This window comes from Oryza brachyantha, chromosome 7, assembly GCF_000231095.2.
Source record: "Oryza brachyantha chromosome 7, ObraRS2, whole genome shotgun sequence".
Lineage (NCBI taxonomy): Eukaryota > Viridiplantae > Streptophyta > Magnoliopsida > Poales > Poaceae > Oryza > Oryza brachyantha.
This window is the reverse complement of record NC_023169.2, coordinates 17,769,504-17,891,399: the sequence shown is the minus strand read 5'-3', so window position 1 is coordinate 17,891,399 and position 121,896 is coordinate 17,769,504. Positions and strand designations below refer to the sequence as shown.

Sequence of the window (121,896 nt, the reverse complement as noted above, 5' to 3'; positions counted from 1 at the left end):
AAAATAGTTTATTTTGGGACGGAGAGAGGAGACCGGAACAACTTCAGATTGATTTCTTCGTGCTCCAACTCCAGTGTTTTCTTCCTTACAAAATGCTAGATGGTATCACAGGTACAGTTTCAGGTTGATCTCTTCATTCTCCAGCTTTTTCTCCCTTAAATGCTACACTAGACAGGATCACATGTACAGCTTCAGATTGATTTCTTCATGCTTACATAGATTGATCCAGCATTTTTGTTATGTGTAGTGTATTAACAGGCAGATGCCAGCTTCAATTCAAATTGATTTCAGAGATTCCATTAAGTTCATGAAGATACTCACTGATATACAATTAGCAGGTCAATTAGGTGTAATTGCTCTCTGTTCTTCAGGTTGGTTTTCAGTTTCAGACTTCAGGCTTCTTTGAACAAATAACACCAGCAGAGTAGGATCATAAGTTGGAGGCTATCAATGGCTGCGGTCTGTCTAATCCTTATCAATTGTCACTATTCATAAAATCGATGCAGTATTCTAAAATTAGATCCATGCCACTCCGAAACCGTTTGATCAACATGTGCGGTCCAGAAGACGAAGCCACTAGCTAACAGAACAATGTCCGCAAAGCCAACAAAAACCGATCAGTTTCACGGTTGAAATACCAAATGATGTTTAACAAATTTGAAAGTCAAACAGTAAATTTAATCAAAATCAGTCAAAATTTATCCAAACAAAAAACATATACCGGTTTGTAGTTAACCGATAATACCCTGGTTACGACCAGCGCAAAGAAGATAGATCCCTAGGAAATAGCATGCCATGTCTCGGCATTGATCATCAAAGGCGTTTAATTAATGTAACAAATCGTAAAAGCATGATCAATTGGAGCTAACAAGACCACATGAGTAACGCCATCACATGATTACTTTAATGGTCGTTACCAAGATAAGCATTTCCATTTTACAAAACCTCAACAATGGCCTGAACAAAAATCCCCCTATGTGATCAAGCATATAAATAAAACGCAGGAAACCAGGCACTTGACACAAGATTCTCAGTTATAAAGCAGCTACATTAACTGGAAGATATAGTTAGTATATCAGGCTGTTCAAGCAATAAGAGGATGCACTAATCGACTCCGTAGCAATACCCCCACACTTATACTTGTTTGTAGAACAGGACGTACGCTTGGTCGTGTAAGACCATGTTCACATCGACAGGTGTGACCTTATCATCATCGAATCGAAGCCACACCCCACTGGCAGATTTTGCATCAGCACTGTAATGGCCCCTGGACGGGTTTTTCCCATGATGCGTGATGGTTGCAACAAGCTCATATCTCCTACTCTGCAAGTGATGAAAGCAAGTTGTTAGATCATCTCATCCAAGTGCAATCAATAAACAATTGGTAATTTGGTACATCCATATTATCTATTTGAAGAAGCATCACTTTATCTGGAATGCACTAAAATAATGAAATGATCACGATTCCATAATGGGGGCATGAACAATACATGCTTAAAGAGATAATAAGCCAACTGCATGTGCAATAACACAATAATTGGGACATGGTTCCCACTGTGAGATGAAAATGACAGGATGAAACCAATGAAAGGTAGCACAAAACTTTAGGAGGAAATGTATGTATAACCATAGCAGTTGCATTATCACCTCTGATGAGGGTGAACTCAGCAGTTCACGACTAAGAACCAGCTCAAGTGGGAAAGAAAGTGGCTTGAAGAGTTTTGTACACCCATAATTTCCATAACTGAATCTCTTCAAGTGTAGTATCATTATCTTTGAAAGTGAGTGTATCTTGTCTGATTTTCTAGCTGTCACCAACCCAGCCTGCAAGATCAAGTGCCCATTGTAATTTTAACTGATTACAATAAATAACAGTTGCATGTTCCATATGAAAGAAGAAAGCATCAAAGATAGTAGTAACAGAAGAAAGCATCAAAGCTAGTTAGCTACCTTTAGATCTTGACATGGTCTTGAGATGTTACCTTGACCAATAAAATCTATAAAATATGTTTTTTTAAATAAAAGGAGTTGCATATTATGATACTTTGTTTAGTGATAAATCTAGTAACATCATTCTTATACATGATAGATCTCTTTGATTTGTTTTTGTTATTAACTGTCAAAGTTTAAAATGTTGACTTAGCGCTATTCTAAAGGTAGCTATATTTTGGAATGGGGGAAGTAACCTAATAACTTATAACATATTTAACAGAATACTGACAGAGGACTACATAAGCAGTTTATTGAGTTTTGTTTACACGAGATTGATGTTCAACTCACTGAAAAATGGACTGTTCATGGCATGTAAAAACCCAATAGAATATAAACAATACACAAATCATTTGAGTGGTGATCTATACTACTATAAATATTGCTAATGGTGGTGGCTTGTGAATCTGCCACCACCACCACCAACTCCCTTTTTTATCTATACACTATTTTTAAAATAAAAAATAATGGCGGATTCTACGTATTAACCGTTTCCACTAACTCTACTTATTATGAGAAGAAAAGAACCGTGAGATTAATAGACTCATATGTTAATAACAAACATATGTAACAATTAAAATATGACATATACAAAAAAAATAATGTTAATGACATGTTATGGTATTTTTCAAAAATTAAATCTCGTTGCAACGCACGAGCAATGTGCTAGTATAATTAGGAGTTTAGAACCAAACAATAAAGCAAATTTCAACAAACTACCTTTCCAGCAGCTGTTCTGTATCCTTCCAAAGACTCAGGAGCAGCAAACAGACGAAGTGCATCATCAAGTGTATGAACAGCATCTGGAAATATATCAAGATGGATCAGCCGAAAAGGCTGAACAGTGACTGAGGCTTTGTTACCTGCAGATACAAGTATAATCCATCAGAATGCAGCCAAGCAAAGCAGGGCAAATGACTGAACAAATTGACCTACCTTATGAGTTATGACTCATGACTGCTAGTCATGATTTCATAATCAGTAAGGGACATATGTTATTAGAAGAATGTCAATAAAACAGCCCATCAAGGTATAAACAAGGACAATAACGTGTGATTATGGTAAGGAAGGGAAATGAATTCTTAAGGAGAAATGGACATTATTACAGAATCTTCTTCAAGTAAATCTCAACCATAAGCACATTCATAGAGTTACAGGGCAACCATGTCAGACAGAACCTATAAAAGTAACGACCACATGGAAAGCAAGGACATCAAAGATTCAAAGATAGTGTACTTTTTCTCAGCAAAAGAATTTTACCTGCAGCTTTCACACTGCTTTGTAGCTGACCTCCAAAAATAGCAGTTAACTCAGAGGGAACAAAACTCTGGGTTCTCAATATTGCTGACTTATTTTTCTTCCCAACAGTCTCCCAAGTGTCGTCATCATTTGAAGAAACAATCATACCCTCCTTTGAATTTGAGCCGTTGCCATTAAGCTTCACAAGTTCATCATGCATTCTATCCATGGCAAAACTTAAGAATTCTTGGGCATCTTCTTGCCTGCATAGGTACATAGAATAATATAAACTGTAACAAGAGTAAACTACAGCAAGGGATGTAAAACACTTAAAACTGGACATTTACAGCAACACAAAGAAGTGATGTCACACCCAAAAAAAGAAAGAGAGAGAGAACAGCATGCCAAACGCCCCAACAAGATGCGATGCAGCAAACTACTTTGTTTGAATGAACTTCATAATTAAGAAATTTCATAATGGTAAACAAGCCAAAATAAGACATTGTTGAGGTTCAAAAGACACTGTGTAATCATGCTTGTAATCATTGAGCAAAAATAGGACATTGAATTTTAAAATGGCCCCTAAGTAAGAATGAATAAAATATATGATAGTACCAGGAGGGTCAGGTAACACTAGACAGTATGCACTGCCATCCATGGTACTGAAGTTACCGATATCCTCAATTCACACTGAGAACAACCAAACATCAGGTCATCAGCATTAATAATTTAAAAACATCAACAAGTATTTACCTTGGCCTTGCAGATGTTCCCGCAGGCACATCTGGAGTAAAATTTCTCAGAACAGGATCAAACATTGAAGGATTAACTGACTTTGCCGCTATTGTAGCAAACTTATCATCTTTCTTCATATTTGAATCATCAAACACATCAAATTGAGAGATTAGCTCAAGAAATGCACTCACTGTTGGGTAACCAGCCTAAAATCAAGAAACAGATAAAATCATAAATCAGAAAATAAAAAAAAACTAGTCTGAAATATGCAGAGACAGAACATCATGTCACACAATATTGTTTAAATTGCACCTTAGGTATATTCCGACTCCTCAGGTCTTGTAAAAGCTGAACAAAAGGCCAGCATGAGAGCAGTGCCTGCAAGGACGCATTCAGGAAGCATATATTGCCTGTATTCTTCAAACCATGTGGAAGCAATGGCTTGTTCCGAAAGTCCTTTTTACCTAAGCTTGTCACAACATCACCCACTTGAGCTGGAATAGTAGGTGTATCAACAGCTGACCCTCCATTATTTACTGTATTCTCCGAACCAGGTAGAGGCAAGGGCTTGTTCTGAAAGTCCTTTTTATTTAAGCTCATAACAACCACATCCACTTGGGCTGTAATAGTAGGTTTATGAACAGCTGGCCCTCCATTTTCAGTTATTCCTGGGACTAAACTGCCGCTTTGATTGCGTGCGATCCCATCATGGCCCACCTCCGGCACTGGAAGTGGTGCTGAGCTGCTGACATTTATGGCAGGCACGCCCGAGGCAACTGCGGCTCCAGCCTTCTGATTATTCTCAATGACACGATTGTCAGGAGAAACATTGGCAGTGGCAGTGGGAAATCCATTGAATAGCACTGGCTTGCCATTCGGTAAGGTAGATGCTACAGTTTCCTTTTTGCTACTGCATGCATTATCCTTTGTAACGATTTTGTTCTGGCCATCAACTAATTTTGCAGTATAAACATCACCTTGAGTGGCCGAATTCGTTGTTGTATGTAAACTTAGAGCTGAGAAATTCAGTGACCCAAACTGAATCTCAGCTAGTTCCGGTGCTTTGTTTGCATTAGGTTGCCCATGCAACAACTTGGTTTCGGCCTCTGTGAAGCTCCCAAATATAAGTATCTGCACGACACAAGCAACTACATATGATGAGGAAATCAGAAACACAAAGGCCATAACTTGTGTGAACGTCCGAAACAACTCATAAATCACAAAATCAGAATCTGAAGCCCTAAATATGAAGCTAAGCAGAAGGACCTGCATTGGTATACTTGATCCAAATTCAAATGAACTACAGTTTCCTCTCACATACTCCATTTATACCTTCAAAGCAACAACATCCCCCACAAAACCCCTAAAAACTGGCGTTAATCTAGTGCCACAACAGGTACAATGATGAATGATTCACACACACACGTTGAAGCATCACAATCAGAGCAGTTCTAGCACACAGTAAATCCCCAGAAACAACATCCAATTCACACGCAACCCCCCCCCCCCCCACACACACACACACAACCAGCAACCGCACGGCCTCATTAACACGCAGTACAGAGCGCCAGAGCAAACCCCAACCACGCTATAACCACCGCCACTCCAATGCGCAGGAAGAAGGAAACAGACCCCCCGGGGGGGGGGGGGGGGGTGCCCTATACCTGATCGCCGCCGCCGCCGCTCATCTCGCCTAAGCGCGCGGGGAAGACAACGGAGCCCTTGCGCGCCGGGGACACTGCTGCTGGCGTCGGCAGGGGGGAGACATCAAACTCCGCGGCCGGGGGGTACGTACGGCCGCGGCGACACCGACCGCGCGGCGCGCTACCGAGAGGTGGTAGGAAAGGTCGGCGGCAGCGGCGGGGCCCGGGGCTCGAGCCCGTCGGCGGCGGATGCGGAGGCGGAGGCGTAGGGTTTGGGGGCGGATTCGGCGTGGGTTTGGGTGGCTTGGCGTCCGCGCGGAGGAGGGAGGGAGGCGGCGGCCTTGGACGGAGCCGGCGGCTGCGGCTTCCTGCCCATTATGTAGTGCCGCGGGTCGGGTCGGGTCGCGTGCGTGCGTTCTCGTGGGCCTGAGCCGCGTACGTGTGGTGGGCGGACTCTGGGATTCTAGAGTCCAAGTTGAGTTTGAGTTTGGCCTTCAGGGGCTGGAAACCGGGCCGAGTAGCGTCTATGATGGATAAGGGCCGCTTTTGCTTTTGTAATAATAATAAGGCCATGTTCCGTAGAAGGGGTGGGTGGATTAGTTACGGCGCAAAAACGTATCAATAGAGTACATGATTAATTAACTAATAATTATTAAAAAATATAAAATAAATTAATATGATTTTTTAGATAACTTTTCTATAGAATTTTTTTAAAAGAAATACACCGTTTAACAGATTAGAAGGCGTGCGCGCAAAAAAAAACAAGGTTAAGTTAACTTAGGTCTCCCAAACGCGACCTAAGTCTATTTTGATCCCTCATGTTGATACCGTGTTTCAGATCGTCCCTAAACAATGGTACTACTCTCTCCTTTTTTATTTCGCACTATTAACGTGTGAGTCTGATCATCTATCTTATTTTTTTAAAATATATTATTAATTATTTGATTTATTACCAAAAACTTTAAGTAATATTTTATTTTTTGCAATTTTCCTAATAATAAACACCATCACATGTAAAACAAACCGTGGAACTGTGAAAGCCTCTAATCATCTCATTAGAGCATCCTCAACAGCTAATCTAAATTTGGTCATCCATATCTTTATTTGTATGATCATTTAAAACAGCTTCATCATTCATATCTTTTTTACTCCAGCACCAGCAGATCATCCATATATAACATTCTCCATATCTCTTTGGAGAATAAAGAGAGAATAGTTTCTCTCCTAATATAGATGACATCTAAAAATAAAAGAATGTGATAGATGTTCTGTTGGAACTCTACTTTTATCTTTTATCCCCTGTAGAGGATGAGACAGAAGAGCGGTTAGGGATGCTCTTAGGTTATCATTCACATATTCTTTTTAAAATAGTTAACTTTATAGTTGAACTTGTGTAGTCTATTTACATCACTAACTCTAAAAACACATATTTATGAGAACAAAAGTAGAATAACTAAGAACAACGCTACTTATTTTTTTCATCATGCTCGGAGTCTCGGACAGAGACACAGAGTAGATAATCTAAATTGATATTCACTCTGTTTTATATCATAAGACTATCATTGTTTAGATTATACATGCTAACGAATTCAGACATATATACAAAATATATACATTAATATATGGATAAATCTAGACAAACCTAGGAAGTCTTATAATATAAAAACGAATGTAATAGTAGCTTTTGTGGTACAAAGCTCATAATTCTTTTTTCGAGACAACAGGGTTAGGCCCTGTTTCTTTCGGTTTGAGATTATTATAATCTAGATTATTGAGTCGGATTACTATAGATTGTTATAATCTGTAGTAGAATAAGCTATGAATTATTTCTTATAAATTATTAGAGCCTAGATTATTGAATTTGTAAGTCTAAAGAGGGAGTGTGTGGCATGTTGGGTAATTTTTCACCCAATAGTCTAGAAAAAACTCACCTAAATGAGCTTATTAGATTATAATAACCTGGATTTTAGATTATAATAAACTACTTCAATAAGTTGTCTATTCCTTTCCGCTTACTCATAATAATCTGGATTATAATAATTTCAAGCTGAAAAAAATAGAAACTTAACAATTCCGAATAATTCTTAGAAATGGGTAGCAATGCCAAAGCAGGTAGCCCAGTACGGCCGGTCGCATTGGAACCGAGGGAAAATTCGCGTCGTTGGATGTCAACTGGACGGCCCAGATCGCATGTGCCGAGCCCGAGCCCTTCGATTCCACGCAAGATTCCTCCAGTGGGCGCCGAACACGTGACCGCAGCCAATGGCAGGCCGCCACGTCACAACACGGCGGCGGCTATAAAGTCTCTCTCCGAACTCCCCGACGGCCCGACCCCATCGCCGGCGACCGAACGCCGCCGCCCACCTCGAGGTCCCGAACCAACCGACTCGCCGGAGCCGCTCCGCCAGAACCACCATGGACGTCCGCCGCAGGCCCGCGGCGGCGGCGGGAGCGGGGGCGGGGGCAGCCGCTGATGCGCCGCCGCGGCCGAGGCCGGCCGCTGCTGCTGCTGCGGCGGAGGCCGCGGATAATGAGCTGGTGCTCCGGCCGCCGAACTTGCGCGTAGCCGCTGCGGCGATGGTGGCCTTCCTCGCGCCCTTCTCGTACCTCGCCTTCGTGCACTACCCGCTGGACGCCGCCCTGCGGCGATCCATCCTCATCTGCGGGGCCATGAGCCTCTGCGGCTTCCTCGTCGTGCTCCGCCTCGTCCCCGTCGCCGCCCGCTACCTCCTCCGCCGCGGGATGTGGGGGAAGGACATCAACAAGCGCGGCTTGCCCATGGGCGAGATCAGAGTGTAAGTCACCAATTACGGTTAGGTTAGCAGTATGCATTTAGCTCAAATGCGATTTCCCTAGATTTTACCTGCTTTGAGCGTTTGGCGTTAGGATTTAGGGGTCATTGTTGAGGATCTACTATTGGAAGCATCAGGGACGAGGATTGACTTTGTGAACTTGCTATGGATAGTTGTTGTCGCTCATAGCGAGCTACTGTTACTAGGAGTGATTTATCTCAATTGGAGTCAATGCGTTGGGGATTAGACTTCATAATCACAGAGCGTACAGTACTACATTACCTTGATTTGGGTTCTAACTTTGATACTTTGCATGACGGCTCAAATTGGAAATTCCCCGACCGATGCGTTTGTATGTTGGTAATTGTTGCTGTGGAAGCTGACCCATCTTGCATACTTCGTACGTGAATAGTTATCTGGTGTCACTCAATCCTATCTTGTAGAACCAGGATCTATAGTAATTTGTCGGTGTGGAATTCGGAAAGTGTTAACATGATTTAGTGTGCTTTTGGAATTTGAAATGTCAGCGGTATTTACTGCACTTTGGGAAGATAATCTCATTTGGGTTGCCGAGTAAATTTATTCTAGTACTACAAATTGATTATGTGATGAGTTGTGACTTGTGGCTACCTCCTTTGGGCCATGTTACTAATGCATGCTAGTGTGCATATATGCTTCAAGGTTTTTAAAAGTTCAGTAGGAGACACTCTTAACCTGCTCATGGAGCATACCAGTAGGATTTTAGGAAATGGTGTGCGTACTTCTAGATTTGTACTGACCATATAAGAGAAAAATTTGAGACGTGAAAATTGCCCACTTATGCTATTCATTCGAAATATCTAAAAGTTTAGCAGGATTCCAATGAGGATATAAACAGATAGTTTGTATTATTGCTTGTCTAAGCATTTCACTCTCTTCACAGTCCTGAGGCACTTGGCATCGTTGTTGGGATTGTGTACTTGGTCATTGCTATCCTATTTCAACATTTCAACTTCACAGCAGACTCCATGGTACGTTAACTGGCAATTACTACAAATGGCATCGTGAACCATGCTTTATGACCTGAAACATGTGTTATAGTTACATTTGTTCACTTGTTGCAGTGGCTTGTTGAATACAATGCAGCATTAGCATCAGTCTGCTTTATGATACTTCTTGGATTTATCGATGATGTTCTCGATGTTCCATGGAGAGTGTATGTTGTTTTTCATAATGCCTTTCAGTTTACTTGAAGACTGGTGTCTATCTTTTAGTTTATGATAAAATTATTTTGGAATGGTCTATGTTGAACAGGAAACTGCTACTGCCCACAATTGCAGCACTTCCTTTGTTGATGGCATATGCTGGTGGTACTGCAATCAGCATTCCAAAGCCTCTGACGTCTTATTTTGGAGTAGCAGTTCTGGAGTTAGGTATGTCGATAAGTCCAAAATAAGATAATTTTGTGAAGGTGAATATCCATTAGTTGCACAATATTTTAAGTCTGATTGCAGCACAAATGACCATTGTTAGAAGGCAGGGGGCATTGATGTGGTCCTTAAAGTAATTGTGGAAATCTCGTCAAATTACACCTAATGTTTTCTTATGCAGTTAGAGACACACTCTTAATTATATCATTTAGAATGTGATACGGGATATGCGCTTTAGTACCACACTACCTCCATTCCACGTTATAAGATTTTATTCCCCTCCCTGGATTCATATGGATGCTAATAAATATGAACATATATATATATATATATATATAACATATTCATTGATCCATGGATGAATCTAGGTAGGGCCAAAATGTCTTATAATATGAAATTGAGGGAAAACTATATTTTCATGAGAATCTATGGAACAGTTAATAAGTATGGTCTGCTAGTGCTGGCGCTATTTTACTCTCTCCCTCAGATCAGTGGCAGTGAACTCAAAACTTTATTGTTGGGCAGTGGTACTCCTGTGAGACATTGGGCTTAATAGGGACTCTGGTCAACATGTGTGTGGACTATGGTTTACTTCACAGGGAACTTAGCTTCGTACATTTATGATCTCATATATCACTTGTAAGAGGCTTACAAATTAGTGGAGGGGATGTTATTGTATTGATCTTATGTTTACTTATAGCACAAGTATTATTATTATATCCTTGTTCGCAACTATATTTTGTGTTTTATAAGATGCTGGCTGCTAATATGCTAGAGAAATCTGCATTTAATACTCCAGTGAACCACTTTAAATGTTCCTTCCACAAGTGACCTAAAACTGTTAAAATGAATGAAAGAAGGGATTTTGACTTAGAGCCAGCACTTCTGTGATATGCTTTTGCATGTTTACTTGTTTGCTTGCTGCATGCAAGGCTCAATCTAAATTTAACGCTAAACGTTAATTCTTATATTGATAGCAATAGCTATACAATGCTCTGGCTTCATGTTTTCTGTAATATGCAGGTTCTCTGTACAAGCTCTTTATGCTCCTATTAGCAGTCTTTTGCACAAATTCAATCAATATACATGCTGGCCTGAATGGTCTTGAAGTTGGGCAGACAGTTATTATATCTGCTGCGGTATGAACAAATGTCTCCCAACAAGAATTGTGTAACTCAAATGCTGTTTGTCTACTGATGTTGTATATCATTTTTTTAGGTTTTGATACATAATGTAATGCGCATAGGATCTTCTATGGACATTGAATCACAACAAGCCCATGCGTTCTCCATTTATCTTGTCCTGCCTTTCTTGACCACTTCATTAGCTTTGTTCGCATTTAACTGGTATGGACCATGAGAAACAAGTACATTTATATTTAAGGAAAAGTTTTTGCCTTGTTCCAGAAATTAACTTTGCATGTGTATATATCAGGTATCCTTCATCTGTTTTCGTTGGTGATACCTATACCTATTTTGCTGGAATGGCTTTGGCTGTGGTTGGAATTTTGGGTCATTTCAGGTAAACATCCTTAGTTATCTCCTACATGTTCCATTATGATATATCAATCAAGGGCACTTAGCCAGCTTAATCTAGATTTGGTTGTTTGTGGTATGGAATGTTATGCAACTAATAGCCTGCATTCTGTGTGAAGTGCATCCTTGTTCCAGCCATGTACACATGGTTTGGGCACAGTACAACCAGCAGAGTGTTGGTTGGATTTCACATCTAGTGTTGAAATGGTTCTTTGGTTGGATTTCACATCTAGCTTTGAAATGTGTAGTGTGCTGCCTGTTGAACCTCCTGCGCAGCATGTTCATATCATTTATATATCCTAGTCTTAACTGTGTGGGACAGAAATATCTTGACATGGAGGCTTCTCGTGTGCCATCAATACTTTTTATGTGCATCTGTTTGATATTTCTAGCATGTGCTCCTCCTGCAAATGGTTTGCAAACCCAATACTGATTAGCAACTGCAGCTAATTGAAAACCCTTCTCTATTTACAGCGAGACATTATTGCTCTTCTTTCTACCTGAGGTTCTAAACTTTTTGTGCTCAGTCCCACAGGTTTGGAACAATCCATTTCATTTGTTTATTTGCATCTCAATTGATATAGTGTCACTTTTAGTTCATTAGGTGTTTGGTCTGCTCACACTTTAATGTATGCTTCTCTTTGATACAGCTGTTTAAGTTTGTTCCCTGCCCAAGGCACAGATTGCCAAGGTATGTATAGTATATTTTCAGAAAAGTATGGTTTGAACTTCTGATAAATATTATAAAATGTGCTTCCCACAGGTTTGATCCTCACACAGGATTGTTGACGGGTACCAAAGATGGTAACTTGGTCAACATATTCCTTAGGATATTTGGAAGGTGCACAGAGAGGACCCTTTGCATAAGGCTCCTCATTTTTCAGGTAAAACCAAAATGCATTGCTGATACCTGTAAACTACTGATTTCATTTTCTTCCATTTTGGAAGATATCAGAACTAGTTGGTATTTGCAAACATAATTTGGATATGGCTAAACCTTGTCATAGTTTTTGCACAGTTGTCAGTACGCAAGGAATATGTGCAAACATTTCCAACTAAAATTTGTGCTATGCATAACACATAATAGGAGGAACAATTGCTTTGGATTACTATCCATTTATCATGCCCTGATTCTTCTGTGGCCACCACTATATTTCCTTCAAACTACTACCAATTTTTATTTTGATAGCACATGTATTAGCTTGTTAAACATATAAATTTCACAAAACTATATGTACTTTGATCAAATTATCATAAAACTATAGATTTAAGTAATGTATCACAAGACTATAGTTTTAATACATAATTTCTCATAAAACTAGAAATTTAAGGTCTTGTATCACATAACTATTGATTTAGTGATGAAACTATCATAGAACTAGAAGTGTTAGAGTTTTACTACTAGTCCTTTTTAAGTTACAAAAGTTGTAGCTTTGTGATACACACCCTTAAATCTGTATGATAGTTTTATCAAATTATATGTAATTTTGTGAAATTTACTCTAGACAGCACACGTTGAAAAATCTTCTATTAATAAATAAACTTATCACCGTGTGGATTGCAATCTGAGGTAATAATTCCCATGTCTTCATGGTTCGCAGGCTTTGTCATGCCTGTTCTGCTTTTGGCTGAGATACATGATTACTGGATGGTACAAATGATCACCTGGACAAGAGGACACTTCATCTTTTCGGTTGCCAAGGCAATCAAAATCTGTTATTACCTGACAGCTGTTTTTTTTTTCTCTCGGAAATATCTGTAGGCTAGCAAATTAACAGTAAACCAAAAGCTTCCAAATAGAAGTAGCTGATGCAAGAACACATTACTACTATCCACAATGTTTTTTTTTGTCATGACTTAGCATTTACATGTAGTCTGTCTCAGGCCTTTGGAGTTTGTTCCTACTTATTTTGGTACCAACTACAATACAGGAGATCTGGGTGTATTGTTGTGAGGCTTAGCTATGGTAGAGTTCTTGAAGCCTGTGATCGAAACAAGATCTACATTTTGCAACCAGGGTTTACCTTACAGTTGGCCACCCAGTAACTGGTAACGGCGGTCGATATACTGAAAAATAAAAGGATAAGATTTATCAAAAGTTCAAATTATTTATCGAATTTGGTGTTGTTATTGCGTGGTTACTACTACCGTAACTCCACGGTAACCAGTGGTATTGTCGACCCTAGTTGTAAGTTGCAACCATATACAGAATAAAGTTTATTCAACGAATCTTGCTTGCTCTACATCTGAAATCCATTTCCATTTTGTGCAAAATTACTAGACCAAATAAATTTCATACGTTTCTCACGAACTCTTTTTGTAAACGTTTCAAAGCCTCCATCCTTTAGATTTCCGGTGTTTGGAAAACTCGCAGGTAAATATTTCCAAATCCTCGGTTCAGAGTTCAGACCACCACAAACTTCGTAAAACAAATCAAAAGTAAAAACTTCCCACGCGCTCTGAGCCGAATTCCTTCTCTTCAGTCCAGCCCACAATCCCATCCCTGAGGCCCAACCAAAACAGGGAAAAACCGGAAACAATGGCAATACCTGTTTAATTTAGCTTGGGATTTATAATCTGCTTATTAGTAGTAAGCGGAAATAAACAGATATATTATTATGATAGATTATTATAATTTAGAAACCAAATTACTATAATCTAATAAGCTCGTCTAAAGGTGTTTTTTTATTATTGGGTGGCTTTAGACCACTGCCATCAGATACTTTAGAATAATTGTCTACATTTATCATTTTTTCTACTTTAACTTATAATAATTCAGCTTACATCAACCTAACTTAATAATCTAGATTACTATAATCATTAGCCGGGACAAACGTGGCCAAATGTGCAGAAACTATGGGGGAAAAAATCTTAAAATCACAATCGAGATCACATAAATAAATACATTATTTGTTCCGACGCAGATCAACAGGGGTGTGCATCCATGATCCATCCATCAATGCGATTTTCTGTCGATCTCACTCTCACCTACAAGAGATCATCACAAGAATGCAGGTTTAACCCACCACGGCAACCAAACTACCCGATCAGCGCACCCTACGTCGTGAGCTCCTTCTCTGCACGCCTGAACAACTCTCTGAGAGTCTTCTTCACCTCGTCGCCGGCGAACACGAACTCCACGGCGTCCTGTGCTAGCTGGAACAGCTCAGCCTTGCTGAGACCTACGCATTTTGGGTTTTTGCATTCAGATCTCAGGGTCAGCGTACTGTACGCACAAGAATTGTCAGAAATTTGCAGATTTTTTTCAGGGGAGCTAGCATACCGAAGGTAGATGCGACGAGGTAATACTCATTTGAGAGGCTCGTCGAAAAGAGGCCAGAATCATCGGTGCACAGGGACAGAGGGTGCTTCACGTTGTACAGATCGGCTGCACACATTCAACAACTCAAGAAATGTTAAGCAACTGAGAGGATAAGTTCTTGTCAAGATTTTTGGAGTTACTGCTATTGGCAGGGACGAACCAAAGTGATGAAGCTCTAGAGAAGGGGCGCCACCGGTCATGACATTGGAAGTCAAGCATATCTCAACCTGCAGAAATTTTCAGTTTTGGATGTAGCAGTGTGTGACATACATGGAATTGGCTAGGGATAATGAGAGAGAAGCTCACCGGAATCATTAGCGACTTCAGCTTCTTCCATTCGTCGTCGTTGAGGCAGCAGACATGACCCAGTCTCTGCGGGCAGAAGTCCAGCACGGCCTGGATTTCCTTCCTGTTTGCCACCTGTTGTAACCGAATTCTCATTTCATCAGCTCATTGGTCAACTAGTTCTGCAGGCAGAAAATGATCAAGATGGAAATAGCAGTTCAAAAGATGTTAAATTATATTTGCAGACCTCGCCACAGTGAACCGTAATGGGGATTCCAAGCTGTTTAGCACGTTCCAGGGCAGGCAAGTATGTTTCCCTTCATAAATATTGAAAACGTCCAGAAATGTCAGCACAATAAAAATATATAGGATGTATCCTCTTAGTTCAACACAGGCATAGGATGTTTTACCACTCCCCCACAACTGGATTGCCAGAAAGATCAATGCCAATGACACCTTGGTCCTTCATTTCCATTGCTAAATTAACCTGACAGACAAAGGTGAATGGTCTATAAATATTGTCATCACTTGTCATATTGCAAAATTTGCTCAGAATGTACATCTTGCAAAATCTTAACATACGGTGTCTAATGCAGCCAAGGTAGTCTCACGGCGGTCAATGCTCAGAAGAAGCTTAACATATATCTTCTTTTTACTTACGTCACCACCCAACTCACTCGAAGGTGCGCATGTTAATGGTTTATCTGTTCTTGAGTTAGAATCAAATAACACAACCTCAACAGCTTCAACAGCTTTAAGACCTTTAATAACAGCATTCATGTAAGACTGCTTGGTCATCCCTTTGGCTTCATTATTCTAGACAGCGTCAAAACGAAAAGAAAAAAGAATAGATATCACATTATTTTCACATAGACTCAAAAAGGTACCAGAGAAATATGAAACAAACAAATAAAAGTAGTACCTTAGGGGTTGTTCTTATTTCTAGATATACGACATTCTCCATGGCAAAATCTTCCACTACCTAACAATTTTGTCTAGATGATGAATTGAGCAAGTACAAGATACAAATTGTAAAATCATAAATACCACGATACCTCCTTGGTGATCCTTGTCACTGTATCATGGTCAGTTGTAAGTATATGATACAGTTCAAAAAGTTGGAAACACTCAGGGAGAGATCTCCCATCTGTTTAAGATGTTCAGAAAACAGAGTTAACGAACAGCCTTCCTACTCATGCCTCATATACATCAGATATTTTTTTCTAATCATGTGATCAATGATTAAATTTCAGAGGTTCTTTGCACCCTTAGTCTATAACGTCTTTTTATACAACGTAAATTTGGTAACTTTGCTTGAGAACAGAAACAAAAATCTTCCACTTACTCTTCATGATAACATCCTTAACATCTTCGAATACAATGACTCCTTTATCACCTAGTTGTTTTGCAAGTTCTCTATTCAAGAAGATACAACAAAGGATGAAACGATAAGCATTTCAAAAGACAGGGGAAAAAAATGTTAATGTAGAAAAAGCACATATGCTTTGTCTGCTATATCTTTAATTTTTCAAAATATAACATATAGTTGTCTAAATAGCTAATTACAATTTACTACTACATAATATTTCGGTTGAACTAAAAAGCAAAATTATCCATATCTTTTACACAAATAATAAAGAACTACCAGGCCTGTCATTCAGTAGCTTTAACTGAGGTCATTTTCGTGGAGTACAAGTCATCTGTGGTTTTGTCAATCAAAAAGTTGCATTATATAAATGTAAAGGTAGGCAAAGATTCTGCCCCACATGAGCACTTCAAATATTATAGATTTGTAGTGCCAGGATCCCCATGTGTGCAGATCACTGTGTTTCTTGTTCCTGCTTCCTGACCATATATTAATATTATTAACATATACTTTATCGAAGCTCAATTTCACAGTAGCACAGTCCCTAATCTCCAAACAAAGCAGCAATTTTGCGTGCATAATTAGGCTTCAAGTGCTTAATTTCCCCCATCTTAAAAAAAAGGTGCTAAATTCCCAGCATTTCCTCAGCCCAACGATCTCGAGGCGGATCGATCTTGCCCAGTGATTCGATCATACCACAAACCAAGCTTTCGAAGAAAAAAAATACTACCGTGGATTCCAATTGCCCCGTTCTGGAATCAGATCAGGAACCAGTAGCTATCAAATGGAGGAAATCAAGAACTGGGCAGGCGGGCGAAGGCGAGGAGGAGGGAGGGGGTGGAGGGACGGGAGAGTGGTACTACTGACAGGAGTGTGGAGTCGCGGACGGAGCCATTGAGGTGGGCGTGGAGCTCCACCTTGGGGAGCGCGAGGCACCACTCCCTCATCTCCTCCTCCTCCTTCTCCATGGCCGCTGCTGCTGCTGCTGCTGCTGCTTGCTTCCGCCTTTGATTTGTCCGTTTGCTCGGATCCCCGGAGGAGTGCGCGTGATGAGCAGCTATATATAGCCTCTTTGCTTTGAGATTGGTGCCAGTGCGAGAAAACTGCTTACATCATGTGTGTTTATTTTTTTTAAAATAGTACCATTTAAATGAAAAATCGTAAAATAAGGGTTAAAAATTAAAAATTGCAAAAATACAATCCTATCAAACTGGATCAATTCAACAGACAACCTATCGACATCTGTCAGACCTATAGACGTGGCCTCTCGAGGTGGAGAAATAACTCGACGAACTATAACATTTGAAAGATCCGGTGCGGAGGATGCCTTTTGAATGGGGAAATTCGATAGTGTTCCGAGACGAAGGGAAGTTGGACGAAGCAGTGTGCGGGTGGATGTCGATGGCCGGCCGGTGTGGGAGGCAGTGGTTGATAGTAGTGCAGGAGGCGACCAGCCAACAGCTAACGACGGGCGGGGGAGACTTGCAATCACTAGATGGGGGATGTGGAAAGAAGATAGAAGTGGAGTAGTGGTACTCATCATTTGACAAGTGATTTTAACTTGCTAGATTTGTTTGGTGAGAAATTTGGCCAACCATTTGGCTTAGCAATTACGTTGGAGTCTTTTTTGGCCAATTTTGTTAAATTTTGGTTTGGAGAATTGTTTGGCAAATGGCAATGCTTGTGTAGATGCGTTAACAACTTCTTCTCTATATTCTCGCCTTTTAAGCTAACTCGGATGATTATATCATGATGCTAGAATTATACTGGGAGCACTACTAGTCTCCACGTAACTAAGATGTGTACAGCCAAATACTACTACGTACGTACACATTCAAAGTTCATTACATCTGAAAAGATAGAAAATGCTAAGTACCACCAATTCTCACACTAGATCGCCAATTGTAACCCTAGGTTAGCCACTCCCCGTCGACATGATCCAAGAGCTGACACACCACTGCAACAAAATTATGTGAACCAGTCTTATAAAGGATGGCCAAAGTATGAAGTCAGCAGGTAACCAAGTAAAGGTTTCAGATTCTAATCCGCTGCTAAAATCTCTAGCTTTCCAAACAATACCTACATATAAAAGAAGAGCTGATCTTGTATGGCCCCCCAAGCTACCTAAACTTGTTTATTCAAACTGACCTACTATGAAGCTAATTAAGTTTATGATAATTACTTTACAGTGCAAATGAATAAATTAAATATTTGAAAGTTGACAAGTCGGTTTGAAAAAGGTTTTCTAGAAAACGTGTATGGACAGTTTTTTTAAAAGAAAATTTTATTTTTAGGAGCTTAAACAGCGTACTCACAATAATCATAAGCCATAAGCTACTGAGAATGCACAATATTTGAAGTGCAAGCGTGCAAGGGCTCAAGCCACAGTGAAGCTAGGAAAGAACTCTACTTCATTAATAGGTAGAGGATCGGCGTGGTTAGATTCAACGATCAGAAAAGATTTGGTATCGTAAGGTATCGGTATCTCGAGCTACTTTTTGTTGGACCAAAACAATCTTATACTTCTCTGTCGTTATTGGAGAAAAATAGGAAAAAGGGTAAAGTAAAACATAAAATTTACTGTTTAGAGATTCCATGCAAAAGGGGAACTTTTAGGCGACAAATTTCTGTCGTCTCGTTCGTGCAATCTTCCGAAGCTACACAGGATCACAACGCAAATAGAGGATGATTAGATAGCCATCAGATTATATCTCTTACTTTTTAGCCATGGAAATCTAGCACTTGATTGATTGTTCTCATGCTGATAACGCATGGTTACTAGTAATATCATCTCTGATCATGGGATCATATGTCCCTGGAAATATCTGATCAAGAATTCGTGGTGAAAACTAATAAACAGAATGCTGACGGTGCCAGCATTATCTGAAATGTGTAAGATGGGTCTGTCATAAACGAAAGCGAAATCTGAACAGAAAGCGTTGTAAATGGATTTCAATCTAAATAATGAACATGCCCAATCACATCTTGAGTGATATAGATTTTACAACATGCCCAATCACATCTAAAATGATGTAGATTTTACAGCATAATGCAATGATAGGAGATCTGAGAGGTACTATCCAGAAAAACTTTATTTCGACTTTTATGTCCTTGACCATCCATCTTGTTAGAAAAAATTATATAAAAATTAAAAAAAGTTAGTTATGCAGAAAATATTATTTATATTTCATCATCTAATAACAATAAAAAATTAATCACAATTTTTTTAAATAAAACGAAGAGTCAAAGATCGTATAAAAACAGAAAAATAAATTTATTTTGGTACATACAGATTAAATACGAAGACGGAGAAACAATGTTGGTGCCAACCTAACAATACATCTGCATCTCGGTTTGAGGGGTTTAATCAATTTAGGAGTTACTCACTCCGCTTTTAAATTAACAACGTGGTTAACTTTTGAATATAATGTTGGACGTCTTTCTTAAGAGAAAGGCTATTTAGGTGCCACTTATTTTTGTTATGATTTATTTTATTATTAAAAAACTTTAATCATGGTTAATGTCTTTTAAAATTTACACAATATTTTTTTAATAAAACGAATAGTCAAATATTATGTCTAAGTCAATAACGATAATTATTTAAAAATGGAGGGTCTATTTCTCAAATCTGATAGTAGATTGACAGCCGAAGTTAGCATATAAGAATCTCTTCCTGACCAGGTGTAATTATGTAAGTAAGGTACCATGCTAATAATCTACTCCTATCATTGACCAGGTTACCCCGAATAAAAAAAAGCATAAAAATACATATGACAGACAGAGCCATTCATCACAAGATCTGATGGTTCTGATCAAGCTTAGGTTGCATGATTACTGATAAATAGAATTTGCCCTAGTAAACAACTCAAGAAATATCTTCGCCGATTTGTCATGGTTGTCATCTGCAATTTTAGGACTAATCTAACAGCTTTGTCTAGTCAGGGGACCATGCTTTTCATTGAAAATCAGACCTTTGACAGAACAAAATGCTTCGTCTTGTTCAGCTTCTTTCTCCAATCTAGCTGCCTCGTTTCGCTTCTGCAACTGATCAACCAAAATTTAAATTATAAAACTCAATTTTAAAGTTGATGTTTATTTTTTTATTGTAGTTTATTTAACAGTATTTTTAAGTCGATATAATCACATAATTTTTTACTCATAGATTATTTTTCATTTGGAAATAAGTTAGTCTGCCTTTTCTACCAAAAAGCGAAACAGTCGGAGCCTGTGATTTAGGCCCTGTTTGGTTTAGATGACTAATTCATTAGTCCCTCTATTTTAGTCTCCTTTAGTCCCTAAAAACCTAAATAGAAGGGACTAAAATTGTATTAGTCTATTAGTCACTTCCATAGGTACTTATTGAGACTAAAAATTACTTTCACACCAACCCCTAACAAAAAATTCTATATATGATGCACTTTTAGTCTATTTTAGTCCCTCTAACCAAATAGCAGAGACTTAAGATTTTAGTCCAGAGACTAATTTTTAGTCTTAGGACTAAAGAACCAAACGCCACCTTACACTTAACACGAAGAAAACAAGTCCGACACATACTAAAATGCATCTGACCTTGTTATACACGAAAGAATCTTGAGCTACCGTATCGGCAGCTCGTGGCCTGAAAGATCTTCGAGGATTTTAAAGTCGTCCAAGAACAGGGGAATCTGCGGTACAGATAAGTATAATCAGCATTAGTTTGATAGCAAGTGATCTGAGCCAGCATGTTTTTTTGATTAATAGCGTATTGCTCCTGCGTTGCAACGATATTTTATTTTAAAAAATACCATTAAAATATTATAAAAGTAGAATTAATAAAGACGGTTTAATATATAGGTCTCGGTTAATTTTTATTTAAAAAAACATGAGGAGTTAACTGTAGGGTACTCTCTTTTATAGTACATACATAGAATTATACGCACACACGTCACTATGAGTGTACTCATATAGGCAATAGCCATGAACGTTTTCCTGATCCATGCTGATGAAGACGGAAACGTGCGACAAACTATTGGCCTAATTAATTTCTATTAAAAACTCATCTGCGATGTGTACAATATTCATAAACTCAAATTAATAACAAGCGAGCTGAGCTAGCATGTAGCCATGTAGCCTTTTGAAAGACGCATACACCCTGCACTCGCGCACATGAATACGTCTCTAAACACACTCAAGAAGACAGCGGCCATCACTAATTAAATTTCTATTAAAATCTCACCTACGTAACATTCACGAAGACAGATTTGATAGCAAGCGAGCTGAGCTAGCACGTAGCTATTGCCTTTCATTGGATGAGGTAAAATATTATTATATCGTTTAACAGTTTAAAAAATATGTACGTAGAAAAAATGAAAAATAATATTGAGATAAACCAGTAAAATAGCGCAGCCCATGACCTCTCACAAAATGCAGGAGATGAGTCCAAGGCAGATACAGTGTTAAAGCTTCTTCTTTTGGGTACATATCCGTCGCACAGGATCCTCGGATCAATCAGGCCACGAATTTATGCTCCTCACACGGGAAAAAAAAAAGAATCATGCAAGAGCTCTCTCATCAATCGTGACAAAAAGAGTCGTCGCCATCTTTTGTGTCCTTTGTGATCTTGACGTTGATCGGGCGATCGATTCTGGCCTTCCATGTGTCATTTTATTTGTGGAGCTGCAGCGTTGGCCCGCCATGCGTGATTGTAAAGGTGTGTGCCAATGATTCAGAGGAAAAGGCTGAAGGAGCTCAAAAGATCACGATGCAGCAGCACTACAGGTATTGGGTGTCATGCTGCACATAGCACTGTACCTTCTTGTTTCCACATGCCCAATGATTGCTCAATGCTTCAATTGCAGAATTAATCAAGCACACAAGATACAACAGATATAAGTTTTTTTTTGAACTGACAACAGATATAAGTTCACAGTGAGTAGCTAGCTCTGCTCCAGCCAGGGTTTACCTTTTCGTTTTGGGAGTAAAATCCGCTCCCCGTCGGTTTGCCAAAAACCAAGCAAAAACCGGCGACTTTTTTATCAACTTTGTACATAACAATGTCAAAACCAACGTTTTTATAAACTGGGCACCAGCAGTTTCACAGAAACCGATTGGTGTTGTTAAACCAGAGTTCCAGCCTCGAGACACTGAAAATTATGGATCCACATATGTAAATTGCTTCCTAATTGCAGGATGGATGAATCATTGAATGAGAAACCGAATAGTAAAAGATAAACATTGTGAAAGGAGAAACGGCTTCAAAATTATACCCTTCCTAATTCCCATGAAAAAAAAATATGCTCATGCTTCACATACTCAGCAATATCAGGGCACTACAACTAATATACCTCAATAGAGCACGGCCCGGATATTATTTTTCCCCTCAACATTGATAACCAAAAATCAAGCCAAATCATGAAAGTCACTCCCTAATACAAGCCGATATTCTGATGCACAATATTTAACATGCATTGCACCGGAAAACATCAAAACTGCGTCGGCAATCAAAAATTGCTCACTTGCCACTTTGTGAACTGTCGGCAATCAAAAACTGCTCTCTTGCCACTTCATGTGGACTTGTGGACACGGTTTGCCCTCATGAAGCTTCATAGTTAGGCGTTCCACCTACAAATCTGCAAAGAAGTCTGACGTGACACCACCTGAATTCTGACTCTTCCCTGTCTTTGCACTCCTTGATCCTGAGCAATCAGAAAAGAAAGAACACACGAAACAACCTGAGAACAGGCTAGATAAACTATCAGATGACAGGAACACTAATGCCATAGCAATGGTGTAGCGTATATGTTACACTAAAGAACTAGATTAAATTGCCTTATGGTACAAGAACTTGATAGGTGGGTGCATTTTAGTGCAAGAAATTGAAAACTGAGTATATCTGTGTATCAGCTAGGCTAGACCGCTTTTGGTCGAAGTGGATGAGACATGGGATTTTTGGCCATATCAACAGATACATCATTCCTGTTATTATTTCTCACAAAACCCACATTTTTTTTTATTTGATTCCACAATGTTTCTGCTCCTTCCTTTGAAGGGCAGACTGAAAGGCCATTTTAACACATACGTTGGTTCAATGGTTAACAAGATTATCACACCAAGGGTTCTAGATTTACTGCTAACTGAAGGCATTACTATCTCTTGATTGATGCATGTATTAACTCAATACTTATATATCTCAATTGAACGAAAAAGTCAGCCGGTGGCTTTTACTCAAATTATTTGTGCTAAACAAGAAAAGCAACACAACGCATGACGGCTAATGCTAGTATTGTAAAACCCATCATCACTGCTGTCCTGCCATCATGGTTGATGCAATCTGCAACAACGTGCCTCACTGATATGGCAAAAAATCCTAGGTAGCATTTAATTTGACCAAAGCACACCATATACCCTAGTGCACTAATATGCACAATTTTCATGTTATTGCACTAGAATGGACCCACCTGACAAGTTCATACCGTGAACACAATTTACTCAACAAATTATATGCTACCTTTTGAAGAGCTCGGGTCCATGTCTACATCCATTCCATCATCATCACTGTCATCACTATCTTCTTCACCATGTTTATCATCTTGAACTGATTGTTGGCCATTCAAGAGGTCTTGCAAGTCCCATAGCTGTATAAATAAGGACACTGCCGTTTAGATTTAAAAAATGGTACAAGATAATTCCTGTTGTTTGCATGAGAAGAGGAAGACCACCTTCAACATTTTGTCATGTGAAATGCTTCCTAGATAATTCCTGTCGTTTGAGAAAGCTGCAGTGCAAAGGTAAGTAACTAGTAAGAACATGAATTTCTCGCACCTACTTTAAGCAGGCAGAAAATGACCAGAGCATACCAAGGGCCTCAATTGGATATTCTGAATGCTCTGCGAGTGGCTGAATGATCCTGTTAGGTAAGATGCCCACTAATCTGAAAGAAAAACATGGTACCATGAAAAAGCAATAAATATAATTGGGAACTGGGGCAGGGTAAAGGGACACAAGGCACCAAACCTGATCACACCATCTGCTGCACCAGATATCAAAGTTTCTTCATCCAGCTAAAAAACAGAAGACATTTGTCTTAAAAGGATCGCATGGAGCAATAAAAAGTAGGCTGCAATGACAATTATTAAAAGGTTTAGGTTCTCACCTTCAGCATGGTATCAACAGACTGTGCATGCCCCAGAAAGCGGTCACTAGCCACAACACATGTGCAATCAGTACACAGGTCAAAATCACAACATTTAGGACTTTGGTCTACCATCTCAGTAATCAAAAGAAGAGACTATGGTTCACTTGTTTTATATGCATTTTATATACCCACAGCTCAAACAAAAGGCAAGATTAAACGGATAGAGATATAAATATTCGAGAAAAAAATTCTAGTTCATAACATTAAGTGATGAAAACATCAGTACCTGCAATCCTTAAAAAATCCCCATGAATACAACAATAGAGCTCCACTTGGAGTTCCACATACAACCTTTTTACCATTCTGAGAATCACAAAGAAACAAGTGTAATTCAGTAACCATGAATTTACACATCGAAAACTCGATTAACAAGAGTGGTTAAAAAATAGTTACCTTCATTACCACCACAGATAGTAACTCGTCTTCTGAAAATTCAGATTGTGATTTTACCTGTTAATGTAACAGGAGTCATATGAGTACACAAAATAACATCTGATAGTATAAACAAAAAATATACAACCGAGCTTCAAACTAGAATTCAATAAACTTGAGCGACATTGATACAACGCATACTAATATACAATAAAGCAACTCACTTTATTCCTACGAAGATTGTTGACAGATAAAGTCCCATCACCACTGCAAACAACCTGAGTAGTTAGTTCTGATTACCAAAATACCAATGCAACGAGGAGTTCTGCTTAAAATTGGATGAACAGAAGTAACAGAGAGGGAAGAGAAATTTAGTGAGACACAGAACATTAGCGCCATCATATAATGCCAATGAAAGAAACAAATGAGTAGTTTCTGAACCAGAATGAAGTAAATTATATAAGGCCCTCATTTAGAACATTGAAATTTACTGAATTCCTGCTGGAATGGAAAAGTTTCATTTGAAATCCATGAGTTCCAAGAAGGGATTAAATGGCTGGAGCTGCTTCATGAATAATAATATAAAGTAGTGTACGCTCAAGCAAGACTCATCTCTTTACAGCATTAAAAAAACAGATTCCGCATGCATTAATCAGGGTTTGCAGGCGAAGAAAATTATTTACCTTGTTGCCAGTATTTGATTTGAATCAGATACATATGTCATATCTGATATGTAATCTTCGTGACAATGAAAAGTGTTACAGCAGGAGCGTTCCCGAGTATCCCATACCTAAAATTGCACAGATATTATACTTTATATTGACTTTACCAAGGAGACAAACTATAGTCAATAACACACAATACAATACAAGTGTTAGTCCAAAAACAGATGAGCATGGAAATTTTGGTCAGGACCGACTTTCTTCTTATTACCCAACCATGTGTACATAGGTGTATACTGGAATAAAATGTCCTTAGATAAAACAAGCTTATCAATGATATATTTGCATATCCTCTAAATGCACAGATTTTAAGAGTCAATTATGAAATTGGCTACACTCAACAACAAAGCACAGTTAAACCAAACTTACTAATTAATACCTTAATGCAACCTTCATCGTCACCTGAAGCAACAGTGGTTTCAGCAAGACAGACAAGACGATTTATGCCGTTCCTATAATATTTTAAGAAAGAAGAAGATATTTAGTTCCACAAGCAAATTCAACAAAGACTGCAAACTACCAAAACTTACTCATGTGCATCCTCCAAGCGAGCAATGGGTTTGCCAGTTTCCACATCAGAGGCAAGAATTGAGCAATCAGCAGATCCTGTCAAAATGACTGAACCATGGCAAAAGTCAACACAACCCACAGGACACAGTTAGATGAGCTAATAGATGAATGTATATGCCTTCCTTCACATCCAAGTTAGTTTTCAAATTGAGTAAACATCACAAAAAACCCAGGTTTCGAGGCATGTCTATCACAAAACCACAGATTTTGGGGTTTGCTTCATGAAGCATCATGTTTTGAGGCAAGTTCTTTCAACAAACCCCAGTTCCCTTAACTGCACTGTGCCAATGGGCAGGAACCCAGGCCGAACCCACCCCACTCCATTTCATCACACAACATGCTTCCCAGTCCAATCCAAACCAATCAATCAGTGATAAAACCCGGACCAACCCAGTCCATTTAGACAGCAAATCCAAACCAATAGCAAAAAAAAAAAAAAGGGTTGAACCCACTTTCAGTCGGAAACGAATCCCAAAATACTACTCCATCCATACCACGACAAGGATCCTTTATCTCCCTCCATGCTCTGGTGCAGCTGGCCTCCTTAGCACTCCAGTGTGGCTGGCTTCAAGAACATGCTAAGCCGCCAATGGGGGATGAGTCTGTGCCACTGCCAACGCTTCAGCAAATCAGCAGTTCAGCTAAGGAGACGTGGAAACAACCCCTGAGACAGAGTAGCATCACAGACTGTGCCAGTGCACCACAAGCAGCAGTAAGGCATTCTTCTTCACATAGCTTAGCTACCACCACTGCCACTGCTCTCGCCGGCACAACCATCATATCTGCTGACTGGAGATGGCAGCCTGCCTCATGCATGCAGTAAGGGTGTAGCTGTGCCGGCTCTGTGTTTCTTCACGGCTCGGTGAGGCCAAGAACAGGAAAGCAACGGGATTGCGATTTGTGAATCACATTGACCAAAAACATCGTATTTTGTGAAACAAATCCCAAAATATGTGGTATCCATGCTTCAAAATATGGCATTTTGTGATATTCTCTTCAAAATTTCATTGTGAACATGAAGCTACTAATGTTACAGCACCATGCTTGAGTACATAAGCACAGCTGCAGCAATAATTAGTAAAGCTGGAAGTTGGTAATTAGTTATTACCATTTCCTGAGTCCGCAAACCGGACAGCTCTGCATGACTCCTTATGAGCTTTTGCCGCAAATAACCTTGAAAATAAAAAAGAATAAACGAGTATGCATCAATCCCCAGGAAATAAAGTGGAGGTGCAATAAATTTAACATAGTAGCGCTCAGAACAAATAAAAGTAACATAATAAAGAAAAAAGGATATACTGGATGAGGATAGCATAGATCATGTAAATACACTTACATTGAACCATGTAAAGTTTACATCAAAATAAAAATAGCACTAAAACCCTTGCATAACAGGGAAATAAACAATGCTTAGATCTTAACTTAAGACTGTATACAGCCGACAAACTCTACACTGCTACACTACAAAACCCTGGAGAATACACGAATTCCAGCAAAATCTCAAAATATGCACTAATACATGAATATCGGAGGCTCAACAGATGGTAATTCTAATGCTGTTGAATCCAATGAGCAGGGCCTAAAACTAACAGATACAAAATAAACCCTAAACCACTTATACATCATTGATGGCAGCAAGCAATACAACCACAAACAAACAGAGCGCGAGGCGCCGTCGTGATTACCTCTCAGGCTGCGACTCCGCGGCGTACCGGAACCTGCGTCAAGACCAGAAGAAGAGAAGATTACTTGGTCGCGGTAAGAACACAGCTAAATCACAAGCAGTATAAGCTGGTAGGATTTATCGGCTGGGGGCATCCGTGGATCGTACAGGTGGAGCTCGCCGGTGATGAGGGAGGTGGCGACGAGGGGGGAGGACGGGTGGAAGGCGAGGTCGAAGGGCATCTCCTCGTGGAGGGCCTCCATGGCGGCGGCGGCGGCGGCAGAGGCAAACAGGGGAAGGCAACGGGGAAGAAGCCTAGGAGAGAGAGGAGCAGCGCGCTTAGTTGTAGCCTTGGGTGGGCTGAATTCGATCAAATGGGCCTCGATTTAGGCCCAGATTGTATTTGGATACTTTTTCTTGTCGCGAAAAAAATATTTACAGCGAAACACAATAACATAGCGTAATATATTTTCAAGTATTTATAATTCTTTTCTGAAAAATATCTATCCTATACTATACTGCACAAACTTGATTTACTAATTAGATAAATCCAATGGCTGAAATCATTTGCATTAAATCTGACGGCTACCCTCCTATTTACTGAATCTCAAAACCACGCATACTTTACCTCTATCCTCTTTATATTAAATTTATCTATCTTATAATGAATAAACTTTATCTATCTTATCTTATCCTGTACTGCACAAACGTGATTTACTCATTAGACAAATCCAATGGGTAAAATCATTTGCATTAAATCGGACGATTCATGTTTCATTTACCATTCTTCTATTTACCTGCTCTCAAAATACACGTACTTTCCATCTATCTCTCTACATTAAATTTATTTATCTATCCTATAGTATATCTACATGCCTTAATAGCATGATTGGATGGTATACATATATTATAAAATTTATTTAGTTGAATATGACTATAGATAGATAAAATTTACCATATCTATAAACATAAACTTTATTTCAATCCTTTGATTTTTATTGGTAAATATTACCATACGCTAGCACACATATGTTTAATATATGACTTAAATCGAGTTAAGATGCAATTAGATTTATTTTTAGAAAGTTAGTTTAACTAACGAAATTAAATAATATATGAATAAAAATATTATGACACCGTAATGTTAGGACGTATATATAAGAAAAATATAAGAGTTGTAATAAAAAATACAATGGACCTGTTTGGGGAGCTTCAACTAATATATCTTAAATAGCTCTAAAATTATAATGACATTCTTATAATTAGTCGAATAGTAATGGCATATTTCAAAATAGTGATATTCTTATAATTAGTCGAATAGTAATGGTATATTTTAAAACAGACAAATTATAACGGTAATACCTAATTAACCCATAAATAAATACTCCTGGGCAATACTTTCAGCAAACAAAAAAGGAAAAAATCAGGGAGACGCCATCCTCTGACTTGACTTCTCCGATCTGTCGCCGCCGCCGGCTAGCAATGGAGTCCGCCGCCGTCGCCGTCGTGACGGTGCCGTTCCCGGCGCAGGGGCACCTGAACCAGCTCCTGCACCTGTCCATGCTGCTCGCGTCGCGGGGGCTCGCGGTGCACTACGCCGCGCCGGAGCCGCACCTCCGGGAGGCCCGTGCGCGGGTGCACGGCCGGGACGCCGGGGCGCTCATCGCCGTCCGCTTCCACGCGCTCAACATCCCCGGCGGGTACGCCTCCCCTCCCCCCGACCCCTCGTGCCCGTTCCCGGCCCACATGATGCCCCTCCTCGAGGCCTTCTGCGGCGGCGCCCGGGCCCCGCTCGCCGCGCTCCTCGAGGAGCTCTCCGCGTCCCACCGCCGCGTCGTCGTCCTGCACGACCGGATGGCGGCGTTCGCGGCGGTGGAGGCCGCGCGGCTCCCCAACTGCGAGGCGTTCGGGGTGCACTGCCTCGCCGCGTCGTACAACGTCGGGTGGGCGTACCCCGGCCACCGCCTGCTGGTTGAGCACGGCCTCGTCTTCCACCCGCCCGACGCCTGCGCGAGCAGGGAGTTCGTGGCGCTCGCCAAGCGGATGGGCCAGGAGCGCAGGCGCGCGGCCATCGCCGGCATGGTCGTCAACACCTGCCGCGAGCTGGAGGGCGAGTTCCTCGACGTGCTCACGCAGATCCCGTCCTCCGATGGCCACAAGCTGTTCGCCGTTGGGCCTCTGAGCCCGGTGCTCCCCGACACGCGCGCACGGGCGCCGCCGGAGGAGCACGCGCCCCCGCGGCACGAGTGCCTGAGCTGGCTCGACAAGCAGCCGCCGTCGTCGGTGCTGTACATGTCGTTCGGCACGACGTCGACGCTCCGCGGCGAGCAGATCAGGGAGCTGGCCGCGGCGGTGCGCGGCAGCAACCAGCGGTTCATCTGGGTGCTGCGAGACGCCGACCGCGCGGACATGGACACGCGCGAGGAGGCCGTGCTCGGCGCGCGCCGCCTCGCGGAGGCGACGGCCGAGCTCGGGGAGGCGATAGCCCGAGGGACGGGCATGGTGGTCACCGGGTGGGCGCCGCAGCTGGAGATCCTGGCGCACGGCGCGACGGCGGCGTTCATGAGCCACTGCGGGTGGAACTCCGTCATGGAGAGCCTGAGCCACGGGAAGCCCGTATTGGCGTGGCCGATGCACAGCGACCAGCCATGGGACGCCGAACTGGTGTGCAAGTACCTCGCCGCCGGCGTCCTCGTGCGGCCGTGGGAGAACCGGTACGACGTCACACCGGCGGCCGCGATACGCGAGGCGATCGAGAGGGCGATGGTGTCGGAGGACGGGGCGGCGTTGCGCGCGAGGGCGACGGCGATCGGGGAGGCCGTCCGCGCCGCCGTGGGCGAGGGCGGGTCGTCGCGCCGGGAGTTGGACGAGCTCGTCGCCTACCTGACGAGGTGATCGCCGGCGCCCGGCGCGGCAGTTGAGCTGCATGCCGCTGTTCGCGGCAAAAGATTGCTGCTTCATTAGATCACTATCTTGCTGCTTCATTGGAATCATCCAGTACTTGCATGTAAGCTAAATTTGGCTCCATTTGACAAATAATTACTGTCCTGTTGGTTCTCATCACACTGTAAGCAATTTTGTTTTTAATTTTGCTGGACATTCTGATAATTTGCTCTTGCAATGGGTCGAACCAATAACATGTACGACCTCCCTTTGAGTTTACTGAAGATCCAAAAAATTGTTTTGAACACGGACAAATCTATCAAGTTAAATATTTGCTATGCAATTCGATTCTCTGTCCCTGTAATAACATAGGAAATTTAGAATGGGTTTGATTCGTGGACTGGGAACCCGGGCCACCGTCTGGCAACCCCGCTGCTTGCCCCCGTTGACTTTCATAAATTCTACTTTCATCGCTAACAAAGTTATTTTTAAAAAAATAAACTATGACAAATGAAAATTTTATATTATTAGTTTACATTTATGATGCACCACGCTTTGATAATACACTCTCCATTTCTCCATTTCATTTCTCCGTTTCATTTATAATAATGTATGTTATTATCGTTCTAAAAGAAAATGATAATGATGTAAAATACTAAAAAAACCTATAAAAATAACCTTAAAATAAGTTTTAAAATTTAAATTTTCGCTTATATTTATAATATGTTTCCAAAAGGACGAGGTTGTATATTTTTAGGTGCTTATAAAATATTTACAGAAAAGGATGGAAGATCAGGTTTGTACATAAACTGTGTCTAGGGCTAAGTATTTGCAAGTGGAGGTACTGCAATTTCAAGTCAAATGGTTTTAATTATGGCATTTTTCTGCTCAAAGCAATGCAATTAAGCAATTTAAAACCACTAAATTGAATAATTGGTATATTTATGTAATGCTTATATTAGATTCAAATATAACCATTGGAGTTATCCCTGCCGCCTTGTCTCCTAATCTACGCTGCATGCCTGTTCATTGTTCATGGCGTGCCTGATATGTACAATTTATTTTCTCCATTGTACAGTGCACAAATATGATTAAATGTTGCTTACAAATATTAGCATCCACTTCGCTCCAACATTGATGACTGGTGTTTTTTTTTTTCAAAATGTCAGCTATTCGAGTATTGAAGTGCATAAATGAATATGTTTACTACTACTAGAGCGTTAATAAGTTGTTCTATAAAATTACTATAAGTAAAATTCGGACAAAACACATTGTTTACTCAAAGCCTATGAAACGTGCAAACGAAAATCCACTATCATATGAGAAGAGGGCATCATCTTATGTTTTTCTTCCCTGCAAATTTTGGAGTAAACATGGATGCCTTTCCTCAATATTTCAATTCTAAAACTTAAATTCAGATGATGCCCTATCTTTTCACTTAGGCCCAAATTTAAATTTCAAAACTAAAATTTAAAATTAATTTAATATTTTTCCTTCCTATCTTACCTTACCACATTTATTTTTTGTCACTTGAAATCATATTATATACTTATATTTATTTATAGTTCGTTCTTTAAGCGAAAAGATATCGTGTTATCTATGCATTCTGAGAGTACTCGCATTCTGAACCCGCCAAAGCGGAGACAGCAAAACCCCCCCACCCAAAAACCGCTGAACCGAAATCGCGGCTCCCTCCGCCGCCGCCGCCGCCGCCCGCCGGGATGCCGAAGGCAACGGCCTCCTTCGCGTCCCTCCTCCCACAGCTATGGCACCGCCCGGCCCCGCCGCCTCCTTTCCTCCACCGCGCCGTCTCCTCCTCATCCTCTCCGCTCCTCACCGCCCGTGCCATCCGACGTCACCCCTCGCCGGCGCCGCCCCTCGCCGCCGCGGCAGCATCCACCTCCGCCGCGGCCGTCGAAGCCCCAGCAGTCGCAGCGTAAGCCACCCTCTCCCCCTCGGACGAGCTGATGAACTGACGGGACTGACTGACTGGTGGTATCTACCGTGCTGTGCTGCAGGAATCCAGTTTATGGCAGGCTCTTGCCTTGCCCTTTGCAAGATGACCCTCCAAGGATCGAGCACCTCGTCGCGCGGGAAGACGAGGTCGCCGTCGATTTCATCTCCAGGTCACTCAGCCTCCCGCCACTGTAAGCAAACCCTTGCACGGTTACTCTGTCGCGCTTGTATTGTATTGCTTCGGTTATGTGAAATTGGTGATAGGTTGTATGAGATTAAGAGAGTAGCATTGTGGGTGTGAAGGTATGTTGCAGATCTCGTCAGGTTTGGGGCTGTTTATTATGCACTTGTCGCTCCGCAGCCGCCGCCTTACGCAGCTCCGGAGCATGTTAGGATTTTTAGAGAAGTGACCGAGCCTTCAATCCTGCGGCGTAGGGCGTCCATTAAAGGGAAGACGGTGAGAGAAGCACAGAAGACATTTAGGGTGACAGACCCCAACCAGCGCCTTGAGGCTGGCACATATCTGCGAGTTCATGTACATCCCAAACGGTTTCCCCGGTACAAATTCGAACTCTGTAATGTATATTCCACTATGAGCCTATTGACTCTTACTGGTCTGTGTTTTGTCCGACATTGTCAGGTGTTATGAAGTTGACTGGAAATCCAGGGTAGTAGCAGAAACTGATAATTATGTCGTGCTTGACAAACCAGCCGCAACTTCAGTATGTCTCACTTTTCTTTCCTTTTCGTAGCTTGTGTCTATCACAACCTCATAAATTTTGGTTTTGAAGGCCAAACATGAGAATATTGGATATGTTTCTGCAAGCAATTACCTGATTTGTATAATTGCTTAGCACATGTTACTTGACTTCTCAGGTTGTCCTTGAGTATGTAACCCATTTTGTTAAAACTGATGATTGGTTTACAAAGTTAAAGTGCAAAAATAACAACAAAGACCAGGAGCATTCATTAAGAGATTATTACTGGTAGTTCTTGGCGTTGAAGGTTTATGAAACCTTCCAATTAATGCGTTTAGGCTATTTGACCAAGCTTTTTTCTTGATTTTTCTTACATGTAGGTGGGAGGAGCAACTGATAACATTGAGGAGTCCTGTGTGGTTTTTACTTCACGCGCATTAGGATTAGAAACACCTTTAATGACAACTCATCAAATTGATAACTGTTCTGAAGGCTGGTTTGTCTCTTACCATCTTACTTTTACAACTAGTTATACCTTACGGTGTAATGAAATTAACTAATGCCATGCCTGTTGTCACATGGTCTAAACTTTGCAGTGTGGTATTATCTAAAACAAAGGAGTTTTGCTCAGTTTTCCATAGAATGATAAGGGTATGTTACTTTATCGATGACTATGATATAACATGGTATTTGAGCCTCTTGTGATGATGCTAAACTTTTAATTCTATCACAGGAAAAACAGGTTAAAAAACTTTACCTTGCACTTACTACAGCACCTGTGCCTACAGGAATAATCACACATTATATGCGTCCTATTAATCGTGCTCCTAGATTAGTTTCAGAAGGTAACCCTTGAACTGCACTTTATTGTTTCAGCAAGTTTCAGCAACAGTCGGTTCATGGGTGGTTGACTGGGTGCTAACATTGTTTGTTTAGCCCTTCCACAGTTCCTAGATTAGTTTCTGCTATGCATTTATGTTATAATTTGCACAGGTGTCATGGTTTGAGTTAGATTTTATTTTCATCTCGTGCTTAAACATATATACAGTCACATTGTAAACTCTAGGTGTTCATCAAAGGTAATACACTTTTCTTTAAGGTGTTATTGAACTAACTATTTACGTATAAGACTCACCTATTGTACACTGCATCATTTGTATTAGGCTTGTGCCTTTGAATCCTGGATATTAAACAATTACAAACATCCCTTGATACGATTAAAACTAGGATGCTGCATACTTGTGTGCTTGTGATTGACCTGACTAGTATCGTATAGAATTCTTAACTACCCTGTGGTTGCTTTTTTGTGTTCTGGTATTGGATGTTTCTCCACACATGCATATATCAGAAATTTTATATCCCTGTTAGTAGATTGATGATCTTGTCATACTTAAACAGATGATATTAAAGGGTGGTATATTTGTCAAATGGAGATATTAGACTGTAAGAAGGTACCATGGCCAAGTTCTTTGATCAGAAAAGTTTATAAAGTGGACAGCTGTGGTTGGCCCCAACAGGAGGCTGCTTATGAATGTAAAATCAATCTCTTGACAGGAAAAACTCATCAGGTATTATCTTACATGATGCCAGTCTTAAATGCCTTACTAAAGATCACTTATGTTTTCTGATGTTGGAGTTTCCTTTGTACGAAGGACTCAAGGGCACCTGTTTTTTTTTCTTTTTTGCTTTCATATAATGTAAAAAATTCATTACTAGCAAGGTCTCACTTCGAATAGGATACTCTGATTTAAATTGTAAAGTACTCTTGCTTTATTCTAATTTTAATATATAGGTAAATTAGATTATAAACATGCACCATGTGGGTCAGTGGGTAGTAGTTCCCTGTATACTCGTGCTTCTTTTGGTAGTCCAAATTAGTACTTGAAGCTTCCGTTTTTCATGTGGTAAAAAAAGGGAGTGTGTGCGTGTGTATGTGTATTACGTAATCTAAATCTGCAGCTGTTTCCTTGTGTTGAATCATAGTCCAGTGCTAGTTACATTATTGAGTACTTGGACTGAACGAGTTGCAGTATGTTACTGTTTCATTCAATTGCACATATATCATGTTAGAATCTAACAGGTAGATGATATGATATGCAGATACGAGCACAGCTTGCTGCCATAGGCACTCCAATTGTAGGGGATTCTGCCTATATGACGGCAGCAATGGCAGCAATAACTAATCCAAGCATAAACCCATTTGGTAGAGGGAGACTGAACTACGATAGTGAAGAGGAAAAGGAAGCTGCTATTGAAGCCTGGATATCTTGTCATGGCAAAGAACCAAAATCTGTAATTGGCCTACAAGCATCTGAGATCTCATGGGATTATGAAGGTGAACACCATTCTTATAGGGCAGGAGTTCCATGGTGGCGGCAAGATGCAGTTGAATCTGACTTGATCTGAAGAAGAATAGCAGTGCGTCAGTATATGCGATTTTCAGCCCTGAAACACTATCCCTGAAGCCTGTGGTGTGGTTCATTTTATACGTTCTGGCAGAGATCGGATCTTAATATTTGGCAGCCGAAGAGAAACATAACCAAATAAGCAAATATGCCAATCGCGAAAACCGATGTTTGGCTGAGAACACGTGGTGCCACCAATGAAGTGTTTACACACCAAAAAAGAAAAATCTTCCGACATTCTTCCAAAAATAACTTGCTACAGAATGTTCTACATCTCATGTGGAATTTACTGACAGAGCTTGAGTTGTAGCTGTTACAGCCGGGGTGGAGTTGCTCATTTACACTGCCACAGTGCCATCCATGGTAACATTTTCCTCGGGTGTAATTTTGTCAGAGTTTGCATGTACAGATTCAAAACGTGTATCTTATCAGTAACTTTGCCCTGGCAATTTGTACTGTCTCAAGACAGTTTTCTGCTTCAGATGGCACTGTTCATACCATCACAAGATTGAATTTGAGGCTCCACCTTTCCAATTCACAGCTTTTGCACTGAGCTGGTACATATCTAATGCAAAGGCCCAAGCTGAATGTTGGCCCAAACTTGAAAACTGCCGTTGTGTTTTGTGGGCCTGAGCTGAGCGGTGAATCTGATTCGTGAATGCTGACGGCCTCTTCTGCTGCACCTCGTGCGTTGCGATCCGTACAGGTGCAATGACGTGATTGCTAGAGCAGCAGGTACAACAGCAGACAGACTAAGTATAAACATATTTTAAAGAGACAAGAGAGGAGAGAAAAGAGAATTAGGCTATTAATTTATAGTCAGCTACACACGGGCTTCAAAACACAATATGTGTATGGCATATAAGACCATGTATTAATATTTTATAGGTATCTATTGTATGAATTGATTATTATATTAACTATAGATAAATCGAAACTAGGAGTTAGCTATATTATTGAACTTGCTCTTAGGCCAACGACACTGCAGGAGTTAATCATGAGCTCATGACGTATCCGACCAGACAAATCTAGCATCCCAGGGAGTACCGAATTGTTCGGCTGGGAGATAAAGTGAAGATGAAATGGACCATAAATCCTCCGAGGTAAGGTCGGGAGTTCATGCCTAAAACGATGGCGATTACTAGTACTTTACTTCCGTTTGTTTTATTTGATCTGAAAATAATACAGGCATGGAGTTGTCCTGGATTTTTGGGTATCCAGGTTTAAACTCAGGATCCAAGGATTAAATCGGTTCATCTGAGAGCATGACCAACATATTTACATAAACTAGTCCCCTGTAATCAGTTTTTTTTATTCTCAATATTGTTTTAAGGAATAGGAAAATACTCCATCCCCAAGAGATTTACTACATCTAAAATTCCTATACCTAATTGTGGGTCATATTATTAACTATCATCAGAAAAACTCAACGACGTATGTCTTGCGCTCGGCCGGCTATTGTTGGTGTGGGCGCAAGAGAAATTTTTTCGTGGACGAGAGTAGAACAGACGTCACTACAAGTGGAGACCGATAAAACAGGGTTTGAGATTTTTAATTATTGGGTTTGAGAATAGGAAGTATGTTGGATTTGATTTTTCATTAAAAAAATCCTTACTTTCAGGATTTAATCATGAACTTGCTCTTAGGAGTTAGCTATATTATTGAACTTGCTCTTAGGCCAACGACACTGCAGGAGTTAATCATGAGCTCATGACGTATCCGACCAGACAAATCTAGCATCCCAGGGAGTACCGAATTGTTCGGCTGGGAGATAAAGTGAAGATGAAATGGACCATAAATCCTCCGAGGTAAGGTCGGGAGTTCATGCCTAAAACGATGGCGATTACTAGTACTTTACTTCCGTTTGTTTTATTTGATCTGAAAATAATACAGGCATGGAGTTGTCCTGGATTTTTGGGTATCCAGGTTTAAACTCAGGATCCAAGGATTAAATCGGTTCATCTGAGAGCATGACCAACATATTTACATAAACTAGTCCCCTGTAATCAGTTTTTTTTTATTCTCAATATTGTTTTAAGGAATAGGAAAATACTCCATCCCCAAGAGATTTACTACATCTAAAATTCCTATACCTAATTGTGGGTCATATTATTAACTATCATCAGAAAAACTCAACGACGTATGTCTTGCGCTCGGCCGGCTATTGTTGGTGTGGGCGCAAGAGAAATTTTTTCGTGGACGAGAGTAGAACAGACGTCACTACAAGTGGAGACCGATAAAACAGGGTTTGAGATTTTTAATTATTGGGTTTGAGAATAGGAAGTATGTTGGATTTGATTTTTCATTAAAAAAATCCTTACTTTCAGGAATATGATTTATTTACCAAGGTTGTTGGTGATGCTTTAAGGCTGATAAAAAATAAAAAAATATAGCAATAATATATATTTAAGGTATTGTATTATAAAATTATAGACTTAATGGTGAAATTATATAAAAAACTGCTTTCTCTAGTTTTTTTTTATTTTATAGTGTTGAACAATTTGTCAATCTCAAACTATGTTTTTATTTGAATAATTTATACATCAAACTTTAGATTTGTATTATTAGAGTTTTATAGCTAATAATCAACTTCAAAATTAGGTTTCAAAATCTAGATATTGACAACCACCAATAAGCTAACAAGCAGACAATGTCAGCCTAAAATTAAGCTGAATTAATCAACAAGATTTATGGGTGGTCTCTTGCTATTACTTCTCACTGTTATGTTGCCGTGCGTCGCCTCTCAGCTCTTATTTTTCATCTCTTGTATAGTATTCAGTATTCCATTTTGGTACCTTCTCATTTTTAACATGCGCTGTACTACCGAATTTCGTTTCCCTAACATGGTGCTTGTGGCGAGTTGAACTCTATTTTCTTAATGATGTATCGTTGTCGACCAATATAGCGAAGTGAAACGATGGTTAGGAAAAAATAGAGAAAACACAGTAAATAAGAAGAGAAGCCCTTTGATAACATTACGGGAAACAAAGTTTCCAGGAGAGAAAGGGTCTACTGATTATCTTCCTATAAAATTGAGCCATAAGAATGCAGTTATATAGTACTCCCTTCGTTTCATACTATAAAATGTTTGACTTTTTTAGTCGTAACGTTTGACGATTCGGCTTATTCAAAAAATTACAGAAATATCATTTATTTTGCTTGTGACTTAGTTTATTATCAAAAGAACTTTAAGCACGACTTATAATTTTTTAAATTTGTACTAAATTTTTGAATAGAACGAATGGTCAAACATTTCAACCAAAAAAGTCAAACATCTTACATTATGAAATGGAGGTAGTACGTTTCTATCTTTTCCTATGAATCAAATTTTGTTTGGAAAATAAACACACAAGTGAGACAGAAATTTAACATTGAAACACTTACATGAAAAGATCATGAACGACGACCGGTAATAATCACTATGAGTAGATAATTACAACGCTAAAAAAATACAATGGGTCATTGCGTCCTTCCAAGAGTCAATGCTTATAATAGATATATAACCGGAAAAATCTAAGAGTCAATAGAAAATAATATTAGCCTTAATATGGAACTCTAATAGCATAATACGAAAAGACTATAAGACATATTACAAAACTAATATTATAATCCAAATATATTGCATATTAGAATTCAAACGATATATCTGACCATCTCCACCTTGAGACGAAAATTTCTTATAGCATAAAAAACATCAATCACAAAAAAGAACTCATATAGATTAAATTACCATGTGACAAGTAGTATTTTGGATTATATTGAACACCAATCCAAGCTTGAGGACAAACAAAATATTGCTTGTTTTGAACAGGAACAGAATATAACATTTCAAACTTGCCATGGAAATTAATTCTTGATTTTGCTAGTATAAATTGGTGAAACCCAGCAGAGATACGAACACAAAACAAAGCACTTCGATCTACTAATAAACCTAATAGTAGATTGGCGATGTGGTTCTAGAAGTTTTTCTAGAGGTGGGTTTTCCATGTTAAATTCATGTCTCCTTTTGCCATATTTTCATAACACATTTCATATGAAAAGTTATTAGGAAGCAAAATCCTCCAAAATTCCCACGACAATTGTACATTTCAAAGGGAGCTTGTCTAAAACAATGGTTGATCCCTTAAGTCTATTATCATAGACTAAAAAAATATAATTGGATAATAATGATAGAAAGGTGAACAAAGGAGCAATAAAATACTCTCGACAAAAACTGGCAAAATTAAAATGGTGCTCTACGGTTTTTTGAAATCACTCACCAAAATCAAATACATAATATTGGGCATCACATATTTTCAAGTATTTTCTATCGTTACACTAGACATTTTCATGACAAACATAAGAATAATGACCACACACACGTCACTACTCCATAATCTATCTTCCCCGGCACCACCAAGATCCCAGACGGGCTATAGGAGGTGCCGCCTATGATGGGTTGGGCTGGGGGATGAGTCGCTTGCGAAAACCAAATATCCGTCAACGGTTGACCCAATCACATTTCCACCCGAAGTTTCTCTCTTCATAAAATAGCAAGACACGGGGGGGGGGGGAGATTTTGAAGTTGAATTATTTGTTTGGTAGATGGAACTCTTTGTTTTGCACAAAACCAACCATTTTATATGAAACACATTGTTTTTGTAATGTTTTTTTTCTTTTTTTCCTTCATAGGTTATTAATGATATGTAATCATTTGGTTGAATAATTATATTATGTATTCACAATTTTCATTGGGAAATCAGTATGAATTATGTGATCAAACAATTTATTAACAATCCAAGTTAGCGGTATGAGACATTTTGGGCATAACTGTTTGTAATATTAACTAAATGCATTATCTCGCATATGGATAGGACATGGATGTAGGATATGCCAAAATTTCATCCGTCGTACACATCGAAGTGAACAACTTTCTTTCAAAGGCTAAGACTCATGCTTTGAAGGAGAGTATGAGAATATGATAGAAATCTATTGTCCATGTCTTGATTGCGGAAATTAGAAGTTCAGACAAAACTCGAATTAATCAAGTCGCATCTAGTTAAGCATGGGTTTGTGAAAGACTACCAGGTCCGGGTCTATCACGAGGAGGTCGTTGTTTTCCCCCGGAGATGATAGCTCTATTTTGTCATGAGAGATGACTAGAGATTAAAGATTTGATGCTGGAGGTGCTTGCATGGACAAAGGTGCCCATATTGCGATGAATGGTATCAATGGTTTGGAGGATATATTGTGCCATGCTAAACCAAAAGTGCTAATAGGTACATAAAAGGGCTAGATGATTTAAGGGGGTGGAGAAGGCAACGAAGGACAAATCAAAGGGACACAAGAGGAATTCAATATTGTGTTCCATACTTAAACCACCTAGTTGAATGCCAACGATGAATTTAGCCATGTACTAACTTTCCATACTAGTAATTAGTTTAGTAACAATGTAACTGGCTTTTTGTGTTATAGATCCCAAAGATCCTAGAAGTGTCAAAACACATGGATAACAACACATTGAACAACCTGCACACCGACATATGCCACCTACATAGGCCCATTTTAGTCACCTGAGTATGGATCATCATTGTAGCGGTGGATGGAGAACAAAAAACTTCCTAATTCAATGGTTAAAATGAACATTAGGAAGACTTGTAAGAGCATGAGCAATGCAAGATGGTCTTATGGTGTGATTTAGGAAGGAAACGGTGCAATGCGTAAGGAGATTCAATCTCCGTAATGCACAGTGGTTTGACCAGGACCCATGTGATTTTTGTAATCCGTCCCTTATATTTTTCACTTTAGTTCATGAATTAAATAAAAACAAATATGTAGTATAATCCTTGTAATCATTGAAATAATATCAATCCCAACCTCTTCCACTTTCTCCATTCTTGATGTGGTCCCTTTGCGATGAACATATCGACGACGCTATCACTTATCAGTGCTTCTCCGCTTCTATCCTAACCCCTCTTTCTCCTCATTAACTAGTGAGCAAAGATTAAGGCAACATGGGTGGTGATCATAGTCAAGTAATAGCCTCAAGGACGGGGCTATGAAGTAGTGGACAGAGCAAGGATGATGAGGCACACATGCACAACTCGCTTGGATCGTCGCTTTTCTCTCCCATGCCACCTCTAAACCAACATGACTTATGCGGGGCTACACATCCCATTTACAAACCAACTCCATTTTCCTCTCTCTTTTGTACGTCAGCTCGAAGTTGACATGGATCGGTGGAACCAACATTGGGCATATGGCTAGTGAGATTGCTAGGAGTAGGGATGACAACCGGACATGATGGCTACGGGTAATGCATACTCATACTTATACCGTATGTATACCCAATATCCGTAGCGGGTACGACATATTTCCCATTCCCATTACCTGTGGGCACCTCGGACCCATAGGTTTATCCATTTAATCATCACTATGTATATATACAAACAATAGAAAAATTATGTACTCCCTCTGTTTCAGATGATAAGACTTTCTGTCCTTCTCTAGATTCATTCATTCATATGTGTGCTAATGAATCTAGACATATATACAAAACATATATATTGAGTCGTGGATGAATCTAGTTAAAACCAGAAAGTCTTATAATCTGAAACAGAGGGAATAACAAATAATTAACCTATGGATTAGGTATCAACTACAATATCTTTTACACAATTTAAGCATGAATGAACTTAGAATTATCATATCGTAGTGCATGATATAAACTAAAATTTGGCTTAACTACACATTAAAACATTTATGGACTAATAAAACTCATATATCAATTAGATTTGGTAGGTAAATGGCTGAATCAAACATGGGTACTGGCTACCCATACGGCCATACCTACATCCATATACTCACGAATCTCTTATTTCTATAAAGTTTATGCCCACTAAGTGTAGTTAATGCTAATTCTCTTCTCTCGTTAATCCATGTCACCTTAATTGTTTTTAGTCTTAGTATGATACATCAAAGGTGTAATTTGTATCTCTTCACGTCACCTCAATCATTTTTAGCCTTTAGATATTCATCAAAAGTGTAATTATATCTTTTTCCTCAAAAGAACACCGTACAACACAATCATTTATAACTTATAGATAATTGATAAATGCATAAAAATATATAAAGACATAAAAAAACCATAAAGTAAGTAAGAAAAAATTTAAAACTCATATCTTATTATACAGCCGGCAGCAACACGCCGGTATCCATCTATTATAGAATTAAAAAAAATATCCGACCCTAATACGATTTTACCCATCGATAAATGTGCAGGAGGGGATTTGACATCCTAGACGGGAGCCCGTCCAACACAGGCGAAGAAACCCAGCCCAAATGGTAACAAACACCGACACAACGACCCCACCACCATCCCGGGCCCACCTGTCATACACCCAATACCCCCACGGTCGCCGTGGCGCCTCCTCACGCGGCCACTTCCCAGTGGGCCCCACCCCGAAGAAAAAAAAAGGGGGCTGTCCACACACCCTCCCTCCCCTCCCAGTAATACCCGCGTACAAAAACGCGATCAAAAAAAGGAGGAGAAGCCAAGCGAAGAGAGAGAGAAACGAAAGAAAAAAAAACTTATCTCTGCACCCCCTCCCTAATCTCCCCTTACCCTTCCTTCTCTCTCGTAGATAACCACCCCCCCCACCCTCTCTCTCTCTCTCCCCCGCGCCGCCGCCGCCGCCGCCGCCGCGGTGAGGCGTCGCCCTCGCCGTCCCGGGTCTCCCCTCCCACCACCCTCTCCGGCGATCGCCGTTGCATACGCCCCCTCCCGATCCGAATTTTTCGAAAAAAAAGGGGCGTGGAAATACCGAGAGAAATCGCGGAAATTCGTTTTTGTAAATCGCACCCTGCCCGCTCCTTGAGCCCCCCCTCCCGTCTCGTGGTCGCCGGCGACGGCGATCGCATCGGCGCGTAATCTCTGCGGGCTAGCCTGCCCCGTCCTCCCCCCTCACACCTTCTCTCTTCGCGGTCCAACCCTCCGCCCTCTGTCCGAGGAGACAGGGGCGAGCGAGCGAGCGACGTCGCCGGCGGCCGCGAGAGGTGCGTCCCCTCGCCACCTCGCGGGTTTTTTTTCCCTCTTGTCGCGGGAATTTGTGGGGGGTAGTTTTTTGGGGTCTAGGAAGTGGGCGCGCCTCCGCCGCGCCGATTTGGACCGCCGCGCGCCCGATCCGCGCCCGGGGCGGCTCGATCTGGCCGCCGCCCGCGCTGATCTGCACGGCGTCGCGCGAATCGGTCGGGATTTAGGGTTTCAGTATCTAATTCGAATTCCTCGCGCTCGAGGCTGCTCACCGCCGCGTTGCCCTACTTCCGCTCGTCGTCGTCGATTTTGAATAGAGTGGGGTAGAGCTATTTCTCCACCTGGAGAGTTCAATCCATATAGTACTGGAATGATAATCCAATCAAAACAAAGCATGAGAAAACAATAGGGTTAGACTTGATCGCCCCATTTGAGGGTGCTAAATGTTGGTCAAGAGCTACTCGAGTGTGCTGCTAAAGTAGCTTCATTTGATGAACTGCAGGGAGTGATAGACTGCTGAGGCTGTGCGAGTTTTTCATGTGTCGTCATGGCATTCTTCAGCAACTCTGGAAGCAGGGCTGATTCAGGAGGGTACAACCTGAATGAGAAGGCTGAGGACGAAGCTGCCTACGAATCTGTTGCGGACAGGGACGTCGACTTGAACTCTAGGCAATGGAACTTGAATGAGAAGGCTGAGGACGCCTACCATAGTGATGAGGAGCAGTACGAAGGTGGCCGCTCAGGTTTGAACTCTTCGGAGAATAAATCTGGGCAGAATGACCGGAGAACAGGTGGGCCTTCTGGCCCATGGGGTACAAACTTTTTGAAGGACCGCCAACCCACACAGAAAGCTAAGGAGGAGCAACTGACTAGTGACAGGGGAATGGAATATGGGTCGGCAGCTAGTTCACATGACGACATGGATGCTAGTGGAGAGGATGATGAGCTGAACCGAGGGCAAGGGGAGGTGCCTGCTGAGGAAATGCTCTCTGATGACTACTATGAGCAGGATGGAGAGGAGCAAAGTGATTCATTGCTTCGTGGTGGGATGCGCCACCAAAGCTGTTCCACTTCTGGGGCTGCAGCAGAATCTGTCTCCTCAAGACAAAAGAAGAAACCGACAAAATTCAATGCTTATGCGGATGAAGATGATGACGAGTACAATGATGAGAATGATGATGAAGATGACGACGATGATGCAGATGGTATACTTGTTTCTGGAAACTTGTGTTAGCCAAGATGATCAATTACTGTTTTGGCATGCTGCTTTGTTGGCAGCTGCTAAGTTTCCTATGCAGCTCAGCATTGATCAACAGCATTTTTCGTCTTTATTTTGCAGAAGACGATCCAGACGATGTGGATTTTGAGCCAGAAAGTGATACTGAAAAGGCTGCTGATAAGGTTATTTGTTGATTCAAGTTCATAGCACCATATGTCGTAATATTTTCTGCATATTAAGTCATATGTCGTAATATTTTCTGCATATTAAGTTACACTATTATCTTATTATTATTTTTTGCCGAGGTCCTTCATTCGAGTAATGACTGTGGCAATTTATCTTATTATTTATGCTGGGTGAATTAGTAATAACTAATTATATGCCCATACTAACGCCACGGTGTCAGAATATGATTGGTACTATATCAATTGTCAAATTTATTTTCAGATAAAAATGCAATCAAGTTTAAAATTGATCCACATTATGTATCAAGTTTAAAATCAAGTTCAAAATCGTCGCCATTATGTTTAATATACGTGATATGCCACCAAATTGTATGTCCGTTTTGTGTTTACACTCTCAGGAATATTCTGGTTGGTATCTTTCTTTCTTGCAACAAGGATAGAAGCACTGTGCTAGTCCTAGAATAAAATCCACTCTAGTTGAACTCTATGTTACTTAATACTGATTGTTTCTTAAAAAAAAGACACATTAAATATGGCTAACTGTCCCGTGGAGCATCTGAAAAACATATAAGAAATCTGTAGGCAGGATGAGACACACATAAACGAGCAAGATGTGATAGGTATGACTCGAAGCTTGAAAGATTGATGAACCTCTGTTCTTGGTATTCTTGAAGAAGGTCATTTAATGCATTAAATAGTTTCCCTAGCTGTTAGTGCAGTAAGAACTCTTAATCCTCGATCTGATGAATCTGGTTTATTTTATTGATCTAACAATTTGGTTGCATTTCATTGGGTGAGATTATGGCTAACTGCACACCATTAACATTTCCATTGCTTGTTTTAAATTACGTCGGACGTCTGATGACAAGTGATATGCATCCTTTCGCTCCTTTTCAAATCTATAATTTTTTATCAGTTTTTTTTATCGAACTTTTGCATAGTATTGTTATATCGAGTTATTTTATTCTGAAATGCTGATGATATTGAGTTATTTTGTCAGTGCACTATAGGTATTTCAGCACTCTTGATTGTCAAATGCTAATAAAGCTTACTTTCTTTTGTAATACTAAAATTTCAGGATAAGGCTGTGGATAGTGAGAACTCTGATGAAGAAGAAGATGATGAACTTGAGCTCTCAGATGATGAAGAAGATGATTTTGTTGAGAATAATAGGCAATGTAAGCGACTTAAGGTTGGTGGAACTAAAACCTCCAAGGGAAGAAAGCTTCCCATGCAGGCTCAACGCAAACGAGGGGTGTCCTTTTCAGATGAAGATTCTTCAGAAAAAGACTCCGATGCTCCCAGTGATACTAATCTCAGTCACCGATCAAAAAAACCTGACAAATTACATCAGAAAACTGTAGGCCGCAAAGATGTTTTCTCAAATGTTGATTCTCATGAGGTTCGAACTTCTGGGAGGAGGAGGACAGCTAGAAATATCTCATATGCTGAAAGTGAAGAAAGTGATGATAGTGAGGAAAAGTTAGCTAAGCAACAAAAGGTGAGAGTTTAATGCGGTTATCTGTGAAAGAAGCATTTGGAACTCTTAGGAATCAAAACAGATGACTGAAAAATGCCATTAGAAGATTCAATGTTATTGTTTGCTATGTTCTGGACAGTCCTTTTTTGTGCTGTTATGGGCACTCCTTCCCCCCTGCTTGGTTGCAGCATGAAAATGAGATTTTTGTTGCTTGAAGTTCCTTTCTGTTTTATTCCTTTTATCATGGTCATCACCCTTTGCTATAAGTCACCTGGTTTCTAACAGTGTGCATAACATTGATTCATATGTGATGTGCATCTGTCGTTCAATTTCCCTTCTTTTCTAAAATTTTATTCACAGTACCTTGACACATGTTCATACTTTTAGGTCTTGAAGGAGGACCCAGAAGAGGAAGGAGGAGAAACAATTGAAAGAATCCTTTGGCATCAACCTAAGGGTGTTGCTGAAGAGGCACTTAGGAATGGCCAATCAACTCAACCTACCGTGATGAGCTTCACATCAGATGTGGATCAACCATGGGATGATGTAGAATTCTATATAAAATGGAAGGGTCAATCGTTCTTACATTGTCAGTGGAAGACATTATCTGACCTCCAAAACGTAAGGACTCACCTGGATATATATTTCTGCTTATAGATATTCACTGTCTTAGTATCTTTGGTGTTCACTTTATATCTTTATCTTGATTCTATTAAGATATGATTTTGAGTTACCTTTTAAATGGCAGGTTAGTGGATTTAAAAAGGTTCTAAATTACATGAAAAGAGTTACTGACGAGCAGAGGTACAAGCGATCGTTATCACGCGAGGAGGTAATAAAAGAATTGATTTTGTATTATCCATGCTGTAACTCCACATATGGTAACTACCACGTAACATATCTGTATCCAGTAAATAAATGTAACTATAACCTGAATGTAAGGGGGTGCAAAATAGCAACGTTATGCCAAAAAAGGAATTACCTTTATTATTTGTCATAACATGTGTTCTTGCTACTGTATGGCACATTATTCATGTTATGACATTTGGGGCATTGGTTTGATATGTTGATGTCCATGCTAGCCAATGCTTGGCTTACCAAAATTTTGCCAATGCCAGAGTCTTTTTTCAGGCATTGAGTTCATTTTTTGGAGGCCAAAAATTGGCCATCAATTTGGTGTCTCCAAACATGGCTTTTGTTATTATTCATGAGTAAATTATAGATTTAAAATTTTCATTGGCGATAAAGGATTTTTGGTTTAAATGGAATTTCCCGAAGTAATGTAGCAACCACCCTAGCATAATGCTGTCTTGAATATTTTTTTCTGCACCAGATGAAACCTTGTGAATCTACTAATTATTCACTCACCAGGTTGAGGTGCATGATGTCGGCAAGGAAATGGAGTTGGATCTTATTAAGCAGTACAGCCAGGTTTTGTACTAACTATAACAAAACACTCTTGATATTCAATTTTTAGTGTATCCTGTCTAAGTATACAATCTTCAGGTTGAACGAATATTTGCTGATAGGGTTAGCAAAGTTGATGGTGAGGACCTGGTGCCAGAATATTTAGTCAAATGGCAAGGACTTCCCTATGCAGAATCAACCTGGTAATATTCCTGACATAGTCCATTACTTTCTGCTTTTGTTGGCTATGACAATGTGTTGCGCATGGATATTATTTCACAATAAATACTACTGGTCTAGATGGACTTTTTTGGTTGGACGCTCTAGCAATTTCTGATGTATGAAGATGTTACTGCTTACTTGGTGTTCAACAGTCTCGTTTACCATTGTTTGCTTTATTGCAGGGAAAAAGATACAGATATTGAATTTGCTCAGGATGCTATTGATGAATACAAGGTAAGAACTTGCTATCTTATCAATATGATATTATGTAGCTTTATAGTGAGCTTAGGTGCATAAGATTGTATATTTGCGGGTACACTTTGATTACAGGCCCGTGAAGTTGCGACAGCTATACTGGGGAAAACAGTTGATTTCCAAAGGAAAAAAAGCAAAGGTAAGTTTCCTGCACCTTATTTTCTTACTTGTTTGCTCTATTACCTTTGGTATATTGTAGGTTTTTTGTGGACAAGTTTCTTTCCTTTCAAATGGTATTTATTTTTTGGCCCACGTAATGTCATATTGGGATGTTTTTTTTGTTTAGGCTGTTTTTCTCCTGCTCTGTAACATATAAACATTGGTTACTCTTATTAAGCCCTTTATTTGTCCTTTGTATACCATGACATTATGTCATTATTTGAATGAAAATAATTGATGATTTTGCTGCTCTCAAGTGGCTTTTGATGATTTGCTACAATGGGTGATTGGGAGCCAGAGCAGGGCATGTTAGAAGAGGGCTCAAATGTGCATGTTCCTCTAGTGTGCAGAGGGAGGGTGTGCAGGATGTTGGTTCTTGACTGTCAGCTTTGAGGGACCGAAGGAAGGTTGGGTGGGGGGCGGGGGTTGGAGGTGGTGATCAGAGGGAGTTTGGCAAGGCATGATATTCTCCTTGGCGTTGCTGTGATAACCGCCCTTTCCACTCTATACCTATCATTTGGTCCTGGTTCTAGATGTTGCAGGACACACATGACTACCAAATCATTGATTGCCGCTATTTGTTTTAAATGATCTGTTCCTTGAATTTAGGGTCACTGTTATAAATGTGAATCTTGTCAGGCAGTGGGAAATCCATGGTCTGGTTTTAAATTCGATGTCTTTGTCTAGCAACAAAGGGCCATTATTCTTCATTTAAATCTTATACTAAGTTTACTATATTCAGCTAGTTTGCGGAGGCTTGATGACCAACCGGAATGGCTAAAAGGAGGTAAACTTCGTGATTATCAGCTTGAAGGCCTAAACTTCCTTGTTAATGGGTATGTAAGTTCTGCAGATATGCAAAATGAGAGCACGTGTGGCTACTTTGTGCTCATTTTTTTTATTTGTAAAACAGGTGGAGAAATGACACTAATGTTATTCTTGCTGATGAGATGGGTCTGGGAAAAACTATTCAATCTGTCTCCATGCTGGGTTTCCTTCATGTAATTTTCTCCCACACAGTTCTGCTTAACTGATTGTAGAATTCCTCTACTGGTTACTAACACGGCACCTGATGTGGCCATTACAGAATGGTCAAGAAATTAATGGTCCGTTTCTTGTGGTTGTGCCACTGTCAACATTGTCAAACTGGGCGAAAGAATTTCGGAAATGGCTACCTGACATGAATGTTGTGGTTTATGTGGGAAATCGTGCTAGCAGAGAGGTAAATGCTGTGAATTTTTTCCTTGCTTGTTGTGCTTCCTGTGCAGTTTTTCATAGATCGTAGGCAGCATTTTCTGGTTGGCAAAGTGAACTAATACTTGATATGAGTAATCTAGGTGGCTCTTGAAAACTTGAAATAAGTATACTATAAGGTTCATGTCTTGTAGGAAATCAAGAACTAATTGTGTGGCATTTATTTGGAGAATGATAATGTATGAGAAATCAAGAATTAATCCATGTGTTCTGACTGTAGCTGGCTTTTGCAGAACAGTAATGTCGCATTTGACCATCATAGGCCTTGTGCATGGCAATTTATCTCTTTTAGTTTAGTTTCTTGTGGCTGAACGAATTATTTTGGTTCTCATGGATCTTCAGTGTATTTAAACTTCAAAGATATATACTTTATGCCTATGCACTTCGTCATGTTTACGGTATATATCTGTATATTGTATCTAGTTTTTGGGATATGGAAGTGTTTGTTTTTCTTGTGTGCGTACTTGTAATTCCAAATGGTAAGGATGTGCTGTTTTAGAGTGCCAAAAGAGTCAACATATATAATTGATAGTTCTACACTATCTACAAAGTTATCTTATCTTATTTATACCCTTTGACACTTTCAATCTTTTTGTGGCAGATCTGCCAGCAACACGAATTTTTTACAAATAAGAAGGGTGGTCGACATGTGAAATTCCATACATTGATAACTACTTATGAGGTGATACTTAAGGACAAAGCTGTCCTTTCCAAGATCAAATGGAACTATCTTATGGTCGATGAAGCTCACCGGTTAAAGAATTGTGAAGCGTCCCTGTATACGACTCTTTTGGTATGAAAAATATTTCCTGAATTAAAAATAAGAGTTTTGTAATGACCTGGAAAGGTGACTAATTTCATTGCCCCCACACAGGAATTCAGCACTAAGAATAAGCTTCTTATCACTGGTACCCCGTTGCAAAACAGTGTTGAAGAGCTCTGGTATGTGTTTTTACATAGAATTATGGTAGAGACTGCAACATGCTCATAGCTGTTGCATTTGGCCTTTACATTTTTTTTCTTTTTTTTTACCTCTATTACTCTGTCTTTTCTTTTTTTGCTGAGTGTATTTTAATCTTCAGGGCATTGTTACATTTCCTTGATCCATCTAAATTCAACAGCAAGGATATATTTGTCGAGAGATACAAAAATTTGAGTTCTTTCAATGAAACTGAGGTAAATATTGATTTTTTTTTCTTTCGAAATGTACTTTTCTCTTGACCTAGACTGTTCAGAAGAAAAGTATCTTATACATTTCTGTCCGCATTGGACAGCCATAACTTTATTTGCTCTATTCTTGTTTTAGCTTGCAAATCTTCACAAGGAATTGAGGCCTCATATTCTAAGGCGAGTGATAAAAGATGTAGAGAAATCTTTACCTCCCAAAATTGAGCGGATTCTTCGTGTTGATATGTCTCCTCTGCAGAAGCAGTAAACACTTTGCACTAGTGTAAGTTTATGTTCCTTCTATTCATCATCGAGATAAACCATTTTTTATAATTAATTATTAGGTATTACAAGTGGATTTTGGAGCGGAATTTCCAGAATCTCAACAAAGGAGTTCGTGGGAATCAGGTGTTGATGAATCTTGAGCATTATTTTATTTTAATGATGATTTCTTCTATTTTTCTGTTCCTCTGTAGTCCATTTACTTTGTTATCCAATTTAGGCCGTGTTCGGTAGTATGGGGGAGGAGGTTAGTTATCCGGCATGGAAAACGTAATAATAGATTAGTACATGATTAATTAATTCTTAATTATTAAAAAATATAAAATATATTAATATGATTTTCTAAAACAACTTTCTTATAGAAAATGTTTGCAAAAAATACACCGTTTAGCAGTTCGGGAAGCGTGCGCGTGGAAAATGAGGGGGTTTACTTATCTTATGGGGTGGCTGAACGCGGCCTTACTTATATTGTATTTGCATGTTTGTTCTTTGTCGCTATGCTGTTAACTGCTTTTATATATGCAGCCTTTATTCCCCTGATTTACTCGATGTATTAATTTTTTTTATACTCGCCACTTTTCTTTTACCTCATGACTCTTTGTAATTAGGCTGTTCCCATGCTAATATAAGGCTGATTATCCTTAATGGAATATCTTGTATGTTGCATTTGAGAAATGAGCAGTGCATCCATTTGTATTTCTTTTACTTCATAACTATTTGTTAGTTTTTCTAGATGATTCTTCATACATTTACACAAAAAATAGCATTATCAGACCATATATTGTTCAGCAGGCACATTTAAATGCCTGGTTATTTAATTGTCTGGCTAACTTGATTATATTGCATATGCAGGTCTCGCTTTTAAACATCGTTGTTGAGTTGAAAAAATGCTGCAATCACCCATTTTTATTTGAAAGTGCTGATCATGGTTATGGTGGAGATAGCATTGGTGATCGGAATAAAGTTGAGCGCATTGTTATGAGTAGCGGGAAATTAGTGTTATTGGACAAGTTGTTGGTAAGACTGCGGGAGACTAATCATCGCGTGCTTATCTTCTCTCAGGTTTGTATGTTTGGTTTACTTGTCACCTGATGTCATTGTATAGTTTATATTAGTGGAACTAATAGCTTTTGATACATTCTCTTAATTAATGATCAACAATCCATTCGCTAGATGTTGTGTACTTGCATAAATTTTCTTCATTTTGAGAAATTAGTATGGTGCATCAAGCTAACGACGTGTCTTATGCACGTCTTACTTTGTTGGTTGCATCATCGGTTATTGTTCTGTGTGCAGAATGAAACTTCTCTTACTTTAGGGATGATAGGAAGAGGCTACTTCAGTGTATTTGTTTTGATAGTTTGCAGTGATATTACTGTGTTGTTTGAACAGGCTTGATGAATTGGTTGCTTTTAAAACTCAGTAAATGCAATTATGTTTTACAAGAGAATTATGGTTTCCCTTCATTTCGAAAGTTATGTTGAATATTTCTGGAGGCACATTTTTATTTGACACCAATGTAAATGTATTGGATAGAATATATTATGTAGCCTGAAGCATATGAACCTATTAAACTTATATAAGTGCTTTCTGAATTTTAACTGTTGCAGATGGTTAGGATGTTGGACATCCTTTCTGAGTATCTTTCTCTCCGAGGATTCCAGTTTCAGAGACTTGATGGCAGTACGAGAGCAGACCTTCGTCACCAGGCCATGGAGCATTTTAATGCACCTGGAAGTGACGACTTCTGCTTTCTTTTGTCTACACGTGCTGGTGGACTTGGTATTAATCTTGCAACAGCAGATACTGTGATAATTTTTGATTCAGACTGGAATCCTCAAAATGATTTACAGGTCCTCTCTCTAGTTTTCATATATGGCTTGTGTTTTTTCGGTTACAATGATTTTTATATATTTTGGGTTTTTTTTTGGATTTGTGATGCGATGCTAGGCAATGAGTAGGGCACACAGGATTGGACAGCAAGAAACTGTTAACATATATCGTTTTGTGACATGCAAAAGTGTCGAAGAGGATATATTGGAACGTGCAAAGAAAAAAATGGTGACAAGCCTGATTTGCTTCATGCATTGTTTTTAATAAATATAAACGAATAGCATCTGACCTGTCTTTTTAATCTCAGGTTCTTGATCACCTAGTGATTCAGAAGCTAAATGCCGAGGGCAGGCTCGAAAAGAAGGAATCGAAAAAAGGTGGTTCTATGTTTGACAAGGTAGGTTTCTGTATTCAGTTTATTGGAGAATTGGATTGATTTGGATGTTATATTGGTTCACTACATGTTCCTTTAGACTGTGGTATTGGTTGGTTTATCAGATAGGCTTTTTGTACTCGAAATCTATCTATTATATAGTTCTATTACAGCATATAGTTAAAACTACTACTTATGAACTAAGCAATTTTTAGTGATACAAGTTGTAATCTAGTGGTATAAATATAATCCTTTATAAACATTATGACATGTTTACGACACCAGCCTTCTTTGAAGATATTCAAGCTATATTCTCTCTAAAAAGGAACATGTACTGATAATGAAAATTCTGAGAGAAGGGCATTTAATAGAATCTGGCTTGCCACCTCATTTCTCTATTTTCTATTTGTCTCTTTTGCTGTTCTGATGTGTGCTATACAATTTGCCAGAATGAACTTTCAGCCATATTGAGATTTGGAGCAGAAGAGTTATTCAAAGAAGATAAGACTGATGAAGAGACCAAGAAGAAGCTTGAAAGCATGGACATTGATGAAATTCTTGAGAGAGCTGAAAAAGTTGAAACAAAGGGTGGTGAAGCAGAGGAAGGAAATGAGCTTCTTAGTGCATTCAAGGCATGTTTTGTGCACAACTATATAACCTTTAATTCAGAGCATCTTGCTTTTATTCTATACTTCTGTTCATATTTAATACATTTTTTGGGATAGGTTGCCAACTTTTCCAGTGGTGAAGATGATGCCACATTCTGGAGTAGATTAATTCAACCAGATGCTTCAGATATGGTTGAGGTATTTATTTGGACAAGTGGCTTTGTGTTAGTCTAACCCTGTTTCACGGTTGAAGGTTAAACCATATAGTTCCCATAGTTTCCTGCCATAAAAAATTAAAATAAAGAGCAAGTATTTTTATGTTCTACAGGAAACTTTAGCACCTCGTGCTGCAAGAAATAACAAAAGCTATGTTGAAGATCACCAACTTGATAAAAATAGTAACAGGAAAAGGCGTGCAATTGATGTACAAGAAAAGCCAAGGAGGCGTTCTAGCAGAACAACGGACACAGCTGTGTCATTACCTCTTATTGATGGTTCAGCACATCAAGTACGAGAATGGTCCTTTGGAATTTTGCCAAAGAAAGATGCTACTCGATTTGTCCGAGCGGTAAATCTGCACCCATTTTACTTTTCTTTACTACTATAAAAGACTCTAGTGGTGGCGGCATTGAATCTGCCACCACCACTGCAGGCTTCACCTACCCCATTGTATTTTTACAATTTATCCTCTTAACTTCGTAATATTAAAAATCAATCAAATCTAGATGGCTATCCACATAAAACAAATTGATATGGATATTTCATGAAAAATATTTTTCTATTTATTCTAGGAATAACATAATATGTTTTTATCCTTTGCAAAGCAAAGGCATTCAGCTAGTATGTGGTGAATTTTGTATTTGGCAATGTCCACATTCATGTTATAATATCTATTGATTCCTCAATTGTTAGGTATCTCTACTTTGAGTTTGTGATATATTGCAAAACATCCGTGTATACTAGTATTGCAAGTTACCTATTGCAAAGATTTTGCAAGTTATTGATTAGTAGTGGAAGTTGCTTCTTGTGATTTCTTGGAAGTTATGTTGACACTAAACCTTTTTGCATATGTTGGTTGCATATTTACTTCCCAGTTCCCATCGATCTTACTCCAATAAGTAAACATTTTAGGTTAAGAAGTTTGGAAACCCGACCCAAATTGGCTTAATTGTGGATGATGTTGGTGGTGTGATAGCGAAGGCTCCAATTGATCAACAGCTTGAGCTGTTTACTTTACTCATTGAGGGTTGTCAAGATGCTGTTAAAAATAATATGGATGCCAAGGTATTATTCGTTGAACTTACCCTCTATGTGGATAGAAGGGCAATAAATCCTTTTCATTGCCTCTAAACTCAGTTCTTTGTACTTCAAATGCAGGGCACAGTGTTGGATTTTTTTGGTGTAGCAGTTAAGGCACACGAGTTGATAGCCCGTGTGGAAGAGCTCCAATTCTTGGCAAGGCGCATTGCACGTTACAAAGATCCAGTTAGACAATACCGAATCCAGGCACCTTACAAAAAACCACAGTGGTCAGCAAGCTGTGGATGGACCGAAAGTAATTGCTGTCAAACCTTGCTTTGTTGAAAATGTTACTTAAAAATATAGGCTCATACAAATCTTTTATCTGTTTAGCTGATGATGCAAGATTGATGGTTGGAATTCATTGGTATGGCTATGGAAATTGGGAGAAGATTCGTTTGGATCCCAAACTTAGCTTGACAGCAAAAATTGCGCCAGCAACACTTGGTGAAAGAGAGACGTTTTTACCACGTGCACCCAACTTGGATAATCGTGCTAGTGCGCTCCTGCAAAAGGTACTTTGCACATCCCACCCTACCTCTTGGTCTTTCTGCCTGCATTAATATGCAACTGTACCTGAGTTTGTGTTGTGCGCTGGAATGGCTAAAATACAATTGCTTGTTGGGAATTGGTCAAAAAAATTTATAGTAATCTGCAGAAAGCCCTATATATATGGCCAACTGTGATACAACACAAAGTTCTATATTTCTTTGGACATTATCCACAGGAGACCAACAATCTTACAGAAACATCAGTTTTTAGTATTTTACACAGAACATCTTACGAAAAGCACGAGTGCTTTGTGCAGTGGTGTAGCTGCGCAAAACAACTCAGAGGAAGTTTGTCTTCACACCTTGATGATTTGATTTGCAGCGAGTAGATGTGGACTCTGTCATGTCTTTCCTCAATGGCATTTGCTCAACATGATACTGTGTTGTGGAAAAAAATTTTGTGTTGAAAATGTAAATATATACAGCCGTATGCAAGCTCCATGCATCACCATGACTTTGCAAATGCAGCCACTATGATCTGCAAAAGGAAGCTAGCTGATACTGCAGAAATTGTGAGGGGTTGGCCATCCAACTTGGCTTCTCATGCCCATGATAGGTGCTGTGCGTTTGCTAAAACCTGGTGTGTTTTTGTTAAATTGTTTCTCCCTGTAGTTTTGTGAAACAAGAAATCGAAACCTGAATTGGTGGTTGTTTTTTGGCCATGTATGTGGGGGGTTTTGTGATATTTATTCAATATTTTACTTATTCATAAATAGTAGATTCCAACTTTTCAGCTTTTGATTTGTATGTAATTTTGTTTTTCTAGGAATTTGCCACTCTTCGTGGTAAGAGCTCCAAAACCAAAGCAGGTCCTCGTCAAGCAATCGATAATGAAAGCAATGGTGGAGCTCGATCATTAAGAAGCCGGCAGAAAGACACAAAAGTAAAAGAAGATAATCATTCAATCAAAGATGACTTTCAGAAACGCAAGGTGGTGGAAGCTGAAGCAAGGGAAGAGGGTGAAATTTCAGAATCTGAAGCAGAGACTAAATATCGTCAGGACAAGGAGGAAAAGTGGCTGGAATGGTGCTCTGAAGTTTTGGATGATGAGCAGGAAATATTGAAGCGGTTGGATAGGCTTCAGAATACAAGTGTAAATCTGCCAAAGGAAAAGGTTTCTGCTTTATCTGTGAAGAGTTTAATCTTCAGGTGTTATTCTTCCCTGACCTTATCTTAACATACTATATTCAGGTTCTTTCAAGAATTCGTAAATACCTCCAGATAATTGGGAACAAAATTGGAGAGATCGTTGATCAACATAGTGAATCGTACAAGCAATCACGTAAGTGCCTTATAGCTTCTACCTTGTAACATCATGTGAAAGGATACCTGTGTAAAATTGAAGCAGGGTCTTGTGCTATTACATTCTCAGGTTTACTCCGATTAACATTGGGTACAAAACTTTGGTTACAAACTTGATTTTTTAAATATTGTGTAAATAATTGTGGTGTTTGCAGGTATGGCCATGAGGTTGTGGAACTATGTGGCAAACTTTTCAAGTATGTCTGGGGAGCAATTGCACGATCTCTATTTAAAACTTAGTCAAGACCAAATGGAAGCTGGAGTAGGCCCATCACATGGTAGTAATTTTGCATCGGTCCCTCCCAACAGGGGGATTAAATCAAATCAGCCCCAGCCTTCCAGAAACCAAAGGTCAACAAGGTCTCTCCAGTACGTTTCCGAGTCTTTTAACAATGGTGAAAACACTGGGAATTCTGAAGCCTGGAAGCGCCGTAGGAGATCTGAGCCCGATAATCACTTTGATACCCAACCATTGTATCAGGCTCCTCCAATCATGACAAATGGAAACAGGTTGCAGGAATCTAGCAGTTCTGCTGGTATTCTCGGTTGGGGTCCGGTTGAAATGAGACGATATGGCAATGAACGACCAAAAAGAGGTGTTCATCCCAGTCGTTTTCCTCCTGGACATGGGCCTTTGCTGTAGATGTAGTTCAAGTGAACAACGTTGTCACTTAAAGCAGCATCGCTACAAGGAAATGTCAGCTTCTAGCGGGTCTCATACAGGCACATGTAAAAATGGTTGAAGACCGTTGGAATTGAAATTCTTTTCAAGAAAAAATAATGAAGTGCTGGAACCTGATGTGGACCACAGTTTTGAATCCAAGCCTCAAAAGAAATACCAGGGGTTGCCGAGGAGATGCTGGCACCTTTAGCAGATGTACACACACAAGATTCTTCTGACATCGAAACAAACGTGGGGCCAAGAGGAAGAGTCTAGAAAATTTTGTCGGTCAGTTTTGTGATCTAATAGAAGAATATTTCAGTTGGGGTGTTTTAAGAAAGTTCATCTCAACACTGATCTATATAGTTCAACATCAATACATGTATGATCTTTTTAAGTTGCAATATAATGAACTATGGTTCAGTTGGCCATTTTTACCCCCTGATCTGTGCTTTATATTCTCTTGATGTGACAAATCAAATGAAATGCAAGGCAACAGCAGGATGCAGTGGCCATAGGACAAAATTGAGATTCTTGTTTAGACATGATTTTGTTTTGTTAGAGGCGAATGGATAACTTCAGTGGTTTGGCCATAGATGAGTGATGGCTGTGCATGTGTGTAGGTATTATTACAATTTTTCCCGTAATGCTTTGGTGAGTGTGCATAACATCATGCTCGTATATTTAAGAAATAATTATGTGGTTTCGTTTTTTCAACAACTCTTGGTATTTTCAAACCCCACGGTGCAGCCTGACCTGAGGACCCGAGGTAAGTTAATTTACTGCAGATTTTCCCCTGCCACCTTGTTGTTTAGTTCCTTCTCTATTCACTCATGTGTTTCCTTCAGTTTTGCAGTTTTCATGTGCAGACATGTGGATTCACAAGTTAGCCAAGTGCATCAGAAATCGAGCAATATGTTGATATTGCATGTGTAGCAAGTCTAAATTACAAGTGCTGAAGCACATTGAGCAATGCTGGTAGTTTGTCTTGAATCGCAGCAGTAATTGAAGCCTTTCATGGAACTTCAAATTTTACTAGCCAGTTCTATGACGATTCCATCATTTTACCATAGATGAGTAGATTTAATCACAAGAACGAGCAAGTGTAATGTATACAAGTATTATTAGCATGAAATTCAGAGGAGATTCGGTATGAATAAGTTTTATACGAGTGATGTGATGATTTTTTTTATTTCCTGCACCTTTTAATATTTATTTTAAAAATAAATTGTTACAAAACTTATTTCTAAGATATATATCATTTGGCCATGCCATTTTTGTGACACCATAGTCTGTTGTTGGCACGAGTGTTTTTTGTCATCTTCTGCCACAATAGTCCACTAGTGTGGCAGACTTTGAAAAAGGTACAGGAAAGAAAAAAATAATTCTCCTATGACCAGGTCAGAACAAAGTGCAGAATTATCTGATCTAATTATCTTGAATTATGTCACTGGACTTCAACATACGAACACTCATCAATCAGCACGGAACTCAGCAGCGAGATATTTTGCCTGCTGGTTGAAAGGTGAAAGCGATGGATGATGTATGATATGTCTAAAACTTTGTATCTTTGCTACAACTATCTTCAACCCCACTGCTCAGGGCCTCAGTTGCCACTTCCAAGTTCCTTTGCGAGCTATGTGAGATCCTGAGTTCCGGCTGCTCCATCCAAATCCCCCCCATGTAAGCCATGTCGAATTCTCTTTCCTTAGTTTCTATCTTCTATTTTCTTAGTTTATCTATTTCATTTCGCTGCAGAAGAGAAACAGAAAACTCTTGTTCATCAGATGCAAATGATCAAATGATCACAGGTTAACAGTTGTATGTTTCTTCGTAGTAAGTAATCTCTTTTTGGCTAGCAGTTAGCTCTTTGATGTGATGGTGGCGTGGAAGATAGAGGTGTTCGTGCTGGAGATGGTGTGGGTGATGCTCAGCGGCTGGCTCTCCTCCTGCCTCGCCGTCGCCGACGACGTCGCGGCGGCGCTCAGGCAGGTGACGTCTCCGTCTAGTCGTCTGAGCCTTTCATATCAGTAGAAATTGTAGGATTGGATGAACTCTGTGTGTGTCTATATATATATATATACCATGTCTGCGCTTGTTATTTGATTTTGAACTCGGTTTCTGTCGGCTTTTAATTCATTTTATATGACATGATTTGAGCTAAATTAAGATACTCTCTCTGTTTCAAAATATAGAAACCCAGTACTGAATGTTAAACTACTTCGAATCTGGACATGAGATTGCAATTGACTGAGTAAATTCCAACTCGAACTGTATCTCAACTGGTCTGTAGCAGATTAGCAGCATATATGTTGTTTATGCTGTTAATTGCAGTCCGGGAATGCTTCCAACAATGCTACGTGAATGAATAAATAAGCATAGTGTGAGTGAGAGCAGTGTTATGTATACAGATTCTAGCCTGCTACATGCACTGGTTCGTCTTCGTGATCTATTGATGGACCATCTTCCATCCATCTCCATGCCCTCATCCTCTTGTGGTAAACACTCTCGTTCATTGTCTAACAGAATTAAAAGATGATTAGTTTAATATTAATCCAGGAGAAAACATACTATCAGTGAACATATGAGAATTGTTGATTAAAACAAGGAAACGATTGGAGATATTTGAACGGTGAGCATCATTCGTACAGATTTATTTTATACCACCAAAAGTGACCAAAAGGCCAACTACTTGGACAATTTAGGCTGAGGTGAAAAATTAGTAAATACCTTCAGTGCAATCCTCTTTGCGTCAGATATGCTGTCATGAAGTATCATTATTTCATCTGCATCAGCCTTGCGATCCGGGATTTGTTTACCCTCAAGGAGATGCTCGGTTAGCTTGAAAAATTCGCCCTCAAATTGATTCACTAAAGATGCACTGATACAGCATATCCTGATTGTCCTGTACGACTGCCCACACGATGAACATAATCCTGCATTTGGTGTACGATAAAAAAGAAAAAAAATTAGTGGGAAATCGTAATTTATAACCGTATCAATTCCTTGCAATCTCTCGTCCCAAAGCTGTTTAAAGCGCACACACAACCACATACCGACACAAACAAACACAAACAAGTTATGACCTTGGAAATAGTATTTAAGGGATTTCTGCCTCCTAAACTAATTAAATGAAGGGACCTGGCTCATTTGGCCACTGATTAGAAGTAGCTTTAAATCGGAGATTCCTTAGCATAAGAGCAAGGAGCCTTGTTGACTCACAGGTCCGTACAAAGGCCATGATCACGCTCCCAGGCATCTCATTCAGAACATGAATAAGATAACAATCCTGAAAATTGCATGCAGCACAACAAATGAAACAACAATGAAAGACAAAACGGGTAAAACAGAAGTTCTCACCACATTATTAATTAAGAGAATTTTACGGTGCTTCAGAAAATATCTAGAGGTAACAAATTTTTAGTGTAAACTAGTTTTTACACTAAAAATTTATGGCATCTCATTTATTAAAGTTACATGAACTGTAAATTCATGTACTCCGGTGCATATTACTTATAGTATAATTTAATCCAGATCGCTGATCTAATTTTGTTGGACAGTTGTAATTAAATTGTACTACCAAGAATTTTAGGTGTAGTAGAATTCTGAGAGGGCAATATCGTCTTTTTACTGTGATAGTAAGTGGGTCTTGTTGGGTTTTTTTATCCATGCATAATGTGATAAAAAAATAAATACAAATCTAATATTAATCAAAGTACAAAAATACCCTTTTAAATCAACGGACGAGATTAGTTCGACAGTATTATACTACAAGTAATAATATGTACCGAAGCGTTGTCCAAATACGTAGTAGCAACATCAACCGTATAGGCGAGATGCAGATCAAATAATGCAACTTACCTCGTACTTTGCAGGAACAAAGTATATCTCCTGTTTAAGTGTTTTCACTAAGGAATATTTGGCGGATAATTCGACCTAATGAAAAAAAAACACAGAGACAGACGAAATTAGCGACCTCGTGGGCGCAAGCACGCAGGTGATCGAGCCTGGATGATCGGCAGCACGAACGCGGCCCGTCTTCCCCGACCCCGTCGGTCTGCCCCCACGCCGATCACGTCCCTCCCTGCGCAGACTAATTCAGCAACCAACCAACTCGCCATCAATCTCCGTTGCCATCACAACGTACGGAGCTAATACCTTGGAGGGCGTAGGGGGATGGCCTCCGCCTGGATCCTGGTGGGCTCCTTCCTCCCCAATCCCCATGGCGTCGCACGACTCCACCAGCTCCGCGAAGGTCGTCGCTCGGCCGGCGGCCGGCGCCTCCTCTTCCACCTCCGCCTCCACCTCCTCTCCCGCGGATTCACGACGCACCTCCACCTCCTCCGCCATGGATTCGCGAGACACCTCCACCTCCATGGGCATGGCTGAATGGCTCCACGCGCGCGCGGACGAAGCTTCGGTTGCGACCGCAAGGGCGGCTGCTTCCAGGGCGAGAGGAAAAAAGAGAAATAATATTTTGAAAAAGCCTCGGAAGATGGAGGCCCATCATGTAATGGGCCTCAAGAGAAACAAGCTCATCATTTTTTTTTCGCTTTTCACGTAACATTTTTTTCTTTTTTTTTAACAGCAACCTCATCTTTAGCTTATGATTGTGCTTATAAACCAAAACTAAATTTATAAATTTAAATTTGAAGTTGATTTTGGGTATCTGTCATAGTTTATTTTTCAGCATTTGCTTTTAGATCGCTAAGAATATATACATATATATATAAGTTTTATCTATAAATTATTTTTTAATCAAAAATAAGTTCTTTTGCTTATGCTTAGCATAAGCTAAAATATGACCATGTAACAAACCATTCTTGAAGAATGAGGTTGTTTTTTCTTTCAAAACACGATACAAAATGTACAGGTACACATGCGCATATACTCACCCTATAAGCTTACACGCACAAACCCTACCCCTAATCCCCTATTACCTCGTTTGAAAAACTAGGCTGACATATCATGATCACATTGACGAAGTCAACATATATGTTTCGCTGTCAAGGGTACCTAGGCCGTGTTAGTTAGCCGGACAGGATATCTTATCCCTCTCGTTTTCTGCGCGCACGCTTTCCAAACTGCTAAACGGTGTATTTTTTGTAAAAGTTTTCTATAGTAAAGTTGTTTTAAAAAGTCATATTAGTCTATTTCATATTTTTTTAAATAATTAATACTTAATTAATCATATACTAATCTATTGCTACGTTTTCCGCGCCTTATCCTTCTCCCTAACAAACGCGGCCCTAGTATACACTAAGGATCTCTTTAATTTGTAGGGAAAATAGAAATTCTTTAGGATTGGAACTCTGTAAGAAAGTTTCATATTTCATAATTTAAAACAAATGATTGACACTTCAATAATCCTATGAAATTCCTATAAAAAAGACCAAGACAAAGAGATTTTCAATAATTTGTTTTACAATTGCACCTAGGTCAAAAAAATTTAAGCATTTTTCCCACCCTTAAGGATGTATCAGGAGTTACCATTGTTTTTTATGTAAAATTTAATACCTTTTAGTACTAGTTACTAAAAGATACCAAATTTTATATAGAAAACAGTCATATTACCTTTTCAAGGATGGTAAAATTGCTCAAAATCTTTTGTTTTTTTTTCTATTCCTGTGATCCGGTCATGCATTTTAAAGGGGCCCTAAAAGATGGACACGTCACAAGTATACTGGACAATAATCTCTGCAAGATCCAGCTTATCCAAGTCCTAATCCTCCTTGTGTCATTGCTGTTGTCTACATGCTTTCATGAATGGTCCTCTGCTGCTGTGGACAAACTGGATAGCTACATTGCTACAAGCTAGCTTTATGGTTATTGTCTACTTGTCTTAGAACATTGGGACACCAATCATATCTCTGCCCGGTTGCTTACTTCTTGGATTATCATGTTGTCCCATTTGAATCTCCATCTCACAACTTTCTTCAAAAAAAAAATTTAAAAAAACAATCGCCATCTCACAATGCAGCAATGAAAACTGAGAGGTAGTTTACAGATCAGAACAAATAGATGTGTATAGGGAAGCACCAGTGGTGTGATTTCATCCAACAGGATTCAAATTCCGGTGCCCACGAATTTTATGCAAACGCAAGGTGAGCCTTCAACAAGAATTTACTGAGATCAGGGGATGTGCTAATCGTAAAAGAAAAATGTGTATGGATCAAGGGTCACTGAAGCAGTAACAAGCAGAAATGTGTCAGGAAAAAATATGACACCGATGACAGATGAGCTGAATGAAGTTTCATGATGCCACCAAACGAATAATGAGATGGGATCAGGCAATGGAGCACCATGATGCTGCCTACAGTTTGATGAGAGCTACGTGAAAAAACATTGATTGATTGATCATTGATGAACCTGGCTAACATTCGACTTCAGCCAATGCATTTCTTGGTAAATTTTCTCTTCAATTTATCATGTTAATCAGTCCTTTGAGCTGTAATTAGATCATGGCCGGGGACCGGACAGTGATAACAGATAGCTCATCTTTCTGCGATGAACCAGCAGGAACAAAGCAGATTGGATCTCCTTATCAGTTTGCCTTTCAGAATTGGTTAGCCGTGCAGGCGTAAATGACTTGCTGGGACATGTTAGAATTGTTTATGAGCAGCATATTTATATGCATGATTGCATGGCATTAGAGACCTCACATCACTTGGTACCTTTATTTGGTTGGAGTGACATTTCTGTCCCTGTAAAATATGATCAAGAAGGATAGTTTCAAGTTTTTTTTCCTCTATTCTGAGAACACTGCAACATGAATTATACAGGATGACAGTATGACACTGCCTGATCACTTTCTGCTATCTGCTCCTACCTTGAGACTGAAGATAAGTTGAAGAAAAACAGCACACTTTCTTGGCTAAATAACTAAATTCCATTACCTACCACTTAATGTCTGGTGTTGAGTGGAACTAAAGTATGGTCCTTAGCCTGCATCTTTCGGTTTCTGTGGCTTTACTTACAAGGCATACTCTGCCCTGTGCCAAACCTGTATAGCTTACTCTCCACAAGTCGCTTGTGTTACTTCATGTAAGATGTATGTTTTTACATTTCATATTAATCACTTTTCGAAGTGGATGGAGATGTGTTGTTCAGAGAAAATATGTGCATTGTTTTAACAAAAAGTTTCCAAGGGTCTTTCCCTTTCTTATTAATAAACATGTTTGCACTACACGTTATCCAAAATGATTAACATTGCCACTGAAAAACTAGTTTCTTGACATAAGCTTCATTGTTACAGATGGATAACTCTTGTTTCTAACTGTGAAATAATGAAAAGGCTCTTGTTTCTAATGTTTTTGGGCCTGATAAAATGGATCCAGCTGAAAACACTCATAATCTATCTCCATAATTTCTAAGCAAAAGTCAAAGGGTATGTAGCCTAGTAGTTACAATGGCCAAGGTCATGAGTTCAAATCTTTATAGGAGCATGAATTTCAGATTGGGTTATTTAAGAGGCTAAGTTCTCTACTGAGCTACGTCAGAACTAAAAAAATTGTTGCATATATCCAACCGAATATAGAGGCTGGGTAAAAATATCCTTCTCTTTAAAAAAATTGTAAGCAATTGACAATAACAAAGATCGGAATGTTAGTATATTTGATGTTTTCAATATGAACAGTTCTAATATCCAGGGGGAAAAAAAACATATAACAAGAACACCTTCAACTCTCAACGCCACAACCTGGAACGGACAGTTAGCGTGAGCTTACGTCAGTGGATATATAATCCGTTCTCTCCTCTGGCTTTGGAAGAAGTCTAACGAACGCCAACCGCGTGAAACTACCAGATGAACTACTGGTTCAGCAGAAACAACAAAACTGCAGGCGAGGCATGGATTTCAGCTTTGATCTTTTTATTTTTGGTGCCCTTTTGACACCTGTAGATCTTCCAGGTTAGAGCTATCCCTGAATCACACCTTGCACGTTGAAAGTTCAGATATCTCAAATATAAATGAAGTTGCAGATATTTATATATTTTTATCTTTCGGATTTTTAATAGATCATGCCATTGATTTTCTTTTCGCACGTTTGATTTTACGTCTTATTTAAAATTTCTACGTAAATATGCGAAAAATGTAAGCTATAGTTAAAATACAATTACTAATAATTGGATTAAAAATTAACAATTATGTAAGCTTTTTTAATAAGATAAATAATCAAATATGTAAAAAAATTAACTACACCGTCAATTAGAATATGGAGGGAGTATTATTTGGAGTTGAGTGCAGAAAATTCAGTTTAAATCCGAACCGCAGCAGATTGCAGCCTAATGTTTAGATCATGGTATTTCTCTGAATTTGAGTTTTCCGGACGAACAAACAGTACCATTCGAAGTATATCTATGCTCCGGCAGCCATGTGCCAATTATTCACCATCAAAATTGGTATAATTAGCATCTCATCCTCGTAAAACAAAAAAATATTAGCATTTAGGAAGCCATCAATTAGATCGATCTATCATGGATAGCATTTATAAAGACCAGCTCAGATGCCAGAAGACAAGGGACCCAAGAAAATGAAGACTTATGGGAGTTGGATGCTAGCCAATTTTGGGTCCATGACACAGGACCATGTCCATAGTTCAGTAGGCCAAACTGCATGATTTGCATGCAGTTCTTCAGCTTTCCATGTTCCCTACTCAAGCTCATACTCCTCCATCCTTTGCCACTGTGGGATCCTATATGTTCCTCAAACTGCAGACATGTAGTACCTCAAAACATTATCCATGTGAGCTGAACAGTGCTCTGCCATGGAGAATTCAGAGTTTCAGACATAGATTTCCATGCCTCTGTTTGTACAATTCTACAGTATCTCAGTGAAGTTATCAGTGCTCTTGATTGGAAATGGAACAGTGGCCATGCTATGCTCCTACCGGTTTACATACCAATAGATGAATCAGGGTTTCCCTTCCTGCCAAGGACGGTAATAGTCTAGACGCGATAGGTTTTCCATCTTGTCGCTTATAAACCAAAATTTATATTTCCAACCTTATATTTAAAATAGATTTTAAGATTTTTTTACTATAGTTTATTTTTTAGTCTCGACTTTTAGATCGTTGAGAACAAGTAAATAAAAATTTTATTTATAAAGTATTTTTTATTTATAAATATATCGCTCGTTTTTTCCTAGATAACCTAAACAATAACCCCTTACAAATTCAAAGAGTTAATTAAAATTTTAAACTTGTGATAAATTCGGCGCGACTTTCTCATTGTTCACCATGTAACCATAATTGCGGGCCTATCAACACGGTACGTTAACCCATCCTCTCTGATAGAGTAAGGCCGGTAAGCCTGTTTGAAATATGGTTCACATAAAAAATATAAAAGAGGGGGAAAATGTGTTAGAGGAGTAAAATGACAGCCTCTCGTTCAGGTTGACCATGACATACATATTCAGGAACCTTCTTTCTGGCTGCACAAAGCCATGCATTAACGGGTTTCGACTCCAACACCCAAACCAGTCTATTCACAGCCAACAAAACTAACCAATTGAACAAACAAATGCTTCAGAATTAAGGGAAGAAACGGCAAAAAATGTTGTTGCAACTCAAAAACAACCCAAACAGAATTAAGTACCCAGCTCTGAACCTGTAAATTATTAACTCATAGTTGTTAACTAATCACCAGATATCATTAGTGCTAATGCTACTATTGGGGAAAAAAACAAACAAACAAACAAAACCACCTCTGAAAAAACGGGAAAAGGGAAACAAGAACAAGAATACCGTCAGAAAAATTCAGCTTCAGAAGAAAATATTTATACGCCACTAAACCCCACGTTCACGGCTAATTCCATTCTCGCTTTCCCCAATTCGCTTCCTTTCTTTTCCCCTTTCCTCGCCTCGCGGCAACCGCCATAGCCAAGAACCGAACGGAACTTCGCCTCAGCTTCTACGGCGGCGGCGGCGGCTGAGCGCCGGCGGAGTGAGATGGAGGATGGCTGCAGCAAGGCGGCTATGAGTGGTGGAGGAGGAGGAGGGAGCGGGAGCTGCGGCAAGAAGCCGTTCCACTTCGCGAGGTCCCTGACGTACCACCACCACCAGGGGCACCGGCTGCTGCCGCCGGCGGCGAAGTGGAGGCGGCACCAGCTCGCGGACGAGCCGCGGGCGAGGCCCAAGGCGGTGGTGCTGTACACGACGTCGCTGCGGGGGGTGCGGCGCACGTTCGCGGACTGCTCCTCGGTGCGCGCCATCCTGCGCGGGTTCCGCGTCGCCGTCGACGAGCGCGACGTGTCCATGGACGCCGCGTTCCGCCGCGAGCTGCAGTCCCTGCTCGACGCGCGCGGGCGCGCCTTCTCTCTCCCGCAGCTCCTGATCGGGGGCCGCTTCGTGGGCGGCGCCGACGAGGTGCGGCAGCTGCACGAGAGCGGGCAGCTGCGGCGGCTCCTCGACGGCGCCGCCGGCCAGGACCCGGCCTACGTCTGCGACGGCTGCGGCGGCGTCCGGTTCGTCCCCTGCACCGCCTGCGGCGGCGGCCGCAAGGTGTTCATCGAGGAGGAAGATCGCGTGCAGCGTTGCGTCGATTGCAACGAGAACGGATTGGTACGCTGCCCTAATTGCTGTTCTTGATCGCCAAAGATGTGATCTTTCCTATTCAATTCGAGCTGCTAATTAACGGATTAGAGGCTTTAGAGTCAAGAAAGGAGGCGCCTTTCGGTTTCTGGGTGTGATTTGTGTGCGTCCGACTCATTTGGGGATTGGATTTGCTGCTCATCGAGGAGAGAATGAATTGTTCTTGGCTCCTTGATGCAATATTGCCATGGGGTGATGGCGATTGAAAAAAAAAATAAGAGCCGATGGTTGCATGTATTGTATATGTATGTAAGATTGTCACTGATATTAACATGTAAATACTTGAGTTTGGGGTGATCAGTTCTTGTGTAGTTCTTAATTATCCTCATCTTTTCCTTGTTTGAACTCATCTTGTGACTTGTGACTTGTTCTTATTGAATTTCTTACTGATGAACAAATGACTCTACAATTCAAAACAACGTGTTCTGGAAATGATCCAACTGTGCTAACTTAAAACTTCTTAACTGTAATCATGCTGTCACTGTTTTCTAAATTGGAGCTACCTTTTCAACTTTTGGTTTCTTTATTGAAGTGCAATGAATTTGAATTCGGCTTTGAACCAGTAGCCCCCACTCACCAATTAAGAAGTTTTGGGGAGTCTTCTGCCAATTCATGCAGAAAAAGAATTCGATTGATGCAACTAAAAGCTCCTTGCAGTCAATTTATTGGTGTTGCATGCCAATTGAAACCTTAAGGCCCCATTTGGTTAGGCACTTAGGAGCATCCCCAATAGCTCATTTATCCCATCCTCTATTTTGAAAATAGAGGATGAAGACTTCAAATTGAGCTCCAACAAATCGGCTATCCTATTATCTATTTTTAGAGGTCATCCATATTAGAAGAGAGATCTTTCAAATTTAGATGATCTCTCTCCATCCTCCAAAGAGATATAGAGAATATCATATATGAATGATCTAGTGGGATACAAAGAGATATGAATGATGAAACTAATTTAGATAATCATTTAAATGAAGATATAATGATCAAATTTAGATGAGCTGTTGGGGATGCTCTTATACTCTAACTACTGCTTGGCCGGCTCCATCTCTGTAGTTCATGTTTTTTAGATTAGTCCAAGCTGCTCCGCTTCCATTTTGCATGGAGCTGAAACCGGGTGAAGTTGGAACTGAAGTTGTGCCAAACAAATCCTAAACCTGTGGACAGATCAGAGAATGCTTGTACTATAGAATTAGATAGCAAGATGCATACATTTTGGTGTGCATCAATTTCTACACTTGCACATGGATGGAAGACAGGTTGAAGCCGAAAATAAATGCTCCAAGAAGTATTTTGCTTGTTTCTCTCATTGCATAAAATTTCCCCTTTTGTTACCATATTATTAGTTCTCCAGCCAAGTTATGTGACTATATGAAGGATGTTTCACTGTTGGAGCTTCTTCAACCAAAAATCAGAAGAGCTGTCACTAACAAGGAAATGCAGAAAAGTAGCTGTGTGTATCACTGTCAGTCTGATGAAATCTCCTCCACCCTCCAACCCAGTGAACTGTTACCAATTTTCTGGACGAATCTGAATTGCAGAAGAGTGAAGTGTTGTACTGTTATTGCAGCTCCAACACTCTGAACTGTTACCAATTTTCTTTTTTATTATCTATCCGGATATATATGGCCTTTTTTTCCCCAGCCTCTATGTTACCAATTTTCTGATGGCCTCACGTGAGCATTAGGTACACCATCGGCATCTGATGCGGAGCACATCGGTAAACTCTTGATAAGTTCAGAATAAACGAGAAATTTGCCTTGAATTCTACGATCTACATCACTGCAGCGAAACAATCATCCGTAGTCCCATACAAATAATCTTTAACAAAATTCAAAATAATAATATTAATTAATTAATCTTTAACAACAAGGAGAGTGATTAAACTCTTCTCCTGAATAGATGGCTCTACATTACGGCAACTCAAAAACAATGTCTACTGAAAATGATCCAACTCAAGTACTCAGCTAACCTAAACCTCGCTAACTGTAATCAAGTGCACTAAACTTGAATATTGCTTCGTTCAGAATTTGTTTAACTGATGCAGGTATTATATGTTTCTTGTGTTGATGTTAGTGGGGAAGTTGCCTTTGTTTTCCAGGACACAGGTGCGAAAGCTCGGTGATTCTGCTGGCATCCGAGCTTGCACAATAAACTTCTTACTCTTGCTGTACATGTTGACAATTTGACATGTCGCACAAGCTGACCAATTTGCTCGCCATTGTCAGGCTCGATGCGGCCTCGAGCTCGAATTCAAATATTCAAATTATTCCTTTTCTAGGGGTTTATAATTTATTGTTTTGTTTTTTCATAAAAACAAAAAACGACATATTTACAAATAAAAAATAATTTATCAATAAAACTTTTATATATATGTTATCTTAGTGATCTGATCTAAAAGCGAAGACTGAAAAGTAAATTATAATAAAAAAATCTAAAATCTACTTTAAATTTAAAGCTAAAAATTTAACTTTTGGCTTATAAGTAGAGGTGAAAAGATCAGCTGTCAGGTTACCGCATACGCAGCTTCTGCAAGTCAACATATACATGCAGCAATGTCAGAGAAAACGGTTCAGTTCCACAGCCAAACATTGCAAGTTTGGCAGGGCCACGTGCCAGCAAAACAATGGAGGCCTGATATAGATTTGCCTCATACCGAGGGTAGAGCTACAACATTTACATTTCACAGAGTCACCATCAAGAATCGCCTGCAACGGCAGATTGGCAAGCTCTTGGAGTAGTTCAGAGCAAAGAAGAGATTTGCCTTCAATTCTACATCAGTGCCACGAGATAATCGTCCATACAAAGTGTTCTTGAACTACTAGAAGAATGGCTGCTGGTAGCTAAGACAGTCTATCATATTACCAAATCCTACCTAGCTAGTTCCCAGAGTAATTCGCTTACGCATTAATCCCATTTTGCACCAGACATCCTAGGTTGCAATGAGAAGTTGAGATGGTGTGTGATTTATTGTTCCTTCCAAATCCTTCCTGTGACACGCAGTTTGAGCTCCTTCTTGTCACCACCGGAGAAGAATAGTGCCATGTTCCGCTGGATGATTAGCCCGTCGTAACTGTCCCGAACTTTCCTGTGGCTGTCTCTGATGCTTCTTGGGACGCCTTGCCAGGTCATCTTTCGACCACTGCCCCCAACCTCCAGGCTGTAGCTATAGTTCTTGGCTTCTGCATCATCTCCCATGAACCGCAGGAAGGCAATGTAGACAGGTGCCATGCCCAACTGGAATGCCTCAAAGTGCAGGCAGAAGTACTGGCCAAAGCAGCTGAAAACCTGGATATAAAATCAACAAATAGTTACAGCGTACGCATCACCATGAAGTATAAACATGAGATGAAACTTCAAAACGGTTGTACGCTACTACTACAATCATTTTCTAACCAAGAAATGATGAAATTATGATAGCAACTGCATAGTGTGTCATTGTAATAACCTATTTAACCATGCTGATAAGTATGCACTTAAGTACTTAACAAACAACCAGAAAATCATAATTTCATGTTTATGACAAACAATCTTAGATACGCTGAACTTTGCATAGTTGGTGGATCTCAAGCAGCAGTGGAAAAGGAATGACATGCTACCTAGAATACAAGTCAATCAGAATTTGTATGTACAACCCAGTAGCACGAACATTGTGAGGTGTTCAGTGTTCTCTTCATAAAATACAGAGCGCTAAGAAAATTACCGTGAGCATCCAGGTAGCATTCTCAACTTCATGAGGATTCGATTTGACATAGCGATGATTGAAGGTGCTTCCATTGTGCATGTCAACCTTATGATCATCTTTCAAGTGACTTACTAGATATTGAATGTCACCAGCAACAGTGCATTCAGATCCAGCATATGGGCAGGTATAGGGCCTGTATTGGCACTGTGACTCATGCTTCAGCTTGCAATAATAAGGATATATGCCCAAGCACCCAAAGTTCTGATATTTGCATGGAAGCTCTAGCGATGCAGCTACCTTTTCCAAAGCAAGGCATCTTATATTGCCCAATTCATGTCTGCAAGTTGGGCAGCGATTGTGAACCCTTGGCTTGCATCCAGAACAGAGAGTATGACCATTGGAGCACTACACACAGAGATGTGGAAACATTGTTAATGAATGTGCTTACAAATTCAACTTTCTCTTCTGGGTCAAAGAATATCAAAGGCTTCATAAAAATATCAAACAGAAATCCTATGTTAGATCAATTTAAATTAAAGCTAAAGCAACATTTTTATCACTCCAAGTCCCTACTGTAGTCAGGCAAATGTAATTAAGAATATGCTAACAAGGTGTACCTGATGAATTGGAGGATACATGGCATTTAGACAAACAGGGCATTCCAGTAGTTCACGCACATTGCCAGAGACCATCACATTTGGTTTTGGTGAATGCTGGGTGTGATCACCAACAAGTTCAGTAACATCCAATATCTCCTCATTCTTTGGAGGATCAATAACGTCAGAATTGGCATCATCAAGATAAGTAGCTGATGCCATGGACAAGCCTATAAATGTAGAATCCTGTTTGAAAGGGAAAAACAGAGAATTATTTTCCAGTAGGTAAAAGAAAGGTAACAGTAAGGTAGAAGTGCATGTTTACTCATCGCAAACATTGTTGCCCAACTAAATTTCTTCGCCTTCCCGTTGGAACTCAGAACAGAACTATATTTGTCAACACTTAAGGCAGTCATAATACAACAAACAAAACTTAAAGGTTCTGAGCTCAGAGAGGCTCCATATGAAGTTTTTATGGATTACAGAAGTACATGTATAATACTCCTAACATCGCAAAAGGCCCATTTTGCGCACTGAACTACAAAACTGGTTATTTAGACCCATAAGCTTACATTCTGAGTGAATTACATCATATAGTGGTTTTGTACTGTAGATTAAATTCACAATAGGTTTGCAGCCATTGCATTGTCAGGTTTAGTTAGTTAGTATGCTGTTTTAGCCTCTAGGTACAACTGCTTCACTGTAAATACCGAGGAAAGTCTTGGTAGTGGAAGGAAAATTATGCATTTGCAGATTAGGAACGGGAAAAGGGGTGGCACTTCCATCAACCTCCACTACACCATGTATCGCAGGCAAAGCTGAACCTACTTACAGCAGCACTACAAAAACAACAAGGGTAGGGCATGGGCAGTTCATCATCACAAGGTGGCATCTTTCCTCATCGTGTAATGATGAATTGCTAGTGTAGACATTACCCATGATTATTGCTAATTCAAAGAAATCATGATATGGGCAGCGGCCACTGATATTGGGAAGGCATAGTCACAGACATAACTCCCTTGCATCATGGACACATCAGAACTAGAAGCAGAAACCAGAAGACTGAGCATATGATTCTTATCAAATGTACGAACACTCATTGTGGTAATCGACCATTGTTGCACAGTATCTCGGGCTAAGTGCCTATAATAGCAGCAAAAAGAAAGAACACGTCCAATATGATTCTTTTGTATGTGAGGCAGTTCAGTTCCACACACACTGTACTTGAAACTTCGAAAAAGAGAGAAAAATATTCACAAATACCTATGCCTGGTCAAGATATACCAAGAATGAGATGGATCAATCATGCAAACTTGCAGCTTTCCTAATATGAAGTCCAGTGCATACATCAATGATGGGAAAAAAACATTTTCTTTAACCGAATCAGCACGCACACCTCTCCCTTCCGTTCCAAAGCAAGAAAGCCCCCAAATTTTCCAAGAACAAACCAAGCAAAAAACCCCTAATCAAACAGCAAACAAGGCGCACGCGAGACACCCACATTCCCGATCTCACGCCCGCATTTCACCACAACCGCACCAAAGAACAGCATGAACACCTCCAAATCCCCTAAAAACCCCAATGTTTCCTCCAAAGAAGGTGAGCAAAATGCGCTACCTCGAAATGGAAGGCCGAACCAGCCGATTTGATCTGGGATGCTTTGCGTCCGGCTTGAATGATGATGCCGTGGTGAAGGGCTCGAGAGAGGAAGAGGAGGATGCAGGACTACTTCAGGAGCATTCGAAATAAAGCTCCTCTCTTTCTCTCTGTCTGCTCTCTCTCTCTCTCCTCGTGGAGAAAGTTAATGGTCTCTTGTGGTTTTCCTCCCCTCCTCCTCGGGGTTTGGAAGGATTATTTCGATGTTACTGTTCATTAAGTTTTAAGTGGGCCTGTCTGCTATGAGTGCAGTACACTGCTTTGGTGCAGGTCATCAGTGATAAAAACGAATTACTCACTCATTCTCTGAATTCTTTAATGACCAGCAACACTCCATTGGTCCCAAAAAAATATAAAATTAATTAGTTATTTTGGTCAAAAGTTTTATCTCAAAATAAGGGACTACTTCAAACTTAAAAGGAAAGAAATAGAAATAAATAAGGAGCAGGCACAATTAAACCTATGAGGGAGTAATGTTAGTTCATCTTTTTATCATCAAAGGGGTTAATAAATAAGTACATGAAGATTATTTTATTTGAGTTCTAATGTTTTTAACTTGATCAAAACAGTCACTTATTTTTACTATGAAGGAGGTATTTTTTTTTCTAACTGATGAGCAATAAATGATTGTCTGTAGGGTGACGGGGGTGATTATTACAGTATATTTGCAAACAAAAAATAGTTGTGAGTAAAATTTTTATATATGCATTTTTAACGATCTAGAAGTCAAGGCTAAAAATAAACTTCGATGAAAAACACCTAAAATCAACTCTAAATTTAAATTTAAAAATTTAAATTTTGGCTTATAAGTATAAGCAGAAGCAAAGAAATATGGGTGAACATTGTTGCTTCCAACAGTGTAGAGTGTAGAGTGGCACTTAAAGCAAAAGGGCACTGAAGATTACTCCATTTTTTATCAGAATTTTTTTCAGGTATCCAATGGATCTTCCTGTCATGGTGAAAACTGAAAACCTGTCTGAAGAATCTTTGAACTTCTTGTAGTTGTACTCATTGGCTTTGGGGCATTTGCATTCTAGTAATAGTCTTTGCACTGTACTTGCTCAAAGCTCTCCAAATTCCATAGTTCCGCAAGTTGATGACTTCGGTAGAGTGACACAACTGTACTCTAAAATTATCGTATCATATTTATACTTATACGAAAGAGATAAGTGAATATAAAGAAAAAACAAGTTATAGATTCATCCATATGTACTACAGATTTCACGACTGTGTATAAAAGAGATGGTTATATATGAATGAGATGTATAGATTTATATGTAACTATTGTATAACTTGATTTTAGGTTAGCTTTCGATAACATAAAAATATTTTAGAGCTAGCAACTAAATCTTCCATTGACCTTGCTAACAGAATAGAAGGGAAACATGAAAGTTCAGAGTTGGACTTCTTTCCTTTTTTTTTCTCCTTTTATTGTTGAATCTGTAAAGTGGGAGCCCCCTTTGTCATTTTCTGAAAAAGAAAAAAACAAAGATGCAGCTTTAGCAGAGTGAACATTCAGAGCCAAAGTAGAAAAGAAACAACAGAGAGAGACGACGAAATTTGAAATCTTCAGGCATGCAGCATGCTGGATCATCCACTAATCAATCATCACCACGGAGGTTAAAAAAAACAGATTAAGCTATTAACCACTTCCGAGCTGTGATTATTTTACTTAGCCGTACACGTGAAAATGTGTTCACTGGTCCAGTGGCATCCAGACTACCGTTGCAACTTGTTTGAATTTGCAACACCATGCAAGTTTCTGGATTAACTAAATGACGCAGCTAACTAGAACGGTTCTAGCTTTCTTCTGCATTAACCTCACTGTCTTTCTTACCCAACCAAACGATTATTTTTAACTGCTGCCTTTGAATAAGCAGTAATAGTGATTTAACTGCAGTGCACATTAACCAGCTTTCAGAATTCATACGCTTCCTTGCCCGTTGTACGCTCATGAGAGTTAATACTGAGCACCCAAAAAAAAGACAAAGATAGTAAGGTAGTAATTGATTACAGCATAACTATGCATTTACATCCAACAGTATAACGAACATGAATTAAAGAGCAACTGCTTCAGACATTGAGAAAAAGGAGAGTGATCTCTCATTTTTCCCTTCCAAGAAAACACAGAGAAGATTATCCCATCGAACACAGGACTAACAGAATGTCAGTCACCCAAATGGAAAAATAGCAGTCCAAGTGCATCCTTGTCTGATTGCACATTTACACAATAACAATCATGTTTACAACAGGTCGAAGTTAATTTAGCAGTTAGTGTCAGATAGGGTCCCCACCTTGTCCTTTGTTCAAATTAACGACAATAGGACGTGAAGATCATTACAAACGGCCAATCAATAAACTGTGCTGCCGATCCAAGAAGTAGGGTAAATTTAATCTGTAACAACTCGACTGATTATGAATTTACCAAATTTTGCGCAGTTAAATTGTAGTAACAAGCAACATGTCCACGCTGATTCAAATATCAAACATTTACCATATGTTAGAACTTACAACAAACAGGAGGCAGGCAATGAAGGAGTTGATACAGATACAGATTTGAGGGCCTTGTTTACAGGAATCCTACTTTTCTCCTACTTCAAACCAGAAGAAAACAGAGCTGCGAGAATAGATGGCTCGCACGCGCTGCAGCGCTAGCGTTCCATTAGTTCTGACGGCCTTCGCACCCCCCTCAATGCGGGTGCGAACAACGGTTACACCATGCCCTTGTTCCTTGAGTGATGGGAACGAATTGTACTCAATCGCAGTGCTAATTATAGGAAAGGACAAATAGTCCAGAGGGTTTTGCTCACACTGGAGCAAGCACTCCTCAATGGTTAATCTACCACTCCGATGAAGCAAACAGCACCCAAGCTCTGCTCTAATAGTGAGATTCACAATCTTGCAGGTGGAAAGGAACTCCAATGCACTGCTCAGATAGGCAAGTGGAGGAAGGCACTGAAATCATTGTCACTTCGATGGAACATTAGAAAAAAACAAGGGCGCATTGCCACAGAAGAAAACATACTTGTCAGAGCCACGGGAACATGTTAATACTGTGTCGTCAGGAAGCTCGCCCCCACCAATCTGATAGAAGCAAATGACAAAAGTAAGCTCTCAATAGCATCAATGAAAAAAAAAAGGTCGTGGTCTAATGCAAGAAACACTTCACCAAATCAAACTTCCGCTCTTGAGATGATAGCAAGAATGGATGGAAAAACTTACAATGCAAAGGGGCTTCTTTATTTGGATATTACATGCAACATGTGTGCCACCAGCAGCAATTAGAATAGTATCCCCAGGCCTTTATAACAAAGCAAATAAAGGTCATCCATACGACCATAACTCCCTCTATAATACAATGAACATGCAGAGAGGATGCAAACCTAGCTGCAGAAACAGCAGCCTCGAGATTGGGATAAACTCCTGGCTCGATTATATTTCTGATTGGCCTCTCAACACGCAACCATAACCGAGGATGGCATGCAAGGAAGCGCCATCTGTGGCAAACGAGGGCGGTGTTATACCTATCTGCAGGTTCAAAAATGAAATGCTAAAAAAGGCTCATTTATAGTACATCAGCAGCTACATATTATCAGACAAGAATTGGTAGCAGGGACACAATCAAGCATGTCAGCAGTGAGATAAAGGTGTGTTCTATCTAGCAAATAGGGACAGGTTAAACATCCAAAACTACCAGATTGAATGTAGCTAACTCTATTGATTCCATTGTGAGGGAAAATATACAACCAAAAATGTTTGTTCTGTAACAACTATGAGTCTTCAGAAGCCTTGGCTTGACACCGACCGCGGTCATGCAGAAAGAAAATGCATGCAAAACCTGTAGTGTCCACCTGTGCGTAGCCGCAGCTAACATAGCGATCGGGCTCTATTTCATTAATAGAGATGTAAGAATAGTACTTAACATGTAATTTTGATGGAATAAAACCTGTAAAACTCAAAAGGGGGTCTTTCTCATCTAACCAAAAAACACACAATTTCTTGTGACTTGAACTGCATGGCATAGGCATAAATTTGTTGTTTGGTTCAACATGATTGGAATTTTCACATAGAGTATAGCACAGACAGCCAGACAGGCAACCGTGAACTTGACCATAATACAATCAGGCACATCAAAATCAAATCCTAATCCAGCTAAACACATGAGATCAACAAAAAATCACACTCCCTGGTCTGAATAATTACACAGCAGAATCATAACAATATTGCTAGCTCAACCACACATGAACTGATGAACATCAATCCTAAATGTAGCAGCAACGCCAAAATAGGTCAACAATCATTTCCCCGTCCCAGAACAATACAATAGCTGGACCATTATGGTGCCCATTTCTATTACTTCAGTGTGGAACTTCAACAGTGATAAAAGCATGGTTTTTCAATTCGACCAATTAGGCAAACTCCTCAAACTTCAAACCCACCCAAAGGTCTAAATTGTAGACAAATCATTCCCTGGAGCAGGCGCTTAGTGGCATCCTCGTCTACGAGACAAAACTGCAGCATCAAAATGGAATAATAATAACAACAATCCAATCCTACTCCGAGCTAAACCAGGTAAGAATCCAAAATTTGCCCCCCTCCCCCTTCTCTTCCCCCAAATCCTCAACCATTCCCAAATCGGACGCCACCAATCTCTCAGTACTTCGCAGCATTCACCGATTCGCCTCAAAACGTATCGTAATAGGATAAGGGGAAGCATAGGAGCAGGAGCGGATCGAACCTGGGATTGGGCTGAGGAAGCTGAAGATGTGCATGAGGCAGCCGTCGTCCAGGCTGTTGACCGGCGAGGCCAGCGCCTCCCCCGCCGCCGAGCGCCCCCGCTTCGTCATCCCTCCGAATCACACTCCTCCCCCCACCCCCTCGCCCTGTCTCCTCTCTCTCCCCCACCACGGCGTGCGGCGCGGCGCGGCGCGGCGCCGGCGGCGGCGTTGGCCGTGGCTAGCGAGGTCGGCGGCAACAGCACGCGCCGCACGGGGATATCTCGACGGATCCACGATTTTTTTTTTCACTCCACCCCTCGTGGGCCCCACATGTCAGTTGGCAGTTGCTCGGGTGGGCCGTGGGCCTGTCCACGTGGCCGCCTCGCGTCGCTTCGGGCTTTCTCTTCTCTCCACGTCGTGGCCATATGGGCCTGAACCAAAAGTTAGTAAGGTCTTATATAGGTGGAGGAGTTTTCTGGGCCCAGTTAACTGTTTGGGTTTGTCCGCCAACTGGAACACGAAATTTTTTTAATAAATTAAACCTTTATAGCAAGTAATTTTATTACTAAACCAACGGGTAAATTTTTTTCAAAACTAAACTTTTTATCTATATCAGTGTTGGTGACGTGGTAAGACAACACTTCCATACAGCCTGGTCAGTGTGGCATGGCGTCACGCCAATGTTGGTGGCATGACCAAAAGGTTCGTACGGTAGAAATATTTTCTCCGGAGGTTTAGTAATAAAATTATTTATTAAAAAGATTAAAAACAAACCTGGAACGCATGTTAATAACCTGTTAGGTTTTTTTATGGTTAAAAACTATGTCATCTCGGCACGTCAGATTGAACATAATATTACTACTCATATGGGTGTACGCACGCATAAAATAAAGCACATATAATGGCAGCGTGTGAATGTGCGTGTTGCGACTGAAAATGTTAACGATTGTGCAGGAATGAGAAAAATGTGATTACGGAAAGCTTCCCCCTTTTGTGTTGCTCCCCATTTGCATTTGTGGTCATCCGATTATATTTTATGATTAATTAATCCTGCTTTAGAAATGCTTTGACAGCTGCGTGTTTCAGAGTGTGTGGAGAAATTTTCTTTAAAATATGGTTTTTATGAAGCTTTTCTAAAGCTTGGCACGAAACAATAGCAAATTAGCAATGCAGATCACATGGTGCTACTAAAAAAACGAGTTCTTGGTTGAGTTTATGTCAGAAAGCTTAGTGTGCAAGGAAAATTCCTTTACTGAAGGTACATGCAGCACATATATTCATCAGTGATTTCTCGTTCGTTTCGTCGCCATTGCCGCCCAGATTGCAGAGATCGGCCCATCGATCGATCGATCATGTCCACCGTTGCCGTGCCGAGCCCCGTCCCTTCCGCCGCCGCCGACGCCGAGAGCCTCAGGAAGGCGCTGCAAGGCAATGCAAATGCAAAGCTCTCCTCTCTGCATTGCTTGTTTCTTGGTTCTCTTGCCGTGCTCTGACATGGTGATCTCGACGCCGCGACGCGTGCAGGATGGAGAGCGGACAAGGGCGCCCTGGTCGGGATCCTCTGCCGGAGGACGGCGGCGCAGCGGGCGGCGATACGCCGCGCCTACGCCGTCCTCTACCGGGAGCCCCTCCTCAACCGCTTCCGCTACAGGCTCTCCCGCCATTGCCTCCTCTCTGTCGACTTCTGGGTACGCACTCTATTTTTTTCAAAACTTTCTCCGATTCTGCTAGGGTTCCAGAGTGCTCTTTGTTTCTCGATCTTGTTTTCTGAAATTTCCTGGTTCAGAAAGCCGTGATCTTGTGGACGATGGACCCGGCTGAACGGGACGCGAACCTAGTGCACGAAGCACTGAAGAAGAAGAAGCAGGGAGACGAAAGCTACGTCTCCGTGCTGATCGAAGTGTCATGCGCCGGCACCCCGGATCACCTCGTCGCCGTCAGGCGCGCCTACGCCGCCCTCTTCGGCTGCTCCGTCGAGGAAGACGTCGCGGCCTCGCCGGCGATCCAAGAACCTCTCAAGAAGGCAAAGCTCCAAGACGTTGTCCGCAACTCGTTTCATGTTCATCAGAAAAAAGTTCAGAGATTCAGACAAGAAGAGATTTTTTTTATTCGTTGCTGCAGATGCTGGTGAGACTCGTGAGTTCGTACCGCTACGAGGGAGAGTGCGTCGTCGACATGGACGAGGCGAGGCTGGAGGCGTCGCAGTTGGCAGAGGCCATCAGGAAGAAACAGCAGCCGCACGGAGATGAGGTCGTCCGGATCGTCACTACTCGGAGCAAGTCGCAGCTCAGGGAGACGTTTCAGAAGTACAGAGATGATCATGGTGCAGACATAACTGAGGTATGATACAGTATAAAATTACCAAGCAAATTAAGAGTCCAGATCCTTCTGCGCTACTGCTCACTGATATGCAGACCCAATAGCTCAGTCAGTGAGCAGTACTACAGATAATCCGATTTGGCAAATTAGCGGTATCTTCATGCCAATACCACGCAACATCAAGCAGAAGAACGTGTTTAACTGATAAATATCGTGTGGTTCAGCAGACAAACAAAATGTCAAGACAGAAGTTTGTTGTGTGATCTGATCTCCATTGCTCTTGCTCTTTCAGGATATTGACAGCCATTGCAGCGGCCAGTTTGCCAGGATGCTGAAGAGCGCAATCTGGTGCTTAACATCACCTGAAAGGCACTTTGCAGAGGTGAACACAGGCTTAATCTAACTCACATTAACATCAGGCCATCTTAATTTGTGGTCGAGATGATGAGTAATCTGCTACTGTTCTGAACATTTGGTTCAGGTAATCAGGCACTCGATCCTGGGGCTGGGGACGTACGAGGACATGCTCACCAGAGTGATCGTGTCGCGAGCTGAGATCGACATGAGACAGATCAGAGAGGAGTACAAGGCCAGGTACAAGACGACGGTGACTCGCGACGTCGTCGGCGATACATCCTTCGGTTACAAGGGCCTCTTGCTGGCCCTGGTTGGGAGGGAGGGCTGAAGAACGGTGCAAAATCGTCAAGAGAGTGGTCTCAATGTAAAAGTTTATAAGCCGGCCATGGAACCCTTTATCACTTTTGAAATAATGAGACGAACAAAAGTTGTGATTTGATTTGTTGTTAATCACTACCCTGCAAAAACCTTATTCACATTGATCAATACGGTTTGGCAATGAGTTCTTTAAAAAAAACATCTATGGTGTTGGCAAGAAAGCTTTTGAAAACAGACATGTGATAAAGCAAAAATCCATAGAACTTTATTTACTTACCCCTAAATCATTTTAATGTAGTGTAATTTTACTATCCCCGAGAATAATACTAGCGGTAACACAATTTTTAGCATAAAACATAGGTACATCTAAGTAATCGGTAGCTTAAGGTATCAAAATTTGGTATTTCTATATAATTTGTCTGAGTTATTTTTCTCAGATTATTCCTTATTTTTTGCGCACGGGCTTCTCGATTTACTAAACGGTACATTTTTATTGTAAAATGTTTCTGTATAGAAGTCGATAATCAAATATTTCTAAAGTATATTCTAAATTTTTAGTAGTTGATTCTATTTTTTATACCATGGAACATGTACCATAAAGATAAGATAATATTTCACCTTCACCGTTAACGATATATCATGACCTTGTTCTTTTCTAATCTTGGATTATGGATTTTCGTTCGCACACTTTTCAAACTTCTAATTGATGCATTTCATGAAACATTTCTAAAAAAAATTCTCAGAATACTATTCTAAAAATAACTTTGCAGCTTGTTTTAATTAATCGTCCATTTATATCCTCCAATGTCTATTACAAAAATCAGTTTTCCATTGACCCAAAATTTTCAGCCATCTTACATTCGGCCCATGTGTGTGGTACATATGATTTAATTATATATTACACATTATATTATATATGTATATGTGTGTGTATATGTGTGTGTATGTATAAGGTAAATTCAGAGTTATGGTCTCGACCACTGTATTATTATTAGAGAAAAGGTCATTTTTCCTCCCTTAACTATTGGTTAAATTTAATTTACGTCCCTCAACCATAAAACCAGGTACAAAAGCTCCCTCATTTATCAATACCAGTTTAATAAATTTCCTTGGGCTGTTTTAAGAGAGGTTTTGACTGACACGTAAGCGCCACGTCAGCGACACATAAACTCCACGTCAGCCAAAACAACCAAGAGATATTTATTAAACAGGTATTGATAATTGAGAGAGCTTATCTAACTGGTTTTATAGTTGAGGGACATAAATTAAATTCATCCAATAGTTGAGGGAGAGGAAATAACCTTTTCTCTTATTATTGTGCATGAATGTACACATCAATGGGCCGGGAGCAAGGCCCATCCGCTGAGGCCTTTGGGATCAGGAGGCCGTTCTGTTCCAGGGGGTCCCATCCGCCAGTGGCTACGGCTGGCACTGCTGGCAGTGCCTCGTGTGGGCCCACCCGGAGAGCAGCGCACGAAATTTCACGCCTCCCGCTCTCCGTTTCGAAACGCACCACCACTCCACCCCCAAATCCGAAGCCGAACCTTCTCCCCCCGCCCCCGCCAGCTCGCCGGCGGCGGAGATGGCGCCGCCCTTCGTGTTCCCCTCGACCCTCCGGGATCTGGAGCGGGATGACGCCGACGTAGGCGACGGCGAGCCGGCCCTCCGCCCGCAAAACCCCGTCGCCGTCGGGGCGCTCCGCGCCGCCGACCTCGAGGAGTTCGTCAAAGGTACGAGCCGAGCCGCTGCACCTCCGCTACCCCCCGAATTCACTGTGGCGAGATGGGCGCTCGTACGGAGCTTGCGCGTGCGGGTGGTGCTAAGCTGTCCTCTAGCTGCCGTAAATTTGTTTCGCCTCCATCACTCTGCTCCTCGAGTCCTCGTTGGTGCTTTGCAAATATTTCAGCCCCAATTAAAAGTCAAATTCCTGTGATTATGTGAAACAGGTGCCCTGGACTGTCACATTTTCGGTGTAAGATTTTCCTGTATTTAACTGTAAAGCCATTTCTTGCTCCTCGACAATTTTCATGGAAGTGGATTGTTTTATGTGTTGCTTTTAGAATCTGCACCTTGGACTTCGAGAAAGGGTTCTCATGGCTCTATTCGTGAACCAGGAAGCTCTGTGGATTGTAGGGGGGTTATTAGTGCAGGTGTTTGTAAGAAAATTATGCACTGTTGTGATACTATGGGTTCATGGGATCTGGATTCAGTGACATTGTCTTATGATATTCTGTTACTGACATGTGAGCCCCGCATATGCATGGACTCACGTGGGGTTCCGTATGTCAGTGACAGAATGCCACCGAGAATGTCACGGTGCAATATCACTGAATCCGCGTCCGGGTTCATGGCCATCCTTACTTAACTCTCGTTCTCATAGCCTTTGTAATTTTCACCCCCATTTCTTTTCCTGTAAAAGTTGCTTTTTTTTCCTTCTTTTGGCCATTCACGTTGCCAAAGCCCTGTTAAGGCTATCATTATTTATCGAGTGTAATACAACGCCTTTTCAATTTCTTCATCATTTTTTGATCATTTTTTTGGTCCCATTCACTCATCTATTCATCCAAACACTCAAGCTTTTATTGGGCTAAAATTGATCAATGCGCACTTTATCACAAACATGTGTTAAATTTAGTGTAAGGCTGTAAGCTCCATGTAGTTTGTTGTTCTGCAAAAAATAGTGTGTATTTTGCACAATCAGAGTACTAACTCTTATTGAGATAATTTTGGAATATTCTACCTTGTTTGAATGCGTATGCAGCTATTTATTTATACTCTGTGTACATTAGCAATGCACTTTTATCCTTTGAATCAAACGATCTTTTTCTGACCAAGCTAATTCCTTTTCCCCCCTTAAATTAAAGGCACATCGTTTGACCTCTCTGACAAGGAACTCTTCTGCATCGAGGAGCAAGATGTGTTTGACCGCGTCTATTCCCTTGTTCGTGACTTCACTTGCTTGCCCCCTGCCCTCAAGTTCAACCTTGTGGAGACCTTGCGCTCCAATCTCAGCGTACTCCTTCCGAATATAGACTCCCTTTCAAGAGCTTCCATGTCATCCCCTTCTGATGGGGTGCCAATCACTGACCGCATTGCTTCACACCGGAATGCCTTCAAGATTTACTCCTTCTTCCTCCTCTCTGTTGTTGTTGCCGAGGAATCAGCAGCTGATAATTGCAACGGCCCCAAGGTAATACCTGTGCAAAAGTTAAAAAAATATTTGGACAATTTGTTCCCTGTTGACTTTGTATGAAGTTATTCTTCTGTGTGGACTTAGGTGGCGGTGCATGGCCGGAAGAAGAATCCTGTATATGCTTGGAACTGGGAAGCACAAAGAGGCCGTATCATGAATCTTATTGCTAATTCACTTGAAGTTGACCTTTCATTACTCTTTGGTCCAGGCGGTGCTGATGAACAATATCTCTCTTTTGTTTCAAAGTAAATTCAACAAACTAGTTATTGTATGCTTTTATGCATCCATTGCTTATAGTAATGTTGTTCTTGATGAATATGTGTAGGTGTACTTTTGTTCTCTGTGAGAATCAAAATGTGCTAAAAGATGAGGAAACACGAAACAGCCTGTGTCGAATAATTGGTGCAATTGCTACGAAACATCAAAGGATATCTCAAACAAGTGCATCTGTTTCGTATTTGATTCATAAATTTGATTTCACTGTCGTGCTTCTTGTGGAAGCAGTTGTTAGTGCAGAGAAAAGGTTTGGTGATGGAAGCCTTGCAATTTCGCTGATAAGGGAAATAGGTCGGACTGACCCCAAAGATTATGTAAGAGATAGTGGTGGTGCTGACAATGTTGGGAGATTCTTAGTAGAACTTGCAGACCGCTTGCCAAAGCTCATGTCAACCAATCTTGGTGTTCTGATACCTCATTTTGGTGGGGAATCATACAAGATTAGAAATTCGCTTGTTGGAGTCTTGGGAAAGCTGGCTGCAAAGGCTTTCAAAGATGTTGAAGGCGATAGCAACTCCCATTCGTTAAGGCTCCGAAGTAAGCATGCTATGCTGGAAATTTTGATTGAACGTTGCCGAGATGTGTCAGCATATACGAGGAGTCGTGTACTTCAGGTATGGGCAGAGCTGTGTGAAGAAAATGCTATTTCAATTGGCCTGTGGAATGAAGTGGCATCAGTTGCTTCGGGTAGACTGGAGGATAAGAGTGCAATTGTGAGAAAATCAGCACTGCAACTACTCATCACAATGCTGCAGCACAATCCTTTTGGGCCTCAACTAAGGACTACAACCTTTGAGGCAACTCTAGAAAAGTACAAGGAGAAATTGCAAGGAATGGAGCCTCCTTCTCCAGATAAAGATGAACTTGTGAATGATTCTTCACTGGGTGAAGTGATTGCAGGCCAGGATGAGAGTGTCAGTGATAGCTGTTTACCTTCTAGTCAAGAACAGAAGGATCAAGATCCCACGATTGTGGATATAACAAACTTGGAACAGATCAGAGCTTTAGTCGCATCACTTGAGGCTGGCCTACGGTTCTCGACATGTATAACTTCACTAATGCCAACTCTTGTCCAGCTGTTGGCATCACCTTCAGCCACTGATGTTGAGAACACAATTCTTCTACTAATGAGATGCAGACAATTTCAGATTGAAGGTTCAGAAGCAGCCCTCCGGAAAATGTTACCTCTGGTAATGCCTCCCCAGAAGTGTAGATTGTTTGTGAACTTGACTTAGAGTATACACTTCCTAACCTTTTTAATTTTGCAGGTATTTTCTCAGGATAAGTCGATATACGAAGCTGTGGAGAGTGCATTTATCACTATATACGCAAGGAAAAGTCCCACGGAAACAGCCAAAAGTTTATTAAATCTTGCCATTGATTGCAGCATTGGTGACCTTGCTGCCCTTGAAAGCTTAGTTAGTTCATTGGTATCAAAAGGAGAAATTTCATCCAGCACGGTGCATTCTTGTTTCCCTTCAAATTTTGCTCATAGAAACCTTTCAAATGCTATTTCCCTTATAAACTCAATTGTTATGCATAGTTATGGTAATGCTTAGTAATCATTTATTCTTCCATGTTAATTTCCAAGCGCAACAAAAGTAATTATGCACACATATCCTACTGTTGCCTGCTACTGAATTAAAATTTGGAATGCAAGGTACTAACTTGCACTGTTTCACATAGGGCGTGTGCACTAATTCTTGAGCATGTATAGATAAGAATTAATATGCACACGAAGAATATTACTCTCAGCTTCTCCATTTCCCTGATTTGGGACTTTCCTTTCTAGATTCTAAAGGTTGATGAGAATTTTTTTTGTGTTGCTCTTGAAGTATCTTTTGTTATCTACTGATCAAAATAATTTATATCATCTATAACATAACTTATACCCATTTTGACAAATGTTAGCACTATCTAACTTCCGTAGCTCTGTGATCCTTGTTATCTTTTGTTTGGGACGTTCACACTTGTAAAATCTCACCATCTCTCGCAGGTGTCAGCTCTGTGGGATTATTTTTGCTTTCACATCAATGGTGTGAGGCCAGTGCAAAGCCGTGGAGCTTTATCAATTCTATGCATGGCGGCAAAGTCGTCTCCCAGCATTTTGGGTACCCATTTGCAAGATATTATTGATATTGGGTTTGGACGCTGGGCTAAGGAGGAGCCTCTGCTTGCTAGAACCGCATGCCTCGCCCTGCAAAGATTATCCAAAGAAGACAAAGTCAAATTAACTAGTACTAGCAGTAGAGTTTTTGCTGCATTGCAAGGCCTGATAACTAGCCTCTCACTTCCTGAGAAAATATGGTATGGAGCCGCAGATAAAGCTATAAGTGCCATCTATGCCTTACACCCAGCACCTGAAACCTTTGCTGCTGAGATTGCAAAGAAATCGCTCAATTCTGTATTCAGTGTCTTAGGAACGGACTGCATGTCAAATGAAAATGAAACTCAGAATGGTTCCATGCTGTCATCAATACCAGCCACAAAGCTGGGCAGGTTTCTTTTCATTATTAGTCATATAGCACTGAATCATTTGGTTTACATTGAAACTTCTGTTAAGACAATTCAGAAACAGAAAAGGAAGAATGACAAATCAGAGCCTACCACTGAGGATCTTCAGGCAAATGCCTCCAAAAATTCGGAGGTAACTTTTACTTGGTTGTCTTTGGCCTTATTGATTTAGATTTACCATTGTTTGTTTTGTGTGACTTTCACTGGTTACTCCTTTTTGTATGATGCTGGCAGGCACGAGACATAAATGCTGAGTTGGGACTTGGTGCAACGGCAGATATTGCAATAGAGTCCCTGGCTGAAAAGGCAGAAAGGGAGATTGTGTCCAGTTCTTCTCAAAAGAATCTTATTGGATACTCTGGACCATTTCTTGCAAAACTCTGCAGGAACCTGACTTTGCTGCAAAAGGTTTCAATATGTATTGAGCTTCCTTTGTTTACCTAATGTTTTGATTTCATTACTCTTTGTAATTTTTTGAACCTTTTAAAAAAATGCAGTTTCCAGATTTACAGGCCTCTGCAATGCTTGCTCTTTGCAGACTAATGATTATTGATGCAGAATTCTGGTAATTATATATTCATATTACAGCCATTTGCACCTTTTCAATATGATGTACTCCTTATCAGATGCTCAACTTCCAGTGAAGCAAATCTTCAGATTCTGTTTACTGTTGCTGAGAGCGCACCTTCTGAAATTGTCCGATCCAACTGCACTATAGCTCTTGGTGATTTAGCAGTTCGCTTTCCAAACCTCTTAGAACCTTGGACAGAGTACATATATGCCCGACTGCGTGATCCTTCAGCATCTGTGAGGAAGAACGCTGTGCTTGTCATTTCTCATCTTATATTGAATGATATGATGAAGGTATTTCTCTTTCTCCCTGTTATTTGTTCCAAAACCTTTATACCTCTCAGCTTTCTATTTAAACACCTTTGCAAAACATTTGTAGGTTAAAGGCTTTATTAATGAAATGGCTGTAAGGATAGAAGATGAAGATGATAGGATCTCAAGCCTTGCAAAACTCTTCTTTCATGAGTTGTCAAAGAAAGGTATGTGCAGCAAATGTGCCGGTCAAATTAATTGCCAAATCAATATCATGTTTGATTTCTGCTTGATGTTTTGTTCTTTTCTCTTTTGCATCTCTGAAGGCAGCAATCCAATTTACAATCTACTTCCTGATATCCTGGGTAGATTGTGCAATCAACACCTCAAGGATGAAACATTCTGTAATATCATGCAATTCTTGATTAGCTCTATTAAAAAGGTATACCGCATCATTTGTTTTCTGTTTTCAACAATTAGTACGCTCTACCTGTTCTTTGAGTAACTATATACATCACTGCAATCCCAGGACAAACAAATGGAAGCTCTCGTGGATAAGCTCTGCAATAGATTTGCCGGTGTAAATGGTATTATGCGTATACCTTACATTTACATTCATGTATTTTTTCCCGTCAAAGCTAATCAACTAACCTACCTCTCTGTCCAAGATATCATGACATAATTAATATTATATGAATTACCATGACGTTGACAAGGAAAATGAGATCGTGCATCAGAAACTGAATTTTGTAATGCAGCATTTCTTGTTCTTTGCTGTAACCTTGTAATGGAATTACTTTTGCATAAGCTAGCAACATGGGATCACTTTTACTCTCTTCGTTTTAATACTGTCTTTCTTGAGATTTCTACTTTTCCTCATGCAATGTTTCAAAATTCATGAATTGTTGAATTTTTTTGGTCTGTTTTTCAGATCCTTGATATTTTCCTTTTCTTATGTTTCAGATGTTAGGCAGTGGGAGTATATATCGTATTGCCTTTCTCAGCTAACTTTCACTGAGAAGGGTTTGAAAAAACTAGTTGATAATTTCAAGATTTTTGAGCATGCATTATCTGAAGATTCTGTGATGAACCACTTCAGAAGCGTGATAGCAAAGGTTTGTGCTTGGTAGCTTAGGCTGGATGGATGCATATGTTATTCTGCTAACTCTTGAATGTTTTTGTAATCTATGGTTATTCCTCCAATCAGTGCAAGAAGTTTGCCAAACCAGATCTCAAAGTTTGCATTGAGGAATTTGATGAAAAACTCAGCAAGGTTCATCAGGAAAAGAAAGAGCAAGAGGCCACAACCAGGAATGCGGAGGCACACAAACAGAGAGTTGGTTCACTTGAAGGATTCATGGTAACCAAGGAAACTGCACTAGACGATGGAAAATCTGCTGAAGGTAAGCAGGAATACTTCCTGAATCTCCTTAATCTACGTATGCTTATACTGTGAAACTCAAATATTACTATAAGGTTTCAGTGTAAATGCGTGTTTTGATCTATACACCAGAAAGTACTCTACTTTTTTTTTATTTCATGCCATTGATTTTTTGATTTATGTTTAACCATTCGTCTTATTAAAAAAAGTAATTATTAATTATTTTGTTATGTTTGATTTATACTAACAACACTTTAAGCATGACTTATTGTTTTGCATATTTACACGAAAGTTCTAAATAAGACGAACGGTCAAATATATATACAAAAGTCAATGACATCAAATTAAAAAAAAGTTGAAGGAGTAGATGCTTACCGTAAACATATGTTCATATCTTTCTCTGTCTATGGCAGCAGAAACCAGTGAGATAATTGATCCATCATTGGATAACTACTCTGAAGATAAGGAGAACACACCAGAATGCAGTGACAATATTTGTTCAGAAAACAATCATACATCATCCACGTTTACTGAATCCGAAGATGACAGCACAGAAGTTCAATCAGCGCGAACTTCTCACAGAGGTAACAGATTGTTCCAGTGCTGATATTCGCATGACACATCCAGTTTCTCAAGGAATCTGATCCATCCATTATACAGGCGCGTCATGTTCAAGGGTAAATAAAATGAGAGAACCGGAAGACTCAGAAGACAGTGCTCCAATTAGACGTGTGGCTCGTAGGAGGTGTTTATACTCACCACTCATATCAATCTTACTTTGTATCTGTATCACGTCCACTGATTTAGACCTCTGCTGGTCATTGCTTTGTTCATACAACACAATACTATCTGACTTGTCTAATTCTTACCCATGAATTGCTAACAAATGCTCTTTCTGGCAAACTTTGCAGACCAGCAAGGTGATGCTGCAACCTCAGGTATAGAGCAGCTCCTGCAGAAATGTAATATGAACCAAGTGGCAACAGCTCTCTGGGAAGATCTCACCTTGAGATCCTGGATTTCTGAAGCAACCGGCCCTCGTGCTTTTGTCCCAACCAGAAACTTTATCTAAAGCTGATATATTTTGTTGAAACATAGTGTTTATAAGCCTTCTTTGACCTGCTAAACCTTGGCCAGCTCCAGGGAGCGGTTTGCTGGCTGCTGATATTCATTGCAAGGATCACTTGTATTTCATCTAGTAGTTTGCCTCTGATTGATAATCTGGTCTTTGGAACTTGGTATAGAGTCTCCTTACCCCTTTGCCGTTCTTTTCCGTTATAATTCTGCTGCTTGTACAAACCTATTACCCATTTACCCGCTTGGTCTAATTGAATCTAGAAGCTAGATTATTTGTGCAACCTAACACACCTCAACTACAAATAGTAGTGTACCAAATTTCGAACGATTTTTTTTTAAAAATTCAAATGCTGATAATGGTTGTTTTCTTACCAAATGTATGAATGAAAAATATAAATGATCATTTTAGGAAAATACTGCTACTGAACTCTATTGGCAGAACGAAATCCGAAATTGCAAACCCTGCTTGTATCAAGACTAGTATGTACTTCCTAAAAGCACTACTAACATTTGTCGTGTGAAAAACATTATTACTAGATTCCTCCTGAAAAGGTACTTTTTTAAACTCACTACTTTTAAGAGCGTATAGCAAAAAGGCGTTAAAATTCATTGATAGTCAAAATGTTTTCTTAAGAGTTTGATCAAATTTTATTAAAAAACGTCGCATATTTTTAGCCAGATGGAGTAATAAGAGTGAAATGTGCTCATTGGAGATCTGGTCCCTGGAAAGCCAACGGCCGAATCATCCATGGCCTCACCAAACAAAGCAGGAGGCAGCAAGCAGCTCATTTGCGTTGTCCAGTGACAAAGGCAAGCAGGCAAGTTGCGCCACTTGGGCAAGGCAACCGAGGTTTTTTCGCTGTCCATTCCCAATCTGGTACACTCGCATCCACATAACATAGCTCTTATTGTTTGGCTTTTTTTTAAAAAAACTAAACAACATATTTTAAATAAAAAATAAATTATAAATAAACAAATTTAAATACGTGTTTTTATCTAAAAGTAAAGGCTAAAAAAATAAATTTCGATAAGCAAACCTCAAAATCAACTATAATTTTAATATTAAAATTTTAAAATTTTAGCTTATAAATATAAAAAAAACGAAAAGACGAGGTGTATCCGTTTTTCGTCCAAGAATTTGATCGCGAAATTCAGCCTTGACGCTGATGGATTCCGCCAGCCGTGCGCTCCTCCTCATGTTCCCAGGCTGATTCCGGCCACTGGTTTTGAGTGGCAGATGAATTTATCTGAATTTATTTCAGTTGCGAAAGAAGAACAAGTTTGTGTTTAGTCGGTCATATGCTTTGTCGCTTTCTCTGTTTTCTAATTGCAGTAACTGTAGCCGGCACATATTTCTCCACAGCCAAAAAGACACTGTCACACTATACACGTTTCATGCGGAAACCTGACCAGGCGTTTTACTTGGTTGTTAGTATGTTTTTAAACTGTTAAACAAGTGTTTCGTACCAAAAGTTTTTTATATACAAGTTTTTAAAAATAAACTTTTTTAAATTAATACTCAATTAATCATATACTAATCATGTTTCTCGTTTTACTCATGTCTAATTAGCTAATGCAAACCTCCGTTTGAGAAGTAGCCTACTCCTCCGTCCTAAAATAAACCAATTTTTTATTTTTTACCTATAATTTTTAACTCTTCGTCTAATTCAATTTTTTTAGGATTGATATTTTTGTTTTCATTAGATGATAAATCATGAATAGTATGTGTGCTGTAAATTTTGGGACGCTTATTTTTAGTCACGCAACGATAATTGTTTAGAGCACAGGGTGGTTAGAGATATATTAAGAGATATGTATAAACTTATTTTTTTTATCTCTATATCCTTCTTTATCTTTTCTATTCATATTCTTTATATAGACATTCCCTATGAGATTCAATATAATATTTCAGTTTGCAATTTAGGTCTGTTTAGTTCCTAAAAAAGCTTTCCCAAAAATATCACATTGAATTTTTGGACACCTAAATGAAGCATTAAATATATATGAACATTAAAACTAATTACACAGTTGTGGGGGAAATTGTGCTACATTAACATATATGTGCTAATGACGGATTAATTAGACTCAAAAGATTCATCTCACAGTTTCTTGGCGGAATCTGTAATTTATTTTGTAATTAGACTACGTTTAATACTTCAAATATATATCCGTATATCCGATGTGATGTTTTTCTGGTGGAATCTGTAATTTATTTTGTAATTAGACTACGTCTAATACTTTAAATATATATCCATATATCCGATGTGATGTTTTTACGAAAAGTGAATAAAGCCTTAGTTGTGCAGTACATGTCTCCGTACAGCTCAACAGCAATGGCAAGCGATTGAGCTTGATGCATGTCATATATCACGATGAAAAATGTAAGTTCTAAAAGAATAATTGAGGACAAGCACTGATTGTGATGCTGAGCCAAGGCCGGTTTGCCGTATCGTACAAGAACTGTGGTTGATTGAGCTAGCTACTAATTAAGCTGTTTCCGTTCACAGCGCCATCTGTTTCCATGTCCACACGATTCCCCTCTCTCGTTCAGCCGTCAATTCGATCCAGAGGATGAGCTCCCGTGCGTCGCAGCCACACGATTCCATTTCTTTCGGCTCCAACGCCTAGATTTTATGTTCCCAAGGATCTCCAAGCTCTTAGGTTCACATCGTTTTGTGGCTAGATCAGCATCACCAATCCGATGCTAATATTCGACCTCTAAGAACTTTATATTAGGTCCATCAGAAAATATTATGTCTAAAAATTAGACAGAAGCCCAAAATTAAATTACTTTTTATTATAACGCATATGTCTGACTTCATCCTAGGATACGAGAGAACTAATATTAGACATACGTATATATTAGAAATATATTTAGAAACAGGTTTGATAAATGTTTTGTAATTTAATTTTTAAAATTTAGTTTTAGGAAACAATTTTAGTTAGCTATTGGAGATGCTCTTAGATGGATTATAAACCAAAATTTAAAATTTTAAACTCAATTTTAGAGTTGATTTTCTATTTTTATTATAATTTATTTATAATATTTGCTTTCAAATTGCTATAAACATGTATAAAAATTTTACACATAAATTACTTTTTGTTAGTAAACAGACCGTTTTGTTTTTTCAACGAAAAAGTGGAACGAGCGAGCTGTCTCTCTTGAGGCATAGTTCGATCAAGTCCATGCACTATTCAGACAAGACGAGACTGCGAGAACTTCACGTTTTCCACCGGTGAGAATCTCACGATGTTGTCTCTGATTTGGGGAGATGATCAGATGAAAGAGGCAGGCGTCTTCTCTTAGAATCTCTAGGTATGTTACTCAAGACGGCCTAAATGATTATGAAAATATACAGCTTTATAATCTAGAAAAATCAGTTAGAAGTTAAGCTAGATTTCTTTATTCTCATCATAGCTTCTCAGATTCTTAATCCGCTTTAAACTGAGACGTAATCTATACGGTACATGTTGGTATTTTACCTTGAACAAAAATGCTATTTAAAGAGCTTAGGATTTTGAGAGAAGTAGTAGGGAAACTTTGAAAAAGAAAAACGATTATTCGCACTTCAGTAAAAGTTCTGGCTATCTCTATAATTTAAAGTTATCAGGACATGTTTAAAGTTATAGTTCAGTATAGACTCCAAATCCACGTAGGGACTACTCTCTTATACCATGAAGCAAGTTTGATAATAGAGATAAATACCCGCTATAATTCTGTATTAAAGCTAGCAAGTATATATAATAGATTAACTATAATGTTAGCTTTAATATTTTTCTTCTATAATTTTCACTCACTTATATATTCGATATATTTATCTTAGAGAATATGCAGAACAGAGACACCACATCTTATTTTTCATTCACTCTCCTTCAGATGTGCTTATAGTTACCTTATATTTACTTATATATCGCTCTTTTAATACAATAGAAGCCCTAGTCATTAACGCACCGAAACCATTTTTTATTATCTTTCTTTACTTTTCTCCCCCTCAGTACACCAAAATTTCTTTGATACTACCTCTGTTTCAAATTGTAAAACTTTATAACTTTATCTAAATTTATCAATTGATGAATGTATATAATTTATATATATGTTTAGATTCGTCAGTATCCATATAAATCCAGTCAAAACCAAAACAATTTACATCGTGAAACGGAAAGAACAGATCATACGAATCGACGTCGAAGCCACTCTTAATCTTAACATGATGTTTCTCTGCTCTTTCCTCTCTACCTCCCATGCCAGCAAATTTAACTTATCAACAACTATAGGAGGCTGCTACTGCTAGCTAGCTGCTGTGTACATGCTCTTCTATGATTCTATTTGGATAAAGGTTACAAGAACCTGCAGCAGTATCGGAAGTCGGGCCAAAAATATGGGAATGGTCGTAGGAACGTTGATCAACCACTGGCTGCGGCCGTCTCCCGTCCAGGTGTTGGCGCGCGGCTCCCCTCCGCTTGCTTAAGTGCGCGCGCGTCGCTTGATCTGCACCATCGTCTTCTCGAAAACTTTTTTTTAAATCATCCCATCGAATCTTTAAAATAAAATATTAAATATACATAGACATTAAAACTAATTACACAGTTATGTAGAAAATCATAAGACGAATCTTTTGAACATAATTAAAACATGATTAACCATAAATGCTACGGTAACCAACATATACAAATGATGGATTAATTAGACTCAAAAGATTCACCTCGCGGTTTCTAGACGGAATCTAAAATTTATTTTTTCATCATGTCTGAAAACCCATTCCGACGTCTGGTCAAACGTTCGATGTAACCCTTTTGCCAAAATTTTTTGGCAACTAAACAAGACCTTATAATAAAAGTAAATGAAAGTATGAAACGTTAGCTCTTGTCTTTTCGTTTCTGTCTATCCTTGTAAACTAAATTTTATTTTTTTAATTTAGAGTTTTTATTGTAGTTTATTTTTCATCTCTATTATCTTCTAGATCACTAAATGCATATGATTAAAACTTATATATATATATATATATATATACTCGTATGATTCTCGGAGTAAAATCTATAAAATAAGATACATGAAAAATACGGAAGATAATTTTAAAGATAAACTCTAAATTTAAAAAGGTGTGTACATGAAGTTGCCAAAACGAGGGTCCACCGATAGCAGCCGTCTTGCGGCAGCGGCGGAATTCGGGGGATGGCGCCAACGTAGCAACGTGTCGTGTGCGTGCGTGAACCTATGCACGCTCCTTCCTGTAACTGCTGCAGAATGGACGATCACATTATTGTTCCGCTTTAGTTTTTTTTCGCAAAGAGAATATGTGGTTCATCTTTTTGTCTTTTTAAGAAAAGAAGTCAAATGACATATTTATAAATAAAAAATAATTTATCAATAATTTTTATATACGTGTTCATATCGATCTAAACTAATACTGGAGAAATAAATTACGATAAAAACCTCAAAATTAACTCTAAATTTAAGATTGAAAATTTAAATTTTGACTTATAAGCATAAGCAAAACTAGAAGATGGGGTGTATGACACATATCAAAATATATTTTTAGGTTATTTATGGAATAGTAAGATTTAGTCATAAGATCTATATTAGAGTTGCTTCAATGTGTAATGACTAAATCTTGAATTACTTATATTCTGTTTTCAAACACCTAATAGTTGCAGAATCATGATACTCGTAAGAATCAATGTAACCAGCGCAAAATATCTATATTTGAAATAAGTTTGAATTCTTAAAATGATTACTTTTTTAAACAGAAGGAGCAGATTAAAACCCGATTACTATATCCAAACCACAAGTCCACAACACAATGTCAATTTCCCAGTAAAAAGAATACTTCCAAAGTTCTAGTGGTGCTGTGCTGCAAGCTGATTTTGTTGGCCCCATGCATTAGAAGCTTTGGAACGCAACAACTGGTCATGCTAAATGCACCCAAAAAAAAATTAACAAGACGAATCGCTGAGTAAGCAGCTGATGTTTCTACTAACTTTTTCTTCTCCCCCGGTGCATCATGCGTGTAAACTCCAACAGCATGAACCAAGAGGTGAGTAGAATCCATGGGCGCAGGCCAATAAACACACAAAAAGATAGCAGTAAAACCGCCGTGGCAACGTCCATAAACTACTCCCTCTGATTTTTATTTTGATGTCGTTGACTTTTAATCTACGTTTAACTATTCATCTTATTAAAAAATTATATAATTATTGACTTTTTTATTATAATTTGATTTATTATTAAAGTAACTTTAAGTATGATTTATAGTTTTGTATATTTGACAATTTTTTTAATAAGACGAATGATAAAACGTAAATAAATAAAATAAACGACGTTAAAACCGGAGGGAGTAACTGTGATAGCTTTGCTTAGTGATCACCACGCTATGAGACAGCCACGTCCGTACAAAACAACCAAACTGACGCCTCGGAAAACCATTGGCTCTGTGGCGACTGATTGAAGCTTTACCTAAATAAAAACGGTCAGGTTATTAATTTAAATGCTAGATTTTATACGGGCGCTCGTATTTATAATTAATTAATCTTCTAGCGGTAGAAAATACAATAGCCGATAGTGAGACATAACTACGGTGGGTTCGTCAATCTTATATACGACCAATCCATTCGAAGGTATTTATAGGGGTTATATATAGATGCACATTTATATGGGTGACTGGACATGTGTTATGAGCACATGCTTTTGTCATATGTTTCGGAAAAATTCGGTCAGGCCATTAATGTATTGTTGGAACATACCTAAGGAAAGGTGATTAGGTGAAATGATCTTCTTAAGCTAACATAGACAGAAGCAAGTTGCAGATGAGTAGACATGCAAATCAAGTTTAATCATGGTTCTTTTTTTTAATCTCTCCTCTGTTAACCTCCCCTGAGCCGAGGTGATGATTGTTGATATTCAGACTGCTCATCTAGCACTCATTTAAAATTTTAAATTTGAGATATACTAATTTTGTTATACAATATTGCATCGACATGATTAAATCGACTGGTGATTATTTCCCGTTGATTGGTGTATGCTTTGAAAGCATGCCAAGTTATAATGCACCTCTGCAATAAGATGTATTTGATGTTTAGAATAAATTTTACTCAAACTTCTGAAACTTTAGCATCAATAATTTCTCAAGTAGTTAGTCCAAAAAGGATGTGCATATTTCTCGTGAGAAGTACCACCATAATATCGTGAAGTTGTTACGTCTCCGCCACCTTACTTTACATTACATAAGTTCTTGATGTCGTGTATAGTCTTGTTCAACACAGAGCTTAAAATTTTGACGAGAAACTAGGTTTTTAGAATCATGAAAAACTATGTATTTTCATCTAGTTTTTAGTTTAGTTTCTATTATATATAAATACGTATTCATAAAATCTAGATGAGAATATGGATAATTCAGGGAGCCATAGATTCGAGGAAAAGACGTAGACTCCCACGAGCTTTTCTAAACATGCCCCACAGCTCGTTGTATACTCTTCCCGTGTCGAGATGTAATTGTTTTTCACATAATGTCAAGTCAAATATTTTCAACTCCAACTATTATATAAAAAAACGATCACATAAACATGCTGCTACTACATTTATCGTTAAATAACCTTTTGCTTAAACTAAACTCATTTATATAAACTTGTACCGATAAAAATGATACCTCGAAAACCGTATTAAGGCCGTTTTTGGGAGTGGACGTGGGGAGGGCCAGTTATCCGACGCGAAAAATATAGTAATAGATTAGTATATAATTAATTAATTATTAAAAAATATAAAATAGATTAATATGATTTTTTAAAATAACTTTTCTGTAAAAATTTTTTTACATAAAATACTTCGAAAAACGTATGTGTTGGAAAAGAAGTGGATTAGATAACTTAAACCCGGCGACGAACGCAGCCGTAGTATATTTTACAAGGAGGGAGTATTTTGGAAATAGAAACGGGCAAACAAGAAACAGAAAAGGAGCTAACCAACCAAGAGTCTGTTTGAGGGAGATTTAAGATTCTAAAAAGCAACTGTGTAGTAGTAAGTTTTTGAGAATCTGAAAAATCTTTTAAACATAGCTTTTCCAAATTTTAGATTCTTTATTTTCTAAAATCTGTAGCTACAGATTCTCAGAACCGTGAACCGTTTGAAATAGAAAAAGATACAGTTGGAAAAAGCTTTCAAAATAGGCCCCAGGAAGCCATCGTCGCCGTCGCCGTCGCCTCGCCAAAATTCGCCACTGGTGGCTCGCCTCGTCTCCTCCTATAAACGAAAGAGATCTCCTGCTCCTCCACCACACACCCACACACACGGACCGCGACGCCACGGCCACGCGGTCAAGGCGAGCGCGCGCAGCCGGGCAACGGGAGCGGACCGGCGGGCGGAGGGGCTTGTGACTGCTGGTGGCAATGGCCGTGGCGGCGCGGCTGCGTTCGGCGGGCGCGAGGCTCGCCCGGCCGCCGGCGCTGCGGCGGTGGCTCGGGACGGCCGCGGCGGCGGAGGCGGTGGCGGAGCCCGGGATCGCGAGGTGGGAGCCGATGGGGGCGCGGGAGTACTACGACTACCGGAGGGCCATCTACGGCGACATCACGCACAAGGCCATCCTCGTCGACGCCGCCGGCACACTCCTCGCCCCCACCGAGCCCATGGCACAGGTTGGGCTCCCCCTCCCCTCCCCTCGCCTCCCCCATCTGCATGTCGCGTCTCTCTCTGTGCCGCTCCGTGCGATGCCAATGGAGTACGCGACGCATCAATGTTTCTGCGGGGATTTGGTCATGCAACACGGATACACCACTCGTTTAGTGTGGCAAATTGATAATCTTATGTGATGTATATGGTCATGTGCCGCCGATGTACGCAATTGCACGGCGCGTCTACCTGATCTGTTGCTGTTGTATGCCATCCAAGTCCATGGATCGATTTGGATTGTGTCGAGGAGATCTATTTTTGTTCTTCAATTTTACATTTGGATGGATTTGTGTAGTACATATTGCGCTGCGAAGAAAAATTTTCCCATCTTGTGGCGCTGACTGCTGAGATATATGTATATATGGCTTACTGTTCAGGTGTACAGAACAATTGGCGAAAAGTATGGAGTCAACTACTCAGAAGACGAGATCTTGATGAGATACAGGAGGGCATATGCGCAACCATGGGGTAGATCGCGGCTTAGGTATGCCACATAATTTTTTTTACTGTTCTGTACCTCTAACTGTGAGATTTGGATTCAGTTTTGCAGTATCCTGGTTGGTCTTGTGGTTTACTTTTTCTTGTGCAGTGATGTGCTGCCTTTGATGATTTGATTTTAGAATAGCGTCTGGGAGTGGGGCATTATGCTATCACTGTCAACTGCATTATAGTGTGTCAAATCCTTACTCAAATGCTTGTTGACGTGTCATGAATTAATGTTTTCTGTACAATTTAAACAAGGCTGTGGCATGCAGAAGCCGCTACCAACTTAATAGTATTTGCCTTTCACTCGTAACAAGTTGGTCTTTTCAAACTATCAGCATGATGAAAGTTGTGCCCTGATTCCCTCTACTTGTAATGGGAAACTTGCTATTGTGGGCACATGCACAAACGCTATACTCAATACGAGCATTCAAACATGCAGCTATTTCAAATAAAGTGAACTTTTCAGCAATATGGATTAAATTGTGAATAGGAAACTTCCATCTTGTTTCCAACCTCCAAGGAAAAAATCCATCAAAAGTAGCTTCAACTCTAATAAAACTGGTATCAGAATGCCAGACAGAACCTTTCAAGAACCATTTGATGTATAATCAAGAACTGAACCAGTTTCGGGGATGTGTTTGTTTTACTGTCTCTTGGTGATGGAAGAAGGGAAGGAATTTCGATCTAATATTGTGGGCAGTATTCAGAAAGACAGATATTTTTATCTGTGTGTGTGGTTTAGAGTTTAGACAGTGTAGTACGTTTGACTAGTGAAACTCTTGACCTGGTTTTATGTGCTTTGCAAGCACACATAAATATGGACAATCATCTGCAACTAATTCTTCTTGACATATTTGGGTGATAGTGATAGGCAGTACAGGTGCACTTATTCTTTCTCCTGGATCTAATCCGTGCATTCATGCACCTCCTTGAACTGTGCTTGTTGTTGTGTTACAAAAATAGAGTAGAGATATAAGCCTGGTAGAGTAACAGCCTTCCACGTGTATTGAGTTGCTCACATTTTGGATTCATATTTCAATCATAGATGCCACATTTACATTTAGATCCCTTCAAAAATATGAGCTTCATGGACTAATGCATCTAACTAATTTCCAGGTATGTTGATGATGGTAGGCCCTTTTGGCAACATATAGTTAGTTCTTCTACAGGGTGCTCAGATTTACAGTACTTCGAGGAACTTTATCACTACTATACAACTGCAAAGGTGAGATACTCTGCGGTCATGGTTGTTTCAAACTTTGTTCTTTTATGCTAGACCTTATGAAGCTCTTCATGTTGGCTAGGCTTGGCAGCTCTGCGACCCAGACGCTAAATATGTTTTTGAAGCATTGAGAAAGGCTGGTGTAAAAACAGCTGTTGTATCCAACTTTGATACACGTCTTCGGCCACTTTTACAGGCCCTGAATTGTGATCACTGGTTTGATGCAGTTGCTGTATCTGCTGAGGTGGGCTTCCGGATTAACTTGGCCCAACATCCAAGCCCTTGCTGGCCCTTTACTTACTGTACTTGTCTCCATGTTTGATGTTCCCCTATTAACCTTCTGTTCTCTGGATACTGTATTAACAGGTTGCAGCAGAAAAGCCAAACCCAACAATATTCTTGAAGGCTTGCGAGTTTTTAGGTGTGAAGCCTGAAGAAGCTGTGCATATTGGTGATGACCGCAGGAATGATCTATGGGGAGCTAGGGACGCCGGCTGTGATGCCTGGCTTTGGGGCAGTGACGTTTACTCTTTTAAGGAGGTACAGACTACATATCTTCTTCTTTTTTTTTTAGAGATTTGCTTCGGTCCAATAAAAAATAACTCGAGGTACTGGTACCTGACGGTACTAAATCGTTTCTCATCATTGAATCTAGCTGAGCAGGATAGGCACTGTTAGATTCAACGACCAGAAACGATTTGGTACCGTGAGGTACCGGCACCTTAAGGTACTTTTCGTTGGACTGAAACAAATCCTTTTTTTTTTAAGTTGCTTCAACTCTGTGAGCTACAAACTTAGGAAATAATGTCTCATACATCTCGACAACAATCTCTTCTCTTTTTTCCTAAATGAGAGATACACCATTCTCTTGTTTTAAATACATTTAGGAACAAAGTTGCTGTTCTATTACTGGGCTCTTTTCCAGAACCAAACTCTCATCACAACAAATTTGGTTTGGAATGCAGGTCGCAGAAAGAATCGGAGTTAAGGTGTAAGGAGCCGTTCCCGGAGTCACCTGAGCTTTTTTTTTTCAATAAAAAGGCCGGGAGGTGTTGCTTTTTTGTACATAGCGCAACCCTTGTGGCTCCTCTGATGTACATATTTTTCCAGAGAATAACCGAGGGCAGTGTCTCGTGTGACAGACCATAATTATGCCTGTATGACTGCATTTCATCGCTCAATTCACGTTACCCCTTTGGAAGTTGGTGTCTGAATGTCTCCTTGTGTTGAACACGATTTACATTACCAATTGATCACCCGATTTTGAGCCTTGTCGGTACCACGGTTTTCTGATAAATCTTATCCGATTCTTGACAAATTTTGAGCCTTGTCGGTATCACGGTTTTCTGATAAATCTTAACCGATTCTTGACAAATTCTAACTGAATTTTGACCAAAGTTACTAGATTGTCCAAAAAAAGAAAAAAGAAATTCCAAGTGGCACGCCGTTCTGCTGCGCTCAGTTGGGCCGCCGGTCCAGGCGGCCAGGGCTGCCTTTATGCTTGCCAGCTCTGGCCCAAGTGGGTTGAAGCTTGAGACGAACTCCAAGGTGGTCGACCGTGAGTAGTCCAAGCTTGCTTTGGCAACTTGACATGAAATCCATCTCCAATAAAACTTCACATGATGAAATCCAACAAAAGAAGCTACTAGGTTGGAAAGTTCAAATAGTTCGAGGTGCATGCAAACAAATAACATCGATTCAAATCCCTTATTAACTTTCAGTTCATGTCAGTTAGCACAAGCCAGAAAATGTTCACAGGGAGTGCTAGTTCATGCATGCAAACAAATAAGATCAATTCAAATTTCTTATTAACTTTCAGTTCATGTAAGTTATCACAAGTCAGAAAATCTACACAAGGAGTGCTAGTCCATGCAATTTGACTGCCGTTTCAAAGTACTTACAAACAGAGATCGATTGATCCGATGGAATGTACAAAATTCTTTTGGAAAACAAGAGATACGCATCCAATATGTGCATCCAATCCAAATTTCCAATCAAAATTCGCTTCAGTCTTCATCGCAACACATCCAATTATAATTAAGGATTTGGTGAAAAATCGCAGCTTGGCTTGTTTGCATGTGGACGGCCGGCGGCGAGCCTATCTGATTCCCTTGTCCACCAACCCCAGCAGCCTCACCGGAGACAGCCTGCCGGGGCTGACGACGACGTCGACCACCCGCCGCCCCTTCCGCTCCTTGATCGTCTCCAGCCGTGGCGACCACGGCCGCCCCCTCGTGGCGCCCACCAGCTGCTCGTAGTGCTTCCTCAGCTCCGGCGTGCTGCAGAGCGCCGGCCCGTGCGCGTCGTCGCCGTCGGCCGCCTTGTCGCCACGACCGCTTCCGCCGGCGGCGTTTCTTCCAGGGGGCTTCCTCCCTGTGACGGCCTTCACGATGAACTCCTCCGTGACCTTGATCACCGTCCGGCCGCCGTCGTCCTTGACGTACTCGAACGGGCTCTTCGCGCCCCCGGCCAGCAACGGGACTCCACCGCCGCCGCCGCCACAGGCCCTGTCGTAGGTGAGCGCCGCGAGCGACGCCGCGGTGACGACGTCCCGGCCCTGGGGGAGGCGGTCGACGGGGAGGACGAGGTACGTGGCGCCGGCCTCGAGGCGGTCCTCGATGGCGAGCACCGGCGCCGGGCGGCCGAGCCGGAACCCGTCGGCGCGGCACACGACGAGGCGCCCGGCATGCTCCACCATCACCTCCCCGGCCATCCTCCCGGCCTCCGCCGCCCGCCTCTCCCCTCCCCACAGCACCAGCCGCGCCCCTCTCCGCCTCCGCCGCAGCCGCCGCTGCTCCGGCCCGACGCACAGCCACCCCAGCAAGCCACTCGCCATGGCAACCAAAGGTAGCTAACCACACGATCGAACACGAGCAGCCGCTGTATATATCGCTCGCTGGCTCGCGAGCGCCACCAAGGAGGGGTTGACATGCACGGGGTCGAGTTGACATTGCGTCGGTGGTCAAAAGTCCGCGGCGTTCTTCTCGATCGCCGATTCGATTCGGCGGTGGAACGGTTCACGCGGGGACACGACGTGATACAGTAAAATCTCGCGCAACTTGCCGTTCTTTTCAGGGCGGGGGCGGGTGCAGCGTGCTCGTGTCAGCTGCCGTGGAAGAGCAAACTCAACAAATCACCCGTCATGTTATTCGTCCTGAAAATAAATGATTCGGAAAAAAGTATGAGCAGATTATCTATCGTATCAGATTATCTATCGTATCGTCTAAAAACTTTAAATATGAATGTTTCCACCTCCCTTCGTATCTCTACATCCAATCACAAGAGAAAAAAAAACAATAAGAAGAGATGATGCAAAATATTAACAAACTATGTATGAATGATATAATATGAATGATGTATTGGAGTAATAACTGACATGAACAAATAATCTATTTTAATAATCTATTTTAGATGGTCATTCAAATGAGATGATAAAATTTGGATGAGCTATTAGTAATGCTCTAGGAATGTGCACGAGTTAATTCGTACGTAATTTAGGGGTCAGCTAAAAATTAATTTAAGATATTTTCTCTGGTCCAACAGAAAGTACCTCGAGGTACCAAATCGTTTTTCACCATTGGATTTAGTCGAGTAGGATGCACACGTACGATTAGATTCAACAATAAAAAACGATTTGTTATCACGAGATACCAGTATCTCGAGGTACTTTGTTACTTTTTGTTGAATTAAAACAAACCTCCTAATTTAATAACAATAAATTTTATCTTAAAAAATATTTTAGTTTATTTCGTTGAACCGAAATCTAAGGCCTTACTTAGTTCCCAAATTTTTTTTTCTAAAAACATCACATCGAATTTTTAGATACCTAAATAAAGCATTAAATATAGATGAACTAAAAAACTAATTGCACTGTTATGGAAGAAATCTTGAGACGAATTTTTTGAGCCTAATTAGTCCATGATTAGCCATAAATGCTACAGTAACCAACATGTGCTAATGACAGATTAATTAGGCTCAAAAGATTCGTCTCGCGGTTTCTTGGCTAGCCGTGAAATTCGTTTTTTCATTCGTGTCCGAAAACCTCTTCCGATATCCGATTAAACATTTAACGTGACACTTCTTCCAAAAATTTTCCCAATCTAAACACCATCTAAAAAAACCATGGGCCGATCCATGGCCATCTTTGCTGCCGTGGTGGTGAGGGCGTAGCATGCATGATGAGACGACGACTCGACGAGGTTGTGGATGTGGATCAGGAGACGGCAGCGGGCAACCTAGTCGGCAAGGCATGCATGGATTCTGCCTGGTGATCGATCGATCGATCGTCCTCACATGTTACGATACGACCCCTTTGATATTCTTGTGGACTGGACGATTCATGGATATTTTGCCGAAAAGCTAGCAAGAGCTCCAACATCTTTGATTTTTTTTAAAAGTTTATCTCTCTCGTCATACGTTTTTTTTTCTCGCGGTCTATTCAAACGATCGTTCATGTATTTGTTTTCGTGTGTTTTACAATTCTCTCTCTTTTCTTTTACGTGGTAATCCTACCAAAATCCTACATTCTCCCTGTCACTCTGTGAGCTCAATATCGCATTTCTGATAAGCCCGTTCATGTACTGGCGTACACCAAAACGTCATGGAGGCCAGTGCCTGGTAGCTTGGAGTTCTTTACCGGATAATTCAAATGGATTAGTGTATTATTGAGATCATTTGTTTAAATTAATTTACTCCTACAATCAAACCAATAATCCGTGGCAATAACTTACATTGCTTAGCTCATGTAGGAACAGTGACATTGTGAGAATGTTCCAGCCTTGAGACTGGGTCGGTTTGGTTTCTACTTTTCAGAGATGATGATCGGTTTGTGTCAATGGTCGATTGTTTCAGCGTGCTGTGCAGCTGCAAGAGTGAAAACTTGGAAGGAAGATTTCAATTCAGGCCCTGTTTAGTTCCCACAAATTTTTCTTTAAAATCATCACATCGAATCTTTGGACACCTAAATAAAACATTAAATATGAATAAAACGAAAAAGTAATTGCACATTTATATGAGAAATCTTGAGACGAATCTTACGCAGGATCAAGCTTAGGTCAGCAGCATACTCTGCAGTCTCCAACACCATCAATACGGTTCCATGCTGAATTATTACTGATCGGTCGTCCTCGTAGCAGTCGGCAGATGTATCAACTCTTGAGACCAAATTGCATTATTATCCTGTAGCATATATATCATGCAATAAATTGTACTGCTGCTAGTCTACTATATATAGTACAGCCACAAACCTAGCATTATGAAATGCCTTCGCTATAACTATAAATTCAGTGAAAGGTACGTCAGTGGCGACGACGTTTGGGCAAGCTCTGGTACTCTTGCTGCTCTTGTGTTTGACATCTTCCTCTTCTCGCCCCATGACCGGATACTAATCTAACCAATGGAGCCATTTCTCTACTATTAAATGGAATTCGCACGACAAACTTGATGTTCATTTCGCACTGCTTACAACATCCACTGAGCTAATCATCTTTCCGTTTCTGTTTCTGTTTATATTTATAGGTCAAATTTTAACTTTTTAACCTTAAATTTAGATTTGATTTTGAGGTTTTATTTATCGTGTTTTATTTTTCAATCTTGACTTTTAGATTGTTACGAGCATTCAATCTACTATTAAATGTACCGTTTGGTTGAAAAAGGCAAACAATCACCCCGATGAAAAACATATATAGTGCCTGTTTGGAGGAGGTTTAGATTATGAGAAATAGCTACTTAGTAGCTAGCTTCTGGGAATCTAGAAAAGCTATTAAACTCAGTTTCTGGATTCTTAGTTCATTTTCCAGAATATGTAACTACAGATTCTCAGAAGCTGTGGACCGTTTGAGACAGCTTCTAGTAGAAACAGTTTTTTTAAAAAAGCTGTAGCTAGAAGAAACTCTCTAAACAGACCCATAGTCTGCTGTCTGCAAGATGCAAAGTCTCATATAATGCTCATGCAGGCATTACATTGTGCAGAAAAAAAAAAAGCAAGCGTAGGTAGGCTGCGTAGCGACGACGTGTGACTTTGTCTATGACATTATCGATCTCTCCATCGGCAGAAGAATAATTTGATTTGAGAAAATGCGGCGCCTGTGGTGCGCAGCTAACCTTGTAATTAACAAAGCAGATTCTGAACTAGTCCTCTCTCAAACATGCATGCATGTTGTGGAGTGAGTAGCAACCATCTTGTTTTGGCATGACAGCTGAGACTTGTAAACAGTCATACACTTGCACTAACTTAATTTGAAAATTATACATGTTCTTGCTTGAGTAAGCTGCCCATGTTTATAATATTAAGGTTGAAAAGAAATATGCAGGATTTAATGCAGGGTTAGCTCAGGAGTTGACAGATGAGTTTGAGATAATCCAACATATGCCTATTGAAAGGTGTTTTTAATGCACTTCTTTTCGGAAAATTCAACGCTTAAATTTATGTTTGTAGATGATGGAAATGCTACAACTTTGAGCCTATGCACCAACTGGGGAAAAGTTATATGTTTTGGAAGTTTGATATCAAGAAGAAGAAAATACCATGGGCTGAGAAGTATTGACATAAACTCTAGCTATGCTTGTAGTATAGTTATATAAGGCTTTAATTCAAAATTTCCTTTTAAAGTTGTTGTATACTACTCCATCCAAAAAAAGAGCATTTCTTTGTTTCCGTGTCGAGCGTTTAACCCTCCGTCTCATTTAAAAAAATATTAAAAAATTAGTCACGTGTAAAGTTCTATTCATATTTTATCATCTATCAATAAAAATACTAATTATGATTTTTTAAATAAGACGAATAGTCATTCTAAAAACTGAAAATTAATTTATTTTGGGACAGAGGCGGTAGATTTTAGTTGAGCCGTCCTACCCATCGACGCTTCAGTATGATTATCAGAAAATTGCGCTTATCTTTGGTCTAAAAAAAAGAAAAGAAAAACTTCTTAATCTTCATTCATCCAAACAGGCCGAACCAAAAAGAAAACGTTCGCAAGAAAGCCCAATCTCTTCCAATTCCAGCCCACCAAAGCCCATATAGAAAGGAAAGCTGGGCCGGCCCACCGGCCCAAATACCGCAAGCAACTGACATGTGGGGACAGCACGGCTACCTCAGCGCCCGCGCCACCATCTCCTCCTCCTCACGTCCAAGCGGCGGCGGCGGCGATGGGCGTGGAATCGGAGCAGCCAGCGGCCGCGCCCTCCACCGCCGAGCAGGCGCAGGATCTCATCGACGTAAGCCCTAAACCCCCCTCACCGGCCCGGCTCGCTCCTGTTTCCCTTTGAGCTGTGAGCTGCTGTGGTGTGCTGAGACGGATGCTCTCGCTCGGTTCATCGCGCCGTTTCCGTGCCTTTCCAGGCTGCGAGGTACGATGATCTGGAGGACGTCGTGGCGCTGTTCACCACCGGTGTGCCCCTGGACTCCACGGATTCGCAAGGACGGACCGGTTGGTTTGGTTCCCCCGAACTCTTGTGCTGCCTGAATTGATCTTAGCTTGCTGTTTAGAATGATGTTGGAATCTGTTATTGAGATATTGCATGGTATTTGGATGTAACTGAATATTTACGATGATTTTAGTTGAGGCAGAGTAGCTCCATGATTGGAAGGCAGATGAATAATGAGTTGATGTGCCTTCTGATTTGTCTTGTAGATTACCAACTATGGAGAGTGATATAGCTATTATTTTCCTTTTGATGTTTCAACTGTGGTACTACATGTCAAGCTTCATATTACAAATTCAATTGTCTGCACTAAATAAATTTGAAAACTGGTAAAAATTTTAGTTTATTGGAAGGACTGAAGTGACTGATTTTCTGTTTGATTAATGCAAACTTCCTTGTAGAATGAAGACTACTTATTCTATAGGCAGCTAGCTAACCATTTTTATATTGCTGTCAGCACTTCATATGGCCTCTGCCAATGGACATCTTGCTGTTGTGGAATACTTGATTCAAAATGGAGCGGTAAAAAACTACTCTCTCATGGTGTTTATAGTATTGAATCAGATAAACTATCCTTTTTCTCATTATTCGAATAGCTTAGTTCCTATGAATTAGGAATTTATTGATGGATTTTGAAGCGAACTTGCATAATTCTTCATATAGTTTCTTTTTCGGTCCTTCAGTTTATGAATTTTTGATTGAAATACAGAATGTTAATGCTACAAACTCAGAGAAGAACACACCCCTGCACTGGGCATGCCTCAATGGACATATAGAGGTAACTATTCGCCCTCTGATATAACTATGTTTCGACTTTTCTTGCACTGAAATTGATTGTTGGTGGCACCTTTGCTTGTGAAAATAACTTTCTCAGGTAATTAAAGCATTGATATGTGCTGGGGCTAGTGTCAGTGCACTCAACAGGTATGTAAATATAAATGAATGCATCTGAACAAGCAATGATTTTTGCGCAAACCAGAATTGTCTGGACTCCCTATTAAACTGTCATCAATAATGACTTCATTTAAGGAATGATTTGGTATCTCTGCAGCCATGAGAAAACCCCTATGGATGAAGCTGTGACCAAGGGCAAGATGGAGGTGATCGATGCAATCAGTGCAGCAGTAGCTCAAGCAGAACTCGATGGTGTTACTGTCTCCTAAAAGGACTTGGCACTCCTTCTGAATGGTCTTCTCTTCGACAATGGATGACATGTAACGTTGTTCTTATCTTTGCTGGTACTGCGTACTACTGTCTGTGTCACTTATGATGCTGATATGCCAGTTTCTTGGGCAATGGGAGAACTTGAACAATTACTTTAATATATTATCGACTTTGTCGGCAAGCACCTATTACAATCAATGACCTAAAACGATGGACATGGAGATGTACTGTTATAGCCTATATGTGCACCAGTTGAAGGCCTGGACTAATCTTCTGGTTCCAGACCTGTAGTGGATTGGAACTAGCATACTCTGTGCTAGTACATAATCATGTCCTATATGGAATAAGTATAGTTTGCTTGTTATAACGGATGTTACCATGCCTGCTAAGCCGTCTGATAAATTTGCGTTATACAGCTGAATTTTCATGTGGGCTATGTTTCTGAATTCTGAACCGTATGTATTTTGGGCCTGTGTGGCTGTGTGGATATCAGAGAGCCACAAGTTCATAGCGTCCACGTTAATTGTGGCCCATGAACTGACCTTAATTTCTTTTAGAATATACCGGAACGAACTGTTGCTGATGATTTGATTGATTGATTTTAAGCCTATCATGTTGCCCAATCCAGATGCTCCAGGTGCTCTGTGACTATGCAAGTTCAGCAAATCACAGTTTGTCTTGTTCAGATAACGCCTACGGGTGCACAATCTTTCTTCTCCCGACAGACAATCGGGCCATTTTCAGCAGGTTTTTATGATAGCCACTACTCACCACTCACCTGCATGTCACAGCTGATCCTCTCTGTCAGGTCGCTCTCCCCTCATTTGTTCAGCGAACTGAACCAATTTCTCCATTGGAGTAGCTTTTAATCTCATGTCAGCTTCACTGTTAGAGCTGGATGCAGACAAGGAGCTTGTAAGAAACGAAACCCTGCAATGGACATGGTGGCCATCTGCAGGCCCCCCCAGCTGTGATCTTTTTTCGCCGTTCTTGTGCAGAAGATATTCATTCTGCATGCTCTTGATTCAACTCATGTCACTTCACGACGTGACGAGGATGAAACTAGCCCAACAATATGATCGAGATTAATTCAACGGAAGGCCCGTGAACTGGAGTATATTATATAGTGTTTTGTGTGAACGATTCAGGAGTGGTATGCACGTAGCAGAACAAGTATGAATGAAACTTTACCCTGTTTTGGGGGTCAAGATTTTGACAAATAGCCAGCTTAAAACGAGCTATCGAGAATCGGAAAAAAATGGCATTCTCGGTTTATAGAAAAGGTCAAACGATATATTTGCAAACGAAAAATAATTTAGGAATACAATTTTTATATGCGTATTGTATCTATCTAAAAGCTGAGGCTGGAAAATAAACTTTCGTAAAAAAAAACTCAAAACCAACTCTAAATTTAAGGTAAAAAATTAAATTTTAGCTTATAAGTATAAATAGAAGTGAAAAAAAAGTTACTAGTTTATTATGATTTAGGAAAACTAAATATCCTCAGAAGCGGCCGGTGCTAGAAGTCTTTGGAGCATCTACTATGCCTAAGCTAACCGGCGGCTGCACGCAGAGGATGAGCCTTCGAAGGCGCCTCTTGTCATCAATGCTTTATCTGGGGCGTCACCTGAGACCCGTAATTAGTGCTGTGATGCATAGGCCGTCTAACTGTATTCAGTACTGGACCAGTCTACCGCTGCCACACAGCAAGTGTAGTGGATGCTCCTCCTCCTGAATCCTTGATCGATCTGGTGCTTTGACATTTCGATCCATCTCTCTCTCCCCCAATATCAGGTCGCCCACATGTTGGCGTACGGGTTGCATTGAAGCGTTTCACATAAATCGGCACAGGAAATTTACCCCGGCTTATGGCCACACGGAGGTATAGTGAGTGAAAATGATGCATCTTTAAAGCTATCGTATTCGTACATGGAGTATATACAGGATTGAGACTCTATGACTCTACGCCGTTAGGCCCACATGTCAGTCACCTAAGTTGTGTCTATACGTACATATATACATATAGCATCAATTGTGGCTAGGATCTGTACAAGCATGGACATTTATTCAGCATATTTACTGCTAGTACTAACCTTGCCTGTTACCTCTCACTTTGGTCATACTAACGATATCTTATGGTCAGCATGTCATGTGTCACGTACTATTCCTATATCAGAGCATTACATGTTTCCGACCGTAAAAATCAAGAAACGCTGGTCACGCTGCGTGCGACGGACGACGCACGCACGAGCCGTGCAAATAGTAGCGACCGGTTCGTGCGAGCGACGCATCGCGCGCGCGCATATATACGTGTCAGCCGCGACGCGTGCACGTTCACGTTCGGCCACGTTCGTTTTAGGTGCCCATTTTGGCTAATTAGCTATACATAACGAGAAACATAATTAATATATAACTAATTAAGTAATAATTTTTCAAACTTAAAAAATAAATTTATTCAATTTTTTAAAACAAGTTACACGTAGAAAGTTTTGGACGAAGTGTACTGGTACTATTTAGCAGTTTTGAAAAAAATGCTAACGGAATCGATAAGTAGCTAAGCCTCTTAAGGATCCATTCTAATAAGAGTTTTGGACCTAGCTATACCTTATTTTCGTTAGGACATTTTTTAAACTATTAAATAATTATTTTATTTTAAATTTTTTTATTATAGAAGTTGTTTTAAAAATTAAATAAATCAAAATTTATAATTTATAATAATTAATACTAATTAGCTCATACACTAATAAACTACTGTTTAATGGCGATTGCTGACTCTGGTTGTGGGTAGAGGTTACTGTGTCGTCGTATGGATAGCCAGCTGCACCCGTCCCGGCTCTTTCAATAGCCAGCTAGCCTGGCTGCCTGCATGCATGCTTTACAGTAGGTTTATTGGTTTGCCAGTGTTGTCAGTGGAGTTTGTGCGCGTGCCAGTCGACAGAGCCTTGGGGAAGACAGCTTCTTCGACCGATCTCAATCTCAGGGCAGCGTTTAGATTGCAAATTTTTTGCAAAAGATATCATCTCACACGTTTAACAGATGTTGGGAGCGGTTTTTGGACACAAATGCAAAAACAAATTACAGATTCCGTCAAGAAACTGCGAGACGAATCTTTTGAGCCTAATTAATCCGTCATTAGCACATATTGGTTACTGTAGCACTTATGGCTAATCATGGACTAATTAGGCTTAAAAGATTCGTCTTAAGATTTCTTCCGTAACTGTGCAATTAGTTTTTTTGTTCATCTAGATTTAATGTTTTAATTAGGTGTCCAAAAATTCGATGTGATATTTTTGGAAAAAAAAATTTGGAAACTAAACAATGCCTCAATTCACGTAAGGGCAAGTGCAGTAAGAAAATATTAGCTTACTATTAGCCGGTGAGATTTTCTGCACAGTTTGAAGAGAGAGATTGTGGGAAGAGAGAAGCATGGGTGACTAATTAGACGACGGCTTGTACGGGCGCCTAGCCATGGTATGGCCGTAACAACCTCCGCGATTGGCGAACAGTTAAAAGTAATAATAAAGGTTAGGCTCCACGTAAAATTATAATTAATAACTTAACATTATATAATATCCAGGTAAGCATCTAATAGCCGGTTGCTTACTCTGTTATTGAACCTGTCCTAAGAGCAAGTTCAATAGTATAGCCAACTACTAGCTCCAACTCATTTATAGTCAATCTAATAGCTAATTCATACAATAGTTACATACAAAACATTAGTACATACTCCCACATGTCATACACACATAGTATCTTGAGTACATGAGCAGAGCTGGCTATAAATTAGTAGCCCACCTCTCTTCTCTCCTTATATCTCTTTAAAATATGCTTATAGTTAGCTTATAGCCTGCTATTGTACCTGCTCTAATGCCCGAGATGATTAGTGTGGTCATCCACCGCATGATCGATAGTAAACCAAAAATAATATTTAAATAAAATTTATACATTATTCTTAACGATCTATGAAGCAAAGCTTAAAAAGAAACTATGATTAATAAACTTAAAATAAGCTTCAAATTTAATGTTAAAATTTTAAATATACGGAAGCGAAAATATGATGCTACATGTTCTTGATGGAATCGTATATAGAGCATGAATACTCCTCGTTAGCAGCACACTAACACGCACATGTACTATGTGGGGTCATCTTTTGTTTTTCTCGTAGAAAAGTAAAATGATATATTTGTAAATAAAAAGTAATTTATAGTCAAAATTTTGATATACATGTTTTGGTGATTAAAAACCCTAAAAATTAACACCAAAATTTAAGCAGAAGCGAGATGACCAAGCTATTGATCAATAGACAAGGCACGGAACGACAAAACCGGCCAATTTAGTTACCGGCCACGAAGTCGACTTAGGGTGCATTTGGTAAGAGGAGAAAGAAAAATAACTTCTCTCGTTAGTAAACTTCTCAGACTAGTATAGGGGTGATCGTTCAGTCGATTAATAGAAAAACCAAATAGCATATTTACAAATGAAAAAATAACTTACAAATAAAATTATTTATATATATATATGCTCATAGTGATTTAAAAGACAAGCTATGAAAATAAGGGTTAGTTTGATCTGTGCTATTATAACTATGTGTATTTAGATAAACATCATTCCAATTCATTTATTTATATAGCCGTGTCACTTAAATTTTATAAAACTGAAACCATATCATCGGGGGCATATCATCACTTGGGGCCCACCCATCATCGTTTTGAAGCTTGCCGGCATTGCCAAATATAATATGACGTCGAATCTAGCTAGTAGCGAGTCCAAGCGAGTTGAGTTGCCTGGCCTGGAACAAACAACCAGTCGGCAGGCAGCGTGGATACAAGTCAGGTTGACGCGCCACGGCTGGCTCGCGACCGCGAGAGTGAGGCATCTCATACATCGCGATCGCCCATAGAGTCGCAGCCCCACAGGCACGGCGCTTGCGTTGCGTGCGTACGCTGCTGCTGCTGCTAGTGTTGGTGGTGGACCACGCGCGCGCGGGTCGACACGGGCTGATCGAGCAGCGGCGTAACTCCGATCCGGTCCCTACCCCTCTCTCTCTCTCGGCTCGCTGCAGCTGCAATGCATGCGGCGCCGCACCGCCCACTGCACGCGACGCTGCACGGCGGGCGGGCGGGCGGGGGGCGGGGACACGCGGGACCCGCCGCTGCCGATATGATCGATCGCCGCTGCACTGCACCGCACGGACTCTGCCCCTCTCTCTCTCGTTGCACGCGTGTGCACCCTTGGATCTTGTCGACGCTAAGGTCGATCTCCTAGCTAAGATAGCTCATTGTTTGTCAACTAAATTTAACGCGCTTGACCTTATGTAAATCGTACTACTACTAGATATTTTTACACTGTTTAGTTGGATCCTGGCATCCTGCCACAGCTATTTTCTCTAGGGGTGAATGACTTGGTTTTCCTTCCAACGGCATATTTACAAACATAAATTAATTTATAAATAAAGAAAACGTTTATATATATATATATATATATATTTAGCATTCCAAAAAAACTTCCTTCATAACCATTCTCTATTTATCAATCCAAATATTTAACATTCCCATCATTTCGCAATTTAAAGACTTTATATCCTTAATAAATTCATATGAATGATAATATATAAAACATATACACTAATCAATAAATCTAAAAGATCTTACCATGTAAAATGAAACGGATGGAGTACAATTTTTTGTGTCATCCAATAGTTATGCAAGCTCAGTCTCATGACCTACCCATTATCCATCAACACTTTTAAGTGGGCCTATAATGAGGGCCTCTCGTTGAAAATTTTGACTTTTTAATAGGTCTTTTAAAAAAAATTAAGCACGTTTAAGTGAAATTTCTATAGAATTTACACATTTTTAAAGGAGCACTGAGATCTCCAATTTACTACTAGTTCTCCTTTGGAATGGAAACATTTTTGGACAAAAAAACTAAACTAATACCTACAAAAATTCTATGAAATCCTTGTGTTCCAAAAGGAGCCACAATATAACTGCACTGATCTAGAGCCAAACAAGACAATTAAATCTGTGTCCTGTTGGAGTGATCTCTTTTGGCAAGCTTCTGATGCTCTGAACAGTGCATAAACAGGGTTAATTATCTGATCTTAGGCCTGAGGCCGGCCGTATCTAGGAGCACTGTTTGTACATGTGGTTTATGCGAGTGAAGATCTGTCTCTGGTGTGAGCCGTGATGGAAGGACAGGGCCCTCCAGCACTTACAGTGATCCAAGCCTGCCTATGCTACAATTACAATTACTAGCAAACAGTGTAGCTTAAGTGCAATAGCTTAGCTTAGCTTTGCCCTTTCATCATTTACACATGTCCGTGCATCTCTTGCATGCCTCTCCTAATTATCACATCCATATGATGCACCCTTTCTCCATAGCATTATTGCTACTTTTGCCTGTAGTGTTGCCCTTTACAGCATCATCCATTTAAACACCTCATCCCCCACAACAGTATCCAAGGAGACAGTGCTTCTAAAATAGGTTTGTGTAGGCTCATGTTATAAACTCACATGTACTATATCTAAGGAACTTATCAAACACACCATCAGTTTTTTTAAAGGAAAAAAAAAACAACTTCTAGGGACAACTTGTCACTGAAAATTGGTTTTCTTCTATGACAGGGAATGTTATACTCTATCAGTTCTTCTTCTACTAGGTTTTTTTTTGACATTTACTTAGTCTTGAATACACATATTTCATCATTATTTTTCTGAATATGTATTTGTCAAAAATTCTATATAATTTTTTTCATGATAGACCTATTAATATATCAGTTTCACATATTAAATCATGGTATTATATATCTATACTACTTTAAATGTTTCTAGTGGTGGGTGGCACCCCAATGCTTTCTACCGTTCTTTTGCAAATTAGCCTATGATATTTCCTGATATTATGGAATAATTCATATTTGGTTTAAACAAGTGATACAGTGTAGTTGAGAAAAAATTATTGTGATATTTTGTGATATATTTTCATAGCAAAGTATGAGTATTTTGCTAGTATTAATGATTTAAGATGTTGAGGTTTGACTTTAGGATGCCATCTGTTCGAGAACGGCACCATGACTAATTAACCTGCTGCATATATAATCCTTGAGAGTGAAATATTGCAAGACATCACAACAAAAACCATTTCAGAACTTCTAGAGACAAATCAGATGAAGGCATGGAACTCATCAACTAGCTAGCTTCAACAAGGTTGGTGAGACAGCGTTCATGTCGGGTGGTCATTTTGTTTACGGCCGTAATCACAGTGTGTCTTAGTCTTGCCGGCCAGCCGCTATTGACTGCTTATGTGGGATCCATAACCAAGGGTGTCAATCAATATCCTGTGTAATTTAATTGTTTAGTGGGTAAAAAAGCTCGATGCCTTTGTGCATGTCTTTCTTGTTTATCCCTGCATTCTTTACTCATAATATTGGTCTATCTGATATTTATGCTTCTAGCACTCAAATAATAATAAATAAATAACAGAGTCTTTCTATACATAATTTACACAATAATGCCACCCACAATGTTGTAATTAATATATATTCTATCCATCCCATAAATAGTTTTTTTAGAACAATGAGTTTTTTTCCCACAAAAGAAATCTATTTGAGCGTGTCTCCTTTGGCTTTTGCTTACATATTAATGCTCGAGCTAACAAATCGCAACAGAACATCCGGACTTTATAAAATTAGCTAGAAAACACCACAAAAGTCAAGTTTTAGAGTAAAACAGTACTGAAAACTGAAATTAGCTGCAGGACGAGTATATACCTAGGGGTGGATAGTAAGCTCGTGGCTTGTTAGTTCGCTCGACTCGTGACAAACTCTGTTTGACTCGTTTCATTTTTCTAACGAGCCAAACCAGCATTTTAGCTCGTTAGAGATAATGAGCCAGCTCAAGCGTGAGCTGCTCGTGAGCCTAACGAGCTAGACCAAAGAGACGTGATTCGTCGACATTCATTGATTCCATCACGGAAAGCATGTGTTCAATACTTTATAGATTCACCATGTGATTTGTTGGTTCAAACTTTAATATTTAGATACAATTTCATATGATTTAAATGTTTGAACTGAAAATTTGCTTTTATAATCTATTGAAAAATTGCTTAAGTTAACTTTTTCATGCATGGCTCGCGAGCCTAACGAGCTAGCTCGAGCTTTGTAACGAGCCGAGCCGAGCCGGATTTTTAGCTCGTTACGATAACGAACCGAGACAACTCGTTATCTTAACGAGTCAGACCGAACCGAACCGAGCTGGCTCGTTATCCACCCCTATATATACCCCCACGACCCAAGAGCTAACGGACAACTAACAAAGCGTAGCATCATCTTAAATTAGCGTCCCATCTTTTCTATCACTAATTAATTACGACTGGTGGGGGCAATGACATCCACAACTAGACGGATGACCCAATGAAGTGATTAGCTCCAAACCAGAGAGCATTAAGAGTAATTAAACTAGTGACCTCAATCCTTTTCAATCGGCTAAGTTGGTTACCATGATGGCCCTAGTGTGGTTTTGTTGGCCATTAAGCCAGCCATTGGGCCCCCACCAACCACCATAATCCCAAAATTGTTACACCTCTACAAATAGCCTTTTATATATTTTTTTCACCCTATGATTCACTGCACAAGTTAAATCTCTTACTAGGCATAGGAATGGACGCAAATCGATCCATGGATAATCGATGACATGGTTCTAATTAATTAGACAAACTAAGGGTGTGATTACCAAACAGTATATTCTCACACGAAAAATAATTTATAAATAAAATTTTTATATACTCTGTTCTTATAGATCTAAAATACAAGATTGAAAATAAGTTATGATGAAAAACCCAAAATTAACTTAAAATTAAATTTTAGCTTATAAGCATAAGTATAATAGAAAAAGATGAAGGTGTAATTTTCATTTTTAGCATCCTAAAAATAAATTTTAGTCTTTTAGTTAAATAACAGTCGATCATTGATTATCCACGGGCCATCCTACACAATCCCTCAAAGGGGGAGAAAAAAAATCGAAAACCTTAACAATAATTTAAAAGTGGAGAAAAAATATGTGATCACTTATCCATATAGAGAAAAAAAAAAGGTGTGAACAATACGATTTGATGGCATTATTAAGGACCACAAGATCTCACAAAGAATTGCTAGCTTTCCACTCCATTATAGAGAGAGTTGGCCAAGGGGCCATGGAGTTGGAGTTAGGCTAAGGCAATATGGCAATACCATCACATGCGGCTAATTCCCTATGGATTGAACCCTACCAAAAGTATTATCAATTCTCTGCTGGTTGCTCCTCGGTGCACACCAACTCAACCGATGCGATCACCAAGTGGACTCTCGAGTGGAAAAGGCAGCCGAATTTATATACTTTTTTCATGGATGTTATAACATAGTAGTAATCGTCACCTGACTGACGTAACAGTTGTGCATAGGACCGTACGTAGCCGACAAGGCCAAGGCACTGCCATTTGGCAAGTTGCCTTGCCTGCCTGCAGGTTTGATACGTACTCCTACGCAGCACCGGCTCATCATTGATCGATGATCCATCCTACGAAAAATAAATCTGATATTGGATGTGTCATGTTGGTAATTTTATTTTCTTAAGGAGTTGTATATATTATATTTTTAGTTTCATATATAGACAATAATTGTGTTTATAGAAATATAACATAAATAAGAGTAGTATATTAAATCTTTTTTCATCTAGCTTATTATAAAATTGTACGGGAATTCTCTAATTGATATCTCTGAAAGCAATCGTCTGTACTACTTTGTTCTCTAGCATGCTCACACCCCAAGAAAACCAAAAAAGAACCAACTCTACACTCTCACTATTAAAAGATCGAAAAAGTCTATTCAAAAAAAAGATCGAAAAAGATCAAATCACTTCACATTAACAAAGAAAATCAGACCAAATAAACGACTTGTAATTTCTATTTGATACGAGTTTTTTTTTACTATCCTTAAAAGTATCTCGACGTACTGTATTGTATTTTTTATATAAAAATTTAGCACGTTAAGGTACAATATCTGAAGATACTATAATTTTGCGCTAAAATTTCTGATACCTCAAGTTATTTTACAAGGATGGTAAAAAAAATTATTCAATAATCAATAACCCGCATATTATAACTCAATGGAAGCCGTTGCAAGAACTGCCAAGAGGGCAATAAAAATCCAGCGCCGTGTGTGTGTGTGTATATATATATATATATATACACACACACATACATATATATATATATATACATATATATATATATATGAAAATTAGATCCTACTGTCAGGTATAGCTACTCTCTGCACGTGTACGATAAAAAAATATTTTTATAATTGTTTCTGCTCCCACCCAACAGAAAGAATAGACACTATTATATCCCATGTGAATGATACAACTACATGTATAAAGTTTGTACTTTCTGTTAGAGAAGAAAAGAAATATATATAGATCTGTTTCTGCACTTTAGACATAAAGGGGTAGGCTTTCTCTCTCTATATATATATATATATATATATATATATATATATATATATATATATATATATATATATATATATATATATATATATATATATATATATATGACTTATAAAATAATCAATAACCCGTATATTATAACTCAACGGAAGCCGTTGCAAGAACTACCAAGAGGGCAATAAAAATCCATCGCCGTATGCCGGGTCCCGGCCGGCCGGCCGCGCGCTCGCCGCGGAGCACACACTACTGTGGTACGGTCGCGTGCGATCCGTTGTCGCGCGTACGTGGGTGGCGGTGCCGGTGCTGGTGCCGGTGAGTGGCGGGGCCGGCTCGGCTGGTCGACGGCGTGCAGCAGCAGCAGGAGGGGGACAGCGGATTGCGGCGTGGAGCCCGGCGTGTAGGGCGTGGCGGCGGCAGCGGGAGCCCCAGCTGATGCCGCCTCCCGCCTCCGCGACTCATGACAGCGATCACCCACCACCCACCTACATTGCTCCCTCGTCCTAAAATGCTTAGGTGTGATCGAAGAAAAACCAAACGGTATATCTGCAAAAGTAAAAAATTATTTATAAATAAACTATTATATACACATTTTTAGCGATATAAAAGATAAAATTGAAAAATAAGCTTCGGTTAAAAAAACTATAAAATCAATTTAAAAGTTTAAATTTTGACTTATGAACATAATTAAAAACGAAGGGATTAAAAATAAAGTTTTTGAGGACGGAGGGAGTCATCCACGCTATACGTACTGTGCTGGCTGCTCTCGTACCATGTACCATCCCGTCCACCTCCAACTGCTGCTGATGATTCCGGTACCAGCGAGCCCAGCTTCGCCGGCTCCCCTTCTTCAATGCGTTGTTGGTCGCCATTGCTGCCGCGCTGCATGGGTACGTGATGGGCTGTGGGTATCGGAGGGGGACATCGACGACCGCCGGCCGC

At 39.9% G+C, this 121,896-nt stretch overlaps 16 protein-coding genes and 1 long non-coding RNA gene across 21 annotated transcripts; 10 read left to right on the top strand and 7 right to left on the bottom strand.

Annotated features, from left to right (window-relative positions):
• Nucleotides 1-888: 888 nt before the first annotated feature.
• Nucleotides 889-8,023, bottom strand: LOC102719135 (ubiquitin carboxyl-terminal hydrolase 24). The gene is made up of 8 exons (XM_040526340.1): nt 7,990-8,023; nt 5,628-5,974; nt 4,276-5,094; nt 3,982-4,169; nt 3,250-3,491; nt 2,710-2,852; nt 1,648-1,824; nt 889-1,323 (listed from the first exon to the last, which is right to left on the bottom strand). The coding sequence occupies exons 1-8, from the start codon at nt 8,021-8,023 to the stop codon at nt 1,135-1,137; spliced, it is 2,139 nt and encodes a 712-aa protein (XP_040382274.1). The 3' UTR covers nt 889-1,134.
• LOC102718856 (UDP-N-acetylglucosamine--dolichyl-phosphate N-acetylglucosaminephosphotransferase) lies at nt 7,867-13,595 on the top strand. Its single transcript, XM_006658860.3, has 11 exons — nt 7,867-8,401; nt 9,321-9,408; nt 9,502-9,593; nt 9,692-9,810; nt 10,831-10,946; nt 11,026-11,153; nt 11,242-11,328; nt 11,817-11,877; nt 11,993-12,033; nt 12,106-12,226; nt 12,944-13,595. Exons 1-11 carry the CDS (start codon nt 8,022-8,024, stop codon nt 13,001-13,003), a joined length of 1,293 nt encoding a protein of 430 aa, XP_006658923.2. The 5' UTR covers nt 7,867-8,021; the 3' UTR covers nt 13,004-13,595.
• Nucleotides 13,596-14,004: 409 nt separating this feature from the next.
• Nucleotides 14,005-17,360, bottom strand: LOC102720813 (N6-mAMP deaminase). Its single transcript, XM_006658006.3, has 11 exons — nt 17,183-17,360; nt 16,295-16,365; nt 16,005-16,096; nt 15,872-15,931; nt 15,532-15,765; nt 15,360-15,436; nt 15,197-15,266; nt 14,971-15,084; nt 14,825-14,891; nt 14,626-14,730; nt 14,005-14,524 (listed from the first exon to the last, which is right to left on the bottom strand). Exons 1-11 carry the CDS (start codon nt 17,281-17,283, stop codon nt 14,400-14,402), a joined length of 1,116 nt encoding a protein of 371 aa, XP_006658069.1. The 5' UTR covers nt 17,284-17,360; the 3' UTR covers nt 14,005-14,399.
• Nucleotides 17,361-22,603: 5,243 nt separating this feature from the next.
• LOC102718573 (WD repeat-containing protein 55) lies at nt 22,604-28,106 on the bottom strand. The gene is made up of 15 exons (XM_006658859.2): nt 27,984-28,106; nt 27,838-27,870; nt 27,261-27,325; nt 26,113-26,200; nt 25,962-26,034; nt 25,544-25,650; nt 25,085-25,127; nt 24,882-24,938; nt 24,715-24,791; nt 24,447-24,492; nt 24,308-24,354; nt 24,151-24,224; nt 24,013-24,068; nt 23,802-23,928; nt 22,604-22,989 (listed from the first exon to the last, which is right to left on the bottom strand). Exons 1-15 carry the CDS (start codon nt 28,076-28,078, stop codon nt 22,916-22,918), a joined length of 1,062 nt encoding a protein of 353 aa, XP_006658922.2. The 5' UTR covers nt 28,079-28,106; the 3' UTR covers nt 22,604-22,915.
• Nucleotides 28,107-29,247: 1,141 nt separating this feature from the next.
• On the top strand, nt 29,248-31,005 carry LOC121054970 (cis-zeatin O-glucosyltransferase 1-like). Its single transcript, XM_040526239.1, has one exon. The coding sequence runs from the start codon at nt 29,298-29,300 to the stop codon at nt 30,708-30,710; it is 1,413 nt and encodes a 470-aa protein (XP_040382173.1). The 5' UTR covers nt 29,248-29,297; the 3' UTR covers nt 30,711-31,005.
• Nucleotides 31,006-32,317: 1,312 nt separating this feature from the next.
• LOC102718291 (RNA pseudouridine synthase 6, chloroplastic) lies at nt 32,318-36,585 on the top strand. Its single transcript, XM_015839393.2, has 9 exons — nt 32,318-32,634; nt 32,717-32,845; nt 32,958-33,212; nt 33,295-33,376; nt 33,733-33,848; nt 33,949-34,003; nt 34,086-34,197; nt 34,751-34,920; nt 35,453-36,585. The coding sequence occupies exons 1-9, from the start codon at nt 32,420-32,422 to the stop codon at nt 35,756-35,758; spliced, it is 1,440 nt and encodes a 479-aa protein (XP_015694879.1). The 5' UTR covers nt 32,318-32,419; the 3' UTR covers nt 35,759-36,585.
• Nucleotides 36,586-43,276: 6,691 nt separating this feature from the next.
• Nucleotides 43,277-58,464, top strand: LOC102720343 (protein CHROMATIN REMODELING 5). 3 transcript variants are annotated; one of them, XM_040526143.1, is made up of 31 exons: nt 43,277-43,791; nt 44,271-44,973; nt 45,111-45,169; nt 46,251-46,673; nt 47,040-47,273; nt 47,401-47,484; nt 48,024-48,083; nt 48,159-48,262; nt 48,464-48,515; nt 48,612-48,675; nt 49,438-49,531; nt 49,609-49,696; nt 49,783-49,917; nt 50,551-50,742; nt 50,824-50,891; nt 51,032-51,125; nt 51,256-51,380; nt 51,461-51,524; nt 52,251-52,460; nt 53,009-53,251; nt 53,349-53,459; nt 53,539-53,628; nt 54,054-54,236; nt 54,330-54,410; nt 54,541-54,780; nt 55,344-55,496; nt 55,590-55,767; nt 55,845-56,026; nt 56,829-57,176; nt 57,254-57,344; nt 57,520-58,464. In XM_040526143.1, the coding sequence occupies exons 2-31, from the start codon at nt 44,316-44,318 to the stop codon at nt 58,005-58,007; spliced, it is 5,196 nt and encodes a 1,731-aa protein (XP_040382077.1). In that variant the 5' UTR covers nt 43,277-43,791; nt 44,271-44,315; the 3' UTR covers nt 58,008-58,464. The 3 variants fall into 3 exon arrangements, with proteins under 3 accessions (XP_040382077.1, XP_040382075.1, XP_040382076.1); XM_040526141.1 differs by having other exon boundaries at nt 45,108-45,169; XM_040526142.1 differs by lacking the exon at nt 43,277-43,791 and adding an exon at nt 44,088-44,178 and having other exon boundaries at nt 45,108-45,169.
• A 1,031-nt stretch (nt 58,465-59,495) lies between these two features.
• On the top strand, nt 59,496-60,258 carry LOC121054885. 2 transcript variants are annotated; one of them, XR_005812136.1, is made up of 2 exons: nt 59,496-59,708; nt 59,784-60,258. It is a non-coding gene; the product is annotated as an uncharacterized LOC121054885 (long non-coding RNA). The 2 variants fall into 2 exon arrangements; XR_005812135.1 differs by having other exon boundaries at nt 59,523-59,708; nt 59,888-60,258.
• LOC107304602 (DEAD-box ATP-dependent RNA helicase 10-like) lies at nt 60,252-62,449 on the bottom strand. The gene is made up of 3 exons (XM_040525721.1): nt 62,002-62,449; nt 60,756-60,961; nt 60,252-60,544 (listed from the first exon to the last, which is right to left on the bottom strand). Exons 1-3 carry the CDS (start codon nt 62,144-62,146, stop codon nt 60,440-60,442), a joined length of 456 nt encoding a protein of 151 aa, XP_040381655.1. The 5' UTR covers nt 62,147-62,449; the 3' UTR covers nt 60,252-60,439.
• Nucleotides 62,450-67,823: 5,374 nt separating this feature from the next.
• On the top strand, nt 67,824-68,925 carry LOC121055026 (uncharacterized protein At5g39865-like). Its single transcript, XM_040526382.1, has one exon. It carries the CDS (start codon nt 67,973-67,975, stop codon nt 68,609-68,611), a length of 639 nt encoding a protein of 212 aa, XP_040382316.1. The 5' UTR covers nt 67,824-67,972; the 3' UTR covers nt 68,612-68,925.
• Nucleotides 68,926-71,178: 2,253 nt separating this feature from the next.
• LOC102720063 (E3 ubiquitin-protein ligase DIS1-like) lies at nt 71,179-74,756 on the bottom strand. Its single transcript, XM_006658003.3, has 4 exons — nt 74,510-74,756; nt 72,914-73,138; nt 72,315-72,701; nt 71,179-71,899 (listed from the first exon to the last, which is right to left on the bottom strand). The coding sequence occupies exons 2-4, from the start codon at nt 73,112-73,114 to the stop codon at nt 71,579-71,581; spliced, it is 909 nt and encodes a 302-aa protein (XP_006658066.1). The 5' UTR covers nt 73,115-73,138; nt 74,510-74,756; the 3' UTR covers nt 71,179-71,578.
• Nucleotides 74,757-76,800: 2,044 nt separating this feature from the next.
• LOC102718011 (F-box protein SKIP5) lies at nt 76,801-79,530 on the bottom strand. The gene is made up of 5 exons (XM_006658857.3): nt 79,287-79,530; nt 77,932-78,076; nt 77,771-77,849; nt 77,574-77,632; nt 76,801-77,474 (listed from the first exon to the last, which is right to left on the bottom strand). Exons 1-5 carry the CDS (start codon nt 79,393-79,395, stop codon nt 77,129-77,131), a joined length of 738 nt encoding a protein of 245 aa, XP_006658920.1. The 5' UTR covers nt 79,396-79,530; the 3' UTR covers nt 76,801-77,128.
• A 923-nt stretch (nt 79,531-80,453) lies between these two features.
• Nucleotides 80,454-82,439, top strand: LOC102717732 (annexin D3-like). Its single transcript, XM_040526386.1, has 6 exons — nt 80,454-80,697; nt 80,758-80,954; nt 81,053-81,289; nt 81,388-81,606; nt 81,878-81,967; nt 82,067-82,439. Exons 1-6 carry the CDS (start codon nt 80,529-80,531, stop codon nt 82,268-82,270), a joined length of 1,116 nt encoding a protein of 371 aa, XP_040382320.1. The 5' UTR covers nt 80,454-80,528; the 3' UTR covers nt 82,271-82,439.
• A 1,403-nt stretch (nt 82,440-83,842) lies between these two features.
• Nucleotides 83,843-91,798, top strand: LOC102719783 (condensin complex subunit 1). Of its 2 annotated transcripts, none has more exons than XM_015839863.1 (17): nt 83,843-83,990; nt 85,125-85,450; nt 85,538-85,698; nt 85,779-86,919; nt 86,998-87,189; nt 87,726-88,376; nt 88,478-88,651; nt 88,741-88,808; nt 88,885-89,107; nt 89,193-89,292; nt 89,392-89,507; nt 89,595-89,652; nt 90,029-90,180; nt 90,273-90,468; nt 90,863-91,030; nt 91,107-91,191; nt 91,358-91,798. In XM_015839863.1, exons 1-17 carry the CDS (start codon nt 83,843-83,845, stop codon nt 91,368-91,370), a joined length of 3,972 nt encoding a protein of 1,323 aa, XP_015695349.1. In that variant the 3' UTR covers nt 91,371-91,798. The 2 variants fall into 2 exon arrangements, with proteins under 2 accessions (XP_015695349.1, XP_015695348.1); XM_015839862.1 differs by having other exon boundaries at nt 90,860-91,030.
• A 7,924-nt stretch (nt 91,799-99,722) lies between these two features.
• On the top strand, nt 99,723-103,091 carry LOC102719503 (haloacid dehalogenase-like hydrolase domain-containing protein 3). Its single transcript, XM_006658001.3, has 6 exons — nt 99,723-100,148; nt 100,560-100,666; nt 101,785-101,893; nt 101,973-102,134; nt 102,257-102,430; nt 102,856-103,091. Exons 1-6 carry the CDS (start codon nt 99,903-99,905, stop codon nt 102,883-102,885), a joined length of 828 nt encoding a protein of 275 aa, XP_006658064.2. The 5' UTR covers nt 99,723-99,902; the 3' UTR covers nt 102,886-103,091.
• A 568-nt stretch (nt 103,092-103,659) lies between these two features.
• On the bottom strand, nt 103,660-104,904 carry LOC102717453. Its single transcript, XM_040526319.1, has one exon. It carries the CDS (start codon nt 104,724-104,726, stop codon nt 103,989-103,991), a length of 738 nt encoding a protein of 245 aa, XP_040382253.1. The 5' UTR covers nt 104,727-104,904; the 3' UTR covers nt 103,660-103,988.
• Nucleotides 104,905-108,993: 4,089 nt separating this feature from the next.
• Nucleotides 108,994-110,897, top strand: LOC102719219 (ankyrin repeat domain-containing protein 2A). The gene is made up of 6 exons (XM_006658000.3): nt 108,994-109,105; nt 109,230-109,317; nt 109,770-109,834; nt 110,022-110,090; nt 110,187-110,236; nt 110,364-110,897. The coding sequence occupies exons 1-6, from the start codon at nt 109,037-109,039 to the stop codon at nt 110,473-110,475; spliced, it is 453 nt and encodes a 150-aa protein (XP_006658063.1). The 5' UTR covers nt 108,994-109,036; the 3' UTR covers nt 110,476-110,897.
• Nucleotides 110,898-121,896: the final 10,999 nt, after the last annotated feature.

What these genes read in the sequence shown, in the direction of transcription:
- LOC102718856 (XM_006658860.3), top strand. Translation starts at nt 8,022, where the DNA reads ATGGACGTCCGCCGCAGGCCCGCGGCGGCGGCGGGAGCGGGGGCGGGG. An exon ending in CCCATGGGCGAGATCAGAGT is followed by an intron (nt 8,402 to 9,320) that starts GTAAGTCACCAA and finishes CTCTCTTCACAG; the next exon opens with TCCTGAGGCACTTGGCATCG. An exon ending in TTTTGTGCTCAGTCCCACAG is followed by an intron (nt 11,878 to 11,992) that starts GTTTGGAACAAT and finishes TCTTTGATACAG; the next exon opens with CTGTTTAAGTTTGTTCCCTG.
- LOC102719135 (XM_040526340.1), bottom strand. Translation starts at nt 8,023, where the DNA reads ATGGTGGTTCTGGCGGAGCGGCTCCGGCGAGTCG. An exon ending in GGAGTCGGAATATACCTAAG is followed by an intron (nt 4,170 to 4,275) that starts GTGCAATTTAAA and finishes TCTTGATTTTAG; the next exon opens with GCTGGTTACCCAACAGTGAG. An exon ending in GGAACATCTGCAAGGCCAAG is followed by an intron (nt 3,492 to 3,981) that starts GTAAATACTTGT and finishes GTACCTATGCAG; the next exon opens with GCAAGAAGATGCCCAAGAAT.
- LOC102720813 (XM_006658006.3), bottom strand. Translation starts at nt 17,283, where the DNA reads ATGGAGAAGGAGGAGGAGGAGATGAGGGAGTGGTGCCTCGCGCTCCCC. An exon ending in TGACAAGGATCACCAAGGAG is followed by an intron (nt 15,932 to 16,004) that starts GTATCGTGGTAT and finishes CAAAATTGTTAG; the next exon opens with GTAGTGGAAGATTTTGCCAT. An exon ending in CCTCGTCGCATCTACCTTCG is followed by an intron (nt 14,525 to 14,625) that starts GTATGCTAGCTC and finishes CAAAATGCGTAG; the next exon opens with GTCTCAGCAAGGCTGAGCTG.
- LOC102718573 (XM_006658859.2), bottom strand. Translation starts at nt 28,078, where the DNA reads ATGGAGGCCCTCCACGAGGAGATGCCCTTCGACCTCGCCTTCCACCCG. An exon ending in ATATCCAATTGAGGCCCTTG is followed by an intron (nt 24,069 to 24,150) that starts GTATGCTCTGGT and finishes TTTGCACTGCAG; the next exon opens with CTTTCTCAAACGACAGGAAT. An exon ending in GGACCCGAGCTCTTCAAAAG is followed by an intron (nt 22,990 to 23,801) that starts GTAGCATATAAT and finishes CTGATTGCTCAG; the next exon opens with GATCAAGGAGTGCAAAGACA.
- LOC121054970 (XM_040526239.1), top strand. Translation starts at nt 29,298, where the DNA reads ATGGAGTCCGCCGCCGTCGCCGTCGTGACGGTGCCGTTCCCGGCGCAG.
- LOC102718291 (XM_015839393.2), top strand. Translation starts at nt 32,420, where the DNA reads ATGCCGAAGGCAACGGCCTCCTTCGCGTCCCTCCTCCCACAGCTATGG. An exon ending in TCCTAGATTAGTTTCAGAAG is followed by an intron (nt 34,198 to 34,750) that starts GTAACCCTTGAA and finishes ATACTTAAACAG; the next exon opens with ATGATATTAAAGGGTGGTAT. An exon ending in TGACAGGAAAAACTCATCAG is followed by an intron (nt 34,921 to 35,452) that starts GTATTATCTTAC and finishes TATGATATGCAG; the next exon opens with ATACGAGCACAGCTTGCTGC.
- LOC102720343 (XM_040526141.1), top strand. Translation starts at nt 44,316, where the DNA reads ATGGCATTCTTCAGCAACTCTGGAAGCAGGGCTGATTCAGGAGGGTAC. An exon ending in GATCGTTATCACGCGAGGAG is followed by an intron (nt 47,485 to 48,023) that starts GTAATAAAAGAA and finishes TTCACTCACCAG; the next exon opens with GTTGAGGTGCATGATGTCGG. An exon ending in ATCCTCAAAATGATTTACAG is followed by an intron (nt 53,252 to 53,348) that starts GTCCTCTCTCTA and finishes ATGCGATGCTAG; the next exon opens with GCAATGAGTAGGGCACACAG.
- LOC107304602 (XM_040525721.1), bottom strand. Translation starts at nt 62,146, where the DNA reads ATGGCGAGTTGGTTGGTTGCTGAATTAGTCTGCGCAGGGAGGGACGTG. An exon ending in TGCGTGCTTGCGCCCACGAG is followed by an intron (nt 60,962 to 62,001) that starts GTCGCTAATTTC and finishes CACCAAATGCAG; the next exon opens with GATTATGTTCATCGTGTGGG. An exon ending in CAAAGAGGATTGCACTGAAG is followed by an intron (nt 60,545 to 60,755) that starts GTATTTACTAAT and finishes TAATTCTGTTAG; the next exon opens with ACAATGAACGAGAGTGTTTA.
- LOC121055026 (XM_040526382.1), top strand. Translation starts at nt 67,973, where the DNA reads ATGGAGGATGGCTGCAGCAAGGCGGCTATGAGTGGTGGAGGAGGAGGA.
- LOC102720063 (XM_006658003.3), bottom strand. Translation starts at nt 73,114, where the DNA reads ATGGCATCAGCTACTTATCTTGATGATGCCAATTCTGACGTTATTGAT. An exon ending in TGTATCCTCCAATTCATCAG is followed by an intron (nt 72,702 to 72,913) that starts GTACACCTTGTT and finishes CTCTGTGTGTAG; the next exon opens with TGCTCCAATGGTCATACTCT. An exon ending in ATGCTACCTGGATGCTCACG is followed by an intron (nt 71,900 to 72,314) that starts GTAATTTTCTTA and finishes TTTTATATCCAG; the next exon opens with GTTTTCAGCTGCTTTGGCCA.
- LOC102718011 (XM_006658857.3), bottom strand. Translation starts at nt 79,395, where the DNA reads ATGACGAAGCGGGGGCGCTCGGCGGCGGGGGAGGCGCTGGCCTCGCCG. An exon ending in CTTCCTCAGCCCAATCCCAG is followed by an intron (nt 78,077 to 79,286) that starts GTTCGATCCGCT and finishes TTGAACCTGCAG; the next exon opens with ATAGGTATAACACCGCCCTC. An exon ending in TAAAGAAGCCCCTTTGCATT is followed by an intron (nt 77,633 to 77,770) that starts GTAAGTTTTTCC and finishes TGCTTCTATCAG; the next exon opens with ATTGGTGGGGGCGAGCTTCC.
- LOC102717732 (XM_040526386.1), top strand. Translation starts at nt 80,529, where the DNA reads ATGCAGCACATATATTCATCAGTGATTTCTCGTTCGTTTCGTCGCCAT. An exon ending in CAGGAAGGCGCTGCAAGGCA is followed by an intron (nt 80,698 to 80,757) that starts ATGCAAATGCAA and finishes TTGCCGTGCTCT; the next exon opens with GACATGGTGATCTCGACGCC. An exon ending in TCCAAGAACCTCTCAAGAAG is followed by an intron (nt 81,290 to 81,387) that starts GCAAAGCTCCAA and finishes TCGTTGCTGCAG; the next exon opens with ATGCTGGTGAGACTCGTGAG.
- LOC102719783 (XM_015839862.1), top strand. Translation starts at nt 83,843, where the DNA reads ATGGCGCCGCCCTTCGTGTTCCCCTCGACCCTCCGGGATCTGGAGCGG. An exon ending in ATAATTGCAACGGCCCCAAG is followed by an intron (nt 85,451 to 85,537) that starts GTAATACCTGTG and finishes GTGTGGACTTAG; the next exon opens with GTGGCGGTGCATGGCCGGAA. An exon ending in ACCTGACTTTGCTGCAAAAG is followed by an intron (nt 88,652 to 88,740) that starts GTTTCAATATGT and finishes AAAAAAATGCAG; the next exon opens with TTTCCAGATTTACAGGCCTC.
- LOC102719503 (XM_006658001.3), top strand. Translation starts at nt 99,903, where the DNA reads ATGGCCGTGGCGGCGCGGCTGCGTTCGGCGGGCGCGAGGCTCGCCCGG. An exon ending in ACTACTATACAACTGCAAAG is followed by an intron (nt 101,894 to 101,972) that starts GTGAGATACTCT and finishes CATGTTGGCTAG; the next exon opens with GCTTGGCAGCTCTGCGACCC. An exon ending in CAGTTGCTGTATCTGCTGAG is followed by an intron (nt 102,135 to 102,256) that starts GTGGGCTTCCGG and finishes CTGTATTAACAG; the next exon opens with GTTGCAGCAGAAAAGCCAAA.
- LOC102717453 (XM_040526319.1), bottom strand. Translation starts at nt 104,726, where the DNA reads ATGGCGAGTGGCTTGCTGGGGTGGCTGTGCGTCGGGCCGGAGCAGCGG.
- LOC102719219 (XM_006658000.3), top strand. Translation starts at nt 109,037, where the DNA reads ATGGGCGTGGAATCGGAGCAGCCAGCGGCCGCGCCCTCCACCGCCGAG. An exon ending in GGATTCGCAAGGACGGACCG is followed by an intron (nt 109,318 to 109,769) that starts GTTGGTTTGGTT and finishes TATTGCTGTCAG; the next exon opens with CACTTCATATGGCCTCTGCC. An exon ending in AGTGTCAGTGCACTCAACAG is followed by an intron (nt 110,237 to 110,363) that starts GTATGTAAATAT and finishes GTATCTCTGCAG; the next exon opens with CCATGAGAAAACCCCTATGG.